The sequence below is a fragment of the Astatotilapia calliptera genome, chromosome 6, assembly GCF_900246225.1.
Source record: "Astatotilapia calliptera chromosome 6, fAstCal1.2, whole genome shotgun sequence".
In the NCBI taxonomy this organism is placed as follows: domain Eukaryota; kingdom Metazoa; phylum Chordata; class Actinopteri; order Cichliformes; family Cichlidae; genus Astatotilapia; species Astatotilapia calliptera.
The window spans coordinates 30341311-30484700 of record NC_039307.1 but is presented as its reverse complement, the minus strand read 5'-3'; the positions used below and the strand labels follow the sequence as shown (position 1 = coordinate 30484700).

At 41.3% G+C, this 143390-nt stretch overlaps 5 protein-coding genes across 11 annotated transcripts; 3 read left to right on the top strand and 2 right to left on the bottom strand.

Annotated features, from left to right (window-relative positions):
• Positions 1-2574: 2574 nt before the first annotated feature.
• Positions 2575-7637, top strand: plk1 (polo-like kinase 1 (Drosophila)). 2 transcript variants are annotated; one of them, XM_026171636.1, is made up of 12 exons: positions 2575-2870; positions 2963-3341; positions 3627-3795; positions 3992-4136; positions 4414-4507; positions 4636-4861; positions 4993-5035; positions 5151-5248; positions 5349-5426; positions 6183-6337; positions 6437-6619; positions 6724-7637. In XM_026171636.1, exons 2-12 carry the CDS (start codon positions 2979-2981, stop codon positions 6916-6918), a joined length of 1749 nt encoding a protein of 582 aa, XP_026027421.1. In that variant the 5' UTR covers positions 2575-2870; positions 2963-2978; the 3' UTR covers positions 6919-7637. The 2 variants fall into 2 exon arrangements, with proteins under 2 accessions (XP_026027421.1, XP_026027420.1); XM_026171635.1 differs by having other exon boundaries at positions 2575-3341.
• Positions 7638-10872: 3235 nt separating this feature from the next.
• palb2 (partner and localizer of BRCA2) lies at positions 10873-19679 on the bottom strand. 4 transcript variants are annotated; one of them, XM_026171630.1, is made up of 13 exons: positions 19437-19657; positions 19110-19195; positions 18973-19032; positions 18682-18862; positions 17114-18547; positions 14325-15640; positions 14038-14190; positions 13636-13718; positions 12620-12766; positions 12358-12474; positions 11876-11963; positions 11610-11785; positions 10873-11520 (listed from the first exon to the last, which is right to left on the bottom strand). In XM_026171630.1, exons 2-13 carry the CDS (start codon positions 19185-19187, stop codon positions 11295-11297), a joined length of 4059 nt encoding a protein of 1352 aa, XP_026027415.1. In that variant the 5' UTR covers positions 19188-19195; positions 19437-19657; the 3' UTR covers positions 10873-11294. The 4 variants fall into 4 exon arrangements, with proteins under 4 accessions (XP_026027415.1, XP_026027419.1, XP_026027416.1 ...); XM_026171634.1 differs by lacking the exon at positions 14325-15640 and having other exon boundaries at positions 18513-18547; positions 19437-19679; XM_026171631.1 differs by having other exon boundaries at positions 19110-19657.
• A 3863-nt stretch (positions 19680-23542) lies between these two features.
• LOC113023329 (retinol dehydrogenase 8-like) lies at positions 23543-29781 on the bottom strand. Its single transcript, XM_026169348.1, has 6 exons — positions 29650-29781; positions 26332-26493; positions 26070-26249; positions 25777-25870; positions 24536-24719; positions 23543-24414 (listed from the first exon to the last, which is right to left on the bottom strand). Exons 1-6 carry the CDS (start codon positions 29753-29755, stop codon positions 24187-24189), a joined length of 954 nt encoding a protein of 317 aa, XP_026025133.1. The 5' UTR covers positions 29756-29781; the 3' UTR covers positions 23543-24186.
• A 4697-nt stretch (positions 29782-34478) lies between these two features.
• LOC113024491 (collagen alpha-1(XI) chain-like) lies at positions 34479-81829 on the top strand. Of its 2 annotated transcripts, none has more exons than XM_026171628.1 (66): positions 34479-34841; positions 46956-47123; positions 47228-47319; positions 47811-47932; positions 48549-48711; positions 49823-49945; positions 50811-50930; positions 51045-51173; positions 51268-51315; positions 54251-54292; positions 54434-54496; positions 54587-54661; positions 55206-55289; positions 55408-55464; positions 56254-56307; positions 56423-56476; positions 56589-56642; positions 56726-56779; positions 56863-56916; positions 57006-57050; positions 57865-57918; positions 60271-60315; positions 60391-60444; positions 60531-60575; positions 60651-60704; positions 60795-60839; positions 60921-60974; positions 62672-62716; positions 62861-63022; positions 63122-63175; positions 63258-63311; positions 63403-63447; positions 65618-65671; positions 65784-65828; positions 65904-65957; positions 67462-67515; positions 67618-67671; positions 67756-67863; positions 67948-68037; positions 68133-68186; positions 68995-69102; positions 69288-69395; positions 69489-69542; positions 69631-69684; positions 70054-70161; positions 70237-70290; positions 70384-70437; positions 70528-70581; positions 70666-70719; positions 70844-70951; positions 71960-72013; positions 72548-72601; positions 72685-72738; positions 72957-73010; positions 73094-73201; positions 73286-73339; positions 73605-73658; positions 73741-73848; positions 74913-74966; positions 75077-75112; positions 75224-75277; positions 75420-75747; positions 75886-75998; positions 76169-76237; positions 80750-80983; positions 81075-81829. In XM_026171628.1, exons 1-66 carry the CDS (start codon positions 34763-34765, stop codon positions 81219-81221), a joined length of 5235 nt encoding a protein of 1744 aa, XP_026027413.1. In that variant the 5' UTR covers positions 34479-34762; the 3' UTR covers positions 81222-81829. The 2 variants fall into 2 exon arrangements, with proteins under 2 accessions (XP_026027413.1, XP_026027414.1); XM_026171629.1 differs by lacking the exon at positions 81075-81829 and adding an exon at positions 80505-80562 and having other exon boundaries at positions 80750-80806.
• A 4676-nt stretch (positions 81830-86505) lies between these two features.
• On the top strand, positions 86506-124864 carry LOC113024489 (noelin-2-like). 2 transcript variants are annotated; one of them, XM_026171627.1, is made up of 8 exons: positions 86506-86772; positions 99709-99858; positions 104236-104391; positions 110365-110584; positions 112908-113014; positions 122707-122883; positions 122996-123169; positions 123945-124864. In XM_026171627.1, exons 1-8 carry the CDS (start codon positions 86710-86712, stop codon positions 124263-124265), a joined length of 1368 nt encoding a protein of 455 aa, XP_026027412.1. In that variant the 5' UTR covers positions 86506-86709; the 3' UTR covers positions 124266-124864. The 2 variants fall into 2 exon arrangements, with proteins under 2 accessions (XP_026027412.1, XP_026027411.1); XM_026171626.1 differs by lacking the exon at positions 86506-86772 and adding an exon at positions 90637-91224.
• The last annotated feature ends 18526 nt before the right edge of the window (positions 124865-143390 follow it).

Here is a 143390-nt window from a genome sequence, read left to right as displayed (position 1 = left end):
CGTGACCAGAATGGCAATTGGCAATTGAACCCACAGTCTGTCGATGCTGTGATATTTTTTTTTTAGAGAAAATGGACACTGAAAATCAGTTACAAATTACTGTGACTATTCAAATTTATCCTCTGAGAAAATATTTCTGATGGGAGTCTCTTCCATTTATTCCTAACATCCTCGCATTCCAAGCTTTCCAAGATTTACATCTTAAAATCGTTCCTCTGAGTTATTAAATCGATGTACAAAGCCGATGAGCATATTTTTTTCTAGTGATAATGAACAACAAGCGCCATTTTCGGCTTAGCCTGAGATAGTGCATCATAAAAATAGCTCCTTTCTTTGCTTGAAGTTGTGTCGTGACGTTTTAGACACACACACAGACACTTATATGAAGTAGAACAAAGGGGCTAAGCAAACACGCTGGTCTCATCATCTGTCCTCTCTTCATCCACTTGTTCTCCTCTTATTTTCCTCTCTTTATCACCATGTCAGTTGTAAAATCTGTTGCTAAGCAGATATTAATCGTGTCTGCCACAAAAGCATTAATATGAATGAGGAGCAGAGGCTCATGCAGCACACAAGGGCTAAAGAACAGAGGCTCCTGACAAGGATGAATCTGCATCATTACACATCAAAAATGTCACACTGTTGGATTAAAAGCTTTTGTTTATCTTTTACCAAGAAGAGTGAACAACATGAAAATTAAAGTTTGAATTACTTTATTTGTCAGCTGCACGTGGCAAGAATAAAAGAACACCTGTGCTCTTGGACAGGCTTCTCAGTCATTTAGATAAGGAACAGATCAATAAAAAAGAAAACCAATATACACATCTTATGAAACAAGATGATAAAAATACAGAATAAATAAAAGCACAATGATTCAAAATACATATAAACAGATGGGTGACAATGATGTGATTAAGAGAAATCTCTGAAACATGCCATGTGTGTTTGTCTTGGATTATTATTATTATTATTATTATTATTATTATTTTCATTCTTGAGAAACAACTGAGTGCACTATGGACGGAGGCTGTGATGCTAGAAGAGACTATTTCCATCACAACAGAAATGTTTCATCAGGCCTGAGATGAACACTCATGACAGCTTAGCATAGATTTACAGTAACCACACACACACACACACACACACACACACACACACACACACACACACACACACACACACACACACACACACACACACACACACAGCATAAATGATCCACCAGTGCACCTCAGGGGTGGAGGGTTCAGAGAATATTACAGCACTATATATAAAGTGTATCAGCTTTCGTAGCAATTAAGGTTTTTGTAAAGCCAACATACAGTTTTTCTTATTTTTATTTATTGAGTGTGATAATAATTGTCATTTACCAGAACTAGCATTAGTGGCAATTGTAGAAGCAGCAGGCTAGAAGTAAAAGGCATTAAAGGCAATGACGCAGAGCAAGGCTGTAGCCATGGAGTCAAGACTGGGGTGAAGCAAAGGCCTGGGTGGTTGGTTTATCATGACTTTCAAGGTGGACCATGTTTGCCACAAATTTTGTTTCCACTCCACGCAATTCTTAATCATTCTTCTTTCCATAGTTACACTTCCAGTGAAAAATTATTTACATAACCTTTTTCATGAATGCTCCGCCTGAAGTTAAGTCTAGTTGGTGTTGCAATGACAATCCCATCAATTATTGTGTGGAACTATAATATATCCTGAATGTACACAAAAGTTTTTAATGAAACTAATGAAACACAGACATTGCACTGACTAACACTCGATCATACTTGATCCAGAAAAGGTTTTAATGGAAATATGGTGACACTTTTTGAACAGTCCATTCAAAGAAATTCAGTCCTTTGGTTCACTGTATAACTACAGCCTTCAACAACAGCAATTTGTTATGGTAGTGATATCAACATATGTTAATATTGGGACCCTATGAAGTTATAGCTTTATATTGCATTCGGGAAGTTATAGGAGTGACAGTGCCCCCTACTGGCTAAAAACAGTAATAACAATAGGTTGTGTGTTTTACATGAATGTACAGTCTACATGTTGTAGCTGGTTATGCTTTAGAGTTAATTAAACTGGACAACCTCACGACTGATAATTACGAAAAGTAGTATTACACGAGTAATAACGAAACAATACTTATCGAAAACTAGTGAGGTCAGCGTATAAATAAGCAAAGGTTATTGCAGTGAGTAGTCTCATATAAATTAGCCTATAGACCGCTGCCTCGACTAAAACTAAATCGGTTACAACAATCCACGATGATTCCGGGCTTTTAGTTAAAAAAAGAAGAAGAAAAAGAAAAAAAATCAAATGACCATTAAATCCACGTTATCTACTTGGGTAAAAAAAAAAAAGAAGAAGAAAGGGAAAAAAACGGATGTATGTCACGATTAAAGCCCACCCCGACTACATTTCCCATCAGTACTCGCTTAGAGAAAACAAGGAGAAACCAACAACAGGGATTCAGCCAATAACACTGCGGAATGTGACATACTCGTTTAGTGATTGGCTATTTTTGCCTGAATCTCCCACGATGCTTTGCTGCAATACCTTAGAATTCAAATCGAGCGGACCAATCAGAGAGCACCGTAACGACCGAGGCAGCATTTTAAACTTGTAGCAGAAACTGTTGTCAAAAGGCAGGACGGGTTAACGCTGCAGCCATCGACGGACAACTCTGGCGATTACTTTATTCAATATTTTCGTTTTTAAAAAATAATTATAGTCTAGTTGCACCGTGTTTTAATTGTCAATGAAATGTTTAAGTAACAACCGCGTCTAAAGCGTATTATAGCTAGTTTTGATTTAAATTCAGAAGTGCAGGGAGCACGCTAGCTTCCAAGGCCAAACTAACGTCGGTTAAGGTAGGGTTAACAATACTCTCTTCCTTGGGGTTTATCATTAATAACTCTATTGCAAAGGGGCTTTAAAACGTTTCTTTTTACTCCCGGCTAAGAGCACTTTAATCCAAAATGAGCGCTGGTGTTGCAAAGCCGGCGAACCCGATGCCGCACGTCGACCCAAAATCGGCCACTCTAAAAGAAATCCCAGATGTTCTGGTCGACCCACGCACCATGAGACGATACACTAGGGGGAGATTCCTCGGAAAAGGTGGTTTTGCAAAATGCTACGAAATCACAGACGTGGAGACAAAGCAGGTTTTCGCCGGAAAGATCGTGCCCAAATCGCTGATCCTGAAGCAGCACCAGAGGGAGAAGATGACTTCGGAAATCTCCATTCACCAAAGCCTCAACCACCCCAACGTCGTGGGCTTCCACGGGTTCTTCGAGGACGATGATTTTGTGTTTGTCGTCCTGGAAATCTGCAGGAGAAGGGTGAGTGCAGAGAAAGTGTCCTTTCTGTTAACTGCGGACGGCCAACGGTTACCCTGGCGGTCTCTTCCCGTCACAGTGCAGGAAGCTTGGCCTGTTTAAAACCACAGGAGCTCTGAACATAATTCAAATGAGCCACTATTCCTAAACTCAGTATTTTGATGGCATTAGTACTTTTTAAAATCCTTTCTTTCTACACTACATGGTAACCATCCGATATACTTGATATTTGTTGCTGCTTTACTGTCTCAGTGCCCCAGTTTAAAATCATTTTCTTCTCCAATTCAGTCCCTGCTGGAGCTGCACAAGCGTCGTAAGGCTGTCACAGAGCCCGAGGCCCGATACTACATGACTCAGCTGCTCAAGGGTATCCAGTACCTGCACAACAACAAAGTGATCCACAGAGACCTGAAACTGGGCAACATCTTCCTCAACGACGACATGGATGTCAAGATAGGTAATTTGCTCAACTCAGCATGATGGCAGGGACTCTAAATGTCAACTGGGTATATCAGCAACCTGCTGGTTTTAGAAGAAAAGGATGAGGCACACCCAGGTCCTTGCGTCAGTAATTTCTCATACTTCAAGAATGAACTTTTGCACACAAGTGTGCCTCTTTACAGTTATGTCCCCCTTTTTTTCTTTTAAAACAGGGGATTTTGGCCTTGCCACAAAGATTGAGTTTGATGGTGAGCGGAAGAAGACCTTGTGTGGAACACCTAACTACATAGCTCCTGAAGTGCTCTGCAAGAAAGGCCACAGCTACGAAGTGGATGTCTGGTCACTTGGGTGTATATTGTAAGTCTGAATACACAAGCACACCTGGAAACGGAGGTGTTACGGCCACTGAGTCATTCACACCTTGTAGTGTCCATTCTGATGCCAATGCCAAGCTTTGCACATCTGCTTGTTTAATATAGGTTTTTTGTCTTTTTACAAAATGCAGCCTTATGAGTCCTAATGGTTTTATATTTTCCCAAGACATACTTCTAATGATGTATTAGAAAGTTAAAAGTTGTTTAAAAAACAAAAATCTGCACAGTCACTTTTACCTCCTCCTTGTCTGAATTCTTAGGTACACTTTGTTGGTGGGCAAGCCTCCATTTGAGACCTCCTGTCTGAAGGAGACCTACAACCGCATCAAGAAAAACAACTACACAATCCCCTGGGTGAGGCGGTTTAACACGATGCTCTTTTTTTTTTTTTTTTTTTAATTTTTTTTAAAGAAAAAAAATTGTATACAAAGATGCTTTTTCGTTTAAGTCGTATCAACTTAAAGGCAATTGTCTTCGTGCAGCATATCAACCCAGCAGCGACCACCCTCATCAAAAGGATGCTGCATGCCGATCCCACCCAGAGACCCACCATTGCTGAGCTGCAAGCGGACGAGTTCTTCACGTCCGGCTACATCCCCTTGCGCCTGCCCACGACTTGTCTCACAGTGCCCCCGCGATTCTCTATTGCCCCTTCCACAGCCACCGAGCTCAGCCAGAGACGCCCGTTGACAGCTATAAATAACAAAGGTAATCCTCCCAGCAGGAAGAGAGTTGAAAGAAGCCCCAACTCTTCAGACGCTTAAAGCAAGGCTGAAATATTGGAGATGAATTATTTTAGTTTTTGCAGGAATGTTAATGATACGGGTTTGTGTTTCCAGTAGGGACAGAGAAGGTGGAGATGAAGGACGAGCCTGCACCACGGTGAGATGTTTGTCCCACTGAATTTGAAATAATGGAAATATTTATAAAGTACAGGTTTGCTTTTTGTGACACATTTATGTATTTGGATGTTTTGACTGGTGTAATCTGTGTGTAGGGAGGTTGAACCGTCGGAGAACCACCTCAAAGACATGCTGCAGCAGCTCAACAGCATCATTGCTGCCAAGCCTTCTGAGAAGGCATTCGTCCGCCAAGGTGAGTGCTGTCTTTTTATGACTGTGCTGCATATTTCATTAAGCTGGATAATCTGCGTGTCAGTGCTTCATACAGAGATGTAAATTCTTTTAATAAACAGAGGAGGCAGAGGATCCTGCATGCATCCCCATCTTCTGGATCAGCAAATGGGTGGACTACTCTGATAAATATGGACTGGGTAAGTATTACACTTAGACTCCACATCCATCCATCTGCACTTGAACACCTAGTTCAGAACAAAACCCCAAAACAAAGGAAACACAACTGTGATATTGGCTCATTTATGAAGTTGTCTAATACTAATAGTGTAATATTGAACCCTAAAGAGAATTTATACTTTCACTGTGAAAATTGGTAGTCATTGGCCTCCATCGGTGGGCTGGGGCGAGCATATAGATATAGAGAGATATAGATTTCCTTTATTTTGGAGTCAAAAGTGATCAGATGGTATAAGACGGGTGGAGCTAGTGTGATGCCAAAGCTGCAGGTTTTCACATGGATTTATTTGACTGCCATGCGACTGGATTTCTTTTTGCAACCTTGGGCTTTCGCCCCCTGGTGGTCATTAAATAGAAGACATGTTTAAGGGACTTGTGGTTAAACTTCACTTTTGAACCCCAGAATCTATGTCCCAGTTTTTATACTCTTTATGCATCGGTTAATATCTATTGCAAACAATTGCAGGAATTACGCTCACTGTAATTCGGAGCACAGATGACGTGTTTGCTAGTTCAAAAGAAACCACAGAGCAAGTGTTGTTGTAAGGAATTGGCCTTAGATTGACTGAGGTGTTGCTTAACTAACAAGTAGGGTGCCTCGTCTTACACTTTGGTCTAAATGCAGGTTATTTGGTTATTTTAAGTATTGAGCGTTGTGCTAAGTACATTTTGTGTTTATGAATATTTCAAACAAGAGTTTCTCATCTTCATTTCAGGATATCAGCTGTGTGACAACAGCGTTGGCGTTCTGTTTAACGACTACACCCGTCTGATCATGTACGCTGACGGAGACAGCCTGCAGTACATCGACAAGACTGCAACTGAATCCTACATGAGCGTGCGCTCTTTCCCTTCCACTCTCAACAAGAAGGTAAGAAGTTAGACCTTTTGTTTTGTGTATGAGACGAGGTTTTAAATGGTCTCCGCCCTCGTTTTCATACTCAACTCAGTGTTTCTCTCTTCTTTGTAGATAACATTGCTGAAATACTTCCGCAATTACATGAGCGAGCACCTGCTGAAGGCTGGCGCAAACATAGCACGTCGGGAAGGAGATGAGCTGGCACGACTGCCGTACCTTTCCCTCTGGTTCAGAACCAAAAGCGCCATTGTGCTGCACCTCACTAACGGCACGGTTCAGATCAATTTCTTCCAGGTAGGACGCCACACCACCTTCCTACGGTCCTTAACTGGTTTACCTGTCTTGTGATGGCATATACAGATCCTTTATTCATGCTTTTGTTACTTTGTCTCTGGCAGGACCACACCAAGCTGATCCTGTGTCCGCTGATGGCTGCAGTGACCTACATAGATGAGAAACGAGACTTCCGCACCTACAAGCTGTCTCTTCTGGAGGAGTTCGGTTGCAGTAAGGAGCTGGCGAGCCGCATTCGTTACGCCAAGCTCATGGTGGAGAAACTGTTGGACAGCAAGCCAACTCCCGCCGCACATTAGTCCCCAAGTGTCTTTAATCACCGGCTGCTTCTCCGTGAGTTCAGGACGGGCTCGAACTTTCAGTCTTCATCTGTTTTATGGGTCATGTTGTAATCCTTTTTTATTGCCAACACTTTCACACCTACTGTGACAATTCATCTTATATATGTTGTACATGGAAAATTCCCATCTTTCAGCCGCTGTTTTCTCTTTTAAAAAATTGTCTTCCTGTTTATAGAAACTCTCTTGTTCTTGTAACTTTCTCGATGAAGCTTGCGTTCCCGCTGACAGCACAGACTGTGTGTGTGTTCAGATGAGTCTAGACGGGAAAACGTGAATGTTCCCTTGGTTTACATTGAACTTAAAGTTGGAACGGTCCTCCGAGGTTTCCTCTGCATCTTTTGTTTGTACATAAAGTCCTGCTTTTCAAACTCGATGCTGAGTGGACAGACTGTGAGGTGGGAGGTTGAGACTCGGGCCGGCTGTGTGGGTGGACGAAAGCTTCTCTGGTCTGCTTCTCTAGTTTGTTTTTTCTGTGTCGTGTGTAGAGAAATGGACCATGTTAATACGTCTGCATCATGTACATTCTTTCTCTGTTAGTTTTACTTTTTATAATTCTATTTTTAGATGGCATTTTCAACAAGTTGTACAAACATGTACATACTGATGAATATGAAGACATGTTGTAAAGATGGATTAATTTTACCTGTGTTTAAATAAAGATTCTCTTGTACAAGGCACTTCATGTCTTCAGGGGGGGTAGTGTACAATCTGGATATTTGTCAGCAACAAAGATTAGCATTACAAGTCAGGGTGGTTAACTGGGGGAAAAACAAATAAATACCACACCAGCTGAGAACTGGCTGAACTTCTACTCATGGTATGACTGAAATCGTGGACGGATATCCTGTTTTCATGCACCCAGCACAGGATTCACCCCTTCTCAGGTCACATGTTGAGGTAAGCTACTTTCTCTTTTTCCCCCTTTAATATAAATGCAGGTGTCCTCTGATATTACACACTTAAACACTCTTGAATTTCATTTTCTGACTTGGTGAGATGCTTTAAATCATTGATGTAGAACCCATTTTGATCTCATCTGCATCAGACCAGTGAAACTGTCCTTTCTGTCAATGTACTGAACTTTAACTACACATTAATCCTAGAGATGCCTTAATGCTGAAGTATTATTTTAACAGATTGTCTTTTTCTACATTATAATGAAGTGCTGCTGCAGTATTTGAAATAAATCTGTCAGGATGAGACTTAAACTGAAGTAAATGTGTAAAATTACAGAAATCTGGAACTTAATTACTGTGGTTTGGTATGAATGGCTATGGGGGAAATCTTGATCAGTAGAAAAAGCTAAAAAAAAATCTATGGAAGTGCAATTAAAAGTCCAAAATTTCTGTTGCCCTTCACATTGTCCAAAGCCATCCAGTGGATTGGAGTCTGTACTGGGCCCATTCTGGCCCCTGTTTGAGACCCCTGGTTTGAACCATAAAAAGGATCATGTGATCATCCACTTCACTTGTCTCTTTCAGGCCTTTGGTGTTGCTTAGCTAGCCAGTGCATCCTACCCCATGTGACTTCGATATCGCTTATTATTTAATTGTGCAATTATTACTGTCTGTGGAAATGGAGCATCTGAAAATATTGTCAGTAATTCCTAAACATCAGTAACTTCAGTCACATCTTGATTGCTTCAACATACCGTGGCGGTGTATGGAACAAAAGTACTGTATTAAAAAAAAATATATATATATATATATATATATATTCTCTTCTGCTTATCAGGGTCACAGGGCTACACATAGAGACAAACAACCATTCACACTCAGATTCACACCTATGGGCAATTTATGAGCAATTAATGGCCACGTGGTAGGGTCGAACTCATTAATAACTGAACCCCACTGTTGCCTGCTGGTCACCAACGACCTGACTGGGAACTCACCTATTTTTATGACTGTGGCTCGTAAAGATTTGCTTAAAGAGAAAAATGTGACCATGGTCCAGTAAACTATTAATGATGATTAATGGAAAACAATCTACAGGGGAAATGAAAAACTGAATATTTCATTAGGGGAGAACTATTGAATAGTAACTACAGAGACAGTTAAATAATATTTATAAGGAGAAACATTGTGGTGGCATTATTACATAAAGGGAAATAAACAATCACCTCCCCCTTTGTTAGGTACATCTGTTTTACTTCTTGGTAATGCAAACATCTATTCAGCCAATCACCAGCAGCAAACCTCTTCATTTAGGCATAAACCTGAGCATCAGCATAGGGAAGAAAGGTAATTTAAGTGACTTTGAATGTTCCATGGTTGTTGGTGACAGACAGACGGCTCGGGGTATTTCAGAAACTGCTGATCTGCTGGGATTTTGCCACACAGTCATCGCTAAGGTGTTACAAACAAAAATATGCAGAAGAGCATCTCTGAAAGCACAACACATTGAATCTTGGACTGCAGCAGCAGAAGACTACACCACATGTGCCACTCCTGTCAGCTAAGAACCAATACATTTGGACAACAGATGGGAAAAATGTTTCATGGCTGATGAGTCTCGATTTCTGCTGCAACATTTAGAAGGCAAATTGTTGCTGTGCACGTTCATCCATCATGAGTACAGTGTACCCATCTTCTGATGGCTGCTTCCAGTGGGATAATGCACCATGTCACAAAGTTCAAATCTTCTCTGGCTGCTTTTTTGAAGATGACAATGAGTTTACTGCACTCATTTCCACAGTCACCAGATCTATAAATAGAGCACTTTTGGGATGTGGTGAAATTCACATCATGGACAAATCTACACTATCTGTGTGATACTATCATGGCAACATGGGCCACGATTTCCAAGGAATGTTTCCTGCACCTTTTGTAATCTTTGCTACGATTAATTAAAGCAGCCCTGAAGGTGAAGGGGGAGGGGCTAAAGTGTCCGGAAAGTGTATATTTTGGGGTAAGAATTTGAAACAACCCCCCCCAAACCGGATGTATTGCATTATTTTTTAACTGTCCTGTAGCTGGTAAATAATATAATATGAAATTTAAATTATATAGCTTTTATACCTGGTAAGCTCACGGTTATTTTGGGCTTTTAATGATTTCTCTAACTTTCATTTCATAACATACATCTGTTATGACTTTTTAAAAAGTAAGAGTGCACAAGCTTGAGTTTATTTTGGATTTTTTCAAAATAAAGTCCAAAGAACTCACGGACAGCCCACGTGTTTTATGGTCAGACAAGATAAAGCTTGAACTATTTGGTCACAGTGACAAGAGTAGGAGTTTGGGGGAGTAAAACTACAGAACACTGTAGTCAGCTGTACCAACTGACAGGCACAGTGGGGGTAGCATCATGCTCTGGGACTATTTTGCTGCCGGTGCTACTGGTGCATTGAAGAAAGTGGATGAAATTATGAGGATGGAAAAATGCCTTAAAATTCTTAAGTTTCACCTCAAACTCAAAAATATTCACTGTTTTAATAATTATTTAAAAGGACACATCAAAACTGGTTTTGGATTGGATAAAGCAGGCTAACACCAAACCTCTAAAATCTTGTTCCCAAACCCCCTTTTAAATATTTGTCGACAAACATTTAAAGCCGGGTTCATGCCCGATCAACTTGTTTAAATTCACCACCAATTCTGACAAGAATTACGATTAAATATCAGGACAGAATTATGACAAAAGCTTGCTGATGATTATCAAAAAGGATCTGGTCATCTTTCTAGGGGACGTTTAACACGGACAGCCGACGTTCACGTCCATGATGAGTGTAAGTAAACTTCTGGCCTTTAGTAATTTTATTACTACAGGATCCATTTCAGTAATATACTCGAGTAATCGTATTTCCAACGCTGCATACTTTTTAAAAACATGGTCTGTTGTTTTGAGCCACAGTTGTGGCTTAAAGTAGATAAAATGCACAGAAAATAAAGAATTCACAAATGTTTAATGTAAATCTTAAAACCAACTTTAGTAAGATTTCTTTTCTATATAACAAATACAACATACACATACATAAACAAGTCAAAAACAGCTGCAGTAATAAAACACACATTTCCAGTCTGACGTTACAGTGACCTAAAAGGAGCTCTAGGGTGTGACGTGTTAGAAAGCTTGTACAGCAGCGACTGGTTTATGGTACATGCTCAGTTTACAGTACATGAAAGCTCATGTTTTTGGATTTTTATGTTAAATTTACTCAAGCTGAAGGTAAATTCCTGAAATGCAATACAGTTTACAGCAGTAACCAAATCAAATGAAGGGAACGTGTCCGTGCCCCACCATGACGCTGAAACCCCCCAATGTCTTTATGTCAACGCAGACTGAAACAAAGATGTTTATATTTGATTAAAAAGTCGTCTAAAAGTCCGTTTTTAGCAGCAGCGCGAGTTCTGACTGTAGCAGTATAAAGTCACGTCTCCGTTGTGATGTCCAGTCACCAGCGTGTTTAATCCCCCCCATCGAGCCAGCTGCCAGCCTTCACTCTCTGGAGCCCACACCATCCTCGAAGCCCCCGGGTGCCCGAGCTCCCACACACAGGCGCAGCCGTTCTGACTCAGGCCCACCACGCCGGAGCCACTGACGTCGGCTTCACACAGCCTGTAGAGCAAAGTGACAGATGTAAATATGCCAGTGTGTTTGAAAAGTGACGCAGAAACACAAACCTCGTCTTCCATTCCTCATCTCACCTGCCAGCCCAGGTTTCCGGTGGGTACAGCTGAGTAGCGGGGATGGATTTTCCACTTAGAGGGTTAATGGCGACCAAGGAGAAAAATGCAGTCTTAGGATCTTTTATTTTTCCTTCTTTTTCTTCGTCTTCTAAAGAGCTTAGAAACTGATGCTGCAGCAGGACAAACAACACTCCCTGTGCACAAACACGCAAAGGACTTATATCATGTAAAGAATGACAGCGTTACAGGGGCATGGTTTTTTTGTTTTTACTGCTTTTACTTACACAGGAGGAATATCCTCTGAGGCAGGCTGTGTGAGAAAAACCCTCTCCAAAGAGGACTCTGCACAGCAGCTGTCCAGTCTTTAGATTCCTACAACAAACAGAAACAATTTAACTGTAAGCGGGAGCAGCTTCGAGGTAAAGATGAAGCTGCTGCTGAAATCACATTTCTTTCTATCAAAAACAAAACGACAGGAGGATTACGTTTTGTTTTGTGTTATTTAAGCTGTTTTTTCTGTCTGTAGGGGGCAGCAGAAACAAACAGATGAGTCTTTAAACTTCCTTTTGTCCCATCTGTTGTCAGTTGACACACTGACTGGTCAGGTGGTCCCGATGGAGCACAAGCCTACTGATGTCATTAGCTCTGTTTGAATAACTGATTCTAACAACATCAGAAACGAATGAAGAGCCAAAGAGAAACCCGAAACAGAATTCAGCAGTCTTGATCTTTAAATTAGACTTTTTATCATCACATTTATGTTTACCAGACAAAAAGGTGTCCGCCCTCATCTGTACCAATGAGAGCATCAGGAAGTCCGTCAACTGGTGCAAGCGCTCCCACGCAAACACCTGGAGATACCAGAGTCTGAGAGCTTGGTGAGCTGAGAGAAAAAAAAAAAGAAAAAAAGAGAAGTGAGACACGAATCGTGACAACTCTATGTAAGCTTCGGACCCCAAATGCAGATGTAGTCTGTGACATCGACACAATGAAAGGCGACAGCGGAGAGGAAAACTGTGATGTGTTACCTGTAGTCTGACAGCGTAAACACCTGCAGAGTGGAACCTGTGGCTGAGTGGGAGGTGGTCACCACTCTGGACCGGGACACACCAATCACTGCCTGAAGAATCCCCTCACAGAGCAATATTTGCATGAGGCTGGAGCATGACAGCACTCTGTGCACACAGACAACATACAAATATTTTACAAACTATACTGAACTTAATGAAAACTGCTCATTTGCACAGGCGAAGCAAAAACACACCCCGTGATTCAGCAGCTTGTAGAACCGCCTTTAGCAGGAATAAATTGAAATAATGGTTTCCTGTATGATTTTGTCAGTCTCTCACATCGTTGTGGAGGGATTTTGGTCCACTCTTTTTTACAGTGTTGCTTCAGTTCATTTAGGTCTGCAAGCACAGCTCTCTTAAGGTCCTGCCCCAGCATTTGGTTGAAGCTGAGGTCTGGACTTTGACAGCATCGTTGCACCTGAATCCTTTTCTTTTTCAGATATTGTGTTATAGATTTGCTGCTAGACTTGGAATCATTGTCCTGCTGTTAAAACCAATTTGGGACACGCTTTAGGTGTCAGACAGATTCCCTCACATTTGATTCTTAAATACTTTAATCAACTCAACGACTGCAAGGTACACTGGTCCTGTGACTGCAAAGCAAGTCAGAATCATCACCCGTGCTTTACAGCTGGTATGAGCTGTTTGTGCTGATGTGCTGTGTTTGGTTTTCTCCAAATATGTTGCTGTATTGTTGCCAAACATCTCCACTTTTGTTGAGAGCCTTTCTATTGGCAAACCTTCCAAACAAACCACTCATTTTCTGTATTTTTCTAATTGTAATGTCATGAACTGCAACATTTTAATCGAGGCCTGTAGAATTTGATTTGTCGATGATCAGTTAATCAAGTGCAGTTAATCAGTAGCACCTGGCTGGTCCTTACCCTCTTAATACCTATGGAAGCAGGAGGGGTGTACTTAGTTTTTACATGACAGTACATGGTAGAGATAATCATTTACGGTTTAGTATTCACCTCACTTCTCTGATTTCCAGCTGACCCAGAGTCACACAGATCAGCCCAGCAGCATCCGGGACATGAAACACACTGATCACTGGCTGCAAATAAACACCAATTACTGCCATGTGATTTTATGCATCTCCCAAACATTCAAACTGCAGTTTACTAATCACATTTATGTATAATTTATATTGTTTGTGCAATAACACTGAGCTACAACAAAGATGAAACTTATTCTAATACGTGGATTCTTTACGCTCATCTTTAACTATGTATTTATATTGTATAGCTAGGGCTCCTGGCAGATTACTGAAACCAGGTGTTAATCAGTGGAACAGTAAAAAAGAAAAAGTAGTTCTAGCTAATGTTCAAACCTCCACAGAGTCATTCTGATATGCAGGCCCATAAGAAACTCACCTCACTAAAGGTCCAGGTGTGTATTAATTTCCATTCAGATGCTGAAGCTTGACTCCAAAGGCACACTGCCCACTTTCCTGCTGCTGCTACACACAAAGTGTCTGAGGATCCAGGAAAACAGCAAGCATCTACCAGAATGCCTCCTGCTGCAGCCTGAACACACACAAAAAACTGTAACTCACTCAAGAACAATGTCACGGATGCTTTAGATGCACACACCCTTAAATTATATTTAAGCTAAATAATAATCTTTAACTATACAGCAACAGATAAAACTGTTTTTTTACCCTCAATGTGTGCATGTGTCTAATTACAAGTTCTTCTTTCGTTTCCTCTGTTCTCAGGTCCAACTGCCCAGCTGAGTCCTCCAGCTGATGGCCGGAGGGACTCGGGGGAGAAGTGAGTTCAACTGTGTGATGCTGATTGGCCCTAACTGGTGGCTTAGATAAATGGTGGATCTCTCCAGATGGAGAGAGAGCAGAGGGGCTAGGAGGGAGGTAAGTGATGGAGGGACAGGGAGACAGGGGTGGAGGAGAGAGAACCTGTCTGGAAGGGCTGTATGGTGGAGGCAGGTTGAGACAAGGGGCAGAGGGGGAGGAGGTCAGAGGGAGGCTGCAGGTGACAGGGTGGGGGGTGAGACCTAGGGAGGGTAGTTTTGGGCTGGTACTTAGGGTGGATGAAGGCAGGTGTGGGGTTATAAAGAGGGAGGGTGCTGAAGCCAGAGGGGAACTCAACATGAGCTGAGAGATGACACCGTGTGAAGATTTGGTCTGATTTTCAGGAAGTCTGTTTGGAGTCTTCAGAGGTTCTCCTGGAGGGTTTGTTTCATTACATGCTTGTTTATCAGCGCAGCTGCTGGAGGAGAGTTCCTCTACAGGTGACTCAAAGGAAACCAGCTCAGTGGTAACTTTATCTTCTTCACTGTGATTTATACACCTCAGATCCTCTGAAGCATGGACCACACCACAATATGTGTGTTTTTCAGGTAATTTAAGTTTTTCTGGGTGATTGATGACATCATCATTCTCTGTGCAGACTGGTCTGTCTGCAGAGTTCATGAGAGTCTGAAGTTCAATATGAGAGTTCACAATCACAGTTTCCTTACAGACATTAGCACACTTTTGCCCCACTGGCTCTGTTGGGCTAGAGTGAGTCTCTGCCAAGCTCTGCTGCTCTTCAGTGAAGGAGTGCTTCATCACTTTATCTGTAAGCCTGTGTTCTTCTGATACACTCTGGATGTGTATGGACTGGGTAGCAGCCAGCTGTTCTGCATTATGACCTGGTGAACTTGCAATTGTGGGTGTGAGGCTTAGCGGGAGAGGAAGAGGCGTCGCTGCATCAGCGCCGGTGCATCGAAAGTCAAAGCGGCGCCAGCTGCTGCGTGTGTTGTAAGATGGGGATGAGAAAGGTTCAACTGCAGATTCTCCAGTGACTTGGCGAAGCTTGAGGAGCTTCAGGGAGGCAAACTGGTCATCTGGGAGATGAAAATCTTGGTGGGTGTCCAAGTTCATCAGCGGGCCAGACAACAGAGAGGGAAGACGAAGCAGAGACGTTTGAGCCGGTGACAAGGAGGGCAAGAGGAGAGATCGCCAGCTCGATGTACCTGAAGAACACAAAGTGGAAAATAAAAGCTTCAGTCAAAAACATGCTCGTCACTGTATATAGAACTTGTTATGTATATACTGGGTGATGACCTGACTGAAGGAACAACCTGTCAGTCATCATGTCAGTAGGTCTGTTCAGGGAACTTTAAAACAGTTAAACTGACACCAGACACCAAGCCAGACTTTCAGTGCACATCTACATTCATCTCCTCACAAAATAGCCTCTGTGTCATCTTAGATGCACTTCTTGTATCAAAAGAAGAAGTGCAGTTCTCTGCATTGGCTGTGGTTTCCTTCACACAACAAAAGTTTCCAGTTTCCATTCTTATAATTAACCTAATGCCGTCATTTCTTTGGCATTTCTACCCCTTTAATCACCACCATATGGCAACTGTGCACTGAGGGTTAGGATTCACGCTGAAGACAGAAGGTTCTTTTTGAAGGGTTATTATGGAAAAAATTAAAAGAGTGCATGCAAAGTGTGACACACTGAATTAAAAATTGCGGCTGTATATTGCAGCAAACTGTGCATTCAAGTGGGTCTCAGCAACATGTTTGGGAATTTCTGCTGATCTCTTATTTCCCAAGGGACTGCACAGCAGATGGATGCACGCTTGATTTGGCCCAGATTTTAAACCATCTCCTCCCAGTCTTAAACCAAGAATGTTTTGCATGTAAGGCAAATGTGCTAACCACTACACTGCAGAGGCACTCATTGCTTTATACCACTACATAACTGCATCGAAACATTGTGCTGTATCAAAATGTGCAACGCAAATAATGTTTTTAACGCTGTCTCTTTGGCCACAACAGTCAAATGAATCCAAAAGTCTTTGAGATGAGTCTCTCCAATTTCTGTGATGTTTTTATAATCTGAACGCGTGGAATATGTGTCAGATAAAGCACATAGACATGAACATAACCTTAAGGAGGAAGGTTGTTTTAGAAATGGGTGTAAATAGATCTTGCGCTCACCCTTTCGTCACAATTCACTTTATAGAGTGAACATAGGTCTCAGGGTATTTTTATAATGATGCACAGACACATAGACAAAGACTGATACCAGAGCCCAACAAATATATGACCAATAATGATAGACAATTGTCATTTAAACATGCAATATATGAGCCAATATTTCTTTCTTTCAGACACATGAAAAACAGATTATTCTAACGTTTGTTGTATGTGGTTATTTACGAGTCCTTACTGAGGTAATGTAATAATGCTGTTAAAAAGTTCACTTGTTTCACTGGGACAACAAATCAGAGATTATTCATTTACTGCCGACTCTGCTCAGATTAGCTGGTTGTTGGGACCTTGGAGAGTGCCCTCCTAACAAGTTATTTCATGTCTTTCTTAAAATTTGAATTTATCAGCCATTATAAATGCAGATACAGATCTATCAGCAAATATCTGATATTACCCGAAATATACGCTGGGCTCTATTTGATTCATACTCATACAAGTCTTACTTTGGTTCATGTGTGGGGATCTGTAAGCCTTGTTGTTCCTCTTCATAAAGATTTCATAGACCTCCTCTGGATGTCCAGAGGCAGAGCTGGAAGAAGCTCTATTATCTCCAGAAGTAAGCGGAGGATCAGTGATGTGTGTGGGCACGTGCTGTGGTTCATTTGTTGCTAGGTCGGTTTCTCCTGGGATTGGGCATGGCTCTGGTCCATCAGCTTCTTGGAGAGACTGACAGGAAGAGACTGGAATGTCTGTAGGTTGGGGATCATCTGAGGTTTGCTCACCTGGTGACTGATGTGTGTTCAAACTAGAGGCTCGTCCGGTCTGAGATCTCCCTCTCCCCGTGCCTCTCTTCCTCTTCCGGCCTCGTGCTGGACGAGCAGACGTGGGAGAAAAACTAGAGTCCATCTGACAAGCTGAAATCTTACCAGAGTTCTGGCTGTGTTCAGCAGATGCACACACAGATGCAACAGCCTGTGATGGTTTGTTAGGGTCCCCAGATGCAGTTGTTAGAGAGAAGAAATCTGTCTGAGTGTGCGGCTGTGAAAGGTCGCTGCTCTGTGTGCTCCTGTTCTGTCCTTTGGCACGACCTCGACTCCTGCGATGTCGTCCCCTGCTCAGCTGGGACTCTATTACAGCCTGCATGTCAGGCTGGCTCTGTGAAAATGTCATCCGTCTTGTGGTTCGAACGTAGTATTCCACTGGGAAAAGTAGTCCCTCCACTAATGTACAGGAGTCCATAAGGCTCCCACTTTTTCCACCTCCAGTCAACTCATTCTTTTCCTCTTTTACTTCCACACTATAATCATGCCTTTTTTTACTTTCTGTTTTGTCCCCTACATTTTGTTCAGTGTCTTTACTAATGTTCTCTTCATTCCGTCCTCTACTATTTCCACCATCCTCTCCTCTCGCCCCTTCTTTTCTCGGTTTGTTTTGTGTGTCATCCTGCCCCTTGTTTTCAGTTTGTGTTGTGAGCAACAATGACTCAGGTTCTTTCTCCCCTTCACCTTTTTCCTCAGCATCTTTTTCCTTTTGTTCTTGGGATCTAGGGATGTCTTTTCCCTGAATATCCCCTGGTTCAGTATATCCATGTGTGCTCCAGTGTGTAAGCAGCAGAGAGGGAGACTCAGAATCTGAACCAGAAAAAAGCTCTTCACTTTCATTTATAGCATCTGCTTCATCTGATGTGAGTTTCTCCTCCTCTCCTGCTCTTTTGGCACTTTCCATCCTTTCACCCTGCTCCTGTCCCTTTTCATTGTTCTCTGTGCTCCTACTTTCCCAGCGTAGGCGGCTGCGTCGTGACCTGAGGCGCAGGGAAGAACCTGTTCTATAACCTGTAGGTTCAGCATGGCTGAGATCTGGCGTTTGCGGGCAAGCATCAGATGGAAGTGAGAACTTGATCACCTGGTTTCTCCTTGAGTTGTCAGATTCAGCTGGACCTGGCAAAAAATCAGATGATTTGTGAATTTCACTTTCTGCTTTTATTACAGGCCAAACACGCTGTGCCTCTGACAGTAATAACAGTGTAGTCTCATCCATATGACAAAGCAAACGTCCCATGATCAAGTGTTACCTTCAGTGTGTCTCTGGCTCTGAGTTAAGCCCTGAGCTGTGTCACCGCTGCTGTTCAGTATCAATGAAGAAGGACTGAGACGGAGATTTGATGCAGCCTCCGTGTCTCTTTGCTCCAGGTGGTTTTGTTCAGCGATCCTGCTCCTCACATGTTTCTGTACTGCCTCCAAGCGCTCGGCACGCTGTTTGCAGATGTATGCATATATATATATATATATATATATATATATATATATGAGACAAAAAAGGCTCTTTACATTTTTCTTTTTATAGCACAATGAAAGACACTCACCTGCAGTCTCTGGGCTGTCCTGAGATATTCCCTTTGTAATTCAGCCAACTTCCTACGAAGCTGAGAAAAACAACATTAATCTCAGAGGTCATGGCAGCATTTTATGTGGCTCAGGTGTGAGGACAAATGCAGGTTACCTTCTCCTTATCATCAGAATGCAGCGTAGATCTCAGCTGCTCCTCACAGTGCAGAATATCTCCCACAGTGGTCTCCATGCTGCTCTCTGGTCACAGCAACACACGACTAAGACTTAAATGTAGCCATGACACGGCTTCTATGGCGCTAGCACAGCTGGCAGACGTAACCTTTGCCATATAGATTTCCCTAAAACTTTAGCTCACTTGACAATAACGTGATTTTTCTTTAACTGAAAAACCCACACGAAACATAAACGTTAGCAGCCAACAGCCGAAGCTTACACCGCTATTGATAAACACCGATACTTTATTAAATGTGCAACTTGCCTTTTACTGTAGTTCATGCTATTTCATAAGGTGAGCTCTTCAGTGACTACACCGGGCTACAAGTTTGTTTTGACGGTCGATTTGGCAGCTATCGATTTAGTTCTAATTTCCCGCGACTCACATCGCCAGGCACGAGCAGTCGAGCGCCGATGAGTCGATCAGCGGTAGGTAAATGAACCCAAGCGTTGCTGCCGCCCCCTCGTGTCTGGCTGCAGTGTAGGTCATAAACTAAGGAGCTTGGAAAGAAAAGCGGCTGGACTTCTTTACGTTTCTTGAAGACGTTTCACCTCCAGGAGCTTCTTCAATTCTAACACCCGATGGTGGAGAGTCCCAGGTCATAAACCCCGCCGCCTGTTATCCCCAAAGATTCCTTTTAAAATTATTATTAGTCCTCATCACGCTGATTTGTCTTTAAGGGATAATCATTCTCATAAGTTTTATTTTTACTATTAAAATTGGGGTGCAGCATTTTGATGACAGCTTTGATTGTCAGCTGCAGAAATAAAGTTCTTTGACGGCATTAAATAAAACCTGGCGTAAAGTCAAAGTTCTGTATTTAAATGCTGATCTGAAAACTTTAATCAGGAATTCTTTTACAGTGCATTTTGCCATACAGAATAATATTTTAAAGATATCATTTCTACAGGACTGAATAGTCCTGTACATACATCCTGTACATACCATCAGTATGTAAAAGTCCAGAGTCTCTGTGCATTATCTGAGGATCATGTGAAATAGGGGAGAGCGGGGTAAGTTGTCACACTCTTCACACTGACTAACTTTTACTGAGCACCATACATCACAACGTAATAAATGTTTCACCAAATGAAAGACGGAAGTCTCGGGCACATATGATGTATTGATTACATTTTCATATCTTATCTCATTACGGAGTTGTAGACTGTTGAAAGGAGAATGTGCACTTGTGACAATTTGCCCCATCGGCAGGTAAGTTGTCACACTAGATTATCTTAAAATATGAACACAAATACTTAATTATGATTATTGATTTTAATTGTTAAATTCAAACCAAAACTGGAAATTTGAACAATTATGCCAAGAGAATTTGGAAAAAAACAATTATTTCAATCCAATACACATTTTAATCAAAACATTAAGTAGAAAGAAAACTTTAGTTTGAACTTTAAACTCAAATGTTCTCTGGCTTGCACATAAATCCATCATAACTGAATGGAATTCTGAAAATAACTTGCTTTACTTAACATGTTTATCCTCTGAACAAAACAGATGCCTTATTTCTGATTAATCAGACTCAACTTCATAGTCACAATTCTGGCACACATAAATTGCCTGGCCTGAGGTGCAAGCATCATGGGCCCATTTGTTGCATTTTACGCATTTTACCCAGGTCTCTTTTGGACGACTGTTTGAAAATGGCTCCACACAGACAAGGCAGAAGCACTCTTCATCATCTGATGATGACTCTTGAATTATTTTTCTTCTTTTAGCTGCGTTGTTCTTCATAGGTCCAGATGTTTTCCCCCCTCGCGTCCCTCTCTTTTGAAACAGCTTTTTGCTAGATTCAGCCTTATTCTTTTCTTTTTCTAGTTGCTGCTTCACTGGCGTGTCGGTTAGAATTGCTGATTTGCATCGTTTTCTTCCTTTGCTAGATGGTTTTCGGCGGCCAGCTTTTGGATATGGCTGGATGTCCTCTGGAGTTGGTAGTCCGCTGTCAGTAATTGCAGTGCGGTAATTTATGTCAAAATCCTTTGCTGTACTTGTGATTGATTTGTTCTGCATCTTTACCTGCCTGACTGCCTTTAACATAATGTCAGGTGGTGTTCTGCCACGCTCTGTCTTTCGTTGATAATTTCGAACCATCTTACTTTCTTCCTTCCTTCCTTCCTTAATTCCTGCCTCTCCTTCCTTTCTTCAAAAACCTTATTACAAATAAAAAAGAATTACAATATCACAATTTTTTGGAGCATTTATTTGTACTGGGGCAAGTTGTCACATGTGACGACTTGCCCCAAAGTTAATGAGACAACTTGCCCCAAACTGACATTTATGCTAATTTTGGCTAAATGTCAGGGTTAGCTCAACATAGCACATCAGCTGAAGTATCAAAAGACACGTTAATGTCTCCTCTATTTTGTGTAAAATAATAATCTGGAAATAGGCTACTTGTAACATTACACAAAGCAAAGGTCGCTGTTACAGTGTTCAAAAAGTGCTGTTTTTGTTCAACATCAGTGGGGGATCTATGCGGACGCCTGCCAAGACGTTCACCTCTGCAGGAGGCCTGCTGCGCTGAAAGATGTTTTACTGACATGATTTTCTACTCACTTGCCGTCAACAGAACGATCTGCGAACAGGATATGCGGTGAGAAAGGAGGGGAGAAAGCGGCTCTAAACCTCTGGACCCAGGAATCCAGGCCCAGCTTGGTCCTGATGATCTCCCTCATCCATTACCCCCCTCCAGGGTAATTATAGCTATTGATAACAAAGCAGATTCTGGGTCCTGCTGTAAAATGAAAATAATAAATTGTGCTTCTATGAAACCTTTGCTGTTGTGTTTATAAGTCGAACATTTTATTTAAAGTTTTCAGGCTCCAGAGCTCTCAATCTGCAATGGATATAAAACTTTAAATCTTCAGTTTGATATCATTGTCAGTCTTATGCTAAAATCTCAAAAGACAACATTACATTTCCAGATTTAATTTTGATATTATCAGCAACTCTGGGCCTCTGTGGAGACTCAAAAATATTGTCAAACATATTGACAATGAGAGCAACACAAGTGTGTAGCATCACTAACTAGCTCACAACAAGCCTACCACAGCGCCCGTGCTAACTGTTAAACTTACAAAATCACGTTTAGCTTATATCAGTAAAAATAAAATGCATCAAATTGCTGCCAAACTAATTTTTTTCAGCCTGCTGAAATTCTTTGAACGTCTTAAATTATTAGCAGTAAAAAAATTACCCAACTAGCAAGCTGCCTACAAAAAAATCCAAACGAGGCCAAAGTATTTTAACTGGGCTAAAAATGCAAATAATGTAACAAAAACTTTGAATGACTTAAATAACTTAATAAATTAATAATTAATCAATATTTTATTTATTTATTAATTAAAAATCCTTAATGATAATAGGTGACACGAGGTGATTTTATTGCTTAATCTTATTAAAATAGATTACTATTACAGTTTTATTAGTGGAAAGATAGACGGGTTTTGTACAGAGCCGTGTTTTCTGAAGACTGCGAGAAGCAGCTAGCACAGTTTTGAAAGACATAATTTGCCATGTTTAATCCCAAAGATGTTTACTTTAATATACTGATGAGAAAAAGAAATCAAACAATGATGCAGTGGCTACAGATCAGGCTACAGACGTGATGGAGTTCTCTCTGAACAAATTAGAGTGTCTTGGACTGATGAGGATAAAACAATGAAGTAAAGCAATGCTATGTTGTCTTGTAAGCGTGAATCCTGCTCGTTTAGCAGTCTGCATAGGATAACATCCTTTAAAATCTGCATCAATTAAACTGAACTGGGCTACAGTTTCTTTATATTCAGAAACATAACATCCTATAAAGGAGAACATAGATACACTATATTGTCAAAAGTATTCACTCAGTGATCCAAATTCTTGAATTACTACATGCACATGCAAACATTTGTGAAAGAATGGCTCGCTCTCAGGAGCTCAGTGAATTCGAGCATGGTACCGTGACATGATGCCACCTGTGCAACAAATAAGGTTGTGAAATTTCCTCACTACTAAATATTCCACAGCCAACTCCTAGCGGTAGTATAACAAAGTGGAAGTGATTGGGAACCAAACCAAGACAGCCACGAAGTGGGAGGCCATGTAAAAGTGGATGCTGAGGAGTATAGTGTCCGGAGGTCGCCAGCTTTCTGCAGAGTGTGTAGACCTCCAAACTTCATGTGGCCTTCAGATCAGCTCAAGAGCAGTATGTAGAGAGCTTCATGGAAAGGGTTTCCATCCAAGCTTTACATTAACAGAATGCAGAATGCAAAGCGTTGGATGCAGTGGTGAAAATGTGAGTTTGGACCGTATTTGTCTGACTGCACTGTGCCAAGTGTAAAGTTTGGTGGAGGGAGGATTATGGTGTGGCTTTGTTTTTCAGGAGTTTGGCTCGGCACCTTAGTTCCAGTGAAATATACTCTTAATCCTTCCGCATACCAAGATATTTTGGATAATTTCATGCTTCCAGCTGATTTTGGGAACTGTTCTAACATCTCTGAGCACTAGTGGAGAAAGCTCGGTCCGATAAGACATTGAAGTTGGGTGTAGAAAACCTTGACTGGCCTCCTCATCCAACATCATTGTCTGACCTTAGAAATGTGCTTCTGGAAGAATGATCAAAATTCCCAGAAACACATTCCTAAGCCTCGTGGAAAGCCTCCCCAGAAGAGTTGAAGCTGTTATAACTTCAAAGAGTGGACTAGCATCATATTGAACACTATGGATTATGAATGTGATGTCACTTAATGTGATATGAATGCAAAGGAGGATAAGTGAATACTTTTGGGAGTATAGTGTATTTCTCTTCACTACAATGCAGACTGCATATCAACAGCGTGAAATGTGAAAAGTGACAAAACTCGTTGAAAATGTTAGTGTAAGATTAGATTTCTTATCGTCTTCTTTATTTGCGATTGATTTGCAACTTTGGGTTGTTCATATTAGCAAAATGCATTTTTTGCAAAAGCCCAAAAGTAGACACTCATAGTGTTTGTGTTATTATTCAGACTGTTGCACACTAGTTTGGTGAAATTCTCCATTTCCTCACGAACCCAAAGGTGAGGCACTTCAGGACGGGCATGCCGACGTTCATCAAAGGACGCAGGGTAAAGAGCATGCAGTACAAGGCCTGGAGAGACAGGTGTCCAGTTTCATCGCCATATTTCAGCGCTAAAATGGGTGAGTACAGCGGGTTGGTCAGATTGTGGAAATATGGATTGCTGGCTTCGATCATGCTCATTGTACGCTACAAAGAAAGATAAGACAAATGGAAAGACACCATCTGCAGTCAGACTTAAAGGATTAATCCAAAAGGAGTCAGATGGATTAGACTGAGTGAGTCATAATGACACAGTTTATGAACTTACTTTGGCAATGTGATCAGGTGTTTGTCCCAGTATCTCAAATATATCCACAGCACCAGGGAGATAGAAATTCCTGAAGTAATTCACTGTGTCGGGATCAACACCAGGCCACTCCTTCTCTTTCATGCCCTGAATCATCTTTAACTCAAATTCTGTGTGCACGGGGCCTGGCTCCAGCATTGATAATCTACGGAGAGAAAAACACACAACAAAGAAGTAAACCACATGGCTTAGTTAAATAGATTAAAATGAGCTTTCACTGTTTTAAACACAAGTTTGCTCGGATTTTTGACACAACTGGATAGTTAAACTGTTTTGAATGAAAAAAGGAGGGAAAAAACCCCCAAACCAAAACATTCTTATGCTGTTCTGTTGGTTTTATCAGTTATTTGTTTAATCCCTTTTTTCAGATTGAAATTCAACTAACAAAATTTTTGGACAGTGGATTGCCATGTAAGTTTTTTTTAGAGTAAGTCATCTAACATGCCTGTTGATCCCTGAAATGTTCCTTAGCTCGGCCATTACGTTGATATTTATTGTTTTTTGTGAAATGTCTCGAGGTTATTAGACGGATCCTCTTGGGACCATAAATGTTTGGACAAAATGTCACGATAATGTTGAATATTTGTTGAACATTTCAGTTTGCACCAAAGTAGTAGTGTACCAACCAAAACAGTAACATGAAGCAGTTATTTGTATATTTTTTTTTTACTTTTGCAGCTTATCCTACTTGATGCTGGAATTAGGGGGAGGCCTCTTTGATTGACAGGTATCCCAGCACAGGTACTTACAGCCTGCTAGACGGTCACTACTTCAGTGCATTAAACCGAACTTCTGCACCATGTGTGTGCTATTGGAGCCTTTTGAAGCTTTATTTAATGGATAATCTGAGTAATATTTTGATTTGCTGTTTGGTACAGGCCATCCAAGAAGTTTTTTTTTTGCAGCATTTTGTGGAGTCCAAAATCCCTGGATAATGTCACAGAGTCTACATCCATCTTTTATACTCTCTACAGGCGGGCCTACCTTGACAGATTACTACACTGAAATGTAATGTTCCTAAATCAGTTCCACCCCATGCTTTGCCTTCAAAATGTCAACAGTGTGACGGTGAAAAAACTTTCAGCTTGAGGCTTCCCAAACTAATGGAAATTAAGTGACTAATGGGTAACCTCAAAGTTTGTTTGTTCATCTTTTATTCACAGCCACTGATTACTGTCTTTTTAACAGTCAGTTGTACTCACATGACATTAAAACTCAAAAGCTGCGCAGCCAGACCCTCGCAGAAGCCCTCAAGAGCAAACTTGGAAGCTGCGTATACCTCGTTAAACGCCACCCCTGTGAAAAACAAAGCGTACATGTAACCTCACAGATCGGCTGTTCACACATGTTTCTGAAGTCATACACATTAGTCTCTTCATATGTCCGCACTTCCATTAGCCTGCTGTCCACCCGCCTAACCGTCAAACTGAAGCTGACAGACGTGTTACTTCCCCCGCCACACCTCCTCTCCCTTCATACGTCTACGTCTGCTCACCTTGGAGTCCCATCACACTGCTGATCACTATGATGCGTCCCGCTCTCCTATTCTTCATGTCAGGCATCACCTCCTTGATCAGACGAACGGATCCATAGAAGTTGGTCTCAAAGACGTTGTTCATCTCGTCCATAGGGATGCTCTCCACTGGACCCACCAGGCCGATGCCTGCATTACTTACTGGTTTGGAGAAAAAGGATGAATTGAAGAAAAGGTGATATAGTATAGTATCAAAGTATAGTGATGCCTTCGTTGTACTCACTGAGGATGTCTATGTGTCGATCTTTGATGCTGTCGACACACTGTTTCACCGACTCGTCACTGCAGACGTCCAGTTCAGCCACAAAAACAGTTTTGCCGTACAAATCCCCAGCAGCTTTCACCAGATTATCTTTACGTTTCAGGTCACGCATCGTAGCTATTACTGCAGACAACATGGTGACAGAAAAGAGAAAAAAGACAAAAAATAATAAGCTGGGATTAATGTTCACATGTTTTGTTATCTTAGCCTCATTCTGTGATTTGTTTCATCTCTATCAGCTTTGCAAAAACAAGATTGCCACAGAAACGCGACATTTTTATTTAACCATTATTTATAGGTAATCCCACTGAGACTCAGTGTCTCATTTGTTTCTGTCATCTGTTTCAGACACACATATTAAAATTACAACAAAAGAAAGAAACAATAAATGTTTACACAGTCATATCAAAAGCAGGAACAAGTTCCCAGTGATGATTTCGCAAGGACATGGAAATGCAGTCGTGCTGAGAAGTGGCAAAAACTTTGGTTTGCTGAGTTTAGCCACTGCCACCCCATCCAGCTAGAGCCATCGTGCTATAAAGAAGACCTCCTCTGTGAAAACTGGAGAGAAACCCTGCCTCAAGCCAAAAACAAGGACGGGGCTTCTCTCTACAAACTTGAATTGGCAACTGCATGTTGCCCTTGACAAACAACTGAAGTTTTTGCAACATAATGTCACGACTTCACTCCAGCCATCAGAGATGATCATCATCTTAGCTGACAAAACACCTGATCACACTGGAACTCAGGAGCTGGAAGATCTATAAGCTCACAGAGGTTGGCTGGAGAGGTTTTGCAGGACTGTTCCTCTGGAAAGGCCTTAATCGACCAAATCCAAGATTGAAGCCACAGACAAAGCCACTGGATGGCTTTGGATTAAAAGCTGATCCATGGGTAGCTTCTGTTTGGATGCAAGTCTGGGCTTGATCAGCTCTTGCTGATTTTGAACGACCAGACCAAAACAGCCCCGTAACCCCTGAGAACCTAGAAGATGTATCTTACGCACCGTGAACCAATGCAACCTTCCATCTGTAAATAAAGGATTAGGAAACTGCAGGTAAAATGCTTATATGCAGACAACATTGCAGAGTCAGACTAAGTTCAGTGTCTACGGCGGTATTCAAACTGACAAGGTATGAATGAGCACAAAAACAGTGTTTTTTATTTCACCCAATGAAAGGCTCTGGTGCAGCATCAACATAGGATTTACACATATTTTTGAGCTTTTACGTGAGAATTTTCAATCTGAATGAGCCTGTCCTTGTGTACATGCCTGTGGCAGAGGGGTGTGCTCCGCTGGAGGGGAGGGTTGGTGCAGCGGGCTCGAGGGGCACTGCCAGGGTGGCTGGCAGGGAAGCTGAAAGCACTTTAGAAAATGCATTTTCCCTGTTTCAGTGATGCCGGACATGGAGGAGAGGGAAGTTCAGGTGGTGATGGCTGGAAAGTGGACGCAAAGCACAAAATACTATATATAAAGCTATCAATAAAACAGTTCTCACAGCTCTTACTGTTCACAATGCGATCAACAGCTGTGAGTCAGGTGGAATAATATCCTATAGGTAAACATACAGGATAAAGTCCACACACATGGCCTTCATCCTGTGCGCACATGCCTACTTTTCATGATTCAAACATGTCTTATTTATTAGTTGTCACTTTCTAAATAGCAGAAGGGGAATTTATGCTATAGATAGCCACCATAGTAATGATAAACCTTAAGTAGCTTTCTGTGATGATGCATAGTATGCAGACTGGCATTAACCTTGCCATGACACATCACCTGCCTGCTCCAAAAATAGCCCGGTCAGCCTTCACAGCCTCGTCCGTGAGATCCTTGAATAAAGCAATTATTACACTAACTGTGGCTGGCTTCCTCTTTTTACCTGTTGTCTGATGTTTTAAGAGAGACTAAGGTCTAAATTGGCAACACAGACATCTACACAGCATCATGTAGCGAGCTAGGAGAGTGTTTCCTTTCACTGCAAAATGCAGTTTCTGTCCTTAATGTTGGAGCAATACCCTGAGCACCACTGACAATCACTGACCGCTTCGAAGTCCATAATCTTTCTAGTTACATTTTTCATCCTCTGAACAAGTAATTCTTGGCTATGGTTCTAGAGGTAGAGCAGGACATGTAATCTGAAGGTTGGTGATTTGATCTCTCACTGCTCTAGTCTGGATGCCAAAGTCTACTTTTGAGTTTCCCAATACATTAATCACTGTGTGATTGAGTGAATGTGACATGTTGTATGAAGCACTCTAAGTGCTCGATCAAATTGGAAAAGTGCTATATACGAACCAGTTCATTTACCATTTAACATAAGATAAGACAAGATAATAGCCTTTAATAGTCCCACAGTTAAGAAATTAACTTTGTTACAGCAGCAGAGTATAAGTATGCATTTTTCCCATGCTATGATATCATTGTTTATGACTGTTTAATAGTATCAAAAGACACAGAGAGGCATTAATATGACTAGCAGGAGAAATGGAACAGTAGAAAGGCAGCATTACATACATATATAATTAGCTGTGACTGGGTGATGTAATGATTTTTAACACAGGCCGTGTGTTCCTACAGTTTGGTATTGGATGTAACAGAGAGGGCGTAGGAGGCAGCCTTTGAAGGAGTGCACGCAGCTTTGATTTGGATTAGATCTGGTCTGATGCTGCAGAGTCTTAGTTTCTCTGGCAAAACTCGACGCGCTGTATTTCAGTGCAGACTGGCAAAAAATTGCTTCTCATGCTGGCGCACATGTCTGTAACAAGCTGTGTAAGTACTGGAGATCTGTTTTGTAGAGCTAACAGGTTTTTTGGCGATAACCTGAGAAAATGACAGCAGTTCTCTTCAGTAAATATATATGATATATGTGGCAGAATACTGTTGATGAGGACATGAACCATTTCCTTTAAATATCCTCAAATCATTGGTATTTGCACCTCCGCTTTTGCATTTCTGAAGCAAAGAGCTCCAAAGAAGGTCAACTTTGACCTCCAGGTTCTACATTGAGTAAAAATTTCAGCCAATAGCTTTGTAAGAGACTTATTTGTTTTTTAAGAGTGTTGCATTACAAACACGATCATTTTACAACTTAACAACACTAAAAAAAAGACAGTAGAGGATAAAGCTCCTGTGATAAATTATATTAGTTTTTAATTATTTCACTGAACTTGGTCTGTTTCCCTATGTCTTTTAACACAACTGTAGCCTGTTCACATGCCAGACCAGTTAAAATCTAATATATAGGTATCATCTACCTTCCTCACTCATGTACCCACCGTGATAGCGCTGCTTTTCATCCTCGGCCAGCATTACGGCAATCCTCAGGCCGATGCCGGAGGAACAGCCTGTGATCAGCACCACTTTCTGCCCATGTCTCTCCATGGCTCTGCTCAAACTGATACTAGCAGACAAGCAGCTCAGCAGGATGAGTGATACTTTCAGATGAAAGCCATTATAAGAGGATAAACTCAGAAAGGGAGTCACATGGACAGGCCACACACCACACAATGCATGAAGACTGGGATTATCCAACAGCTTTGCAGGCATAATATAACTGTTAAAACTGAAAAAAAGGACAGTAGCATGTGGAAGAACCATACACAACCACAGCAGCCTGTCACCTCATCATTGCAACTACTACTGTCTCATTCTTCAACCAGCATTTGTCACATCACCCAGTACGGTTGTTTTGGTCACTCTGGCACAAACAGGTTGTGATCCCATAAGTGTTCAGTGGGGTTGAGGTCGCTCCGTTCCATCCTCTCCAATCCCAAATTCTGGAGGCAGTCTCTGAAAAACCCCACTGTGTGTGAGCAGGTTTTTGTCATCTTAGAGGAGAGAGTTGAGTCTCAGACTGTGGAGATATGGGATTGCCACTGGTTGCCATCTCATCTTGATATTTCTCTGCACTGAGATTGCTTCCAGTAAAGACGAGCCCTATTTTTCCAGTGAGGGAGATGCTGCCACACACTGTCACACTGCCTGCACCAAAAGCTGTTATTCTATCAGTGCAGCAATCAGCATGTTCTCTGTGTCTTCTCCACACTTCGACCCCATGATCCAGCAGAATCTGGACTCATCACTGAACGTAACGTTCCTCCACAGCTTCAGGTTCCAGTGCACATGTTGGTGACACCAGTGTAAACGGGACTGACAGTGAAGGGCAGTTATGGCAGGCCTCCTGACAGCTCTATGAGACCAGAGATTAGCTGTGTGCAGTCTGTTCTGGATTGTCTGGTTTTCTCTTTGTCCTGGAAACCTTCACTGCAAATCTGTAAAAGACTGCCTACAGTTCCTAAGTGCTGACAAGTTGAGGAATTGGTCTTCTTGGCACGCCCACTTTGTGGCGTGTGTCTCACATCCATTATATGGAACCTGGCCTTCAGTTTGGAGATTCAAAAAATGCTGTAGCTTGGCTTTGCAGAACACCATTTTCAGGTTACCCTGTGGCATGAGCCATGTCCAGATCAGTCACATGTGTCTGTGCCATGTGTCTGCGTGGAGCAGACACCAACTGTAGCAGGGTTCTGCTGCTGGTGTCAGTCAGGAGCCTGAATGTCAGCACCTGGGGTACCAGAAGTTCAAACAAAAGTCAACAGCAGAACAAGCTTTTTGGTACTGGCAGAGAAGTTTGGCAAGTTCTTCATGGGCGCAACTCAGATACTCAACTTTGCTGCTCAACCCACAAATGCATTTTTCTAATAAATGTGACACCATTTTAGGGGAAATAAAAAGACTTTCTAATGGTGTAATTTTTGTTGCTAAGAAGCATTGTTACAACAAAGAAATAATCCACCAAACACAAGTTTTTGTACTTTTTGTGTTAAGTTTAGATGTCAGCTTGTGTAGACCTCCACCAAGAAATTTGGCGACTCCCAGTGGTCAACATGATTACTTTCAATAGATAAACTTAAATTACTGAAATGTAATCAAAATATAAAGGGCAGTGTTGCGCTAGCAGCACAAAGGATAAAAATAGTATAATCTACAATAAAAACAACTTTGACAAAAGTACCAATTGTCCATACTGAAGGCCTTATATGTGAGGCAGTGCAAAATGTTATATACAGTAAACTGAAAAAAAGGCCATGTTGGATTTACTTGATTCAATAGTGGACATTGGTTGCACACAAATGTTTTGCTTTGGCAGAAACTTAAACAACTGAGTTAAATCAACACAACTTTTTCATATTCAATAAACCTGTGCATTTTGTGTTCATAAAACGCGATTGAAACATGTTTAAATGAAGTAAGTTGAGCTCTTGGAATATTTTAATCCTTCACAATTTTGTCATTTTATTTCAACACTATTCAATAACTTTTACCCCAATACTACTTGGTCACTTAAGTACGACATGTTGTCTTCATATTACATAATGTTCAACAAAGTCTAGAGTCTGGTTACCATGAAAACTGAATGGATATACAACTTCCTTCTATCTTTATCCTGGTTGCAGGGGGGTTGGGAAATAACCCTGAAGTGATAGTTACAAGGCAGGGTACACCCTGGACAGCTCACAAGTCTATCGCAAACCACTATTTGCACTTACATTCACAGGTAATTTAGAATCACCAGTTAACCCTAACTCTAACAACTGCACGACTTTTAACTGTGGGAAGAAACCAGAATACCCAGAGAGAACCCAGTGCAAACTAGCCAGATTGTGGATTTGAACCCAAGACCTTCTTACTGTGAAGCAACAGCACTAACCACCATGCTACCAATCCAGACTTAACAAAAGTAGGAAAGCTATGATTTCAAGGCTTGATGCAGAATTTTTTTGTATGTTTTTGTCCTTGACAGGTTAATCCACAATAAATAGCAATAGCATGCACGTGGTGTGTGTGTAGTTGTCTGCCTCTTATAACTCCAGTGATTTTCCTGCAGTTTGACATCTCGCGTGATCTTGTGAATTTCATGAGTTCAGAAACTAACCACTCTTACTAGATTGTATCATGTCAACAAGAACAAATTAAGTTGTTGAATTTCACACAGATCCTTCATGATTTAATTACGTTCATAGAAACATGAAATTATTGTGTTCAAATTACAAGTTAGACTTTTTTAATGCAACAACCACCCAATTTACCTTTTACGGTATACCAAAAAAAGTAGAGGCGACTGCTCAACTTGACTGAGATGGATGCCTTCCTGAAACCATGATCCAAAGCGCGTGAGACTGAAATCCCGTGCAGTGTCGTAGTAAGTTATTGACTGCACTCGAACATGATATGAACAATTTAATCTAGCCTCTCTGCATATCATGTAGTTTCTACACTATATAGTGACACTTAGCTTTAAAGCATGAGGCACTTGTGTTAAATACACGCAAGATGCTTATGTAAATCCAAAAGCTGGCCAATCCCTTTTTTTCAGTGTAAAGAGAATTCTAGCAAATAGTGTAAATGGCATTAATAAATGTACACCACTAATCTAAGAAGAACAGCAAAAATGTTTGATACAAAAATTTGTAAATGTGTGTGGAAACTGTGGAAGCCTGACAGGTGTGTTTACCTGTCACAAAAAGGAGAGCACGGAGTGTTTTTTAGAGAATGGTATGAATGATTTCCTGATGCGTTCTTCATGGCAGAGAGGGTAAAGAAGGAGAAGGAGCTCAGCCCCCTCTGTAGTGAGGAGTTGTGGGGGGAGATGGGTTATTCATTGTGACTACTCCAGATTCCAGTTGAGGTTCCAGCTGTGCATTAAGTTGTTGAGTCTGATCAATTTACTTTAGCTTTTGTTCTAAGACAAAGAAATAAGACCATTAACACAATGGTGTGGATTCTTTTTTATTTTGGAGCACAAACATATACACACACGCACTTCAACACAAGACAGTAGCTTCCAGTCATACATTTAAGACAACCTACCTGAAGCAGGAGGTACAGGGACTTGGGAAATATGCCTGGAATCTATTCTCTTCTCCAGAAAATCAGCATGCATGTGTGCCAGAATCCAATTGAGTCTTGTTGCCAAAACAGTGCTGTTACTTGAAGAGCTCCTAATAATTATGACTAATAATATCACAAGTGCCTTTAAATATGAGATCATTTCCCTCTGAGAGTCTGATCATAAGCAATGTGCCGAAAATTGTGCTTACAAAGGAAATAATTGCTCTTTCCTTCTGATACTTTGTAATTCTCTGAGATAACTTACAGTATGTTGCCAAAAGTGTTTCTGTAGAAATAAAATAGAATAAAACTGAATTTATTTTAAGCCCAATCACAAAAACTGTAATGGGATTCCAGATTTGTGGAAAACCTGCAGCCAGATCACTCCATAAATAATAACAATAATAACAATAATACTAATTATAGTAGAAAATCACCCTTGTGCACTTTTTATGACAATATCCGTTGAAATTTGGTCAAAAATTTGCATGTACATACACAAAAAAAAGGAAAGAAAAATACACATCTTTTAGACATAACAAATGCAAATGAAGCATGTGTGTGCGCATGTGCGGAGTTCGCAGTCTGTTAGACTTCTTCATTCATAAACTTCTTGTACTCCCAGTGAGCTGCTTTAACTTTTGATAAGTTTCTGCAGAAATCAGGGAGCCTATTTTTCTTTTATCGTGCACATGTGAGAAGGCTATGGTGTGCGTCTGAAGAGAGTGTGGGGTGGGCAAAGACAGACAGGCACTGGAATTTGGAATCTGCAGCGGCATATTTTTATTAGTTGGGCAGCACCGCTGTCCTGTCCTAGCATGCTGTGTATGTGTGCCTTCAGAGGGGGGGAGCAGTCAGTGCAAAGTGGCACACTCGTGTTTGTAAAAGAGAGCAGTTCCCCCCCCCGGTAGGTTATTATTAATATTAAAGTCTAATAACAAAAAAGTGTGCATGTGCTCGTGCGTGCCATCGCTGTATTGCAATCTGTGCTCGTGCACGCAGGGCACACAGGCGCGCCAAATCACAGAGACATCACATAATCCCTAAATCACTCATCCAGTATTGATGCTAAGAGTGACACGCGCAGTAATTATGGTTTGAGCACAGCCCCACGAGCCTAGAAGGAGTCTCCGGGGAGGCAGGGAGGGAGGGGTCGCCCTGCAGAGGAGGAGAGGGGAGGGAGGGGAGAGAAAGTGAGGAAAGTTCTCTGCGGGTGAAGTTAGAAACACCTTCCCCCAGATCAAGGGGCTCTTCATCACCGGTCTGCCGTTTTCATCCGTCCACCCAGAAGTCAAAGAGCAAAGAGAGCGGTGTGCGGGCTCCTGGGTATCACCTGTAATCAGCTGAGTCCGCTTTTATGCATGCGCGCTCTTAATTACAGCTGCGCATTAAGACGCACGGGCGCTGCCAGACTGTTGAAGCTCTCTGGTGCAGAGTCAGAGCCGTGTCCAGAGGAGCGAAGAGCAGCCGCGACGGAAGTGTTTCATTAATAAATTCATGATGGATCGATGGAGCCAAGTGCGCCTGACGTGGCTGCTGTTGCTGCTCGTCGCCTCGCTGCACACCTCAGGAGCAGGTAGGATGAAGCATCCACGCTTGTTTATTAGTTTATCTTGTGTTAATAACTGATCCTCTAACTTCAGTTACCCAATTAAACGATGTATAAAAAAGTTGAATTGGATCCTCCCTCCTTATCTCTCCTCCTCTAACCTTGTCACATAACTTGTCACCGCCTGCCCTCCAAGTCTCATGAGCCAAGTCTGAGTGTCCTTTTTAGCCCATCCTCGATCCTGTTTTCATGCATTTACAGAAAATGCACCGTCAGCCACTTGTTTGGTTCAAAACTTCCTAAAACTCTTATCCATAAATACGTCTTCTAGTCATTTTCTTTGGCCTCCTTTTGAGGTATAATGTCATTCCTCTGTGTTATGCAGACCTAAGGCTTATTGAACTGAATCACCTTTCTCGAGCCCACTGCACATTTGCTAGACATTGGTAAGATGTCGGCCTATATGTCCAGACTTGTTAGTCCATACCTGCTGCATCTGTCTGTTCTCTCATAGCACAGCTTACGGGGTGTTTAGCCCATACAGCTGGGTAATGAGGAACAGACTGAGGCAAATTAAAGTGAGCTGTACTGAACTTAAACTGGAGATCCTTGCAGCAGCTCCTGGAGCTGCACCAGAACCATATGTGGAGGACTTTAACTGTCCAGGGCTTTTAGAGCCCAGGGTGGACGATGTTCATCACCAGCACAAGCTCAAGTGAGCTTCTTTTTATTTTACAGAATGAGAAAAGCCTCCAACAGTCCATTTTATGGTTACTGACATCATACAGCTCCTCTGAGGAACTCAGTGAAGTGCAAAGAAATAGTTTGTTTTAACCTGCTAAGCCAAGACTGACTGAACCTTAGTCAAGTGAGGCCACATACTTTCCCGTGGCTTCTTAAAACTTGTGAAAACAAGTTTTTTTGCTCAGTAACACAGTCCTGCTTCAAAATGAATTTTTGACCTTTAAGTCATTAGCCAACAATTCACCTCAGTGTGTCTTTAGGTGTTTTGGAACATTTTTCTTTGAGCGCTTGAACGGCTTTTTGTTCACTTTAGCTTAAAGACATGAGGACATCATCACCTGTGTTTGAGCTTCATTCTTAAATCTGGAAATGGCACTTATAACAAAACAAGTCCAGTGTTGGATATTGGATAAAGATCATGTAAACTAAGGGAACAGCTGAAGATGAGCTAATTTAGTCAGTCACACTTTAAAGTGCTTCTCAGGGACATAAAATGCTTCAGAAAATGAAGGATAGGCTTAAAAAAGTCCAGGCTGAACTGTGTTCTTCATCTTCTAACTGTTCTTGTTTTCCTCATTTAATGATGGTTTCATTTGAAATCCCCCCAGGAGTAGCGAGCAGGTGACTTGGCAAACACTCCACCATGTTGTCTTCACGTGCTCCGTCTGAGAAGATGCTGAGAAAGCATAAAACTATTTGTGTTATGTCTCAATAACCTTTAATAGCATCTGCCTTTGTGTTGGAGATTAAGAAAAAACTTACGATGCCATATTTCAAGGTTCATTATCCTCCATCGCAGTGTAAAGTAGTAACACACACATACTCACATACCTTATCTGTGAAGGTCATTTCTAAGCTGACTAATGTAACCTCTGGACCAGAAGGTCATCTCAGGTCAAACTCAGGTTATAAACCTGACCTGGAGGCATCTTGAGCGTGTCTCAAGATGTTCTTGTAAATAAGAGTTTATTAGAAAATATCCCACTGAAGCGAAGAGAAACACAGATTCACAAAGAGTGAAAACACATGAACAAACACTCTTTTGTTTACCTCATCAGCTCTTTTCCAATTAACGAACAAACTCTTGTATTTTTTAACAGCCTTTGGTCACTCTTGATATTTTTCTCATGGTAGGAAAAGGTCACGCACCTGGCTGTCCAACAGGTTTTGTTTAAATTATGAGCTCAGACCTCAGAGCAGCGTGGCCTGAGGTGTTTCTGACGCCTACCCTTCCTCACTGTGTAACTGATAACTATCAGCCTGACACAGTCTGTTTAGCCATTTTTTCAGTTTGAGGTTTTGCTGTTACAGTCTGACTGACTTACACCACTGACATAACCTATGGGAATGCAACAGATTCACCCTTTTCTCAGCATCAGTTATTAAGGAGTAGGCAGACACAGGTGGTACTGAGCACCTTAGTAAAGGCTCTGCTTTCAGAAGTAAACCTTGGATAAACTGAGCAACACCTGGGTTTACCTTCTGTTTCATGTTAAAATGACTGCTGGTGAAAGATGTTGTACTTATAAGGGCTGGGAGTGTCAGTGTGGGGGTCGGCCTGCCCTGTTAGACTGAAACACTTTGGCAACTAGTGGATGAATTAGAGTTAGAGTATTATCTTTGTACTAACTGGTAATACCTGAACTTCTTATCTGGCACTAGATGTGAGTTTATATTTATCCAACTTTGTTTTTTAAATGCCTTGTTGTTTAGCGCTCACAGGCAAATATCGGGATAAGACGATGAGGATTGACTGTATCGTTCTGCCTTACCTTAAAGAGAATCTGCCATGCAAGACTCCACGAAGAAATCCCTGAAAACATTCACTCAATCTCTCAATAACTAAATGCAGAGTTTTCCCCCATCTGTACTCAGTTAATGCCGTATATATCCTCAGGAGAAAATTATGTTCACTTTGTTTAAGATCAAAGCAAAATGTCTGGATGGATTGCCATGAAATCTGTACAGACATTTTCTATTCAATGAACACTGCTGATTTCAGGATGATGTGTGACAGCAAAGATAGTCTGGAACTGAATTTTGGTCCAGTGTGCAACGTCTGATGTGGAAAGTTGAAACTGGTATTACGCAAACAGAAAGACACATTAAGACCCTAATTTAAAAGGTTAATGACTTTTAATACTTGTTTTACACAGAAAAAAGTTGTTTTGGAGGAAAAGTATTTCCTCCAAAACAAGAAGGATATATGTATATGTGTATGACTTTAATAATAACAAAACTAAGACATTTTCATCGGTCTCTGCTGTGCTTTGTCTTTAGCTAAATGTTAGCATGACTAAGGTAATTACAATTAGTGCATGAAGGGGAACCAGTCCCCAAAAAGCAAAACAAAAGAATCCACATAAGTATACTTGATATGTCAAAACAGAAAAATTACTCAGATGGAAATGTCATTCTCAACCATTTTCATCTACTTATACAATTAAAGCTTGTCCCAGCTGTCATAAAACAAAAGGTTCGGCTCACTCCTATCAGTGCACTGAATCACCAATACAGAGAGAGAGGGAAGGTTTTGAACCACCAGTTAACCTAACATGCATGTCTTTGGACTGTGGGAGGATGCCAGAGGGTGCCCACACAGGCACAGGGAGAACATGCAAACATCACACAGAAAGCCCACAGCTGGCTTGTGTTTTCTAACTCAGGACTTTCTTTCTGTTAGGTGACAGCAGCAACCACTGTCCCAAACAACACAATGCTAAGGAAACACAGGAATTTACATGCACTCAAAATATGAAGACTTTAAAGGCCCTACATTAATACAAGAAAAAAAAAAGCTTTTAGTTAAACTCGTTTAGTTCAAATCAGCTGATGCCTGGGTATTTTACTGCCCGGCTGTGTAAACCGTCTGGGTAACTGGTTGTATAAAAAGTTTCTAAAAGGACCCCAAGAAACACGTGTTGAACCACTGGTGATTTCAGGCTTTTATTTTGAAATATCAGACAAAGCACTTTAAAATGAAGGATGCATGTACAGGATTAACCTTTGAGCCAGCTGCGAGCCGTGGTCAAGTGATAAAATACAGAAAAATTATGAGATCGATTCCTTCTTTTTTCTGGGACAGCAGCTCTCCAGTGAATGCATTCAACTTATAATCTGACACGAGGAATCATATTTATTTCTCTATTATCTGTTTTTTGTTTTTTTTTTTAATAAAATCATGCTTTGATGTTAAGGTGCTGATAGATTTTTCACCATTTGTATATTTTTTTTATGACTCTGGCATAGCTTTAATTTTTTCCATGTTTAAAAATATGCTCACCCTTTGTTCTCCAAAATCAAAGCTACCATATGATGCAACAGCCAACAATAATAGGGGCCAGAGCCACATAAAGCAACAAGTATCGACCCGAGAAGAGCCGGAGCCCTGCGACTGACAAATATTGATGCAGTCTTTGATCGGCGTTTGAGAGGAAGCCTGCATGAGAGTCAGACTGTATGCACTGTACATACACTGTACATACAGTGAGAGTGAAACTCTCATTTAGGTAAAGAGAAGGGAGAAGATCACAAATAAGACGCAGATTCCTCGAAGGAGATCGGAAGCACTTGTCGCAGGTCTGTTTGTAGGCTTCCCTCTCTCTGACGCTGATATTACGGATTCATCGAAGCGCTTGTGTAAATTTATGCACAGACTTGTGTGTGTGTGTGTGTGTCTGACAGCAGGAGAGACAATCCAGTGTGTTTTCTTGATCAAAGCCAGCTGAACTGGGCGGAAAGAAAACATATGGTCTCCCTATCCTATTTTCTACAGTCTGCCCCTTTCTCTTCCCCCTGGCTTCCATCCTCCCTGTTCTTATTATTTCCTGGTTTTGTCTCTGTGGAGACGAACCTTTCCTTTTAGAGGGACGTTGGAGCTATGAGACGTTTGAGTCTACAAAAAAATAAAAGGATAGTAATGACAGGCTCCTAGGGCACATGCTCTGTGGGGGGTTTGTGCCCTTGAGTGCCCTCTTTTTATGTGTGTGTGTGTGTTTTGGTGCAGTGTAGGAAACCTTAACTGCAAAGTGTGTGCTATTGCATTCTTTGCTATTATTGAGATAATGGTACGCTAATCAGAAACACACACAGATAGCAAAAAAAAAAGTTGCCAGTCTTCAAACATCTGGTTACCAGAAAATCCATAGTCTTTCCAACATGGTGCCAATTTAGTTGTTGGTGTGTTGTTTGCGTCTGGCTTTAGTGCTGCAGTCTAACTTGTGTTCATCCAGTCATCCACCCGTGTAGATAAAGTTTTTCATTTCTTACAGTTTAAGCTCAAAAAGCCATGCTGAAAGATTTCTTTATCTGAGATATGATGCTGAAACCGTACCCTCTTCTTATAGTCAAGATATCTCAGGAATGACATGTGTAGTAGGCGTGTTGGAGTTTCACTGGTCTGGCCCTCTTGAGATTAAAGTGAGCTGTGTTTGCTCCGTGATATAAAATGAGTCTGACATCGCTGGTCTACTGTATGTTCAAGGAATCAGTGTGAGACAGAAGATCAGACTTCAGACTGTTACTTCCACTCTTGGCCGTGTGTGACATCATTAAAATGGGATCTCTGGGTCTGGCTGTTTGCAAAGAAGCTGGTTAAACCTTTTGTTTGTGAGCGGCAGCGAATCAGAAAGCATATATACGTGTGCACCTGTTGGAGGTACACTCAAAAGTGCCGCTTTCTAGCACTGACCTTTTGACCTTTTTTGTTTTATTTAAAGTAACTGGATAAATTAAATTAGATACATTTAAGTGAATATTAACTGTATTTAGCATTAATATGACCCTTTGACTCCTCCACAGCACTGATTTTCATTTCTAAGCTGTGTTGGAAGGTTTTTGACTTCCGGCACCTGAATCCCCTGATTAGTTTGAGTACAGTAAAGAACATTTTTATACAGTAAAGAGCATTCTGCTGTTTTGTCTTTCTGTTCAAACCACAATCTTTTTGCTTTTTGTGGAGGCTTACACTTGACATACTCTGCATGTATGTGCTTGTTGCTCACGGTGCCCCTCACACCACAGCTTAGCGCCTGAGGATAACAGCAGAACCCGATGGAGAGCAGAACATCTCCTTTTGTATGTACAGCACAGTATAGGTACGATGTGACTGTTTGTCTGTGTGTGTGTGTGTGTGTGTGTGTGTGTGTGTATCTGCAGATGTTGCTTTGAACCCATACACACTCACACATCAAGAGCATATGGAAACATTAGCTGACATTAGCTAAGTGCATATAGAGTAAAAGCAAACTCTCCATGTCGTGTCTTGTCCTCAGCTGCATTCAGATGTCAGTGCTGCTGATGTATGACTGAAACCCCTCTGCCTGCTTATAGGTGTCAGTGTCATCCCTTAAGTCTATCATTCTAGCCTGTGTGCACAACAAGAGCTACCTTGCAACCAATCTTTATCTGTAAGTAAAGCATGCTAACATTGGAGCAGAGTAATAAAACAGTTTTATATAGTGTTGACCTTTTTAGTACATATGTGAGTCTAAGGGCCTGTGGGCCAAATCTGGCCCTCTGCAAATTAGGTGTTGTGTGTATGGTTTTGCATCACGTGCACACACCAGACATAAAAGAAAGCGCATCCACACTGCAAAGGGAAGTTGATCCTGAAGGTGAACAATTTCAGAGGCCTGTGCATTCATTTGCCACAAGACAATCACTGTTTTCAAGGATAATTTGCACCGTCACTTGAAAACTGCACACAAAGGCATCACAAAGTGCCAGTCGACTACAGCAGAGTGCGCTTCTTCAAGCCAGATCCCAAAATGATGGAGCTGTAAGAGCAATTTTCATCAAAACAGAGGAAAAGGCTAAGTGGCTGTTAGAAACTGTAAAATTAATTTGAAAAATTTGAATACAATTTCACGGCTGAGCAATTAAAAAAGAGTGTGCAGAAACACGATTAAATATTCATCACTTTGCTTTTGCATCAGGATTTGTTTGGTTTTGTTAGCATGCAACTACCAGCTGTCATATTCAAACTTGATGATCTAACAGACTTGTGAGTTGGCTGTGGAGAAGTTTCATTTTAGAGCTGTAATCAGAATGCATTATCTTTATGGATAAATGGTATAATGGCACAGCACCTTTTTGTTGACAGGTTGAGGGCTTTTCATGCAAGTGTACAAGCCTATGCAATAAAGCATGACAATAACATTCATACAGTATGTCTCATATGATGGGGTGACCTTTATTCAAACTAAGCTTAACACCACTGCTATACAGGTAGAGGATAGTTTTATAGGTATATTTTTATTTTGCAGATGGTTTATAAGTTTTTATTTCAAATGCAATCATCCATCCATTTTCTAACATTAACATTTGGCCACTGGGACAACAGCATGAGCAAGGCAATCCAGACCTCCCTCTGCTGATAATCTCTTCAGAAATAATCTCTTCAGCATATCCAAGATCTGCCGTGGAGTCTTCTGGTTGGATGCTGGAAACATTTTAATGGAAATATTCCAGTAAAAAGCAGAAAATGTAATTTACTGTCATTGTACTGTCAGTGCATTATCAGTTTTTACAGATGTTTCCATAAATGGTAAATGCTAGGATTCAACGTGTGGTTAGATGAGGGCAGAAACAGTAAAGGATCGCAATTTCAGCTCACCTCAGTTTGCAAACGAGCAACACATCTGCACACATCTGGAACCACCAGATTTCCAGTTCAAATTCAAATTGTACCAGTGAACCAAATGAGTAGTCTCAACCAAAAACTCAACATTTTAGTATTGGCAAGGTATGTTGAAGACGCGAGGACCCAAAAATAGGACACAAGGAATTAAATAACAATAACATTCAATTTATTCGATTAGTGGCAAAAAGACAAAGAGCGATTCAGAAGACCCTTATGAAGAGAACATCGAGGGAACAGTTTACCCTGCCGGGATAGGGTTACCGGGGCCCCTCCCTGGAGCCAGGCCTGGGGAGGGTGCCTGAGGGCGAGCATCTGGTGGCCGGGCCTTAGTCCATGGGGCTTGGCCGGGCACAGCCCAAAGAGGAGACATGGGCCCATCCTCCCGCAGGAGACTGGAGACTCTGTTGTCCTGCTGGGAGACTTCAATGGGTTCACGTGGGTAACGACCTGGAGGGGCGTGATTGGGAGGAACGGCCTCCCTGATCTGAACCCGAGTGGTGTTTTGTTATTGGACTTCTGTGCAAATCACAGTTAGGCCATAACGAACACCTTGTTCGAACATAAGAGTGTCCATAAGTGCACGTGTTCTGGACACTCGGGTAAAGAGAGGGGCTGAGTTGTCAACTGATCACCACCTGGTGGTGAGTTGGATCAGGTGGCGGGGGAGGACGCTGGACAGACCCGGTGCACCTAAACGCGTAGTGAGGGTGTGCTGGGAACGTCTAGCAGAGGCCCCAGTCCACGAGATCTTCAACGCACACCTCCAGCAGAACTTCAACAGCATTCCAAGGGAGACTGGGGACATTGAGTCCGAATGGATCATGTTCAGCATTTCCAAAGCTGCTGCATTGAGCTGTGGCCATAAGGTGGTTGGTGCCTGTCGTGGTGGTAATCCCCAAACCAAATGGTGGACACCAGAGGTGAACGGAGCCACCAGGCTGAAGAAGGAGTCCTATCAGGCTTGGTTAGCCTGTGGGACTCCCGAGGCAGCCGACAGGTATCGACAGGCCAAGCGGAATGCGGCTCGGGCAGTGGCTGAAGCAAAAACTCGGGTGTGGGAGGAGTTTGGAGAGGCCATGGAAAAAGACTTTCGGACTGCCTCGAAGAGATTCTGGCAAACCATCAGGCGTCTCAGGAGGGGAAAGCGGTGCTCTACCTGCACTGTGTATAGTTCTGGCGGAGCGCTGCTGATGTCGACTGAGAAAATTGTCAGGCGGTGGAAGGAATACTTCGAGGACCTCCTTAATCCCACTGACACATCTTCCGAGGAGGAAGAAGAGTCTGGGGATGAGGGGAATGACCCGCCAATTTCCACGGGCGAGGTCACTGAGGCAGTTAAACAACTCCTTGGTGGCAGAGCCCCTGGTGTTGATGAGGTCCGCCCCGAGTTCCTGAAGGCTCTGGACGTTGTAGGGCTGTCCTGGTTGACACGCCTCTACAATGTTGCATGGAGATCAGGGGCAGTACCCTTGGACTGGCAGACCAGGGTGGTGGTCCCCATCTTTAAGAAGGGGGACCGGAGGGTGTGTTCCAACTACAGGGAGATCACACTCAGCCTCCCAGGGAAAGTCTATGCCAGGGTGCTGGAAAGGAGAGTTCGTCCGGTAGTCGAACCTCGGATACAGGAGGAACAATGCGGTTTTCGTCCTGGTCGCGGAACACTGGACCAGCTCTTTATCCTCTCCAGGATACTTGAGGGTGCATAGGAGTTTGCCCAACCATGTGTTTTGTGGACTTGGAGAAGGCATTCGACCGTGTCCCTCGGGGTGTCCTGTGGGAGGTGTTGCGGGAGTATGGGGTGTCTGGCCCATTGCTACAAGCCATTCGATCCCTATACAACCATTGCAAGAGCTTGGTTCGCATTGCCGGCAATAAGTCGGACTCGTTCCAGGTGGGTGATGGGCTCCACCAGGGCTGCCCTTTGTCACCGGTTCTGTTCATAATTTTTATGGACAGGATTTCTAGGTGCAGCCAAGTGGCAGAGGGCTTTCACTTTGGTGGCCTCAGAATCTCATCTCTGCTTTTTGCGGATGATGTGGTTCTGTTGGCTTCATCGGGTGAGGGCCTCCAGCTCGCACTGGAACGGTTCGCAGCCGAGTGTGAAGCAGCGGGAATGAGGATCAGCACCTCCAAATCTGAGGCCATGGTTCTCCATGGGTGGAGTGTCCACTCCGGGTCGGGGATGAGTTCCTGCCCCAAGTGGAGGAGTTCAAGTATCTCGGGGTCTTGTTCGCGAGTGATGGGAGAAGGGAGCCGGAGATCGACAGACGGACTGGGGCTGCAGCTGCAGTAATGCAGACGCTGCACCGGTCCGTCGTGGTGAAGAGGGAGCTGAGTGTAAAAGCGAAGCTCTCAATTTACCGGTCGATCTACATCCCTACCCTCACCTATGGCCACGAGCTGTGGGTAGTGACCGAAAGAACGAGATCGCGGATACAAGCGGCAGAAATGAGCTTCCTCCGAAGGGTGGCTGGCCTCTCCCTTAGAGATAGGGTGAGAAGTTCGGCCATCCGGGAGGGGCTCAGAGTAGAGCTGCTGCTGCTCCACATTGAAAGGAGCCAGCTGAGGTGGTTCGGGCATCTGACAAGGATGCCCCCTGGATGCCTCCTGGGTGCCTCCTAGGTGAGGTGTTCCGGGCATGTCCCGCCGGGAGGAGGCCCCAGGGCAGACCCAGGACACGCTGGAGAGATTATATCTCTCAGCTGGCCTGGGAACGCCTTGGAGTTCCCCCGGATAAGCTGGAGGAGGTGGCTGGGGAGAGGGAGGTCTGGGCCTCTTTGCTTAGGCTGCTACCCCCGCGACCCGGCCTTGGATAAAACGGATGAAGATGGATGGATGGATGGATGGATGGATGGATGGATGGATAGTGGCAAAAAGATCTCATAGATAAACAAAGTCACAAAGGAAGAACAAAAACCAATGTCAAGCTGAGGGTAATAAACAGGCGGTCTATGCAGTGACAGGAGGGGGAATAAGGCACAGGAGAAGGTAATCAGCAACAGGTGAAAACGAGGATGGCAAAGCAGACAGTCACACAAGAGGGAAACTGGAACAGGAAGTAAAAGCAAATCAAGACGTGAGGAAAGACAAACATAGTAAAACAGGAAGAAATGAAAAGATATATGATGCTGAAACATGAAGATACTAAAGCATGAGGACTGACATAAAGAGGGGGCACAGGGGGACACACAACACAGGGGAAATAAGGGAACTAAAAACACAGAGTTGCAGAACAAAACAAAATACCAAGACAGTGACAAAGTACTCACACTGACTGTAAACTCCCTTACATGGAAGTTTTTTTTTGTAGTTTTCTTGTTTGTTTTTGTTTTCTGCTCACTTTAAACAAAAGGCATGATATCACCAGCTCTGACGCTTCGGTTACCAGTCAGAGGACTAAACACAGAACAAGTAATCAAGATGTCATTTCCTCAGCCAGTTAAAGGGACAAAAAAAAATCACTGGCATGTTTTAATAGCATGGACTTGTATCTGTAAATGATACAATGCCAGGCAGGAAGACTGAATTACAAGCTGACAGAGTGCTAGCAGGCAGCCTGGCAGACAAAGCAGACGGACAAACCGAGAAAAAAAGAAAAAAGAAGAGAGAGGCAACAAATACATCTGGCACTCAGACTCAGACATTATGCCAACCTCTTGTGTGCATGCACATGCCTGTGTGTGTGTGTGTTGGGAGGGTGATTGGGTTAAGGTGCGTGGCAGATGGAGGGTTTACGTAAGCCTCAGAATACGTGTGAAAAGGAGCCACACCAGTAGAGGCATGCCCTCCTCTCCCCTACCATCTATTATTTCTCCTATTTTCCCCTCTCATCTCCCTACTTCCAATATGTTGCACATTTCTCCGCCGACCCCCCCTTCCCTCCAACCCGCCCAATCCGCCCAGCCTCGTCTTTTATATCACATCTTTCTTGGCTTAGTGTCCTCCCAGAGCTCTGCAGCTATTGTGTGCACATCACGCAAAAGAATCTGAATGTCTGTGAGTGCATATGTTACGCATTTTTACTTAAACCTCAACTCTGAGCATATTCCAGTTGTCTCTTACATGGAGTGTTTGGTTGTTTTTTTTTTTGCACAACAGCAGAGTAGGTCACTATCAACACGTGTGTATTCATTGTTGCAGTCTGGTATAACTTTTTTGTGCACAGAGCCTCTGCAACAAACAAGAGAGAGTTTAACGATGACGGGGGGATGTGCTCTCTCCATCTCGATCGGGTTGCTTATATGTTGTGCCAACATCACCCCACAAACTTTAGAGGAGACAGACATAACAATTGCTGTTATGTGACACACATAACAGCAATTGAACACATTGAACACAAGGTTTTCAGTTTGATTTTCAATTAACTGCTGAGGAACTTCTTTGTTTTTAATTGGTTGGTTACTGTCTGTCTGCTCAGTGGGGTTAATGAGAGAAGGAACACCAATGATGAGCATGTATTGCATGAGCATGGCAGCAACTGCAGTCTTAGAAAATGAAAGAGGGAGTTGCTATGCATACATTTTCCCGTTTTCCCACATGACTTTTGACCGTGTCAAACGTCTGCCACTCGACGCTGGCAGCAGAGCACACTGCTGTGCATGCCGGTGTGCGATTATGGTAAAAAGCATGCATCATAAGAGTGTCACTTTTGAGTCTGAAAGAGCTGTAATTTAGATGCTGGCTAGGCTGACTTGACAAATACTTGAAAATTCAGGCCATAATCAAACCCACTCAGCGCTCTTGTCTTTTGGCAGTCGCTCCTGTCGATGTCCTGAAGGTCCTGGAGGTATCGGAGGACATGGAGGGCGTGTCGTTAGAGGCAGGGCTGTGCATCAGCAGAGAGGGGAGAGAGGAGCCAGACCTCTCCTTTAAAATCAATAAGAAGATTCAGCTGAGTGCTCCCACCATGCAATTTTTCCCTGGTGAGTTTTGGTACGAGTCTGTAGACTTGCTTGGCAGAAGAAATGAAAATGAATCTGGTTTTTTTTTATATATATATATTTTCTTTTTCGTGCTTTCTTCCCAGATTCTCCATTCCCTGTGAATTTCTCAGTGGTGACAACAGTTAGAGCTCTGAAAAGCTCACAGGTCTTTCTCCTTTCCCTGTATGACTCACAGGTATGCATCACACATGCACCACTGAACCTCATCTGTCTGCATTTTTGACTGTGTCCACGATACATTTTATAATGAAGTTATGTCACCATACTAATATATGAAACACTGGATCTGCACTGGCACTGCAACCTGCACCTGAAACACAGCTTGTCATCAGAATGGGAGTTTGGTCATCTCTGATAAAGATCATTTTTGTCAAAATTATAATTTTGGACTAATCTAATTTAAGTGAGTTTATGCTAGCTGGAAGAATGTGAGCACATTAGCTCTCTCCAGCAGATTTTTATGCTGCAGTTACAAAAATAAAAAGGCCCCAAACCTAAAACCTGCTTTTTTCTGGTTGGTTGCATCCTATGATGGCTGCAGGAAACAAATCCATGCATTCCTGTGTGCATATCAAATATAAGGAAATCTTGGAGGTCTTTCTTTCTTATGATCATTTCATGAACATGACATGTTTTCCTTCTGGTCTCTGTGTCTGCATCTGTCAGGGCACACAGCAGCTGGGCATAGAGATCGGCCGTTCTCCTGTATTCCTGTATGAGGACCATGAGGGCCAACCCCCTCCAGACCTTTACCCCACTTTTAGGAAGGTCAACCTGGCTGATGGCAAGTGGGTAACTACACACATACACAGCCACCCATGATGACGATTCTGTGTTCTTATTTCTTTCTTTATTCATTTGTTTAATGCAGATAACGTGTGGTAATACATGCATGTGCATGTGCTTTTCGTCTTTAGTCCCAGGAGAGAAGAACCTAACAATGAACAGAGGAGTAGAATTTTTAAGAAGCATTTAGTAGTATTAATATGAGGGGGAAAAAGAGACTATTAATGTTAGTAAAAACATCATATGTGAATCTGTTACTGTTTAGGCTTCATTCTTCCTTCTCTCACCCAAACTGGTCACAGCAGATGCCGCCCCTCCCTGAGCCTGGTTCTGCTCGAAGTTTCTTCCTGTTAAAAGGGAGTTTTTCCTTCCCACTGTCGCCAAAGTGCTTGCTCATAGGGGGTCGTATGATTGTTGGGTTTTTTGTCTGTATTGCAGGGTCTACCTTACTATATAAAGCGCCTTGAGGTGACTGTTGTTGTGATTTTGTGCTATATAAATAAAATTGAATTGAATTGAATTGAAAATATGCTCAGATCTTTCTCTGTGCTTACAGGCACACCTTCTCAACCAGCAGGAGCTTTGAATAGAGTAACTTTCTTCTCTCTTTGTTACTAGTTGGCACAGAATAGCCTACAGTGTGGATGGGCAGTCAGTGACTCTCTACCTGGACTGTGAGAAGCTGAACACCCTTGACCTGCTCAGAGGTCACGACCCCCACGTCAGCACTGAGGGTGTTACCGTGTTTGGAACACGGCTGCTGGATGAAGATGTGTTTGAGGTAGATTGGTGACACGGAGGGGGTTACAAGTGACATGTCAAGTGAGCCGTGGCGAAGGTCATTGCTAATTGTGATGTACGGTGGCCCATAGAGGCCAAACTCACCGCAACTTAAAAACCCCCACCAACAAATAGGAAAATGCTGCAAAAGCACAAGAAACAGTGGAGGTTGAATCAATTCCTTACTCAGTTGCGTTTAGTGAGATTTCCTACTTCCATTATGTTTTATTCATCTTCAGATATGTTTTGCGTGCTTTTGCAGCATTTTTCTTTTCTCAAGTTGCAGTGCATTTGAGCTCTCAGGGTCACCATGGAAATGTCTTTTTGGGTTTTTTTCCAGTGTATTTAGTAAAGCCAGAAGCTCATTTGTCTTTGATAAAAACTATAAAAACATGCAAAAAAAACCAAACAAACGATTAGGACCCACAATAAGGTCTTTGTGTGCGGTGAGGAGGTGTCTCTGCTTGTTGCCGCTTGTTTGATTTGTCAGTCAAATAGTGAGAAATGAATCGAGCCTTTTCCCAGTTGCATCGCCCTCCAGTGGTTGTGTGGGTGGATGCAGTGCAGTTTAAGTTCTTGAACAGCGTATTTTCTTAATATTATTTACTGGTGTATTTATTAATATTTGTGGATATTGCAAAAGACGAATAAGCCATTAAAATAAACAAATCTGTGCACACTTTAAAAGCATCTGCGGTCGTTTTGACATAGATGCATAATGTGCAAACTGTAACCTTTGCTTTGTCAGGTGGTCCAGCTGCTTAAGTGAACAACTCCCAGGCGTGTTTGGCTTGGACTCGCCATCCGTTAATGTGTGTGTACATGTGTAAAACAGAGAGAAGAAGAAAGAGCTTGTGTCTGTCTTAACTGGCTCCATTTGAGACTGAAGCTCTGGAGACGATTACGTGCGGAGCGGCGATAAAAACAGCCCGTTAAGTCACTTTGATCCGTCTAAATGAACACAGAAGATAGAGATGTTACAGACACGTGGATGGGCCACTGATATTTTTCAGTGATTACAAGTAATGGCATCCTTAACGTGCATTCCTGACAGCTAAAGTGGAGTCACAGACTTTTCCGAGTTCAGCTTGGTGTGTGTTTCTGGGACACAGGGAGACATCCAGCAGCTACTGATCATCGACGACCCCAGAGCAGCGGAGACGTACTGTCAGGACTACATCCCAGACTGTGACAAACCTTTACCCTACAACAGCATATTAACAAAGGCCGAAGAGGTAAGTCCTCCTTAACGGTGAGTCAGAGAGAAGGAAGGGAAATGAGCGGCGAGTTTCACAGGCACACACAACCGTGAGGCATCTCAGGTGTTGAATGCTGTAAATCTGCTCTGTCATTTTAAAATTAAAGGTGTCCCCCCAAGGTTACAAGCGGCAGGGAAACTTTTACCAGTATTTATGGGCATTTTAGACGAAAAAGACGAATGGTTTAATTACACTATGCTGGTCATATTTCTCTTCTCTGAAATCCTCTAGGTGTCATAAATTAAAAGCTATGAAAATATGTTCACTGTGTGGAGGGAAAGATCATTAGCTCACACTGTTTTAGTTGCCAGTCTGTAATAAATTTTTTTCTCCCACACACGCACTCATGCCTCTTATTGTAGCTGCATTTTGAGAAGCACCACAGGGCTGTTTATTTCCCTTGTATCTTAAAATAAAGTCATAAATGCTACCAGTTCTCCCACTCTTACATTTTATCTCCTTCTCTGTTTCTTCCTGTGCTTGTAGTGAAGCACATTACATGGCTCTTGTGGTTCAGAGTAGCTCGCCAGGGTCCGTCTGCCAACGGACCACACTTCTGGGAAAGGCTTCAAATCCTCTTCCTCTTCCCATTGGCTTCAAGTTCAAAACACACGGAAAGAATCCTGTTTTACTGGGTTCAGTTTGTTTTTAATGTAGCACCACTAGAAATGCAACCAGGAAGCCAATAGAACACATGGAATTAGGGCACCACTAAAAAACTGGAGTACGCTGCACCTTTTTTAGAGTTGTCGTGACAGGCTGGGAGAGGAAGTTTAAACATCCGTTATGTCCTAAAAGGCCTCAAATGTTTTATCTATTTTGATTCTATTGTACGCTTTAGGTGGAGAGACCGCCAAAGAAACACGTGGTCGAAGAGTACGAAGAGTTTGACTTCAGCGACCTCTATGATGACTCCTATGTTTCCACGGTGACTGCCAGTCCAAACGTCACAGAGTACGAGGTGAGATTGTGCAGCATGAACAGCATCACAAGCTCAGACCTGCTGTGTCTCTTTGTGCTCCATCTGCTTTTTTCTGTCCTTCACCGTTTGTATCTGCGCGTGTCTGTCGGATAGATCATAGAGTACGAAGACTACGACAACACGACAAACTACCACCACGTGAACGAGTATGAGTATGAGGAAGAATATGATGACCGCTATGGACCTGCGGAGAGAGAGCGGGAATTCTCCATTAACGGACAGGTACCATCAACACATTTATCCAATTTTACATGGAAACATACAGAAAACTTGCCTTGCAGTCATCTGCAATAATCATGCTCACTCTTCTTGTCAGGATATACCAGAGAAAGGACAGAAAGGAGAGCCAGGGTATTTGGGAGCGGTAAGATAAGAGATGATACTTCATCAGTTTACACATTCTGAACACTTTTTAATGACCATTAAAACACTGTGACTTTTACTTTCCACAATAACGAGTTAACAACATAAAACACACCTCTCAGTTTTTCATGTATTTCATATACTTTTAAACAGTTTTTTGTTGTAAATGCAAATGCACCTGTCTCTAAAGCACTTGATAATTTCTGGTGATTAACGGCCCTGTTAATCACCTTGTTTTGTTCACTACTGAATTCTTTGCCTTAAAGATATTATCTCCCCTTGCTGGTACTGCAACTTCTGCATTCGTGTCCATTTCACAGTTTGCCTCTCCACAACGTAAAACCGACTCAGTGGACTGGCGTGTCTATTACATGTTTTAGACCTGGCTAGGAGATGAGAGGCCAGCTGCTGTGATAAGGTTTCAGAAGCTCTGCTATATAAGCAGCGACCTGTCCATGTAGAGCTTTATATGAAACGGCAGAATTTTAAAGTCGATTCTGAATTTCGCTAAAAGTCATTGAAGGGATGCAAGAATAGGTGAGATAAATGACCGGTGGCAAGTTAAAAAATGCTGGAAGGATTAACAGATGGTCAGACAAAGACTGACTGTAGACGACTGGACACAGGAGGGCAACAAGGCACAGGTACAAATAGTCACAGAGGACAATACGCGGGGGAAAGCAAAATTAGACATCAGACACCAGAGACAAATAACTACCAAGATAAAACAGGATGTGAGACTAGAAAGTAAACAGCAAATACGATACAATACCCAGGGAAAGCTGGGGGAAACTGACACAAGAGAATGAGACAGAAAACTCTTTAAACTAAACAATAAAATCTTAAAATCTATTCTAAAACTAACTGGGAGCAAATGCAAGAAAGTCAGTGGGTGATATGTGGTCTCATGTGTGCCTTTTAACAGCTGAGCTGTAGAGTTTTGGATCAGATGCAGGTGTGTGAGCAGTGACAGACTGGCATCTGAATAAAGTCCGTAGTCGAGTCCTGCACACCTATAGGAGCCGCTTGGCCATATATATATATGTATATATACATATATATATATTAGGGGTGCAACAATACTCGTATTGGTATTGAACCGTTTGGTACAGTGCCTTCGGTTCGGTATGCATATGTATCGAATGATACAAAATTTTTAATTTATTTTTATCAATTTTTCTTCTGACATGCTGTCTGTGTTGAGAGCTCAGTGGATCTGCGTTCGACTACTCCGCCTAGGCTGCACTGTCGAGTGCAGATCCAGTGAGCGCAGCGCAAGCTAGCAAGACAGAAGCTAAGCTCGTTGCAAGATTTATAATTACCACGGGGACCACCGATACCTTCACCCTCCACATCCTCATGAGCTCTTCTCTGAGCCCTTGGTTTTTCGTCTCTTGCCCACCGATGCCTTCTTGTTCCAGTAGCCCACTTTTCGTCAGGGTACCCTGGTTCCTCAGCACCTGACGCGGACCTTGTTGATATATATATATATATATATATATATATATATATATATATATATATATATATATATATATGTGTTGATGGCCCGAACAAGATCCGGGCCATCAACACGTACGCCCTGCCCGTGATCAGGTACCCTGCTGGGGTAATAGGCTGGCCAAAGGAGGAGATAGAAGCCACTGACATAAAGACAAGAAAGCTCCTTACCATGCATGGAGGGTTTCACCCCAAGTCCAGCACCCTGAGGCTGTACGCTAAGCGGAAGGAAGGGGGCCGGGGACTGGTGAGTGTCAGCACCACAGTCCAGGATGAGACAAGGAACATCCAAGAATACATTGGGAAGATGGCCCCAACTGACCGAGTGCTCAGTGAATACCTCAGGCAGCAGAAACCCAAGAAAGAGGAGGGAGACGAGGAACCATCATGGAAGGACAGGCCCCTGCACGGTATGTACCACCGGCAGATAGAGGAGGTGGCTGATATCCAGAAATCCTACCAGTGGCTGGACAAAGCTGGACTGAAAGACAGCACAGAGGCACTAATCATGGCAGCACAAGAACAAGCTCTGAGCACAAGATCCATAGAGGCTGGGGTCTATCACACCAGGCAAGACCCCAGGTGCAGGCTGTGTAAAGATGCCCCAGAGACAATCCAGCACATAACAGCAGGGTGCAAGATGCTAGCAGGCAAGGCATACATGGAACGCCATAACCAAGTGGCCGGCATAGTGTACAGGAACATCTGTGCCGAGTATAACCTGGAAGTCCCGAGGTCAAAATGGGAGATGCCCCCAAGGGTGGTGGAGAATGACCGAGCTAAGATCCTGTGGGACTTCCAGATACAGACGGACAAAATGGTGGTGGCTAACCAACCGGACATAGTGGTGGTAGACAAACAGAAGAAGACGGCCGTAGTGATCGATGTAGCGGTTCCGAATGACAGCAATATCAGGAAGAAGGAACACGAGAAGCTGGAGAAATACCAAGGGCTCAGAGAAGAGCTCGAGAGGATGTGGAGGGTGAAGGTAACGGTGGTCCCCGTGGTAATCGGAGCACTAGGTGCGGTGACTCCCAAGCTAGGCGAGTGGCTCCAGCAGATCCCGGGAACAACATCGGAGATCTCTGTCCAGAAGAGCGCAGTCCTGGGAACAGCTAAGATACTGCGCAGGACCCTCAAGCTCCCAGGCCTCTGGTAGAGGACCCGAGCTTGAAGGATAAACCGCCCGCAGGGGCGTGCTGGGTGTTTTTATATATATATGTATATATATATATATATATATATATATATATATATATATATACAGTATATAAACCACCGGTTCTGTGGTTTCTGCACATATTTGCTGTTGTTAACTAATATCTGCTCAGGTATCAGGTATAGCGTGCATACAAATCCTGTTTTAACTGGTTTGAGTGGTTGTATTTTACCAAAATAACCTGAATGTAAAAACTTTTTTTCATGTGAAATTTTAGGGAACACAAATCACAGGACCCTATGGACCTCCAGGGCCCGAGGTTAGCAATGCTCACTGCATGAGATATAACATGAAACACAATTTCATTCACTATTTAAGAAAAAGAACAAAAGTTTTAATTATTTGAATTAAATAGATTCAGTCATAGTGACTTGCTGACTGCTTATCTGTGTGTTTGCAGGGAGAGCCGGGGCCACCTGGAGTCACGGGACCGGTGGGACCTCGAGGAGACGCTGGAGAGCCGGTGAGGACTGCCCTCTGTATGCTGAGTGAATGGCTGAGTGCTCCACACATCGACAAGTCTCCATAAACGTTCTCATATCTCTCCTGTCAGGGTCCTCGGGGGCGGCCAGGCCTTAATGGTGTTGATGGGATACCAGGTCCCCCAGGAAACATCATGCTTATACCGGTAAGACAAAGATAGCACAGCGTTGCCCGAGGCTAACAAGCTGCATTAATGTTGCTGCAGCAGTTATTTGGTCCTGTTAACCTTCAACAAAGCCTTAGGGCAAATGGGAATGTTTGAATGCCAGTAATGCCAGAGGAATGGGTTGTTTGGAGGTAGTTACAGAAATGATCGATCTGTTTGCCTCTGAAAGCTTTATAGTGCATGTTTTTGTTTACAGCAAAATATATTTGGTGCAGTTTCTGTGTCAAATCAGGTGATTGAGGGTGATCATTTATTTTACTGATCTCTTTAAAAATTAATCACTTGCGCTGAGATCTGGTGGCTGCGAGGTGCACAGCATAGCATTCATGTTGCTGTCAGAATCATAAAACAATGAAACGTTTTACAGCTTATTTATTCTGGCTTCAAAATGCCTTCCATCTGCACCTTCTTATGCAAGACCAGAGCAGCAGTGCAATGCAGTGGCCACTGGGAGGAGTATTTAGTTTAACTTGTGAGTATCATGTCCGCTCAACTGTGTGTGTGTCTTTGCCTCTGTGTGCAGTTCCACTCAGGTGGCGATCCAAAGACAGGTTCTGTGGTTTCTGCACAAGAAGCACAAGCTCAGGCCATCCTTCAGCAGACCAAGGTATACAACCGGTTGCATGCTGCACATACAGCTTACTCAGAAGTGTAGCTTATATATAGCTCTGAAGATTATTAAAACCAGACTATCTCTTCTATACTGGTTCTTCTTTGTCTCCTAGCTGGCTATGAAGGGACCTCCAGGGCCACTCGGCCTCAGGGGAAGACCTGGGCCACTGGTGAGTGCATCCCTCATTATTTATGTAAACTCTGGCAGCCCAGAGGATTTTAAAAGTTATTTCTCACACAGTACTTGGCAGATGAAGCATTTGCAGGACATAGGGAGTAATTTACGAAAGTTTGCAGACTTGTGATTGACAAGTCGTTGGGCAGTGAGCATATCCTGGATAATCTAAAGATGACCTTAATTCACAAAATCTACTCCATGTTGTCTTCCCTATGACCAAAATCATGAAACTGAGCTCATAAACTAAGCAAGAAAAACATTTACTGAAGTCACCTAGAGCAGAATCAGGGGCCGTTTTTTCCATAGATGTCTATACAACTGGAAGTCTTTACAACCAGTTGAGTCGCCCTCTGCTGGACATCAAAAAGAATGCAGGTTTAGGCCCTTAGGGCTAGAATCTGAGTGCATCTCTTATATTTAACCATTAATGACCTATGCAGTGACGATTGTGTGACCTTGTAATATGTATTAAATATATTTATGTGAATATCTGCAGCATACGATAGCACCTATCGTTCACATTTTTCGCCTGTAACCTGGTATACGAGAGTGCATAAACATAGATTTGATTCATGTAGTATGTGCATATGTGCATTTAAAAGGTTGAGTGGTTGCTTATGTAACTGAAACATTCATTTGTCTGTGTGTATTCTTCCTAAAAAAACACTTCCAATTTCCATTTTTTTTGTTTTTTTAAATATATATTTGCAATTTGCAATTTTTAAAAAAATTCTTACTATTAAATAAATACGTCAATAATATCAATATGTTCTTTTCTCAGGGTGTACCAGGCCCCTCTGGGCTGAAGGGAGCCACTGGTGAGATGGGACCACCAGTAAGTTAGTTTAAACACACTGGAGCACCAGTTAAACTGTGTTTGTTAACACAATTCACCACTGGCAACATATCACCTGGATCTCGTTCCTTTGATGATTTTATTTTTCCTGTAGGGCCCTCCAGGACAGCCAGGTATCTCCGGTCAGAATGGGCGACTTGGGAAACGGGTGTGAATACTTACTACAGTTTTTATTGTTGAAACTGTTATAAGCATGGATTTAAAGTAGTTATTTCTGTGACTAAACTATTACCATGTCTGGGTCTGTGTGTGTTTTTTAGGGTCGAGCAGGTGCAGACGGGGGTCGTGGTGAAATAGGGGAGACTGGAGCAAAGGTGAGCTAAAGTCCCAGTCACACCTCACTTTTGCGTCTCCTTAAACTGAGACATTAACTTTCTCCTTTTCATCTTTCTTTAAGGGAGACAGGGGATTTGATGGCTTGCCTGGTCTCCCTGGAGACAAAGGGCATAACGTAAGTTATGTGGCTGAAAAAGTTCCTGTTAAGTAGATAACTCTGAATAGCACTTGTCAGCTCCCATGTGTGTAATTTCTCAGGGCGACAGAGGGAAGCCAGGCCCTGTAGGTCCTCCTGGAGAGCTGGGAGAAAAGGTGAGAGGTCGTGGCAGTTGTAGGTGTATTTTATGTGTGCAGGTGCTTCTATTTATGGTTATTCATGTTTGCTTTTTTTTTAAAAACAGGGTTCTCAGGGGCCACTTGGGCCGAGAGGACAACCAGGTGATGCTGTGAGTGTTTACAAAAACACACCTTAGTGCCATTCAGCATATTCAGTTAGACCATTTGCCAGTTTTGGAGTCAGTGAGTGATGTATTACACATTTTTTTAAACTTTTCTTAAATGTAATAAAGTATGCTACTTAATTACTCACTGGAGAAAGTAGATTACTTTCTCGGTAACATGACCTGGAACACACCGTCACATAATTATCAACACCGACACAAATCGCCGTCCTAATGAAGACACACGTGATCTTTCTGTTAGTGTTCACGTACAAACACAAAGCTGAAAACTGAAAACAAAGATGAAAACTAGCCCAAAGTCACTTTAAAGCGATCTCCACAGTGATTCATGAACAGGTAGAAACCCAGGCTACAGGCCTGACTGCTCATCACTGCCTTTGTTACTTGTTGAACTTTAGGCTGGACTGAAATGAACACACACTCAGCTTCACTTTGGGTTCTGGGATAGCTTTGTGTTAACATGCTGTTTGTGCAGATACTTGCAAAGAACTGACATAGTGTTAGTAGTATGATGCAATTGTTTATGTCCGGGAGGCAGTTTGCTCTTTACCATTGCAGCTCTTGTCGATTTGTGTGATTAAAATAAAATTAACCTTAGGTTGTGAGTGTGTATTAACATTAGATTAAAAAAAAAGGGCTCGTACGAATGACGTAAGCACTTTGAGTGCTATGTAAGAACCAGTCAGTTTGAGACTTAAGTTTGCAACAGAAAGCGGTGCTAAAATGTGGCTGCAGGATGGTGCACAATCTCTACTGCATGCTACATTATCTTATTTATATTAACTGATCTGTGTTTCAGGGACCCAGAGGTATGACTGGCCCCAGAGGTCGGCCCGGTCCCCCAGGCATGCAAGTGAGTGTGAACCTTATCCTTTTTAATGCACCACCTTTTCACACATTAAGATCTACAGCTAACAACAACAGACAATGTAAGATAAGAGTGATTACAGCTCTGTGCCAACTCTGTGTTTAGCCATGAAAAAAACCCTCTTTTACATCAGCTGCATGAATCCAGCTGTGGTGTAACTATCAGATAATTGCAGGAGATAATACCTAATCACAAAGTTGCACCCCTTCTCCATTTGTTAACATTGTGTTATGTAATTCTTATCTGAGAAAGAGACTGTTTGCTGGCCTGAAGCCGTTTCATTTTGTGTAACGTCTGTTTGCACTTGTAGCAACACACGTTCACGCTTGTCGGCATCCGACAATGCTCTTTGCTTTGTTTAAATATATTCATTGATGTTGGTTCATTACGCTTTAAAAGCCTCAAGCAGGAAAGGTGGTATACCTAAACCAGTGGTGCAGTTGATCATTTTTAAATTGTTTCCAGTCCCAGGGGTTTTATGTAACAAGCTTTAGAAAAACAAATGTAGGGGAAATACACCCTCCTCCTTACAGCTGAAGGACACTTAAAAATTCTAATAATGACCTGAAATATCATTAGATTATAACGCCATCGAATATTACATATCAGTGAAAGGGACACTTCTACTATTACGAGTACACTGGAAGTTGAAATTAGATTCACATGGGATGACAACCAGGTGTGAGCAGGAGGACTCCAGACAGAAAGGTGTTGATGCTGATCAAGCTGGAATTGGTTATAGAACCATCTCTAAAGAACAGACTGTATACAGATGGACAAAATTTAAGAACAGCTATCGACAGAGTTCAGTGCAAGAGCAAAAGTGTTAGAAATGCTGTCGACAGACCTGACGTGCACAGTTTATGTGAGTAAATCCAGTCTGAAGCTGTTTTGTACAAAGAAAAGGACAAAAATGCCTCTAAAACAATGTGCAGGACTGATCAAAAGTTACCTGAAGTGTTTAATTGTAGCTTATTGCTTCACAAGCAATAGTTTTACCTCTGCACACCACCACAGTGGATGTTAAAAACAATCGAGATCTGATTGAAGTGCAGCCTTTTGTCTTTAATTCAGGGGTTACAACTGTTTATGAATAACAGCTATTTTTATACACAGTCCACCATTTTCACATGCTCAAAAGTTACTGGACAGTTGAGTGACAAGCAGCCTTATGGCCGTGAGTCCTGTTCCCTCAGTTAGCCATGACAAGTTAAGCTCATGACAGGAGTGGGTTCCCAGCGTTGTTCATCTTTTCTTGGTAGTCGTTCACTGGAATTCTCGATATAAGGCCCAAAGAAATGTTGATGCAAGTCAAGAAGGATGAAAAATCAAAATAAGCCTATCAGAGATAACCAAACCAACAATCTGGTAGATTCTTAAAATGTAGGAATGCACTGACCACCTCATCGACATCAAAAGACTTGAAACCTGAGACCATGGAAGACAACTGAAGTGGATTGCTAAATTCTTTCCTTGGTAAAGAAAGCCAACTAGGAACATTATCAAGGATGTAAATGAATCATTGTCAAGGCCTACAGTCCAGAGACACCTTTACAAGGTGAAAACCAGGGGTTATACTCAAGAAGAGGAAAGCCAGGTAAGAGACATACAACATCTAAAAGAGTCTGCACAGCTCTGAGGGCATCTCAAGGGAGGAAACACAAAATTTTGCTGAAATAGCCTCTGAAAATGGGATTTTATGAAAAAGAAAAAGCCTTATTCCTGAACAGTTAATGCTATACTTTAAAGCTTAAAGCTAAAAGTCCGACCTTCAATCCCATCTCGATTTTTTGATTTTTTTAAGCGATTGTTCGAATACTTATGGACTGTATTGTATGTTTTCCTCACACAAACATGTGATTTTTGCTCATTTTCCTCAACAAATGAATTAGAAAAAAAGAATAGAAACAAATCAGCAAATATTTATCAAAATATTTAAATATGTAAAATGTTTGTTTCATTTTTTCAGTTCTCTTTTTCACTTAGGACTTAATCTGATAATGTTTCAGCTTATAGTTCCAGAGAAATCTAAACAATGGCAGCTGCATGGCTTCTTTGTTTACTCAGACATTATTTTTTTTGTAGGAGTAAAGAGTTCATACGACAGAGAAAGTTGGTGGCAGAAAGTACACCTCATGCAAAGGAATTATCTTACACAGGAAGTAGCAGCTCACAGTCGGCCCACAAAACAATGCACGTCTTTAACCAGAGTCCTATTATTCTGAACAAAAACCTCATGTGCTTTAAATATTTTGGTTAGAGGCCACATAAGTAGATTTGAGGATATAAAAAAAATGTAGTCTCCTTCTTTAACCGCCATCCTTTTTCTTCTCACAGGGCATTCGAGGAATTGATGGGGCTCAGGGTTCAAAGGGAAATATAGTAAGTAATATAAACGCTGAAGACCCCAGATCTATGTTGATCTGTTCTGATGACATCATGTCTCCTCTGTGACAGGGACCGCCAGGAGAAGTAGGAGCACCCGGACAGCAGGGCAACCCTGGAATCATTGTAAAAGCAGTGAACATACACTCACAAATGTAACTCAGCTGCATACATGTATCTAAGGAAATACTAATCCTCTGTCTCTGCTCCAGGGTTTTCCTGGTCCTCAGGGGTTAGTAGGGCTGCCAGGAGAAAAAGTGAGAGTCTTTTACTTGGATTCTTTCCTCAGAGCAAAGAGAATCTCAGTTGACTGACTCATCTTTGTCTCACAGGGTCCTCAAGGGAAGAAGGGGATGAGAGGCTTGCCAGGAAATGACGGGCCCCCAGTCAGTAAATGCACACTTGTATTTCTTTACTTTTGTGATCGCTTGTGACATGATGCACTCCCTCAACTTCACACATCGTCTTGTCTACAGGGTCACCCTGGACGAGAAGGTACCCCGGGGGAAAAAGGACTGCCAGTAAGTTTGTTGTCTCTGAGGATTTATGTTGTTTTCATGGTATTACAACTGACTATAATATGTGAATATGCTCATTTCTAGGGTCCTCCAGGTGTCCAAGGGCCTGTTGGATACCCTGGGCAACGAGGAGTTAAGGTAGAAAATGCAACCTGGTTTGGAGATATATGGATATATGAATCCATTAATTTCTGGATATGTTAAAAGGCAGAGTGAGGTTTCCAGTTAGTAGGGTTAATCTTATGTGTATGTAACCACATGATACCAGTATCAACTGACACTACAGCAGCACTGACAGAGGAAACTTCTCTGTGAAGATATATGAAGTTCTAAAAAGAAAACATTTTTACAATTCAGTGAATTTATAGCATACAATATCCACAATATCAAAACTGCACGCCTGATATAGTGCAGGTCCAAATCAGACTCATCAAAGCATGGACTTCTCTGACCACTAAGTCTTGTAACTTGCGAGTGGGTTGTCAGAGAGAAAAATCCCACTGAGGTCTAAAGAATTTGAAATCAATTCAACTTGATCCCAACTGTTGTGTCAAGGCACGTTATATATTTTAAGGCAGAGGTTCTTAACCTGGGTTCGATCTAACCCTAGGGGATCGGTGAGTCGGTCTCAGGGGTTCGGCAGAGCTTCCGCCGTGACATGCACGGCTCATTTTGTGCACCAGTAAAAAACAGATCTATGTCTTCAATTTGAAAAAAAAAATCATATTTTATTTTTCAGTAAAGAGGGGTTCAGTGAATGCGCATATGAATCTGGTGGGGTTCGGTACCTCCAACAAGGTTAAGAACCACTGTTTTAAGGTAAAGACCCTACAATGACAGAAAACCCCAATCAGATACGAGCACGTGCTTAACGACAGTGGGAAGGAAAAACTTCCTTTTAACAGGGAGAAACCTCCAGCAGGAGCAGGCCCTATGTAACAACAGATGGGGAGGCAGACAGGACAAAAGACACTCTGTGGAAGAGAGCCAGAGATTAATAATAACTAATGATAAACACAGAGTGAACACTTTGTGATGTTCCTCAGTCTATTCCTGAATAATCTGTAGCAGGAAGCATTACCCTGTTTAAAGAGGCCATTGTTATTAGGGAATACATCTGCCATGAAAGTGTGTATGTGGTCTCTAACCATGTACAGGGAAGTGGTACTCGCCAAAGTAATATCCACATGAACGCCAAGGTTTCCGAGCAGAACATTGCTTCCTGCTGCCATCGCTGCCCCAGGTGAACAACGCTCAAGTGCCCATTGTAGCAGTGGAGAGGGGTCAGCACGGGTTCTCTGAAAGGTTTATGCAGCTCTGTAAGCTGTGATGCACTGCATGTTCTGTCACCTTTCTGTCAGAGCCAGCAACGTGTTTTTGTTGCAGTTTGTACTACTGTAGCTCTACGTGTGCATTTATGTGCCATGGGCGCTGATGACTCAATCGCCGGTTCCCAGTTTGTCCCTTCCTGGAACACATTTGGAAGGTATAAAGGAGTGCATGCTGGGAACACGCCACAAGACCTGCTGCTACAGAGATGCTCTGACCCAGTCATCTCAGTTTCACCCTATGAGTGACTCAGGTCCTCACCATTTTCTCCTATTTTTGCTTCCAGCACACCAGCTTTAAAAACAGATTGTACATGTGCTGCGAGAGGAATCAGTTTTTACTATTGTGACTGATCAGGATTTGTCAGCGTACTCAAAATGTATTATTCTTCCACATTGGATTTCACCATAAGCTAAAGTCAGGAACAGCCAACTGTGACATTGTATCATGTGTTCTCTCTTTACTTGTTGACTTCCAGCTTTGTTGTCTATCTTCCTGTTTGACAGGGAGCAGATGGGCTCAGAGGTTTAAAGGGCAGCAAAGGAGAGAAGGTAACAAAGACAGAGAAACAGCGCAATTTGTTCTAAAATACAGTATACAAGGTATTTGTTCCAGAACCATCTGTTTAGGCTGTCTGTTAAATTATCTGGACATTCCTTTGTCTTCCTGTCTCCTCTCCTTTGCTGTGCCTGCAGGGAGAGGATGGTTTTCCAGGGGCCAAGGGGGAGATGGGGGCAAAGGGGGATGTTGGGGACAATGGAGCACTAGGGTCTCGAGGCGAAGATGGACCTGAAGGTCCCAAAGGCCAGTTGGGTCCCCAGGGGGAGGCTGGACTTATTGGTATTCCCGGAGAGAAGGTACAGAGCAAATCATAGCTGATCAGTAAAAGTATCAGTGAATAATCCTAACTCATATTGCACAACATGTATTAGGAGTCATGCTGCCTCTCTTTTTAGGGTAAACTGGGAGTACCGGGACTGCCAGGATTTCCAGGGCGACAGGGGCCAAAGGTGAACTAAACTGAATGAAAGTAAACCAGATGTTGAAGATATAATGTACGCAAAGCAAATCTATGCGTCTTTTTCCTCCCAGGGATCTGATGGGTTTCCTGGTTCAGTGGGAGCTTTGGGAGAAAAAGGGAAAAAAGTAAGTGGAGGGTTTGACATCGTGATGATATTTTCTCTGAAAAATGATGATGCTATTTCCTTCAATATTCTTCTTTTGTCCTCTAAATCAGGGCCCTGCAGGACAACCAGGAAGTGCAGGCCAGAGGGGACCAAATGTGAGTATCGTCTCAAAACAGATATTTGAGTAATGGCAGAAAGGACACGGTCAAGGATGCCATTGTCTCACTTTATGTCGGGGTCATTCTGGCTCAAATCAGCACGGGCTTTCTGCTTGAATCGTTCATTTCCATAAAAGTTTTATGGTGCAAAAATAAATATGATGATTTTGGTGAAATTTTTGCGTCATATATCAAATAGTTTTCAAGGCATGCTTTTTTGAAAAAAAAATTGACCCATTTTCAGGCCTTTTCTTCTCTCATTGAAATCTGCAGCAATGTCTGAACATGAGTATCTCAAAAACTATTAAAGATAAAAGCCTGGAAATTTCAGTGGCCTTTCTTACCATCAAGATGAATCAGACTCTGTGATTTGAAACAAACATAAAAGTTTTGGCTAGTTAAAAAGTGAAACAAAAAAGAAATCCTGCACTCTTGCAAAGTCCTATATTGGAACATAGACTAATAAAAAGGTTTAATATTGCAAAAGACAATTAGTGGCGATTTCTGAATAGCATGTATTTGAATTTCACAGTACCGTAAAGTAAAAGATGTAAATACTTTATACAAAATTCTTAGTCACAAATGAAAAAAATACTATGATGTTTTTAATATAAATTGAAGAGGGACAAGAACATTGGCTGATTTGATCATAGTCTGTATAATTTTGTTCTTTTTTGTAACCTTTTTTTTGTACGTCTTCAGCTACAGCCTGCATTGAAGAGACCCTCTTATCAACATGTCACATCAGCTGCAACATGGCTGAGTTTTCACAAAGCAGCAATCATCAGAATCAGCCCTCATTTTGAACTCATTTTGACCTCATTTGCAAATTTCTGTGGCTGTATGTTGCACAGATATTATGGCAGTGACAAAATCTCTCCACAGAAAGATCGACATATAAACATCTGAAAGTACTACCTGTGTAGTAAAACTGGCACATTGCCGTTGCCACATTTATGGACACACTGTTCAGAAAGATGGAGCACATCTCCATTCAGATAAAATCCGATGCATGAAGAATTTTACCATCACATCTGCACATCTTCACATCTTTCCCAAAATGGTTTCTTCTCCTGTCCTCTCCTCTCTTGAAAGAAATTGAGCCATACTGTGTAGAAAATATGGTCATCGCTGTGATGATGTCACCAATCGGTTTGTGAAGCCCTGTTTTAAAACATCAGTGTTTTGTCACTCCCATGCTCCAGAGTGTAAAGAGTGTCGATTCATCAGCGATCAAGCCTGGTTAGCAAAATTCTGAATTTATGGGTGAAGAGCATAGCCACACGTATCTGCTAATTAGGCCAAAGTAACAAACAAGCATCAGACACAACAAACACAGGCGAGAGAGACAGTTTGGTGACTCAGATTAGAGGAGTTTAAGGCTGGCAGAAAGCTCGCTGCTACAGCTCCCTGCATTTGCACATCTGTCAAAAGTGTGCAGAAAGGCTGTGACTCTAACTTTAAGCCTTCAAAATGAATTAAACAGGTGAGTTATCAAAAACTCCAGGCCTTTACTGTTGTCACGAAGGACTAAATTAGCTATAAAAAACTGTAATTGCACAGCAAGAAGGTCCTGAGTTCAATTACACCATCAGGCCGGGGTCTTTCTGTGTGGAGTTTGCATGTTCTCCCCGTGTTTGCGTGGGTTCTCTCCGGGTACTCCGGCTTCCTCCCACCGTCCAAAGACATGCAACTTGTGGGGATAGGTTAATTGATTAATTCAAATTGTCACTAGGTGTGAATGTGCGAGTGAATGTGAGTGTGAATGGTTGTCTGTCCCTGTGTGTTAGCCCTGCGACAGACTGGCGACCTGTCCAGGGTGTACCCCGCCTTTCGCCCTATGACAGCTGGGATAGGCTCCAGCGCCCCCCGCGACCCTGAAAAGGATAAGCGGAAGCGAATGGATGGATGGAAACTGTAATTGAAGCTTTAAATATGGTTACATCTGCTCTAAATTTATTCACCGGCCCACTTTAACAGGAAGCCTCTAGTGGCTGTTCAAAAAATTACATTTTGGCACTTCCCCATTGACTTTTTTGTTTTTGAGCCTCACAGGTTGCCACTTGCCCAGCAGTAATGTACATGCCTCTGCAGACGCACTGACTATCTTCCTTCTCAGATCTGTACAGGTTTGTTTGCCCTAACTTTGAAGTTTCTTCTTTGGCAGGGTGCACGAGGTGCCAGGGGAGCGAGAGGGCCTACTGGTAAATCAGGAGAAAAGGTTTGTTGACTGTATTGTTAGCCAATGGCAAAATCCTGTCACCATTAGCTATGGTTTAATATTTTTACCCATTACCGCCTCCTTGTTCTTCTTCTCTCTTATATTTTCATAGGGTGCTTCAGGACATGATGGCCCACCAGGGCCATCTGGAGAAAGGGTAAGAAAAATACTTTTAACCTATATTATCTTATCTTTAGATTTTGCTGTTTATAGGCTATTTTCTGTTTTTTAGGGACCTCAAGGGCTACAAGGAAGGAATGGAGAGCCGGGACCTAAAGGAGCAGTTGTGAGTGCAGTACAGAGATATGTAGACACATTCACAAAATTTCACACATACAGTGATGTGAAAAAAAGTTTTTTTCTCAGGAGTGTATGCAGTCCTGTGAAAAATTAAGTACATGATTCAGAACCACTTTCAGCAGCAATAACTTGAAATAATCCTTTTCTGCATGTCTTCATTAGTCTCTCATAGGATTGTGGAGGAATTTTGGTCCACTTTTCTTTACAGTTTTGCTTTAGCTCATTGAGGTTTACGAGCATTCATTTATGAACAGCTCTATTTAAGGTCCCAATTTAGTATTTGAACTAGATTCAGACGTGTTGTTTGACCAGGCCTTTGTAACACCTTGATTCTTTTGTTTTCCAGCCGTTCTGTTGTAGATTTACTGCTGTGCTTTAGATCGTGGTCATGTTACATGACCCAGTTTCAGCCAAACTTCAGTTGTCACAGATTTTCTCAGATTTAATTCTGGAATAGTTTGATAAACAGAGGCATTCATGTTTAACTCACTGACTGCAAGATGCCCAGGTCCTGTGACTGCAAAATGAGTCCAAATCCCCAGCCCTCCATCACTGCGTTTGACAGGTGGTATGAGATGTTTTTCCCCAAACATGGCGCTGTGCGCATGTGTCATAGCCAAACATCTCCCCTTTGTTCTCAACATTCCAGAAGTCTTCTGGTTTATTCTGATAAAACTTTGCACCGGGAGGAGGCCCTGGGGCAGACCCAGGACACGCTGGAGAGATTATATCTCTCGGCTGGCCTGGGAACGCCTTGGTATTCCCCCGGATAAGCTGGAGGAGGTGGCTGGGGAGAGGGAGGTCTGGGCCTCTTTGCTTAGGCTGCTGCCCCCGCGACCCGGCCCCGGACAAAGCGGATGAGGATGGATGGATGAACTTTGCAAACGTTCTTTTAGAAAGTCATGAATGTTAAGATGTAACCTGTTAACTGAGGCCTGCAGAGTCTAATCTTGGGGTGAATCTGCTAGGACATCCACTCCCAGGAAGATTGTGGTATTATGTTAACGCATATCCAAATGCACCAGACCATTAAACTACCAAAACATCTGCTTTTATAGAGGTGCTTGTGCTTGTTGATGATCATTTAATCAAGTGCATTTGATTACCTGCTCCTGATTGCTCTTTATCCTCTTAAATCCTGTGGACGCATTAAGAGTGCATTTAGTTTTTCACAGGACTGCAAATGGTGCTGTGGAGACTTTTTTTGACATAGATGTACATTTAGAACTGATTCATTGCTGTTTACAACTTCTTCTTGCAAGAAGAAAATAGACCAAGTTAGGAGGAAACCGAGTTTGTAGATCAAGCTGAAATTCTGTACAGTAAACAAAACAAAGATGAATTTGACCTCTAAGTGATTATTTGATATTCTACACTCTAAACTATTACCAGGTTCATGACTTGTTTAAAAGGTTGAAGGTGAAGGGTATTTTACCACCTCATATTTAACTTCCTGAGCTTCATTTCTCACCAAGTGTCTCTGTGTGTAGGGTCCAGCTGGGAAAGATGGGCTTCCAGGTCACCCAGGCCAAAGAGGAGAGCCGGTGAGTGAGGTCATGGGTCGTTGGTTAAAGATGTTCTTTTTGTCTCCCCACACACAAAAACTCATCTGAACATGCTTTATTTCCATATTTTCTATGCTGCAGGGATTCCAAGGAAAGACTGGACCCCCAGGACCTTCAGGTGTGGTGGGGCCTCAGGTAAGCACGAAAGTGTGAATCCTTCATGTGCTGAATGTTTTCATTGGTATTACTGAGCCAGTCACATTGTTATATTTTTTTCAGGGCAAATCAGGAGAGCCCGGCCCACCAGGGGACCGAGGTCACCCAGGAGCACCAGGTGTACCTGGAGAGCATGGTTTACCTGGGACTGCTGGGAAGGAAGGTGGAAAGGTCAGTCCACATTCGCAGGTCCACAGTGTATGATAGAAACACAACGCATGCTTCAATTTCACTATGCTTTTCATTTCCTCTCAGGGGGACCCCGGTTTACATGGGACATCTGGGAAAAATGGACCTCCAGGCATGAAAGGGTTCAGAGGGAGCAGAGGAGCCCCGGGCATTATGGTAACACACACACACACATTAATATTTAGTTCTTACTTTCTTAAGATTAGGAATAATATAAGATATAAATTCAAAATGATGTGTGATATTTCCAGGGACCTCCTGGTCTGAAAGGTGGGTCGGGACCTCGTGGGTCACCAGGAGCCATAGTGAGTCTACAGCATGTCTTCTGGGTTTCTGTTTGTTGCATAGTTATAAAGTAGAATATTTCAAACATTTTAACCATTTTTGCTAGACTGTGATCAGGTGATTTCCGATTCACATATTCACTATAAAAAATTAAACAAAGACAGAAATGACACAATGGAGAGAAACCACTTGAGAGATCTTGAATACAAACCCAAGTATCAGATTCAAGCGTGGTTAGTAATCCCAGCAGATCTTAATGCAGTCCTACATTAGCTAATGGCACAGCTGTTACCCTTTTTTTGCTTCCTCTTGGTAAATCACACTCATGGCACACTGATAGATACAGTCGCTACTGCCTGTGCAAGCCACTTTGTGGCTCAACCCTTGCTGACAATCAAAGTAATGTCCATTGTTCTGTCAGGGATTCTTGCTGTTGCTTTCCTGCTTTTTGGCAGAATATACTGACAAACATAATTTGCTGCAGATGGATAAAACAGTCCGATCTCAACTAAAATGGTCCTGAGAGAAATGGTGACTGTATGACAAATACTCTCCTGCCCCAATAAAAAGCTAATCATTTTCTTTAAAACAGCCAAACCAGAAAACATCAAGTCATTCATGTTGCTGCCTTAGCAAACACAGTTTGTAGCTCCAATGTGCATGTGTGGTTGAAGTAAAACCTAAAAAGAAAAAGCCAAAAGCACTTTTCAAATAGTATTTGGCATATATGTTATTTATGTCAAGTGCTATTATTTTCCTACAATGACTAAAAAAAACCCCTGTTTTTTAAGCATTCAAGTGTCAACATGGTGTACTGATTGTTTCCAGGGGCCAACGGGTGAGAGGGGCCCTCCAGGACCAGCTGGTGCCATTGGACAGCCTGGTAGGGCCGGAGCAATTGGAGGACCTGGACCAATGGGAGAGAAGGGGGAGCCTGTAATTACATCTAATCTTCTATGTTCTTATATTATATTTGCCCATTTGGTCCATTTTCATAAGCAGCATGGATGAAAAACAAAGATCCATCAAAGTAGTCTGTCTTTGGTTGGATTGTTAGTTTTTACTATTGATATGTTTTTGTACAGAATAACAGGAATTAAATGTGTGTATTTGTGTCCCAGGGAGAGAAGGGTCCAATAGGACCGGCAGGTCAGGATGGGGACCAGGGACCTGTAGGGATGCTTGGGGCAATGGGCACTGCGGGACCTGCAGGAGAGGACGGGGATAAGGTAAAACCAAATGCACCTGTATGAGCCGGAGGGGATGGGTGAGTATGTGTCTGTACTGTTGTTATAAGCTGTGTCCTCTGTATGTGTCCACAGGGAGAGCAGGGAAAACCTGGACAGAAAGGCAGCAAAGGAGACAAAGGAGAAGGAGTGAGTCTGGAGCCGCAGACGTACATACTCAATAGTGCACAAAAACATGATCATACATGTTTGTTTCATCTTCCCTCTCTCCTCACAGGGGCCTCCAGGGCCTACTGGCCCCCAGGGGCCGATAGGTCAGCCTGGACTTCCGGTGAGTTTGCTTCTCTCATTTTTTCATTTTGAGGGTTTTGAAAATTGAAATGTCTCAATTTACACTGTCAGTGTCAATTCTTCAGCTAGCTTTTCACTTTGTAGTTTTTTATTTACCGTGGTGTGTATTTCATGATGAAACTGTATTGTATTCTTACCAGTAGTATGGGTACCAAACATCTGACGTATAAATAATTTACCCATCAGATCAATCCCTTCATAAATTATTTCCATTTGGTACTTTGTACTGATACTTCACAGTTTGTTGTCTCTCTCAGTCAAACAGGTTTAGTGGGAATTACATCATTTCAGAAAGTTAAATAAACAATTTCAGTCATAAAGACATTTCTCACTCTCCCCTGCATAACAGGGTCTAGATGGTTTGCCAGGTCCTCGGGGCCAACAGGGCATGTATGGCCCCAAAGGAGATGAAGGTCCCAGAGGCTTCAAGGGCTCTACAGGACCAATAGGATTACAGGTGAGACTCTTATTTTATGAAGGCAAACAATAAAGTCTGCACTCTCGTCATATAATGCTGTATGTGTTCTCCAAGGGCATGCCTGGCCTACCAGGAGAAAAAGGCGAGAGTGGCCATGTGGGACTGATGGTGAGCTCTTAATCTGTTTTATTATTTGCCACATTTTTTCCACTCCATTTTCTATAATCAGTAAACTTGTTTCTGTCTCATCACATAATTTAGGGTCCACCTGGACAACAAGGACCTTCTGGATCTCAAGGACCTATTGGGGGGCAGGTAAGTCTCACAGGCATATTTGTGGATCTGCATTTAGTCAAGCGCTTGATTTACGTTTTGATGAAATTAAAAAGTCTCTGTGGTGAACAGGGGCCACCTGGTCGTCCCGGGATGATTGGGCAGCCAGGTGTTGTTGGAGAGAAGGTAAAGAAAATAACAAATAAAACAGCTTTTAGATATTGATGCTCTTTCCAGATGATCTTACACCTAATTTGCCTTCCCTCTTAGGGTGAGGATGGTGAGGCAGGTGATCCTGGAGCAGTTGGTGTTTCAGGAAAGCCAGTGAGTTTGTTTGCTTATTTGGAAGGCACGGACATCCTTTAATCCATTTATAATACTCAATTTTTTTCTCTTTTCCTTTGACATACCCAAGATGATCACTTACTCTGTTCTTTTGTTGTTTTAGGGAGCAAAAGGAGAACAAGGGGAGAAGGGAGATACGGGTCCTCCAGGAATGTCTGGTCCTCCAGGAGCTAGAGGCACCCCAGGGGAGGATGGAGCCAAAGGCAATGCTGTAAGCGACATTCATGACAAAAAAAACATACTATTTAAGTGTTTATCAGTATTATAATACTAGTCAACCCAAACCACTGTAATACACTATGAAAATCTTTGATTGCCTGATTACGTTTAATATAGTTTGTGGTACCCTAACATTCTTCCCTTCCTATACTGTTTAATGTACTAGACAAGCAGGAAATCCTACTCCTACTCCAACCACTTGTTGGAAACCTGTTCAATTGCTTATTAACACAATCTTTTCACATATTCAATGCTCCAGTCACATGTCGGGAACTGTTGGGAAGTGCATTTAGGCATGTAGAACTGAGCATCAGAATGGATAGCAAAAGTGATCTAAGTGACTTCGAATGTAGATTTGTTGATGGTTCCAGATAGGCTGGTATTAGGCTGGAGCATTTCAGAAGCTGCCAGTCTACTGGGATTTACACACACAGTCATCTCCAGACAAAGAATGGTCTGAAAAAGAGAAAATATCCAGTGAGCAGCAGTTTTCTGAAAACGCCTTGTTGATGCCAAAAAGAGAGAATAATCAGAGCTCATATGAAGACAACAATAACTCAAAAAACTACTTGTTACAATCAAGGTATTCAGTAGAGCATCTCTTAATGCACAGCAGATCAAACCTTGATGAATATGGGCCTCAGAAAGAACTATAAAAATAAGGCTAGCAAAAAAAGCATTTAGCAATTAGCTAAAGACTTTACTACTAGCTTAAGACTTTAGAGACAGAAGCTTCACAACGCAGTGCTGTATTTAATTTCCATAATATATAAACAGTCAGAAAATCAAAGTAAAGTCCAATTAAGCAAGAAAAATTATGTTACGGAACATTTCAAGGAGTATTTCATAAAGAACATGATTAGAAAGAGAAATAATCTCACTTTAAAACTTAAAAGTGTTGTATACTTTGTAGCGAATGCACTGTTTCAATCATTTATGAAATACACTCTATGATGTACAACATGTTGGTGTAGTAGCGCTTCTCCTTCACTCTCCGCAGGGTCCTATAGGTCTGACTGGGGACCTTGGACAGCAGGGAGAAGCTGGACCCAACGTGAGTGTCTGCTCTTTGTTTTCTTCTTCTTCCTTCTCTTCTGTTTGATCTATCATCCTCATTCTGTTTGATGCATCCACTTTACAGAACAAAGACTCACCAAAAAAGAGCTTTCTAGGATAAAAAGTCATTATTTTTTTAAAGGACTTCAATGTTTCATCTTTGTCGGTTGCATTGCACTTGCAGTTTCCTGGAATTTGAATGAATTCAAACTAAAATGTTAAAAATATATGAGGACCCATAGAGAGGGAGATGTGGAATAAACCAAACTTTGAAATTACATCCGAGCTAAATTTGAAAACACCAGGCAAACATATATTTTAGATGATCTGTGGAGAAACAAAGCTCCTCGTGAGCTCTTATATTTCCACTGGAAACTAAAGTACATAAAATCCTCATTATGTAACATCTTTGTAGTTGTTGTTTTCTCACTCAGACATCTACCAGGCTAGTTTTTTTCTTATTTTTTTCCCATTTTATTGCTTTTAAAGCTGTTATGTGTTCCTCTGCCCACAATCTTTGTTCCCCCATCAGGGTGTTGATGGCCTCTCTGGATCTAAAGGAGACACAGGAGACCCTGGAAACCTTGTAAGCTGTAGACTGCTGTATGAACACAAAAGAAAACGCAACATAATGACCGACCAGCTAACCTTTTTCTTTAAATGTACCAGGGACCCCCAGGGGCACCCGGGGAACCTGGACCACCTGGGCCTCCAGGGCGAAGGGTCTGTCTGTTTTTCTTATGATGTTCTTTTGTCTGCATGCAGAAACCTCATTTTCTATTTACTGTTAAATCTGAAGATTAAAACTTCTGCTGTTGGGCAGAGGTTGGGAGTATTTTTGCTTAATGCATTCTCACTGTGCGTATGTGTGTGTGTGTTTGTGCATGACTGCACCCTTATGACAGATTCAGGTTAAAATGTTTTAAAATGTTGTTCTTCAGGGCCACATGGGGAAACCAGGAAAGGAAGGAAAAGCAGGCCTGAAAGGAGCGAAGGTGAGAGTTTGAAACAAGTCTTTCAATAATAACTTCTAAATACTGGCAGTGCCTGAAAGCTGACTTGCTCTCTGTCACTGCAGGGTGCTCTGGGATTGGAAGGTCCCATTGGGAAGACGGGCCCTGTGGGAGCCCAGGGGCATCCTGGCAAGCCTGGTCCCCAGGGTCTGAGAGGGATCCCCGGGCCTGCAGTGAGTTAATTTAGGAAAAGCACAGAAGGAGTGAGTAAAGTACGGAATACATGATGTTTCAATCATTTCTTTGTCTTCTTTCAGGGTGAGCAGGGTTTAAATGGACCACCAGGCCAGACAGGACCACCAGGTCCCATGGTAAGATAACCCATCAAATAGCAAATCTGAGAAGTTTTCAACAAAATCACGCTTCCATCTTGCATTAAAACCACAGTTTGATGTTTTTGCATATTATTCTAAAGATAATTTAAAAGAAAAAATACGTGTGTAGCACATAAAACCGAACTATAAAGGTTAACATTACATTGCAATATAAAACACCTAGAGGCAACTGTTGTTGTGATTTGCGCTATATAAATAAAATTGAAGTGGATTGAATTGACTCATCATTTCATCTCCTCAGGGTCCACCGGGTATAACAGGACTGAAGGGAGACCCCGGCAAGAAGGGAGACAAGGTGTGTTCATACTGTACTCACAAATATTCAAGTTATCCTTTACTGGGACTTTTCTTTGACCTCATCTCTGATATCTTTGTAGGGTCATGGTGGTGTAATAGGTCTGATAGGGCCACCAGGAGACATTGGAGAGAAGGGTGACAGAGGACTACCAGGAAACCAGGGATTACTGGGTCCAAAGGGAGATGAGGTGCTTAAAAAATGCTTGAACACACTCTCCAAGCAAGCAAATAACACAAGATGTGTAGAGGTGTATCATGAAAGTCCAGTATCAAATCATGGAGACATCTAGATGCTGCTGTCACAGTTTTAGCTTTATGATGATATGCAAAGTATAAAGTTTGCTATAAACAATGGTTTAGTATCTGTTTTTGATAGAGTGAGTAAAGAACTGAAATTTGTCCAGTTATATAAATGTAAAGAAAATGCATATTTAGTCCCTGAAGGTTCTTATCTATTTCAGATATTATAATGTCATGATGTTACCTAGCAACCACCTTCCAATGGGATAAAATTACAAAATGTTATTATTTATGATAATAGTGATAATAATTACTATAACCACTTATAAAAGTATCACATCATTTTAATTTAATGGCAGTAATATCTAATTTAGCAAATATTAAATTACATGTTTGGCACATTAACTTATGAAGTCAAGTTTACTGTACTTAGACACTATATGAAAGGTTTAATGCCACATAATAATTATGTAAATGTAGTTAAAGCGACAGGATTTTAAGGCAGAGTGTCTTGGTATACTTTTTCAACCTTGAACAAAATCTTAGATACAAGTGTTTTATTTAGTGCTGTCAGTGTTAATCTCATTAAAATGACGTTAATGCCACAACCGCGTTAACGCGGCAAAATCTCCGTTAGCGAGTTAGCGCGGATCGGCCTGTTGAAGGTGAACAGAGACAGTTCACCTTCAAAGTAAAAGCTGCACCTTTTGAAGTGTGTAGCGCTAAACCAAAGAAACAACTTGCTTTAACAATAAGAACAATTCATAAATATCATAAGAACATATTTCTGTCACTTTTTATCACTTGATAAATTGTTGGTATGACTGATGATTGCGGACACTGATCTGTTTATTAACTACAACATGATCATTATTTTTAATGTCTATATGCTTTTAATCGGTTTAAACAAATATCATTTGGCATTAATCCCAAGCTTTCCAGTATTATTCTGATAATTAACTGCACGTAAAAGGAATCTGCTGACTATGTTCACCCCACTGTGTAATATTAGGGTCCAGTTGGTTCATCAGGTCCTCACGGTCCACCTGGTCCTACGGGTCTGTCTGTGAGTTTGCACGATTATTTTCCTACATGACTTATAAACACATAAGCATGGAGATTTCTGAAACAGTGCATCCGTGTTTCCTCTTTTTTGCTCTCTCATTTCTCTCATAGGGTGTGATTGGTCAGAAGGGCTCTAAAGGAAATCAGGTAACTCTGAGATTCATCATTTCACACAACTGAATTATTCAGTGCTGTTATATTACACCATAACTACTCATAACTGAAACTGAAAGACTGATCATTTTGTGGCTCATTTAGGGTCCAATTGGTCCTAGAGGAGACACTGGGCCCGCAGGACCTCCAGGACTCCCAGTGAGTAATATTTAGTTCATTCAAGAATCGTATGACCTTTGTTTACTTTGCCATTGATCCATGTGCATCTGGACTCTTCTCTTCTTTTTTTGTCTACTTCAATCCATTCTTCTTTCTGTCTTTTCATCTACTTCCGTCTCAGGGACTACCAGCAGCTGGTGTGGTCCCTCTGCCACAACGAGGCAGAAGGAGGAGAAATCACTCCTGGGTGGATGGTGCTGCACTTGAAGATGAAGAGGATGGGGAGGAGGAGGCCATAGGTGGGGGAGAGGAGGAAATGATGCAAGGGGATCAGGCGGAGCAGGACAGCCAGCTAAACGAAAAGAAGGGCCAAGGCATGGAGGAAGTGTTTGCCTCTCTATCCTCGATGAAAGTCGAAGTAGAAGGTCTGCGCACCCCGCAAGGGACATACCACAGCCCCGCCCGCACCTGCAAAGAGCTTTGGCTTCTCCACCCAGATCTCCCCAACGGTACTTCATCAGTTTATGTTCTTGGCCATCTGTTGAGCACAGCTGTCTCATTTCAAGATAATCTGTAGATTTTTTCTGCTGCTTCTGTCTGCTGTGGCCTTGGCCCCCCTGAGGTCCTCTCTTTGTCTCTCTATCCAGGCGAATACTGGATAGATCCCAACCAGGGTTGCCATAGAGACTCCTTCAAGGTGTTTTGTAACTTCACCGCACAGGGAGAGACGTGTCTGTACCCCGACAAGAAGTTCCAGTCGGTTCGTTTACATAAATAACACAGTGTGCTATTTTTTTGGAGCAATACGATTAACATTAAAAATAAGCAGGAGGCTGTATCAAAAGCTGCATGATGTAAACACTATTTAGTCATCACCAGTTTGCTGACTGTGTGAATTTGGAGGTGATTCTTTTGTTTGTCTGTTTTTAGGTAAAATTAGCATCCTGGAAAGAGGAAAAGCCTGGCAGATGGTACAGTCAATTCAGGAAAGGAAAAAAGGTATAGTTTGATGATTATTGCACATATTTGTTGGGCTTAACACATCTGGATGAGTGCCAGTTGCAAAGCTTTAAAAGAAACTCTGAATTTTAGAGACACTTGGGGCAGATTTACTAACAGACTGTGCCAGCACAAAATCCTCTTTTGGCATAAGAAAAGCTGCTGCTGGTATTTACTAAAGACACACAGTGTCAGTTTGCAACTGAAGGATGTTTTTGTAGCTGGCCTCTCCACATAAATATTTGTCTGGGATTCTCTTCCAGAGCTTAACATTTTGAGAGGATAGGATTTAAATGATTAAACGTGATTTATTAAAGTTTGTAGCCTCACATTGAGTTAAATTAATAGTGAAATAAGGCATGTCTTATTTTTTTCACCTCATCCGGCTTAGGAGTTAGACCAGATTATCTACTCATTAGAAGGTTGGTGATTCGATCTCTGGCTCCTCCAGTCTTCATGCCAAAGTTTTCTTGGGCAAATTATTGAACCTTGATGCACTGATTGGATTGTTGAATGTTAGCTAGAAAGTAGGGTACAAAATGCCTATGTAAGGACCAGTAAATTTACTTAAAATAACATTAATTTTAAATAACAAAGAGAACAAGTTAGTTATAAGAATGAGTAAGGCAGATGGCTCAAAGCTGTGAGTCCTGTGCCAAAGCTTTGGCTGTCTAACTCAGAGTCCTCACCCTGCATGTTTAGACCCAAGCCCCACATATTTCTGGCTCTCAGTAACACTGTTTTTATCAAACAGAGCTGAACTTAATTGAACTGTAGTTAACGCGGAGTGTCGGTGGATGATGCCTCAATAATGCAACCTCTTTTACAGAGAGTCAAGTTACTTTTTACAGTGAGCAGAGGTACTTATAGTAAATCACACTTATAGTCACATTTCTACACAGAAATCAGTACACAGTGAAAAAGTCTTTGACGCCTTTACTCAGAAGCACTCGCACAAAGAGTGACTTTCATGTCATTTCTTTTTTCTTAGTTGTTTTTAACATATTGAAATATCTGTTAGATTCATGTCTGAATGTTCTGTATGTAGTATTAAAACATTGATCCAGCAGCCACAGAGTGAAAAAGACACACACAAAAACATCTGGGGTGAATTTACACACATTAACAGTATCTTCATCAAGGCTCTGGATCTGACTGTAAACACTTTTACAAGTGGTACAGGTCACCTGTTACCCACAGATTTAAGGTTTAGAAAGGTTTGTAATCGTGTTAATTTGTCGAACCAAGTAAACCTGGTCTAAGCATCTTACAGACTTCATGAGTAATTCCAAACCATCTGATTTAGACTTAGACTTTGGCAGCAATCGTATCAGTGATGGGTACACCAGGAACTGTCTCCCTCACTAAAGGCCAGTTCATGCTTTTTGCATGCAAACGTCAGAGTGACGCACATTTCATCATGTACATAAATCTGTGTGGGTGGATGAATACTCCTCTGCAGACGTGCAGCCCAAAATATTTGACTGAGTGGACTGCGCAGACTGCATGGGCCAGTGGGGAAATAATAAATACTGTGGGATATGTGACGAGGTTTTTTGTTATCCACAATTTTAGATTTCAGCTTTAAATGAATACAAAGACACAGATGGCTTTAAACTCCTGCTAAGAAATAGTTCCAACTTCTCCAGAAATCCTGTCCACCTACTGTGGTACTGTAGAGATGGGATGGAAACACACTCTGGCTTTAAAATCGCTTGGCTCACCTAAAGAATCATTGGTGTGTTGCAGCAAGCCAATTTGTGACTATAGCTGCTGCATTCTACTGCAAAGATCCTGAAACTTAAAATTATTTAAAAGTCAAAGCTAACCTCTCATGAACATCCATGGGGACCATGTGTTTTTTCTGGTTTGATGTAAGGGGCAGCAACCCTGTCAATAATAAAATATTTATCTGTCTGTATTGCAGACAGGTGCATAGTATTTGTAATAGCAACCATATTCACATCTGCATGTGTTTACCTTAGCTGGCTATTCTCATGGGAAAATTGGCTGCATTAAAAGCTAATAATAATAATAATAATAATATCATAATAACAATAATAATAACAACAACAATAATAATAATAAAGCTTGAATAGGTTTGTGTCCTTGATGTTCAACTGCAAAATAAACATACATTTTTATGCTAATTATGGTACTTTCGTACTTATCATGTCAAGTAAAAGGAAAGTCCAGCGGTTAATAGCGGAATAGGCAGCATGTTCTGCAAAACTTGCTAACTCCAACAAGAGGAAGAAGAAGTCTGCAGGTGAAGACAGAGAATAATTGTGCAGCCAAAGCTGCCCAGCTAAGACTGTTAAAGAGGAGAAATTAAAATGCTTTTTGTTTTTTTAAGTTTTAGTGAGGGAGGATTCAGGTGAGGGCAAAAATCTGAATGTGTGCTGCTCCGTCAAATGAACTGCTGTGGCCTGGAGGGACGCAGGTGCTGCTCCATTCTTGTCTTTACGAGTTCAGAATTCTGCAAAGGGTAGTAGACTTGGAAAAACAAGCTCAAAGAAAACTTCAGATTAATGTTAAACAACAGTTGTGTGGTAAATTTAAATTTAAAAATAATATAACAGTTTAAAAAAGCTAAGAGGTATGAAAGTTGGTTTGTAAAACTAGTACTCTACGTGTACTAGATGTGCCCGTTTCTTGTCATTTCAAAACATGTGTCTCTCTGACTTGTGCTGCACTTTGCTCGGCGCAGCAGGAAACCATTATAGACACGAATGGGTTTCAGAACACAGCGCTGCGTGTGCTGCGTCCGATGTGAAAGGGCCTTAAGGCTAGGAAGCTTGGTTAACAAGTTTTTGTGTGCATATTCTGATTTACACTTCTAGGGCAAACATTTGTAGAACCAACAATGTAACCTACTTAAATGCCCAGCGGTCAAAGGAGCTTGCAAAGAAAAGCGTCTGGACTTCTTTAAGTTGCTTGAAGACGTTTCACCTCTCATCCGAGAAGCTTCTTCAGTTCTAAGGTCAAATGGTGGAGAGTCCCAGATATAAACCTAGTGGGAGTGACCCCCCACAGAGGGACAAAAGGACCCCCTGATGATCCTCTAATCGCCTGAGCCAAGGTGGGAAACTGGGCGTGGGTCCCAATCAGCCAGAGTTTCGGGTGTGTTCATTGTGAAACCTGGCCCCACCTTATCATGCGAATTCCTGAGGTCAGATGGCCCAGGATGTGAGTGGGCGTTAAGGCGTCTGGGAAGGGATCTCAGAACTGGATTATAGATGGCAGAGAGTTGGTGTCGTAAACCCCCGCCTCTGTTCAAAGATGGTCGCTCACAGTGGACATAGATGGCTTCTTTGTCCATTCCCATTTTATTACAGTGTATCCATATGAATGGCCCACCCTGTATAATGACCTAGTCTGCAAGATATTCATCTCCAACCTCTAGCAGAGCTATGGTAGCATTCCAAGGGAGACTGGGGACACTGAGTCCAAATAGATCATGTTTAGCATCTCCACTGGTGAAGCTGCTACTCTGAGCTGCGGCTTCAGGGTGTTTGGTGCCCGTTGTGGTGGTGACTCCCAAACTAGATGGTGGACACTGGAGGTAAAGGGAATAATCAGGCTGAAGGAGTCCTATCAGGCTTGGTTAGCCTGGGGGACTTTGGAGGCAGCCGATAGCTACTGACAGGCCAGTGGGCAGCGGCTGAAGCAAAAACTGGGAGGAGTTCTGCAAGACCATGGAAAAAGGCTTTTGGACTGCCTCGGAGAGATTCTGGCAAACTGTGAGGCAACTTGGGAGGGGAAAGATGTGCTTTACCTGCACTGTGTATCATTGGTGGAGCGCTGTTGACTTCGACTGAGGATATAGTCGGGCGGTGGAAGGAATACTTCGAGGACCTCCTTAATCCCTCTGACATGTCTTCCGTAGAGGAAGCAGTCTGGGGATGAGAGGGCCGGTGGCAGTAAATCGGACTTGTTCCCGGCAAGGCTGCTCTTCGCCTTTGTCATCGATCCTGTTCATAATTTTTATGGACAGAATTTCTAGGTGTAGCCAAGTGGGAGAAGGCATTTATTCGGGTGGTCTGAGAATCTTGTCTGCTTTTCATACATGATGTGGTTCTGTTGGCTTCATCAGGTGGTGGCCTTATGAAGCCACCCTACTCTCATCTATGGTCATGAGCTTTGGATAGTGACCGAAAGAATAAGATCGCAAATACTAGGGGTGGAATTGAGCTTTGTCTTTGCTGGTCTCTCCCTTAGGGAAAACAACATGTTTGTTTGATTTTTTTTCTCTCTATTTGCCCAGCATTCAGATAAGCGAAGAACCTTTGTAACGCAAGTAACAAGATACTTGCAACCGTAAGGTGATTACCGAATTTAACATAGCAATGCTTTACATACCGTGCTACTGAAAAATGTAATGTGATTGCAGTAATGTGTTACTTTGTAATGTGTTACACCCAAAACTGTTTGCAGTTATATTTGCTTTGTCTGCACTGTTTTGACTTTGTATGGTGTTGTTAATGAGTCAGTGTGATCTTGGTGCTCCAGTTTTCCTACTCCGGGTCAGATGGCGTTTCAGTCCACATTGTCCAGATGACCTTCCTGAAGCTGCTAAGTGCCACAGCCAAGCAGATATTCACCTACCACTGCCTTAACTCTGCTGCTTGGCTGCACACCGCCACGTACAACCACGAATACGCACTGCGCTTTAGAAGCAGCGACGGCGAGGAGCTGACATACGAGAACACACATTACATCACTGCACTATACGACGGGTGTCGGGTGAGGAACTCAGACACGCTTTTGAGGATAACTTATTAATTAATGATTTTATTATTTATTTACTTTATTCAATTGTCTTTGTCTGCTCTAGACACGCTCAGGGCAGGAGAGGACAGTTTTGGAATTTGACTCTCCGCTGTCCAACACGCTTCCCATCATCGATGTAGCTGTGTCCGATTTTGGAAATAAGAACCAGAAATTTGGTTTCGAAGTTGGCCCGGTTTGTTTCAACGGTTAACAGAGTCAGGGAGTAATTTACAGGGAAAACGAGCCATGGACATTTTTTACATGCAGGGATAAAAAGAAAAAAAAAATGATTCAAAACCACATATTTATAAGTTGATATACCTACAACAGTGTTCCTTCTTCTGTACACACACTCGTTTGCATACTCTGTCCTTCATTCACACAGCCCTGTCATGCATTCTCACTGTGGGCTTACATGCTGTGATTAAGAGAACAGCATACATGTAATGATTGTTAAAAACCCCTCAGCGACACTCATTTTGTCCTCTTTTCTTTTTGAAGGAGTAAGTGGTGCTCTCACAGTTTCATTCGTGTCCTTCTGTTCTTACAAATAATGAGCTGTGCACTCAAATCTCATCCATATGTAGTCACACAGAAGCATGTTTCTGCAACATTCATTCTCCATGTTCTTCAGCATTGTCATCAAACCTCAATTTGTTGTGTTGTTTTTATCTGTTGTTGTTGTAATTTTTCAATTATGCCAATCTGTTATGTCATGTATATTGGAGTTTAATTCATCATGGTGCTATAATGGAGCTCCTTCTGGAGTAAATATTTTTTAAAAATGGGTACTGGGGCAGTGCATTTTTTTTCTTTTTTTTCAACATTGCGAAGCCATGTTTAATATTTTTTTCTGCTTAACAAACTGTGGTGTGTGATTGCCTCGAGATCTTTCTATGCATATATGTGTGGGGAAGTGACTGATTAACATATTTTAATAAAAGTACACAATGTACATTTAAGTTAATATGATGAAATTTGTTTGTTTTTTTTAGTGAATACATTTGCTTAACAAAGACAACTCCAGGAGCAGCTTTAGTTCTGCAATTTCATAATACATGTCAAATTGAAACTGTTCTTAGAGCCTGCAGGTGTGTCGGTCTCAGCAAATGTTGATGGTTTCTTATTGGTAACTTATTTTTTATTTCCTTTAAACTAAATCGCACTCGTGGACACATTTAAAAGATAGAACATGAAAATAAATAAATAAATAAAAACTAATGAACAAGATTAGCTACATAAAAGCTGCATAAAATTGCTAATCACATTCCTTAATAATCAAATTGCATTTGAAATTTAGCTGAATTATGCACACTGTCATGTACAATGTTGAACACACTATATCAGATTAGTTGTGTGTGGTCTGCTAGGTTGTGTTACGTTACAAGTGATTACCAATTCCTTCTTTTACCAACATTCAACCTTTATTTTTAGTTTTTAAAATCTAATTTATTTATTTATTTATTTATTTTGTATCTTCAAGTACTGCAGAGCTATGGTAGTTAGCATATCTGACAATTGTTTACAGTCACTTCATTGTTTCCAATTGGAGCTCCAGTTGGTGGTCGGTGGGACGTCATAATCTATCTTTGACACAACAGGTAACTGCTGCGTGATACTAAAATGAGAATAATTCTTAATTGGCTAGTATTTCTCGTGATGACTAGCAAGAGCAGCAATCTTTAAACGTCTAGTTGTGCGCATTCTTAGTTTCTTGGTATGAAATCCACCTATAATAAAGTATCTTGACCATAAGGGTAGAAAGCATAAAATGTTACAAAAATTGATTTATGCACTAAAATGCCATTCATACACAGCTGCACAGAAACCTGCTTCTGCAACATTCACTCTTCATGTTCTAAGTAAAAGTATAAAAAGGGGGAACCTTGTTTCAGGTGAAAGCAGAAGTGTCTTAAACGAGCATTCTTTTTAATGGCCACCGGTGAGGCTACAGTTGTCACAAAAAGATGTGTGGTCTGATAGAAGTCATCATCTGTCAGTCTGCCCCAGGGCAGCTGTGGCTACAACTATAGCTTGCCTCCACCAGTGTGTGAATGTGAGAGTGAATGAATAGCAGAACTGTAAAGCACTTTGAGGGCCCAGAAAAGCGCTATATAAATGCAATCCATTATTATTATTATTATCATAGACAGCCATTGGACTTGACATTTTCCTGGTGAGTTTATGGGCTCAGCCATTCATTCATGGGGTAGCTCAGGAGGTAGAGCAGGTGATCTGCTGATTGGAAGTTTGGTGGTTCAATCCCTGGCTCCCCTAGTCTGTATGCCAAATATCCTTGGGCAAAATATTAACCAACTCCAATGGATGCTCTCTGATGCATCCATTGGAGTGTGAATGGTAAGTAAGCACTTAAAAGCATAGAAGACAGTGCATGTGTCTGGTGAATGTGAATGTGGCATGTTGTATAGAGCGGAAAAGTAGAAAAGCGCTATAGAGGAATCAGCCCATTTACCATTTCTGTTCATACTATTTCCATTTTTAAAATTTGGGTTATTCCAAGTTTCATAAAGGAGGATTATCTGTGATCCGATCATTACCATTTCAGATCAGTCCCTTTGCTCTGCCAAGAGGCCAAGACGGCAAAAGTAAATTACGATCATCTCAAGACTTTGAAATGGGATTTGAAGAAACAGAGGATCACACTGAGGTAGTTATGTCTCTGGAAGTGTCCATATTTTGGGGTAGTGTGGGGGTACTTGTTCTGAAAATTGAATGAATCACATAATAAATTACAAAATACATTAAGTTACTTTCTCTCAGCAGATAATTATTTGTTACAGTATTCGTTATATTACTTTCTAGTTAATCTTCAACATGGCCTGAGATGTACTGAATAAGCAATGCATCGAATTAACATAAACCAAAGGCTACAGCTCCACAGAAGACACACTTTCTTATAGTGATTAATTACTACCACGAAGCCAAGAGCAAAGCTGGGAAGGAAAATGTGGCCAGGCTGACTCTGCTGGAGAAAAAAGTAGTGCTAGAAATGGAGATTAATCCTACAAGCCTGACTGCTCATCACTGCTTTTGTTACCTGTTTAAAAGCAAGCTTTTGCTCTTTCACATGGGTCAGTTTCTCACAATTTGCTTTATATAAGCATGCTGTCTTTACAAAGAGTTGATGTCCTGTTAGCTGCTGCATTTGTGGCTGTTTGCATTTTCATCACGTTCTTGTTCTTTCACAAAACAAAACAAAAACAACATTGCTCATATCTTCACTGCACACAGCTTCTGAGGAGTGAAGATTGTAACACAAGTGCAGGAAAAAAAAGACCTGAAAAATGAGCCGATTTTCCAAATACTTGAGATACTTATGGAGCTCTTCATGACGTATAGTAAAACTACATTTTGTGAGTGTAACGAGCACATGTTTGAACTCCCTTATTTTGAAAGGTCACTGTGTAGGCTGATGTGTAAAATGTTAAACCTATCGTTAACTGGATTGCAGTGACCTTAACATGCTTGAAATGTCATCTCTAAACATGAATTTAAAACCCAATTAAATTTTGAATCATTTCCAAAGTGCAGAATATCGAAGGTGAAAATAAAGCCACTGCTGGGTTTACATCAGCAGCATTCAAAAGCTTTCACTGAAAATAATAAAAATACAAAAATAAGTAATAATAATAATAATTTCTTTAACCAGAACATTTGAGTGAAAAGTGATTCATGAATTTCTGGCTGGGCCCTGTTGTTTGGTTGGCATGAAGTCAAGTTTGTCTTTAATTTCACACACAGCTGGAGTAATGAGGTTGTGCGTAAGGTGTATGACTATTTGTTATTGGGTTTATACTACAGGCCGAGCATGCGTGCACTATATTTCTCTCTCGCCACCCATGTCTTCTTCAGTTGGCCTTTCCTGTTACTCTCTCTCTCTGCCTGCTGTGCCGTCTTGAAATCTGCATTACAATCATGCTGAAACTTTAATGAGGGGAAGCGAGTGAACACAGCGAGCTCATCCAAGAGTATTTAACAGCTAATTTCCAGCAATGAAATATGGATTGTGTGACATGAAAGTCACCTACATTGTGTTTAAAGCCAGAGTGGCAGGTTCACATGGAAGACAGCCAGCACAAGTTAGTAATTTATTCCTGTTCGGTTTGTGTACTGAAGATAGATGTCAGTGTCCAGAGAGAGAACAATGCAGAGGAAAGGAAGTTTTTTTCTCTTTATCTTATTTGTTTTAAGCCATCTGAGGTGTGTACTGGGAATAATTACCAGAATATATGCTAACATTTTACTTACCAACATGACAAAGCTTGCCTTGACTTGTATCATGTTCGTTAACTGGGGCTAGCCTAGCCTTTAACCTAATGCTCAAAACCATAGACATTATAACACATGGACATAACTTATAGGTGGAAAAAATTAACCCAATACATCAGTGCCTAAAAGGCTGCATTCTGCCTAAAGGCCACCAGATGGCGATAGCTGTGGTTGAAAAAGACCTGGGGTCCCATAGACGTTTATGGGAAAAAGGCTTTCTGTCATGGCCTCTGTAAACACTTTCCTGCTAGGTTTATATGTTTAGTCACTCCGTTTTGTTCTTATTGAATAAAACATTGAGTCTGTTTTCTTAAAATTGTGGTATGTACCCAAACCCTAATTGGGTAAACACTTGTCAATCACAAGTCATTAGACTTATTATTAGAAAACAATGGGTGACGTTACTGTACCACACCAGCATACGTGACAGTTACAGTACAACGTCCATCTTTTATACTATGCTGTAAAATGCTGTTCAGTCACATCTAATATTGATTTAACATGCTGCTACCTTAATCATAGCTTAACACAGGGCTAAACTGCTAGCAGTTAAAAGGCTAACGTTAATGTGCGCGGCAGCTAGATTAGCATTAGCAACTGTTTAATGTTCCAGTTTTGTGAAAGTGAGGGCTTTGCTTAACTTTAGAAAATGTTCAGTGTTGTGAACTATGAGTGTAAAAAACTCTTTTATATATCACTCTTATATAGTCATGCGATATGAGATGAATCACTATTCCTGTGTCATGAGGGGCTGAAGTCGTGTATCAACTGCAGGAGCCAAGACAGCACTGTTGGTATTATACCAATTTTTAGTATCGATTATTAAATTATCTGAGTAATGATTTTTTTTATTTTGACAACCTTACCAGTGAACAGTTTTTATCATTACATTTAGGAGTTTTTAAAAACTCCCAAATTTGGGAGAATTTGAGAGTTTTTAAAAACTAAGATTCCGTACAATTACGCCCCTTTTTCCAAATTAATAGAAAAAGTTTTCCTGAGTTCCAGGGAGTAAGTTTATGATACCAGAATCAGCAGTACAATCTCACATGCAATCTGTTACTAACAAGTGCACCCACTCACTAATTAACTGTATATTCACTGGCTGTGTTAAGCACCAAATAATCATCCTTTTCACCAACTCCTCCTTCCCTACGCCTCCTCTCTAATCTTCCTCAAAGACAGTTGCTGTCTCCAGTCAGCTCCTGAGTGGCTCTCCACAGCAAGAACACTAGCACTGTGCTCTTCTTCCACAGCCTGAGGGGATTCAGTCACTCCAGACTAGTCAAATTAGTCATAACCTCAAGGCTAAGCAAGGAAGGTGTACAGTACCAAGTTTTCTTTCATGTCTGGTGCGTGTCAAAGCTGGGTCAAGACCAGGAATACCAGAGGGAGAGAAAAGGACAGCCATGAGTCCACCTGAAGCCCTGTGGTTGCTGCTGCTGCTGCTGGTCACTGTCAGCTCATGTAAGGTAAGGAGACACCGTGTCCCCAACTTATCCATTCAACCTTTGTGTCAAATGAGTCAAAATTTAAAAGTTTCTAAACTTTAAAGTGGTTCTTGGAAAGAATTGATGTACTCTGATTTATCATTTTGTTAACCAACCTTGTGTCTTTTATATCTCCTGGTATTTGCTGGACATCCCCAAAATAGTTTAGCCATATTGCCTACATGCTAACAGTTAGAGCATGCATTTTTTTTTAAGGGAAACATATTTATAAGTCACAAAAACAGGACTAAAATAAAATGAAAGAAATTGACTGAAAGAAATAAAATGCTTTATATAGATCCACATCTTAAAACATATTAGATAAAGTAAATATTGCTGACAAAGGAGTTTAGATCAAAATCGACCTCCCAAAAATTATATTTTTATAGATTTGTTTTGCCAAGTTTTATGCTCAGAGAAATCACGATCATCTATATTCATTGTTTGAGTTATTTTTTTTATTATATTATAGTTTTGAGTTTTCTTCTTGTTTTGATCTGTTGTACTGTATTGTTCTGAGAAACTTTGTCGTTCCACTCTACTGAAAAGATGGCGATGATTAGTTTGTAAAAATGCAGAGAGGCAGCCACCTGAGTCAGTGACCAGAAACACCCTGAAGGTGTTTTACACCACTCACTTGTCATGTTGGCTCTGTTGTTGCCCTCCTCCTCCTCATGACTGTGTAACCTTAAGTGCAGCTGATTGAAATATTCATGTTTAGAATATTTGCTGAAGGAGATTTTATGTATAATCCATGTGTATTCTGCAGACTCTTTATCTAGAAAAAAACAACGAGTATGTTACTCCTGATGAGAACAAAGGCGCTATAAAATATTTAGTGTTGGTTAGTTAAATTGTTGACACATAATTGCTCGAGGCAGGAGACGGGGAAGAGCCATGTCCTTCTATAGCTCTTGAAGTTGTTACAGGGCTGCTAGTTGTGCACTGCAGTCTGTTTAGCATCACGGGTGGCCTTTTACAGCTCAAAAACACCAGCCTGATGTGTCAGTATTATCCTATTTTCATTAGACTCAACTAATTACAAACTGCAAATGTCCATTGTTAAAAATGTATATCATTCAATGATTTTGATCCTCCTCTTGACTGGTGATTAGCGTGAGGCCTATTTGACACTATTCCAATATTGTGTTTGATCCTTGCATTACATTTTCATACACACGATGAATTTACAGTACAGTATACTTAGTTTGTGTTTAGTTCTTTTTTTAAGCTTTACATTCATTACCGTATTTTGTAGACTTCATCAAAAATTGCCACTTAAGTGCTGTCCTAAATACGGTCAGAAAAAAATACAGTGAAATGTGTCTCATGGGTAAAGGATTCATTTAGCAGCAGCTCACAACAACACTCAACTCAAGCCACTGTTGCAAGAAAAAAAAAGATGTATATGCAGGCTTTAAAAAAAAAAATGTACAGCGTCTTTCACATTTAAGGTTTTATATGTCAGGTTATATTAAATAAAAGAAAAAAGACTTTATATGGGTTATTATAAACATCAGCCAAAATGCAGAACACTTACTGCTTCCATAACAATTAAGAGTAGCCAGGCGCTGCTGATCAAATACACGTGATTAACTGATCATGAGCGGGTGCGAGCGCCTCTATAAAAGCAGATGTTTCGTCAGTTTGCTGGTCTGGAGCATTCAGGTGTGTGTTAACACACTGCCAGTGAGGAAACACAAAGACGCAAATGTTGCTGCCCATCGATCTGAGAAGGGTTATAGGGACATTTCCAAGCAATTTGAAGTCCATCGTTCAACACTGACAAAGAATATTCATAAGTGGAAAACATTCAAGGCAGTTGCCAGTTTTCCCAAGAGTGGACGCTTCTAGGAAATTTACCTCAAGGTCAGTACTCAGAGAAACTGCAAAAAATTCAAGAGATTTCCAGGCCTCAGTTGGCATGTTAAATATTAAAGTTCACAACAGTATACAGTTTAAAAATGACTGAACAAGTATTGCCTGGCTGGACGGGTTACCAGAAGAAAGCCTCTTCTTTCTGAGAAGAAGCTGTTTGGAGAAAACCAAACACAGATTATCAGCACAAGCCCATCATACCAGCTGTCAGCTTTGTTGGTGGAGGGCTGATTATTTGAGCTTATTTTGAAGCCACGGGACAAGTCACTCGTTCAAACATGAACTCCTCTGTTAACAAAGTATTCTGGAGTCAGCTGTCTGTCTGACAGCTCAAGCTTGGCCCAAATTGGGAAATTCAACAGGACAATGATCCCAATCTACAAATTAATGGCTGAAAAAGAAAAGAATCAAGGCATTGCAATGGTCCAGTCAAAGTCCAGAGCTCAACCTGACTGAAATACTTTTGTGGACTTTAAAAGAGATGTGCATAAAACCAGTGAACTGAATTAACTCTGTCAAGAAGAGTGGGCTGAAAATTCCTTCAATATTTTTTCTATGACAAAGTCACACAGCTTTTTTTAAGGTTAGGTTTAAGGTTTTTCTACAAGCTACTAAATCTTACAGTGCTTCTGCATCCTGGCTTAGATGTTATTAAATAGATGATACATGACATGGTCTAATATGTAATGTACCCCCTCCCCCAATCTGTTGTGCAAACCTTGTGTTTGTGAAGCACAGCCAATCACAGGGAAGAGAAGGGAAACAAAATGTCATGGCTCAGCGTAAGACTAACAAATGGGATTGTTTTGAACTACTAATTGTGCTAGTTAGCATAATAATGGCACTTAATTTTTTTACGGCCTGCAAGGCTTTCATTTATTCATTCATATAAATAAATAAGCCAGTGATTAGGGCAGTTAGTCATTTGGTTTAAAAAAGTGCCAGAAAACATTTTTTTAAAGAAACACAGCTCACCGCTTCACAAAAATTAAGACAAACTGTGGTTGTAAGTTAAACCACTGGGAAAATAAAACATATCAAGCTAGAAAAACTCATCTTCATTGCAAAAACAATCAATAACAGAACAATAGTCTGAAGAGTAGCAGTGTTGCAAATGCTGCTGATAGACAGAGTGGGTACCAGGAATAAAAGCCTTCAAAATGCACATAGAGACTTAGACTTAGGTAGTATAGTGTATCGTGTATACAGTAAGTATATTATTTAACTGGGACACAGTTAGGCTTTGTGCATAAGTGCTGTACCAACTCCTTTTAATCTGCAGTCCCCAGCAGGTGGATGCAAACGTTGTAAACACAGTGACAGAAGTGGCACACAGGCTGAACTTTATTTTTGGAGTTTGTTGCTGCCATGGAAATGCTGCAGAGCCAGATCAAATAAAGCATCTGTACATCTTGTACTTTCTCTGAAGTTTTGATCAAATCCAGTGTAAAATCTCTTACACAGTTTGGTTGTCGGCAGGCACCGAGGGCCACGTGGTGGCAGTGTTGCATCAGTGTGTGATTTACATGAAGCACAAATGCACACACGCACGCACACACTTAAGGGAGAGGTCAGTCCAGATCATTGTGCATTCCTGTAGGCGTCTGCATTTAATCAATATCAAGGAAAAGATGGGGACATTGGACAGAAAGGAAAAAGAAAGGTGTTGACTGCAGTCAGGATGAAAAGGGAAAATTAAAGGTCAGGTAAAAGAAGAAGAAAATGGGTATGGAAATGATAAAAGGGTGAAAAAAGCAAGAGAATGGGATAAGTGTCAGATGAATATTCTTTTTTTTCTCGTTAGCACTTTTTTTGTGGCGTGCTTTTTTTCATTGAATGAAATATGGTTTGAGAGGAGACTGTGGCGCTTGGATAAAGAAGTGGAAGGAATAGGTGAGAGTCTGGGAGAGAGATGGAGGAGTGTGTCTGCGAGAGAGGGTGGAGGAAAGGCGGGAGGGAGGGAGAGGCAGAGAGTTAGCGGATAAATGAGAGAGCAGCGCTGGCTCAGCCACAACGCCTCACTGCCAGACGAAGGAAGGAGTCCAGGAAACACACACATACACACACGCACACACACATACGCGCACAGTTCAGACCAGCTGTTTCCAGGAGCACCTCCTGCAGCCTGAGCTGGATGTTTGGACTTGATGCGTCTTTGCATGGATGCATCTGGATTTATCTACTAACCTGTGGCAGTGTCTTAGACTTCAGAGGGAACATTCGTGATTTTTTCTCTTCTTTTCTTTTTAAACAAACACTACAGAGCAACTGCACAACCTGTAACACCATGCTGTGCAGCTGCTCTTGTTAGAATGACTGCTGTGAACAGTTTGGACTGTGTGTGAGAGCCGGCCAGAGTTTCTGTTAGTGTGTGTGTGTGTGTGTGCGGTGTGTGAATGTGTATGCATCAGGATGAGTGTTCCCATGTTGAAAATTGGAGCGGTGCTCAGCACCATGGCTATGGTAACTAACTGGATGTCCCAGACCTTACCGTCGCTGGTTGGACTCAATGGAACCATCATCTCCTCAGAGGGCACGCATGAACGGATCGTCAGCGTACGTATTCATATTCATATGACTAAACACGCACGCATACACGCTGCATCTGTGCACTTCCAGAACTTCGTCTTCATCAAACGATAGAGACGCGTTTTTGTTGTCACTTGAGTTGTGATTTTCAGCAGCACCTTTACATACTTCTCTTTTCTACACAGCAACATCCACTTTCAGTAAATATAATGACATAAGCTCTCCTTTGTGACATGATCTGTAATTATTCCAAGATAAATGTCTGCTCATTCACTGTAGAAGAAAAAAAGCCCCAGCTTCTAAGATATCTACGATGACGGGGGAAGTAAGTCAGATTCAATTATCAAGATCTTCGGGGATATTTTAGCCTGCATGCAGCAGATATTTGATCTGTTCACTGGTGCAGAAAAGACATGAAAGAAGGTAGAGGAGGAAAAAAAAGCGCTCACAAGATCAGAGTCAGAGCACAATTAGAAAATACACTACAGCAGGTGGCACAACTGAAGAATAAATAGCACTAATGAATAAATAAATAAGCTTTTATGAGTCATAAAGAACACATGTACAGTATGCACACACTGCTGCACACACACACACTGCTACACCCACAGACCGGTAATAGGATTGCTCTTTCTCAGACTTACTGGGGTGATATTTCTCCTAGGGAAGGCTGACTCACCCAATGGGACAGCCGGTGATTTGTTGCCCTAGCAACCCCCCTGGCAACCCGAGACATGGGGGATCACTGCACGCACCCTGGTTTCTTCACCCCGTATGTGTATCCTGTCCGTGCATTGCAGTTTGTGTGCGTTTGTGCGCACACTCAGGGTTTGCATGATTTACCTTTCTGGCACCTCGCATCTGCTGCGTGGTGGCACTTTGCAAGTTCAGCAAAGTGCATGTAGTCTCATGCAAGCAGGTGCCCACACACACACACACACACACACAGAGACCGTGGCTGAAGCAGATGGAGATGTTAGATGGGCAGTGTTGCTACTGCAATAGTTGACAGACAGTTTCTAAATGGGAAATGTCTGAAATCTGGCTGTTGTGTCTCTGTAATCCAGCTTAATTGCACATAAATTTAATTGTTAGCTACATCACTTTCGCCAAAGTGTTTATTTATTTATTTATTTTTTGCCAATTGTGCTTCCCTGGAGTCTTATCAAATGAACTCAAATGCTCTTTAATCAGCACTACTTGTCAGGTTCCAAATGTGCTTCAACTTTGCTGAATTAATTTTAAACTGCATGGTAATTAAAACATAAATTGTATTAAAAGGTTTTTCTTTTTGTTTTTTAAGATAAGGGCTGCTAATGAATTGGTGCTTTGTTCAGCTTACATACTGAGTAACAGAAGCATTTCAATGGATTCTTTATTGTTTTAAGCAGCTGTTGTAACTATTCACTATCCTCTGACTCTTTAGCATTTAGTTTAAGCTTGATTGAGTTTTTATTGGTCATTTTTAAACTGTTCTATTCATTTATTTACCCATTTAGCCTGTTGCCACAACACATTTCAGTTGTTGGCCTTTTACTTTTTGCTACATAATATTATTATATTGAGATTAATGTTGCAGCGTTTCTGTTGCTAACCTGTTTTGCCATGCTCAGTCAGAGCATTCAGTGTTTATGTGTTACTGCTGACTCACTATGCATATTTTTCTTATGTCATAAGAGCATATGACTTTTAAAAAAGAAGGCTTCTATACAGTCTATTCATTGCAGTGCTAGTCTGGGTAAACACACTCTAAGCTACATGGTGTCAGTAAGACTTTCCGATTTTTCTCTTATATAGGATGTTACACACATTTTTCTGAGTTGCGTACGTCCTCCTGTCTCCTCAGCCTCTTATCAACAATTTGTCAACTGCAGAAATGCGGCTCTGTTTGCTCTGCGCTCTCTGTATTTGCTCTGATCACAATCAGTCGAGCTGCCTGTGTAGATTTTTATCATTTTTCCCTCGTGTGAAATGAGCCCCGAGGTGCCATATGTCCTCTGTTTAATTACATCGAGCGGGAGGCACAGCCGATGCTCATACATTCAGCTCATTCACATCTTCCTCTTTTTAAACCTCAACGCTCGCGTCATCAGCTCCATTGTGAACATTGTGAAGGTTACCCCTCTGAACCCAGCTGATAGATTTATCAGATGTTTCCCTCCAGGCCACCACGGTCCCCCCTCCATATTTCCCTCTCGTGCCTTCATCCTCTCGGCAGCTTCCTTCTCTCATCCTCCCCCTCTGCCATTATTCTTTTTCAGGGTTTTTAGGGCAGCTCAGTGCGACAGGCTGTGAGTGTCAGATCAAACTCAGCCGTTCCTTTACATTGTTCTAAAGTGTTATCACTAAGTAGGTCAAGCTGCAGACCTGGATAAACCTCACAGTAATGAGCTCGTGATTTAGCGTCTTCTGTGTTTTTGTCTTTATGGTTTTTAACTTCCTCTGCTGTTACTTGCTTCCAAATGGTCAGCCCTCTGGGAACAATCGGTGTCGCCTCAACCTAATGAGTCCCAAATAACCCAAAACATAAAAAAAGGGTCTGATTATATAACAGCTTAGACTGTATTTTTCAAGTGCTAATAATTGCCTGTCCACTCCTCTGTGCTGCAGTTTTTAAAATCACCTCAGCAGGTTGGATTTGTGCCATTCTTTAGGCTACAAAAGGTTAAAAATAGGATTCCCCTGTGGTGAGGCAAATAATAACTTTTTTTTTATTTTCCTACTGTCTGAATAACAAAAAGCAAAACGTACATACTATTACACCAGCAGGAGTGCTGACATTTAAATAGCTGCAAATGTACAGCGTACAAACAGAGTTGTAAAGGAGCCACTTGAAATGCCTCTTAACCCTAGAACACTATCGCTATAAATAGTAACACGATCACTAATGCCGGGTGATTTTTACCCGATATAATATAACCAATGAAAAGTAATCAAATATATCAAAATATGACAACACATGACAAATTAGAGTGGTCTTCTTTTACTTTTAACTGTGCTATGTCTAACAAAATGAAAAATAAAACTCCTAAAACAAAATAATGACTCTGGAAAGCTGGTCTTTGGTCCACCCATTCCTGGGACATTTGAGACTTCCCTGGTGAAGGCACAGGCTCCTCGACACGCAAACAGCTGCAGGAGGGAGAAATCATGTAAATGTATTTTCTCGGGTGTAAATCACCCAGCGATAGTGTTCTAGGGTTAAATGCTAGAATTCGCACACGGTGTGCCTCTTAAGCCCTTTCAATGAAATCTCTGTTTTGTTTGTTCTTCATATCACGATGGAGACTCTCTGATCTGAAACCCATTGTTTGATTCATGAATTAATACTTTTTTGTCTTAAACCAAAGCCCCTCTGATTTCGTCCCCCACTCCCCAAATCAATACCAAGGACTGCCATTAATAATAAGCACAAACGTTGTTTTTCTTTTTGAACATTAAAATCTCTATTCGACCGCTGGCCTCGTCTTTGAAGAGCACCTGATTGTGGATTATCAACACTAATCTTCTGACCCTGTGCTTTTTTTCTTTTTCACTTTAATCAAATATTCAATTAATAACTGGATTTTAGATCCTCATGGGTAGATTCAAGTGGTGCATGTTAAAATAAATATTGATTTTGAAGTGATTTTTTAAAGGATGTCATAAATGCAGGCTCCAGAATCCTTTCATGTTGAACATGCAGACTGACCCACAGTGATTTGATTAGTTATTGAACTTGGGCCTGGTTAAACATAGACTGTTTAGAACTGTGAGATGTGTAGTGAGAGGACCCAAATGCAAGATGCAGGGAGGCAGAGTTCCAATAACAAAAGGCGAGCTGTTCATTTAGGCTGTAGCGAGAGCCAAGAAACTAAATAGCAGAATTCCAAAAACAAGGCAACAACATGGGAACACAGAGAGAAGGTACGACTACAGGCAGCTCAACAAAAGACCAAGGGGATGCGGGACAAGTTATACACAGAAGGCTAATCAAGGCAGGGAGTAATATCAGCTGTACAATCAGCTAGATGAGGACAGATGGGAAGTAAAAGCAACTGTAAAACACAAGAGGCAAAGGATTACCAAAGTAAAGCAGGAAATGAAGAATAGACAAAAGAACACACTGGATATGTATAAGCTTGACAGAAGCAAATATGAAACATTAACCAGAAGTAAAACATGACAAGTACTTAATGCTCAGAAAGCTCAGGAATCAATGAAAATCAGATCCTAAAAGCTGAGATGTCAAACTCATTTTACACTGTGGACCACATGCAGCCCACTTTGAGTGGACCAAACTCGTGAAGCTCTCCTCTCTGTCAGTGCAAAGACATTTTATTACACATTTAGAACCTGAAACACTTTAATATAAGGAAATGAAGTGCAGTTGAAACAATGCATCTCAGTTTTTCTTCATGATGAAGAAATGATGCTGAAGTCTGTCGTCACTAATCTTTGGCCTTAGATTTTAAGACATACATGTGTAAAATTAAAGAAAAAGTCCTGTTAGCTCCTGTAATTATAAAACTGAACATTTTTGTTAAATGACAGAATGTCTTTCTATCAAAGATTAAAAAAAAAAAAACCAATAACTTTCTGTCATTTATTTACTTTGGTGTGTATCAGTGGCCACGAGGGACATTTTTATTAGTAGGAAAAGCTCTAAAATCTACAAAAATATCGTTAAAATCCCCAAATGTATGCTTTCCTTTACACTTTACAGTGCTGTCCCATGGGCCAGACTGGAGTCTTCAGCAGGCCTCAGGCCTCATGTTTGACACCCCTGTCCTAATAACATTAAAGAACAGGACAAATCCTGTCATATTATAATTTCTTGCTGGAATCTCGTGGTACGGTTAAATAATACGTTTATACTTACTGGCTAAACAAGAGCTGAACATGACCTTATATCTGTGTGTGTGTTTGTACCAGGCTTGTTTCACACATTAGCTTGCTGAGGTGCTATCTATTAATAGCCAACTCGTACTACTAACTGTTGTTGAAGCCAGTCTTGATTTCAGTCAGATTTGCTTTATTAAGTGATCCACAGAGCAGATAAAAGTACTTGTTCATATCCATAGGGAAGAAAATCTGCTAACACAGCTTTTCTCCTTTTTTATCAGCTTACCTGAAACTACTGAATCAACAAAATGGCATTGGTCTCTCCCCCACCTCTACAACAGCCAAACCACACACTACTACAGTGTTTCCTGTTTCCCTGCTGTTAGCTTTGTGACAGCGTTGTTTAGCTAATTCAATTTTTATGTTTTCTTAATGTAAAAAAGAGAATTTTCCTCATACACAAAAGAAAGTTCAATCCTGCAGTTTATCACAAACCTGACATAGTCTTTACTCACCAGGACGGTTATGAAAAATTGTAACAGGAGAAATAACTTGTAACTATAGTTAGATAAATGTAGTGGGGTAAAAAAAAAAAAAGCACTATAAAAGCAATATTTTCGTTTGACTGTTAAGTAGAAATTGAAAGCTCAGTGAAAAACGCCCACTCCATTGCAGCAGGAGGACCTATAATAGGCACTTAAGGACAGTACTGGAGTCGACGTATTTTTGCAGCTGATAGTTTTATAAGAATTGTGAACGTAATGAAAGCCGATAACCACTTTAGATGAAAAAATGAGCATTTTGTTGTCCATGTGAATGAACACACAGGTGCTTTTCCTTGGATGAGCTAACGTCATTTAGCGGTTCAGCCATTTTTATGATGAGATTCATTCTTAATAACTTGGAACACCACGTTTCCTGCTGCGTTGCTCTGCTCTCCATCGTCATATTCACGCTCTCAATACAGGCAGAACAGACAACAATTGTACATACTACTATAAAACAATGACTAAAAATACCTTGGGCTTCATGTCGCCCCCGCTAAGGGAAAAAACTGCAAAAACTCTCATTTGTTCATTTGAGTAATGGCTGCTACAGCAAAGCTATTTTTAACTTTTGTTGTTTTACATTTTGGGAACAGAAGCGTTCGACCAGAAGGAAGAAACTGGAACTGTCTGGTGTGCAGGGATGCTGTGGTTAACCAGTCAGCCTGTTAGACCACTTAACAGTTTGATTGAGTGAGTTTGTGTTATTTACAGATAAGAATCCAAACCACGACAACAAAGAAAAGGATAAAACAGATTCAATAAAAGCAGGATAAAATGAAATCATCGTGGTTTTATCAGTGCGGAAACAAGAAAGCCTTCTCAAACATGGGAGTCGCTGGGGCCCCTTCTTGCACACAGCTTCACAGTTTGCTTTAAAATCAAGCTTCGGATCAACAACTATTCAAAGGCATTAACATTAAACACACTCCACAATCTGACCTTTAATAATTTAGTATTTAGTATTTATTTATTTATTGTCATTGTCAAGAACAATGAAATTGCGTTTGGGGCAATAAAAGTAACTTTGTGTTTAGGAGGGCTTTTCCTAAAATCAGTAATTGTGTATTTAATCTTAGACGTGTTCAGCTGTTTATGAGTCCTCACTGAGATAATAAGACAAAGCTCCTTGTGTTTGTTACCTTCCAATTACGTGTTGCCAACAAGGAAGTTGCAGAGTGCCCTCTGGTGGACACACTATGCAGCCTCAACACTCGTAACATGGTTAAAATATTTTTTCCACCTCAATTTCTTACCTTTTAAATTTTCATTATCAGTCCCGACTCCCAACCAATATATTGATCAGGCTCTGATTTGTGTTATCAAAATCATTTGTACTAGCTACTGTTTCCAAGGTGTCCAGAATATTATCTAAAAGAAAGTCAGGCTTAATTGGATTTATCAAATCTATCAAAAACATTTTCCCTCAGTCACTGTGATCACTGTTGAGGGTGTTATGAATGATTTTACCTTGAATCACATGCTTCAATAACGGCTTCGCTTAAGAATGAATACATTTCCTACCTCCCATTTACAGTATGTGCTGAAAGATAAAAGTAGGCATACATATAAACAGATCATGGGAGATGTGCATTCATCATTTGGAAAAAAAACCCCTCATATTTTGGTGTAAAGGTAGAAATAAAGATAAGAGGAGTTACCGCTCTGTGCTTTTTTCTTTTTCTATTTTTTAGGAGAATGTAGTCTCTATTAAATCTCCGTTTCGTAGCCTTTGTAGGGTTTTTCATGTATTTTTTATTTTCAGCCAACACACTTCTTTTCAGCGTCTCAGTCTTATTCAGGTCAGACTGCAGTCATCAGGGCTGAACAGATATTTTCCTTTTATGTCATTATCGTCGTAGCCAGCACGTAAATCTCTGCGTGATCTCACCATGATGCATCTCGTGATTTCAGCGTCTTTTTATGTTTGTCAAACGGAGATTGTGCGCTTTCTGTGTTTTCATTGGGCTCGACTTCACCAGAGACATCCATGTCCAATTCTGAATTTCTCATTTGTTGCTAAAATCAGCTGTGACGCCTCCCACATGTCTGTGTCCAGGAAAGCTAGCAGCATTACTGGAGAGTTTCCACTCTCTGCCTCCACGGACGGAACTGCTGTTCTCTCTGGCAGAAAGTCACCGACTCCCCAGAGCTCCCACAAATCTGCACAAAAGATGATTTCTACCCTGCAAACAGTCCACACCAGTGCACAACCAAACATCTATGAGCAACCACTTAATCTCTAAAAACTTCAATCATCAACTTAAATTTTAATCACTGATATTTGCTTTCTGTTTTGTTGTATTATTATTATGCAATGTCAAAGCATACGAGTGAGCTCATAGCACTGAAGCTTTTCGCTTTAATCTCTAAATGTAGCATCCGGTTTTCAGATTCCTCTAAAAACCCTTTTTAAGCTAAATTTAAATCAAACTGACAAAGCAGAAATAAATAACCACCAATACCTGAACCTCTGCTTTTTTTCTTTCTTTTTCTTCTTCGTTTCTTGCTGTTTTCACAGTTGAAGAACAAAATGTGTCTCTCAAAGATATTCGACATTCACAAGACCGTGAATGTTGAACATCATCACCCTACATTCATCAACAACTTCAAATGAATGTCAATGTTGCTCCATCCATCTCTGGATGTTCATTGTTTTACCAATAAGTTTCCTGCATTAGTGCATTTACACATTTGTTTCCTGCTACCTGGCTGTAGCATGCAGACCAAAAAGGCATTTTAACCATAAATCATTTAATCCCTCCCAGTTTGATTTGATGGTTTCAAATGTCAAACCTGTGCATTGTTAAATGTCAGTTTTACACATTTTAACTTGGTTTCCATTGTGGTTAATCTAATCTGAGCCAGACGTTTTACAGTCTTTTTACTGACAAAAACAGTCCCATGGCCTGCGTGTCACAGAAGCATAAAGTAGTTAAGCCAAGGAGCAATGGTGAGGTGTTTATTTGGTAATGGAAATAGTTGTACTCCAGCTTGTTGTGTACATCATCTGCTCTGCTAATAGGTGATGAATTTGTTTGTTGTTCTGTTTTGCTTTCTGTGCTTTCCTCTGCTCACCCTCTCGTCTGGTAATGTGTTATCCCGCAGTGACTTCATTAACACCGGGCGTGTTTGTGTGCAGGGGCTGTACCCGGGCTCAGAGGAAGGCTGGCAGGTTTACAGCACGGCCTCGGATCCCGACGGCAGGTGCATGTGCACGGTGGTCGCCCCGGCACGGAACCTCTGTAAACGAGACCCTCGGAGTCGACAGCTACGCTCGCTGACCGAGCAGGTGCGTGTGCATTTGTGAGTGTTCGTCTCGCGCCTTGACGTTTCAGTGGTCAGCATTGACATGCGGCACGGGGCAGAGGCGGTGTACTGGAATGAAAATATTCACTGGACTGTCTCTTTGTTTTGACACTTGCAGAAACACACATGAACAGACACACACGGGCTTCGCTGACAGATGTATTCCTGATACATCAGTAGCCAAATCCTCTGTAGACTGCCAGTCATTCAGCATGCCAAAAGAGTTTAAACTCAAAGAAACGCTGACAGATGGGTGGGAAAGAAACACTTTGTTCTGTGTTGTGGGTGCAGCTCAGCATACGACCATACAAGCGTGTAACTGCTTGTGTGTGTGTACATGTGTACGGGGCTATTCAGTTCATGCCTGTGTCCTAAGAGAGGGTAATAAAAGTGATTTGTGACAGAAATTGATGAATTATTGAACGGCATCAAGTAAGCAAACATTTCTGAATGCATTCGCTATTCTCAGCCTCGCACACGACGGCACGTTTTCTCACCAACGCTGTAGTAAACCGGAGCACACCAATGGCAATATCACAAAGATTACTACTCTTTTTGTCCTACACTGGTGCTGTTACATCCTGTTCTCGCTTCACACAAAACGAGAGAGAAATGAGAAAAAGGTAGATGAACACTATCAGAAATAACTCCCTCTTCTCTCCTCGCTCTGCTCTTGTTGAGAGTCTTTTGTATTTATGAATCTTAATCAGCTCAGCATGTCTGTGGAAGTGACACCTAGATCCCGCTGTGAGTTTGTGTGCGGTGGTATGAGCGCTTATTTTTTATTTTTCTATTTTTTTTGCTTGTCTGGCCTCCACAGAACGTGTTGTACAGGAGATGTGTGGGCGGGTTTGTTTGTTTGTTTGTTTGCATATCACTCCTGAATATCTGGAAATATCTGGGTCATTTTTATAGTAGATTTTTTTAAACACTTGTTTTTCATTCAACATTAAAAGAGATTTCAAGTGTGTGGTACACCCTCTGCCTGGTTAATGAGACGGGGCGTGAGTGGGGGTTGTTTTTTAGAGCAGGACACGAAAGGAGAGGGACTTCTGTTTAAATGGACCTAATGAGATCTAAGAGAGGGGAACTGCTTTTAATTTACAAAGCATATTTTCCTCACACTCTTTTATTTATCCATTTTTATTTATTTACCTATTTCTATTTTCAGTTAGGAGCTAAAAATGTTACGTGTTACGTGTAAAAAATGTTTTTTAATGTGGTGCCTACAACTTTTATGAAACAACAATAATAATAATAATAATAATGATAATGATGATGACGATGATAATAATAATACTAATAATACTACTAATAATAATATATTCTACTACTACTACAACTTTAAAAACTCTCACCACCTTCCTTTAATACAGAAAATTAAAAACATATACACAATTAAATTAGTAAATAAAATTAATCAATTATTTAAATGAACAATTAAATAAAATAAACACATAAAACCACAGAACAATAAAACTGCCCACCATACTGTTTGCAGTTTAAATTTTGAACCACATGAACAGAATGACTGTATTTAGCACTGCCAGCCTGTTGGTCACTGCTTTAGACTCAAATATCTCGACCAGTTTGGAAGAATTGCTGTAACCCTTGCTGCAGATATTCACGGACCCCAGAGGTTATCTCGGATAACTTTGGTGATCCTTTTGTTTTCATCTTTTAACATTCGAGATCTGTTAAATCTGCCAAAAAAACCCCAGCCTGTTAATTTTGTTGGTAGAATTTAACTCCAAGGATCACTGTGTCACTGTACAGTGCTGCAAAGTTTACATCCAGAGTTGCTAGCTTAATTGTAACTCTGTCCCTTTGTTGCATATAAACATTATGTAGTATATTATGTATACTTTGGGGTTTTGGAGTCCCATCACTATTAACCACTTATATATCAAAGGTAGGGTCAGGTGACTAAAGCCCCATTCACACAGTGCCAGAGACTGGTTAGTGACCCTTTTTGAACCACCGGTTGCTAGCAAAATGTTTATACTCTGGTCTGTTGGTGAAAACCTTCTAATGATTGCCTTTATCACCAGCAGATTGCTGTGGTCACCAATAGTTTGTATGGACCTTGCTGGCATGTTAGCAAACATTTGCTAGCTACTTTCTGAGAGGTAGTAAAACTGTGAAAAGTGCGACACAAACTGTAAATGGAGACTAGTTGTCTTCAGAGTAAAAAGTCTGCCCTTGAAATGTGTTGGAAACAGCACTGTGGCACAACTTTTAGATTAAAGCGACCATTTACAGTTTGTATTGCACTTTTCACAGTTTCACTACTGCTTGAAAGTAATTTCAATCTTCCATGCAAACAACACGTGACTGTGGCAGCCTGCTAACGACCAGAGCAATCGGAAAGAGGTTTGTGTTGCAACCCTCTATTTATAACTGATTTCTCTTAGAGATTGTCAGCAACGTCCAGAAACCACTTGGCAACCAGTTGGTGAATGCACATTTTTTCACTTCACAACAGGCAGTTGTATCATGTCCAGCATGGTGGATGGCTCTTGAGGAATATGCACATGACATCACACGAGAAACCTCTAGCATAGTGCGTGAATTCTGCCAGGGTAGTGTTGTCTCAAGTTGAAAACAGCAAGCTGTGAAGTACTTAATAGCAGCTACGATATTCTTCTTCAGTGAAAATGAAAATTTAAAACAATCACCAATGAATCCCTGAACACCTGTAACATCAGTGTCTGAAAACATCTGCAGCTGTTAGCTAACACTGGCATCACTATCAGTTCTGACAGCTTGTCTTCCTCCTGCTGCCTCCTCCGTCTTGGTTGGTGGCCCGTGTCACTACTAGATCCATAAAGGTGTAGACCTAGATGGCATTGCATCACCAGGGGTGGGTACTACAAAGTAAGATTACTGGGCTAGCAGGCTTAACATCAGAGTGTACTCTGTCAAGAAAGTGGCTCACTTTTTACTGAGCTAATTCACCATGGTAACTTACATTGAACACATAACCTGGTCAGGAGCAGGTTCTTTCACTTACGGCATGTTTTCAGAGCAATATATATTATCTGCGTAGAAAATGGAGTATTTGTATAAGTAGTTGTAAACCTTACTAATGTCAGGAAAGAAGCCAAGGTGTAGGTTAAAGCAGCTCAGACTGTGTGCTGCATTGTCATTAAAATGGGCATGTATTGATTTTGTGATGCAAAAAGTGTATAAATGGTTTTATACTTGATTTAAATTCACTTAGTTTTACACGGGTAGAATTGCAGCAATGAGAACACAGCGCATACTTTAAGTATATCTATTCAATCAATAAAAATAATTTTACTTTGATCAGCCAGTAAACTGAAGCAATTTCCACATCTTTATCACATCTTTCCACTCAGTGTATTAGGCTGTGGGACAGTAAGCTAGTCTCAGAACTCTAATATGCAGCAACCACTTTAGAGATAACTAGCAGCACTGAGAGCACACTCAGCTGTAAAATTATGAACGCACATTAAAATGTTTATTTTAAATGATTAGCTAAATACATAAATAACCAAGTTAATGATCTTCTATAGAAAAGATCTGTTATTCTATTTGCTGTTGTTTTTAGGGTCTCTAAAGAGACCAATTTATCATCATCATCTGATAACTCCTCTGACTGAAGCAGGCGTTGCTCATAGGGATCATTTTGTGTGGTAGAAGGGTCAAACGCTCATTGATTGTCATTTACAAGTCGATAGCTAATGAGCATACTCCAGATAATACTTCTTTCTGAAACATAGAATTATCAACATTTAAAAATTGATCTAATTTTTTATACATTATGTTTTCCATAGACTTCCATAGGATTTTGTGTCCCCTCTGTTGGCCATTAAAAAGACGAATTCCACATTGGTTTCACTTTTCAGACCTGGAATCTTTTCTGCTGTCTGTGCTACAGACAGCAACTACGTGGTTCTTCCTGCTCTTTCATTTCACAATAAAAGTCCCTATATACATATACATTATAAAATATAAAAAATAACATAAAATAATAAGTAAATGATTATTGAAATACAGCATTTGTTTTGTTGGTTTAACATTAACACTCAAACCAGCGTGCAACAACTTTTTTTTGTCTTTGCTATACTAGTTACCATGGGGGGTTAAAAATTCAGTGAACTAGCCCTTTGTTTGTCATCATATCACCACACAGCCATATTTGTAGGCAAACAACAGGTGTTTGGAAACAAATAACAGGTGCCAGTAATCAGACAGCATCCAAAGCCAATCATAAATATTAATGGAAGGGACAAACAGTAATCACTGATGGCATCAGCAGCATTATGCATATGCGTGTGTGTGTGTGTGTGTGTGTGTGTGTGTGTGTGTGTGTGTGTGTGTGTGTGTACATCAGGTCCAGAACGTGAGTCAGTCCATGGAGGTGGTTGACCTGCGGACATCCAGAGACCTGCAATATGTTCGAGACTCTGAGCCACTGCTGAGAGGAGTGGATGGACGGTTACACACTTATGTGGCCAGTCCCCGCAGTCTGACAGCTAGGAGCCTGCAGGTAAACACACACACAGAAACACACACACAAACAGACACACACACACATACACATCAAGTCGCATACAATGCAGACAGTCGCTGCAGGGAACATATAACCTTTGGTGTGAAAACATTGATTTCACGCATGCCAAGCTGAAGTTTCTTGCCTGCTCTCAGACACGCGAGCATCTTTCATCAAGAGGACAAAACTTGTCTTGAAGCTGTCAATTTGCTGGCTTCATGTCTGCTGTGTTAAAGTGTCGCACAGCCTTTTTTCTGAAGGTGCCAGTAAAACTGCAGCATCACTGCACACATTAAGGCTTCAAGCTGTCATAAAAAAAAAAATCTGTCTGGAAAGAGTCTGAATTTTAATATTAATGACCAGATTAGAATAATATTGAAACACAAAAGCACAGAACATTTTTTCTGCATTTGTCTTTTATAGTTTGTTCCTTGGTACTTTAAATTTGCAGGAGAGAAGATAAGATTGCCTTCCTGGATAAGTATTGTGTTTTACTGAGGGAAATCTGAATGTATTTCACTTTCTAAATTAGGAGTACTAATCTCATTAGGCTTGGTGCTTTCTGCCATGATGCCACTGGCAGGCGTCTGTGCCAACAACAAAACATGGGGAGGGGTAGTGAAAGATTATTTCAAGAGCTACAGAGAATGACAGGCCGTGGATCTCAGGAGGGAGAGTTGAATGATCTAAACAGTTAAATCAGCTGTGAAACGGCTTCATTTGGCAGCTTAATGACACTGAAGTGGAAGCCTAGCATAACCCAGCTCACTGTTTACACATGGATGTAACTTTAAGCAGTGATTTTGGGACTTTCATCTCACGGAAAAGATAGGCAAAAACTATATGGTAAAGTATGGTTGACATTTTTCCACATTTAAGGTTTGTTAATCTGCTGCTTTTACAGGTTTTTTAATCTATATTAAGTTGATCAGAAACGGATGTAAATGGATTTTATGAATGGAAAGTGATGTGAAAAAATAATTATTTTCTTGTGTGACTTTAGATAGACAGATAAAAGTAATAAATAAAACAGCCAACACATTTGAAATATGGAAATGTGGTCAAAAATCATATTATTGTGCATTAAACAGCTGCTGTAAAGTGGTCGGTTTAAAGGACCTCCTGGAGCGCTCTGACTGAAGGTGCTACTGGTGATAACCTCCTGGGCATGGCGTGGTCATGTTAGCTTTAAGAGCATTCTTCTCTCTGCCACAACAGTGCTGAACTGTTTCAAATTCAGACGTGACCACAGAGCCTTCTTAATAAGTTTTCTCTGTTCCTGTCTGCTGTGCGGTCTCCTTCCTCCCAGCAGGCCAAAGCATAAACAAAGCACTGGCCACCATCGTATTGTCCACACTGCACAGCAGGAGTGGAAAGGCCTCAGCCTTTGTCTCTTACTGTACCCCGCCTCCATATGGTTCTTCCAGTCCAGCTTATTATTGGTCACACCAAGATACTTGCAACTGAAGATAACTTTCACCTCGATGCCTCAAGTGTCATTTATTGTCATTTGTCATTTATTATTTTTGTGGTTTTCTTCATATACCACACTGCAATACGGCCAAACATCTCGACTTTGTTCTTGTCTGTCCAATAGACATTGTTCCATAAGTCTTGTCTAGATGCAGCTTTGCAAACACGGCCATGCTCTGACATGATCCAGTGCTAATTTCAATTCACACAGTTCTCAAATGCAGTGTAAAATAATGAAAAAGCTGTCATAAAACTGCACAACCCCATATTCACACACACAAATAACAGCCCTATATTACAGTGAACAGAGATAAACTAATACAACAAGCATGAAAACAACAATAACTAACAAATGTACATAAGTTAATAACATTAAAGGTTTATCTTAAAACACAATGAGAACAAGTTCAACAGGAAGTTATTACTATTTCAGTTAATTGGACCATGTATATAAATGTAATAAACTGATATAATAGCAATCAATCTTAAATATTGTTGGTCAGTGCTACTATTCACAGAAGTAGATTTCTACTTAAAAATAATGAGTATTTTTACAGCCAAACATTTGAATTATTTGCTCTTTCTATCAAATTACCTCACTTCCAGCTTTGAAAAGGCAACATGGGAGGAAAAAAATGCTTAAAAGAAAGGTGACATAAATGTCAAATAGAAAATGTTTAAACCTCAGTTAAAAACGATACAGATCCAAAGTAAACATTGTAATTCGACAGTCATTTTGAGGGGTCACACACAGCACACATTATGCACAGTAAATTAGATCACGGGGCCAAACTGTCAAGCTCTGCTGTAACGTCTGCAAAACAACATTCGTGCAAACACCTTGACTTTGGCACGCAGCACAAATTCGGCTTGCTTCTGCATCCTCTTCCTGAAAATGAAACAAAATGTCACCTTTTTGACACAGTGGGGGAGACAAAGCATGCATCGCAAATAGTCAGAGCAGGACTTCCCGGGAGCGCTCTGAGGCTCACAGCTGTTGACAAAAAAAGACAACCCGATGGAGGATAGCAGCCAAATATAAATCAGGTTTTTTTGTTTTGTTATGGACGGAGTTCCAGAAAACTGAGCACACCTCGTGGCCTCAGTTGTTGCCATCTTTAGACCATCTACTTTTACTCTACTGAAATACAGCCTTTCACAGTCATAGTACCTTAAAGGTATACTTAATAGATGAATAAATGCAGAATAAACACAGGGAATGGCATTAACCTACATTCTAATCTTGGAGACCTTTTGGATTTTATTAAATTTAGATTTTATAACAAAATGTAAATAAAGAACAACGAACAATGAGGCAAGCAGCTGCAAGGGCATTTATGTGCACTCAGCTTAAGTTTGCAGAATTTAACGTTATTATCCATTTTTATTCGTGTTTATTTAAAGAAAACTTTTTTAATACAGCATATTTACACTGGAAAAGGAAAGAAAAGCTGTGTAAATTTGAAGGAAGCCTTTTTGACTCAACTAAGCGGTGAACTGTTGTATCAACTTGATTCAGTCAAGTTTAGGATCACTGATCTAATTGTGTGTTCAGTGACTAATTCAAATGAAAACACTTCTATTGTCCTGTTTGAATGGCTAATGAGGTAAGGCCTGTGCTAATTCGGATTAAAACTGATAATCTACTATTGGAAAGGTAATTGCTTTTCCACCGTGCTCTCCAACTGAGAGGTGAACTCAGACAAATATTCACACACATGTGTGTATGTGTAGCCTCAGGAAGTATAACCTAAATTCAGTAGGTGATAGCTGATCGAAAGACTGCCATCCCAGTTCATTCAGAAGCTTGATATCTCGGGTTATATTTGTGAAATATTTGCTTGCTCATCTTGTCAATGTCAGTAATTCCAAATTTACAGGTGAATCTTTTCAATAAATTCAGTTCAATTTTATTTTTATAATGCCAAATCACAACAACAGTTGCCTCAAAGCATTTAATATTGTAAAGTACAGACAAACCTCAACATTAAGGCGACCCTCAATGAACAAGTGCTTGGCGACAGGGGGAAGGAAAAACTCCCTTTTAATAGGCTTTGGGATCTGTCTGTCGTGACTGGTTGGGGGTGATTGGAGGAAATAGGACAAAAGATCCAGTACTTCACAGTCCTTCATTGGTTAGTTTGTCTTATCATGGATTTATGAAATATACATTTAATATTCTGTGGTCCCAGGACGAATAGTTTTGTTTTTAGTGTGTACAAGAAATAACCCTCCACAAACCATCTTGTCCGACTGTAATCCTCACCATAACCCCAAACCAAGTCTTCATATTAGAATTCATTAATAATTAAGAATTAAAAATATTTAATTCATGCGGACTTTGTCTACAAAAGGGACGCAAGCTCCACACTGTGACTGTACACACAGATTTTTTTTTGCCTGCTCATAAAAAGCAGTAGAAGTACACACACACACACACACACACTAACCCTTACTTACCCCAATAGGGCATATTACCGCCTCCCCATAAATCCATTCTGCCTTTCATCTCTTGCCGAGCATATCTTAACAGCTGGGGGGGGGGGTCTGTTTTTAAGTTTTTATATAGTTGGTTTATGCATACGCGTGTGTGTGTGTGTGTGTGTGTGTGTGTGTGTGTGTGTGTGTGTGTGTGTGTGTGTGTGTGTGTGTGTGTGTATATGATTGTTGCTCCTGGGGGTTTTCACAGTCATAAGCTTTTGCCTTTGCACTGAGAGGAAAGACTCCTGAATATTTATGTGGAACTTCAGTAAGTTTATCAATAACTAAACAGTATTTTTAACCCATGGAGGAAGGAAACAAGGGTGGAGGGCGGGAGTGGAGAATGGGATGTCAAATGGGAGTCATAAACAGAGAGAGATGGTGGAGGAAAGAGGAGGAAAGAGACAGGAAAGTAAGCCTTATTGCACCTAAATATTTCTTGGTGGGAGGGAGGACATGAGAGGACTGTGCAAGGAGAAGTAAGAGGGAAAGTAAAGGTTAAGCAGAGACTGGAGGAGAGATAAAAGTGTGAATCAGGAAGGGAGAGATTAGAGAAATCGAGATGAAGGCGGAGACGTGGCAGGGGAGGGATTAGCCAGGTAAAGTGGTTCGCTATCTAACAAACCGTGGCACCTTTGGCATTTTGTCAAAATTGGGGTTTTAATGAATATTTAATCAACTTGCAATTATATGCAAAGAACACTGCCAATATCAATGAGCGGTGATGATGTAGTGAGCTGAAGCTGCTTGGAATTACAGAGTTTTCACGCTGTGCTCTTGTGACATGTAGAAATTGGAAAAATGCGTCGTAGCGATGTTGGAAAAGTATTCAGGTCGTGATTTCAAGACAGCAGGGGAGGGATTAGATACATAAAGTGTTTGACTGACTGCCAACTGCTGACTGTTTCCTGGATATGTTGTTGTGTTTGTGTGCGGGGGTGCAGAGATGTTATAAGAAGATGATAACATTTTTGTCTTCGCTTTTGACACTTCTCTTTATCCTTCTCTCTTTTCCATATCAAATCCAGCTCTTTGTTCAGCAAGCTGAAAGAGAAGATACATCTAAGTATCAAGGCTAAAAGTAGAGATATAAAAGTAGCAAATAAAAATTTATTGTCCCTCTTGCTGCAAGCACAATTGTTTCATATGCTATCCATATTTTTATTGATCTCCATTTAAGCTGATTAGAGGGGGGAAAGGGGGCCTTTCTGGCCCGATATGATCCAGAGTGCATTTTTTTAAAATGAGAGTTTTCCTCCATCCATTTTATGCTGCTTATTTGGGTCACGTTGCCAGAAAAGACTTGCCCAGACGTACTCTCTTCCAGCACATCTTCCATCACCTCCTGTGGGACTGTGAAGCGTTCTCAGGCCAGATGGATTGCGCAGTCCCTCTAGCATGTTCTGGGGGCGCTTTCCATTCGGTTAACGTGATTCTCCGCTTCCCTCGCTCACGTCTGTTCCTCGGGGAGAGCAAAGAGATGCGGCGACAGAGGCAGAAATGAAATATGATGTGCAGCATCTCAGCTGCCAAATGCACAGAAAGAATTAAGGACGCAAACTAAATATTCTTCTGAACCAAACCCAAAGGAAATGAGAGCTTTATGTGTCTCAGTTCATTTCATTTGTCTCCTACCAACAAGTTTATCAGCAACAGGTAGACCGGGGGGCTGCCTTGTGACACAAGGATTGTCTCAAACATGTGCTCAGTTTTTAGCATCGACGAGTGAACAAAAGGGACAGGTGAACAGATTCATTTGAAACATTCACAGGTGGAAGGCAGCACAACGGGAGATTAAGGATGACAAGGAGAGTAATCAGCCGAATGAGAAACAAACCACCAACCCTGTTACACATGCTGGGATGAGGTCACCCTTACGGGGCACCCTGACCAGTCCGGACACATAAACTGCCTCAAGTGTGCCTCAAAGGGTGGCACTACGCCGAACTACAGCAACTGAAAGAGAAAAATAATGACTGCAAATGGCCTCTCTCACTTTCTTTAACTCATTCGCAGGAGTTAAAGGGTCAGATGTCTCAGCTACGGCCCCTGTTGTCAGTGGTGGAGCAGTACAGACTGGATCTACAGACGCTGGCCACCTTGCGGATGGAGCTGCTTAACCTGTCGATCGTCCTGACAGCCATCCAGGAAGAGATTGGAGCATACGACTACGAGGAGCTTCAGCAGAGGGTCCTGTTGCTGGAGACCAGGCTGCACAGCTGCATGAATAAACTGGGTACGTGCTGGAAAGAAAGCAATAACAAAATATGACTTGTGCTGCTTTTGAAAGTAACTCACGCGTTTGCAATTTGAACATGAAAGCGAAGAACGTGAGCGCGCGGGGGGTGGAAGCACGCAAAGGAGCACTCCGCAGGTTTACACACTCAAAGATTTATTTATACAACGATTCATCAGTCTGCAAAAATAGTTCTATAACAAACTGAGAAGAAGAACGTTCAGGAAGAATAAAGGAGGGGAGTGAAGTTTAAAAACATGCAAATTTACCACAGGGAGTGAGGAAGGAGTGTAACAGAAAATAGGACCAAGTTTCATCAAGTTGGTACACAATTTGCAAAGTCAGGCCTACCAAACTAGGATATACCCAACTAGTTCACTTACACTAAATGAATCTGTGTAGGTCCTCAGTCGACTGTGAAAGCGACTGGACTTCTTTATATTTGTTGAAAATGTTTCACCTCTCATCCAAGAGACTTCCTCAGTTCTAAAACCAAAATGAAGCGACTCTGAGGAATTTAACTTCTAGCAGGGTTTCTTTGCATCCGGTGACCTCAGTAGTTCACATGATAGGGTGGGGCAAGGTCTCACAGTGGTTTCACCCAAAGCCCCTGGTGATGTCATTTTTAACACCTTGGCTCATGCGATGATGCTCAATAGTGGGTCAAGACTTCACTAAACAGGATATTTAGGGAAAGATGCATACATACATAAGGAAAATCTGAGCTTGAAAAAGATGACATTGGGAATACAAATTAAGAAGTTGGCCTAGCTGACTTAGAAGCAAACAGGACCAACTGGCAAAGGAACAAAGGGAAGCAGAGGAGTACAAAGTGGACATACAACCCAGTATCGTGGCAAAACGTATAATAGACATGCCGGTCCACTGTGTCCATTCCACAATTTGTCTCTCCAAAACATGAAATTGACTTCACTGCGTGCAGAAGTTGCATTACCAGCAGGGGGAGATAATATTTAAGCCACGAAGTCAGTAGTGAGCAACAAATGTATTAAGTACATTCCAGGGTCCTTAATTGGCAGAACAGATTAAGCTAGGCGGCTAATGTGTATATACATGCAAAGGTGTTAATAAAGTCTGTTTAAGCACTTTCCCGTGATAATTTTTATGTTGGCTTGAAATAAAACATTTTCCTCTGCTGTTACTGCAACTTCTGCATGCATGTACAATTCACGTTTTAGAGAGGCAAAGCTCGATGTGTCTGTTGCAAGCTTTGTCATGATATTGGGTTGGAATATGTGCAGCTTTTGCAGAGGAGCACATGGAATAGCTGTAGTGAAGTAAGACTATGGTTTAGGATTAAAGAGATTTTTAGGAAGGATTCTTATTTTATTTACTTGGTAAGAGTTGAGGGTGTTTCTTCAGTAAAAAGAAAAAAAGACGGATAGCCATCGGGTAGTAACATGCGGAGACAGCTATGGGGAAACAGATGGACATTCCCGGTTTCCTCTTTGTGCTAAGCTAGGCTGCTGGCAGTCGCTTCATTTTTACTGGACAGACATAAGAGTGGTATTGATTTTCTCATCTAACACTCCAACGGGCAGTGAATAAATATTTTCCACAAAATGTCAAAGTATTGCTTTAAGAGCAGCAGAGAGTGCTCTAACAACAAAGTCTAACATGGGGACAGAAACAGAAGTGCACCTATTTAGGCCCATTTTGAGGAAAATTGAAAAGCCGGGACACAATAAGCCTGTTTGTGGAAAGCATACAAGTGGATGTTGATGTAGAAATGCATTTTGACATTGGGTTTGATCTAAATAGCTGTCTCTGTTGAGAGCCATTATAACTGATGTTAATTCAGGTGGCTGAAAAGGCTCTATTAAAACTCTCAGTGAAATAACCAACTACACTTTTCAAACCTAAAAACGGTGTTTTATAGTTGGAATAATGTAAATGCGGTATCACTGTGAGTGGGCAGTTTCATTTACCTGAAAAACAAAATGTCTTAAAGTTATTATCTAAATGACTAAAACACCCAAATGTATTCCTCTGTGTTATCTTTTCGAGAAATAGAAGCTGCTTTTTCACAGCTCACGCCTGTGGCGTCAACACATTTTCAAGTTTTTATGAAGCATTGCTGAAGTGAGTTAAGACTGGTGGCAGGTGATGGCTGCTCATAAACCAGCTGGCCAAGTCACCTTGACGACGAGCATTACTCAGACCAATCCGGATAACATGAGCACAAACTGGTGCTCCATCTGCATTATCTTCTCCATGTGGCTGCTCTATGCATAAACAACAGATCTAGGATGGAGGATCTCCGCCTCAGCGTTTACATGGTCCGTTTATCATTTGTTAACAGGATGTGGTCGTCTGACTGCCGTTAGCAACCCCATCACTGTGAGGGCCTCGGGATCCCGCTTTGGCTCTTGGATGACTGATGCCATGATTCCCAGCTCTGACAGCAGGGTAGGTGTACAGTGTGATTTGTCTTTTTTCTGTTTTTTCTTCTTCTTCAGTTTGTTCCATTTATATATTTAAAAAAAAAAAGGTTTACAGTCAGGGTTAGAACAAGGTTTAGGTTGGGATTGAGGCATTTGGTGGTCTGGCTCGGGGAAAGTCCTTCTAGAAGCAAGTCTCGCCACTCAGTAGCCATATATTTGTAATTATTTGTAACTCTTACAGAACCCCGTACTTACATGTAAGTGGACAGAGATGTTGCTTTAATTTCACTGAAACATAAAAAGTGCAGCTTTAAAAAGTCTGATAACTTGGTTTTGCTCTGACCACCATGCAGACTGCCCTCAACCCTTAAATTATCATCTCTATCTCATGCATTTCACTTCTTTCTGTCATTTATCTTGTTGTATCCTGTTTTTATTGAGTGTTTATCACTATTTCTGAGATTATTTAATTAATTACATTTATTTATTTATGGTTGTAGTTGGAGGAATGTTTGTTTGTTTGCTGCTGGGTATTTAAATCTCTGCAAATTTCATGATGTTACAGAGTCATTATTACTCAATCCAGAGTGATGTCTTTGACGGCCCACCAGAGCAGCTGAACAAACTAAGACCAGTGAAACTCTGCTGTCACATGTGGGCAACATGACTGGCTAATAGTTTCCTGGTTTATATAAGCACCTTTTCTGGTAGTACAAACTTCCTCTGCTTTCTTCTTTAGTTGGAAATGCACCAATCAATTTCCTGGCTGAGGTTCAGACTGGTGACTGGTTACCTTCTCCTGTGCGTGTGCGTGTGGGAGCCGTTCTTTCTGTAAACATGATAGCTCGAAAAGTTTTGAATGAATTCTCATAAAACTTTGCAGGAATGCAGAGTGAGGTCACACATACTTACATCCACCAAGGTCGGCAAGGTCAACTTAATGATTTATTGGTCAAAAACTGACAAAAAGCTCAATACTGTAGAAACTATGATTCTTAGAAACTTAGAAACAAAGTGTAGCATGTATTGTCAACATATACATTATAAAATATCATCTCAAATTTGACCTCTGACCTCTTCTTCAAGGTCAAAAGATTGATCTGAAGGTCAAAGTGATAATAATGCTATATAGAGCTGTGTTTATTAAAACTATATTCCTTACTGCTGTTGTTTGTATTGACAGCATATAGACATATAGGGAATGATATATCTGGATTCTAGATATCATGTTACTTTGGACCTCTGACCTCTTTTTTAAGGTCAAACGGTCAAACTTTCACAAAATTGTTTTTTTTTATTTTTAAATTGTGTGTAAAATGCTTTTGCTTTTGTTTGTATTGGCAACAGTTAGGAAATGATACGGCTATTTGGGGTTTCTTCTGTCATATAGTTTGCATCCAAATATCATGCCAGTTGGTAGATCTGAGATGTGTTATATCTCTAACAAAAGTATTATCAAGTGAAAGAGACAAGCTGCTAGTTAGAAATATGATGTAGTATCATATTATATAATAGGCTCAAGTTATTGACAAATCAACACTCGTTATCCATCGCCTACTCCCACACATTTTGTTTTTATAATGAATATATACAAAATAAAATACTATTTCTTTAAGAGCAAATACAGCCCAGAGAACGAGCTGCCTTGATGGAGGTTTGTGCTCTTGGAGTGCTTCTTGTTTATTTATGTAATAGTCTCTGGCTCTATCTCGCCTCCTTCATATTGCCAATGCAAGCATAGTGGCCAGTATTTCCCAAATGTAACTATTTGCAGTTTCTTCTTTTCACTGCCCCGCTGAACAATTTACGAGCTTCATTGATTTAACTTAAATTACTGCACCTCAAAAAAGGAGACATTTTCACACCACCTGCATTTCGGTGTTTATTTGCTCCAACTCACACATGATCCGCTCGATGCAGTTGTCGCAGCGGCATCGGGTCACCCGCTAATGTTCTGGAGATATATTTAGATGTTAAATCATGTTAGGTTAAGTTCTTAGCAGGTCAGTTTTTTTTTTTTTAAATCAAAAATTTTCTCTGCTAGGTGTTCCATTCATAAGGGTCCCCACAAAGATAGGCATGCAAATATATGTGTATGTACTTGTTAGTATTCGTGTTGTGAGGGGATACATGAATGTCATATTAAAGTTTCAATACATATGCACCCATAAGAAATTAATTTTTAGTGTGAAGTCATGTGTGAGCTTAGATGTACTGTAAGTTTGGATTTAGATGGAGTAAAGGGAACTGATGTAATCATCAAAATAAGACTGTGTGCTCTTGTGGGCACATGACAAGTACGGCAGGTGAAAGTGGTCATAAAGTTGCCCGCTTCTATATTTTCGCTGATGTATTTTTCAGTTTCTTTCAGCCTCATTTCTAACATGACTCCTGTGTGCACTCTGTCTCCGCTCACTGCGAGACACACACACACACACACACACACACACACACACACACACACACACACACACACACACACACACACACACACACACACACACACACATTCTGTTCAGGGAGTGCATATTAAGCTAGTTGTCAAGGCGACTGTCTCCCAGTTGCCAGGTGTGATTTATATCGCCATGGTGACCCTTGCCTGTTCTCTATTAGAATGTCTCCCTGGTGATGAGAAGGCGCTATACACAGCAGCAGTATCCCAGTTATTGCTGTCTGTTTTCCAGTTCCAGGTGTGACTGGTGTAGTTATGGGTGGCGGCTCTTTCTCAGTCTCTCTGTCTATTTGCACCTTTGTCCCAACAATTGGAAGCTTTTTCTGGTCTTTTCATGCTGCACAGTAGGTGATGTTCCTGAATCGGAGCGTGGAGAAAGCACAAGAAGTGCACTTTTATAAATGCACTGGGTTTTTTTTTCTGTATTTGTATTGTTTTTAAATAAGCCAGCAAAGCTATTATATGCTGTAAAGTGCTTCAATCACTTTTATCTTATTCCCCCCTCTCAGCCTTATGGAGCCCTGTAGAACAAAGACAGTAATGTTTATCATTAAGTCCTTTACATTTCCTCCCTCACAAGACTATTGCAGGGCTGTTTCCTTTTACAGAAGTAATTATTTCTGCATGTGTTTGCCAGGCTCTAAAAAATGCATTTAAAATTTTACAACCACTCCTGCACTGGCACAACAAAACAAAACAGTTGCTCCGTACACAGCTGGAAAGGGCGCAGCTATAAAACGGTGAATACATTTTACTGAGTGACGCTGCATATGCACTCTTTGGATGCATTAAAGAGAACTAAAAACCAGAGTCAAGATGACTCACTTGGATTAAAATTGCACACTTGGTTCACAGGCACAAAAAAGCTTCAGTATTTGCTCCCATGTTGTGAACAAAAAAGTGGAGCTTTCAAACTGTTGAGTAAGTTCAGCCTGTTCTCATTTCCACTACAGCAAATACTGATGCACTGTAGAAGTCTCTGGCACCTCAGAGTGTCCTCTGAGTTTGATTATATGACACGCCAACTGATGCTTTTTACATATGGGTGCATGTTAAGCAGCTTTAGAAGCATGCCTTCTCTGCTTTCATGCTGTTTACTACAAATTCTGACTCTACCTCCAACATGTGAAAATCCCAGCCGATTCATCGGCTTTTGAAATATTCAAACCAGCCTTGCCACATTCAGTCCACTTAAATCACCTTTGTTGTCCATTTTAAAGCTCGCTTTGAACTTCAGCAGGTCGTCTTGACCATTTTGACATTCCTTAAGGAATGCCATGTGATTGGCTGATTAATTAACAAGCTGAACAGCTGAACAGCAGTGCCAAATAAAGTGGGAAGTGGGTTAATATGTAAACATAGCATACTGATTTGGGCAAACATTTCTCACATGAAACAGAATAATAATACGTAATGGGCTGTGACTGAATCTAGTTTACTTGTAATGATAAATAACATTAGCATAATAACTGACTGTAATTTATAAGGAAGCCATTAATCTGCCAGTAGAACAGCTGCCATTTCCTTGTTTCCATTCGTCTGCCACTCGATCTAGTCTTCTCTCTTTTTGTGTTGCGGTAATTGAAAGTTAAAAGATTCAAAATTCAAGATTCAAAGTGTTTATTGTCATGTGTCACAAGAGAAAAGGCATTTCTTTGTGCAATGGAATTTTTTCTTTGCTGACCACCCACAGATTAATATATAAATAAATAGCTGAAGACAGAAAAGGAGACAAAATATGGAGATTTGAAACAGATGTGTGCAAAAGAGCAATAGCTTAATATGTAAGATGACCAGACGGTCAAAAAAATATTATTACTGTTCAAAATGTGTCAGTGAGTCTGATGGCAGTGAGGAAGAAGGAGTTAGTGAGTCTGGATGTTCTGGATTTCACACTTCTAAACCTTCATCTCGAGGGCAGAAGTGTGAACAGTCCGTGTTGGGGTGTGAGGGGTCTTTGAGGATGGAGGCAGCTCTCCTCTGGACTCTGCGATGGTAGATGCTCTGCAGAGAGGGCAGCGGGGTCCTAGTGATCTTCTCCGCGGTTGTTATCACTCTCTGCAGGGGTTTGCGGTCCATAGCAGTAGTGCTGCCGTACCATGCAGTGATGCGGCTGGTCAGGGTGCTCTCCACAATGTAGCTGTAGAACCTGCTGAGGATCTTGGCCGGCATACCAAATTTCCTCAGCCTCCTCAGGAAATACAGCCGCTGCTGAGCCTTCTTGACCAGCTGTGTGGTGTTCAGTGACCAGGTGAGGTCCTCAGAGATGTAGACGCCCAGGTACCTACAGCTGCTCACCCTCTCCACTTCAAGGCCCTGGTTAGACAGCGGTGGGTGAGGCCCCCTCAGAGTTAAAAGTTAACTTTGTAGCTATTTATAAAAAGGAAAAAAAAAAGCTCTGTGCAATAACCTGGATTTTAAAGTAGTAATAAAAAAGACCTTCGGTTAAACAAAAGTTACAAACAAGATATTGTGTGTTGTTAAGTTGTCTGGTTACTCTTTAAGAAACAATTTTATCCACTTAATTTTAGTAAATGTGACCAGATTCTGTAGTTTTTGGCTTCTAAAACTAACTGCAAAATTATGAAGGAGTGAAAATGAAACTAATCAGGGAGTGAAAACAAGGTGTGAAACACAAAGCTCCAGAGGAGGAAAAATCACGCTCTGACAAATTTGTGATTTATTAATTTTCTTAAATGCAAATTCAACACCCTAATGATGCAAATTCTGTTTTCTTTACTTTCCTTCCAAACGTTTTTCCAAGCACACAGCAGTTTTGGCATTAATTTCATCTGCTGTGTTCTGAGAAAAAGAATCAAACCTAAGCGAGGCACAAAAGAGTGGTGTGGGTGTAGCGGAGAAGATGATGTGACTTTGACAGCCATTGTGTTCTTGTTGTTAAAGCTGTTATTCTTCATGATTAGACCAGCCAACTAACGGACAATCATCTTATTGAATCGATTTCCCCCCAAAACGGCGTCTTTTTATTCTCATCTCATCAAAAACAGACAAAAAATTCCAAACAATGATGTTGATAATATTTTCTCAGGCTTTGTTTGTAGTAGTGCACATATTGAATCATCACAAACATCACAGACCAAATTAGTTTGTTTGTAAAAGTTTGTTCTCTTTAACAAAAAGACACACACACACACTGTGAGTCAAAATGAGTAAAGTCATTCTCATACATCCTTTGGTATCCATGACTACAGGGTGCCACTTTGGCATTTATGAATTCTTCATTAGCTCATCAGTGCACAAATGTGCATGTGTATGTGTGTGTGCATATGCACGCGGCACACACTCACACGTGCGCGCACGCACGCATGGACACACCTGTCGCTGTATTTGAGAACAGCTGCTGAGGTGTGGATATCCCCTGATCTGTCAAGATGCCTCAGCTGATAGTGTGAGAACGAGCGAAAGGGCGAGAGAGACATAGCAAATGGAGGGGGCTGGGGGTGGGAGGGGGGCATGAGGACGGTTGCTGAAGAGGTGTTAGGCAGGGAAAGAAGAAGTGAAACAAGGGGCGAACAGAAGGAGGGGACGAGACAAAGAGAAGAAGAAGAAGAGGCAGTGAAGGCTGATCAAAAGAGCAACTGTAGAGGGAGACTAATAGGGGAGCCGGGGAGGTGATGGTGAAGGTGAAAAATGTGAAACCAAAGAAAGCAGAAGAAGAAGAAGCAAAAAAGAAAAGGTCAAGCATTTTAGTGCATAATTCCCCAGTTGCAGTGGGTTAAATCAGGGTTAATTCTTCGATTAGCTTCGAATTGTAGTTGTTGATCTGGTTCACCCTGCTGAAAACTACACTGTGAATGCTGCAGTAGATCCTCTTTTGGTGAGGGTTTTTAGGAAGATGCTCTGTAAGCGATGGTGAAATTCAATGCATTTGTTACTTCTAGGCTTCGTTTTTGTATTTCTATGCTATACAGTTATCTTTAAAGCTCCCCGAAAAGCCTCCTGGTGATCGAAAATGCAGCGGCAGGAGAGCTAGCAGGGAACAAGAGTAGGAGATCACATTTCTCCTGGATTATCTTCTCTTCATTGCCTCCCTGTTAAAGCCAGAATTAAATTACAGGGTTAGAATATAATACTATGTTTGCATCAAAGCTCAAGCGTGCTTAACATGACATTACACTGAGATATGGTTAAAGATGAGCCAGGTTCACAGCCCTCTGGTATTTACTGTAGCCCTCTGCTTGCAGGCCTTTGATTTGTCAGGGTTGATCAGGTTAAATAGGAGCTGCGTTTTTGTCAGACAGTTAGGGCTGAATGTGAAGCAGTAGTCTGACATTTTGGCAAATATGCTCATTGTTGTTAGGGTAAGATGTAAAGAGCCTAACAATGGGCAAGTTCTGCAAATTACCTGTGTCTAGTTGTCCTATAAATACAATGCATCAATGACCTTTCACTTAAATAGCGTAAGTACTTTAAGTAATGCATCAGTATTAGTAGTGTAACTAATGTATTGGTATTTCCAGTACTGTGCTAAAGTCTCAAGCCACCCCTCGTTTCCTTGTATTTTCCCTCCAAGGAGCCAAACATTCTTGTAATTTTTTAAAGTGGTCTTGAGCAATAGTTCTCCAGGTTTTCTGAAGGTCTTTCAAAGGTTGCCTTTGGACACTGGATGCTTTTTCACCCAAGGGGTGAAGTTCTGTCCAAACATAACAGGCAACAAATGAATAATCAGCAGGCTTAAAAACCATTGAGATGAACTCACATCCTTAAGAAACAGGAAATAATCCAGCAGTGACCTGACACAGGACCTGAGAGATGCATCTGGGGCTTCAGTTGATCCATCTACTGTTCACTGAAGCCTCATCAGAAATGGTCTCAGTGAAAGGTTTAGTATCAAGAAGCCGTTTTTAAAGAAAGGAACAGGAGAAAAGGTTGAGGTATGCCAAATCATGCAATAACACTATCAGTCATGGATTGGCCTCCCCAGAGCTCAGACCTCAACATTATTGAAGCAGTGTGGGATCATCTTGATACAGAACAAAACAAAAGGCAGCAAAAAACCAAAGAGCTTTGAATGTCCTTTAACAAGCCTGGAGAAATATTTTAAGACTACTTAAAGAAGAGACTTTGTCTATGAAAGTTCAGGCAGTGGCTCTAGCAAATTTACATGGAAAATATATATTTCCATGTATATTTTCAGGTGATTCAATAAATCCCTGTATCTATTTCCCATTTCTCTAGAAAAATATTTTTAAAAAGAGAGTGACTTTTGCACAGTACTGTATGTTTCCCTCTTAAGAAAATATAAATACAAGAGCCTACTCTATATGAAGCTACAAACCGCTAAGCTAAGCTAACTGGCAGTAGTTTCAGAGTAGGATCAGTCCACTGATCACAGCAGTGTTTATTTGGCCTCTGGCTCCTCATGTTTGAGTATCCTTGTGAGAGATGCTGATCCCTAAATTGCACCTGATGCTGAGATCGGTGCCTTTACTGGCAATAGTGTATCAGTACATCAGTTACATGCTAAAAATGCCCTGTAAATGCAGTCCAACCCACTAATGTAAACCAACATGTGACTGCCAGTATGAAGAGACCCACTTGAAATGTCAGACGTGCTCCCGAATGAATATTTGCAGGACCTGTGGATATTCTTTCCCCTTAGTGTAGTCACAATGGGGAGGGATCACTTCATAGCATGTGGATACTGTAATAGGATACAACTGATCCTTTAAGGGCGTATGTGAGTAGGCCAGCCGGGAGGGGAGCAGAAAGAGAATAGCTCACTAATTTGTAAAACTTAGACGTAAGCTCTAGAAGCAGAAGAAGAAAACAAAATCCCAAGTCACTTTCCGTGCGCACCGTTTGCTATATAATCAGTATCTGGAGCTTGTTTATTTAAAGTAAATGGTGCATTCAGACACGAGAAGATTACAGCTGCCAATAAACAAAGGGACTCGTCTTCCTTTGAAACCTATTTAAAAGCGAATTAAAACTGAGAAAGCTTCATCAGTGTTTGGAGGAGAGAAGAGAGCGCACTGGAAGGAGCGGGAAAGGCCAATCAGTCTGCTTCATTGTCTTTTCAAACCACTAGCCGAGTCTCAATTAAACTCTGTTATTGAAGACCCTCAAAATAACCGCAATCAGTTACCTTTGTCTGAAAGTCTCTAATTCAATGTGAATTTTAAATATTGCTGCTACAAATGAACTGTAATTTAAAAAATTGCTGTTCTACTGCAGGAGAGGGTTTTTTCCCCTTAACAAAAAGGTTCCTTTTCATCTGCCCCCTCCCCACCCCCCTTTTTTTTATCTGGCCTCAGTACTTTTCAGTCTTTGCGGGGGGGGGGGATAACGAGCATCTTTTTCACCAACAATGCTCTCTCTTCCCAGTGCTCTCTGCTCTTTTCTTTCATCTGCTTCACCTCTCGTCCCCTCCCCGGGTAATTAATCCTCCACGCTGCCGACACGCAATTTTCCACCCATCCCATTTCTTCTCTGGTCGTTTGTTTCACCACTGATCTTTTTCATCTTCTGCTCCCTCCCCACAACTTCTTCCACTGTCCTATATTTACAGCTCTTCTCATTACACTAAGATTATTGGGTTTTTACTTCTCATCGGGCGGTGATTTAAATTCAGGTCAGCTTGATTGAGGAGGTGGGAAAAAGGTGGACATCAAACATCCATACCTGGGATAGATCAGAATTTATTGCTGCTAATTATCTCCGGGAATGTTATAAACTGTGGAAATGCATAGCCAAAACTGCTTGCACTGTCTAGTCCTGAAATAGGAATATGATAGGGGGGAGCAGGCGTTCCCTAGATGGAGGCAGACAAAAAGCAGTTTTGTTATTTCTGGTGAGCAACCTTCGCCGAACACCGACTTGCATACACTTTTTGCTATTTGTGATGCAGGAAAAGCAGCTGAAGAAAAGCCCTATAACCTTTTGTATATTGAGCATCTCTCTTGCTGCGGCCTCACGCGCACAACTTCAGCATGCTGACAAATCCAGAGCTTTGGCAGGCCTGCTGAACCTGCGTTTGTTATCTTCCCCACCTGAAGGTCTGGGTGATACCAAACTGTTGCCTTTGCTTTTATTTTATTTGACCGACTCGAGGTTTGCATCATCCAACTGCGACAGTCTGAGTACATTATGTCGTGATCTAATCAGTTTTTTGGACAGCAGGAGGGGGGGGGGGCATGATGGATCACTCTCAAAGCGTAACAGAATTTATTGCTCAGCAGGAGTTCATTTTACGAGCTGGCTATAGATGAGCCATCTGCGCTCCTTTCCCTTCTCTCCAACAGGTGTGGTCGATGGATGGCTACTATAAGGGCAGACGTGTGCTAGAGTACAGGACCATGGGGGACTTCACAAAAGGCCAAAACTTCGTGCAGCATCTCTTACCCCACCCCTGGGCGGGAACCGGCCACGTGGTCTACAACGGGTCTCTCTATTACAACAAGCACCAGAGCAACATCCTGGTACGAGACTGGGTCACGATCAGTAACAGCTGATGCTGATGATTGACGGTCGAGTAAAATGAGATGCTGTACGTGTATGTACGTGCATATGCGTGTGTGTGTGTCTTTCTAGGTTCAGTACCATTTCCGCTCTCGCAGTGTGTTACTCCAGCGTAGCCTAAGCGGTGCAGGATACAACAACACCTTCCCCTACAGCTGGGGAGGATCCTCTGACATCGACCTCATGGCAGATGAGACAGGACTCTGGGCTGTCTACACCTCCATCCCAAACGCTGGAAACATTATGGTCTGTCTCCGTTTTCTCTAACTTTCCTTCACAGAGACACATGAGACACATTGCCACACAGCAAATTTTGACTGATTTAAGTGTTATGACTAGCACACTGAAACAGAGAGAAGAAGCTGCTGTGCTGTACATCAAATTCATGTGACAGCCAGGATCTTATGTATGGTACTGGATCTTAAGAAAACACCAGCAAATAGAAACATCCAGCAAAAGCACACGATATGCAGTGGAATTTGAATAAAGCAAATACAAATACAATGAAATGCAAATACAATGAAAACAAACGACAGAGATGGACAAAAAAGCCACACGCTCACAAAAAACACCCTTCACAAGACACAACAGTTGTGTTTTGGGGAGACAGTTAGTAATTAGCTGTGCCCTAAATCATATCCTCGCCATCATCTACTTTATAATGCACCAATGAACATTGTGCTGTTTTCAGTGAAGACAGAAACTAGTGATTGAGTGTTTTCTGAATCAGTTGAAATGTAGGGTCATTCTCTCATCCACCTCCATCAGATAGAAGACCGGTTTATGGCTCCTTGGCTTCTCTTTTCAAGCCCACAGTTTGCATCCATCTTTTATGCAGACGGTCTGTGATACTGTGAGGCCCTTTAGAAAACAAAAAATAAAAGTCCTCTCTCATGTACAATCTACGACAAACACGCTGCTTTCAACAAATTTCACCATTTCTGCAGCTACAGATTTACCTCAGCTTATTCACAACCGTGTGAGACGGCATCATTGCCAACCCTGTCCTCTCTGCCTCCAGGTGAGTCGCCTCGACCCTCATTCGCTTGAAGTCCTCCACAGCTGGGACACGGGGTTTCCTAAGCGGAGTGCTGGGGAGGCTTTCATGATTTGCGGCACCCTGTACGTCACCAACTCCCATCTGGCCGGAGCAAAGGTCCACTTTGCCTACCACACCAACACCTCCACGTACGAATACACCGACATCCCCTTCCACAACCAGTACTCCCACATCAGCATGATGGACTACAACCCCAGAGAGAGAGCACTGTACACCTGGAACAACGGTCACCAGGTCCTCTATAATGTCACACTGTTTCACGTTATCAGGAGCGATGGATAGATTTACACCTAAAAGATATAAATAAAAATGAAAATGAAAAAAACAAAGTAGAGATGAAGGAGAAAGGTTTTTAAAGGACACTTCAAAACTTGCAAAAATACACACGCATGCACACACACACGCACACAACAGCGACTGACATCTCAACAAGGTAATAAGTACTGTCTGTGTTTGAATTTGAATGACTTCTAGATGATGTGAGCTCGCTGAGCTAATAACTAGACACAGTACATGGTTGTCAAACACCAGTCTAAAGGTCACAGACAAGAGTGTTCATCACCGCGACGATGGGCTTAACTGCCTCTGCAGCAGGGACGCTGATAGAAAAGAAGGAAGTCAGACATTTTGAGCTCATCCATATTCTGTTACGTTTCATTCCACTCGTATATCAAGAAGTGACTTTGGAAGTAGAGGTCGCATTGTTGGAAAAAAAAAAATTATATATATATATACACACAGCTCATGAACTGAATTTCACCTCGCTTCAAACCTCGAGCTATGACGATGGCCCTGACTGAGATATTCCGGGTTTGTGATGTGATCGTGGACGTGTTCAGTCAGCATGGTTGTTCATTCAATAAAGTTTACTGTCAAACTTTGCCAAGACTTCTTTGTCCTGATCTCTACACAACATAGTATACACAAATACACCAAAACAAAAAAGGCTTTGTGCTTTCTCTCCTTCTACCTTTCTCCACTTGGGCATCTGGTTGGATGGAGCCTCATGAATTTAGAGGATTAAAAAACACAAACAGGGAACCAAAGATGTCCTCATGGGATGGCAGGTGTAAGCAGTATATTCAAATAGCCACAGATGCTCTTCAGTGCACATCTTCCAGAACAAAGCAGCATCCAATCATGTGACAGTCTGCTAAATTTTTCCTTCTTAACGTTAGCTTTTCAGGATCTGCTTGCTATGTTGTGTGAGGTACTTTTTAACATGGCTTTGGAAGAGCTCAATACAGAGTGAAAAATAAAGAGTGTAATGGATACTAAAGGGCAGTGACGATCGCACAGTGTCTGGAATGCCATTCCTATAACCAGTGCACTGATTGCAATTAGCTCCTCAAGTAGAGCTGGGCGATAGAACGATAACGATATGTATCGCGATATAACTTTTACTCGATAGAGAAATTAAGCTATCGCGATAGACCTTGCCGCTCTTGTCCTCTTAAAAAAAAAAAAAAAAAAAAAGGTCAGCCAATCCAAATTAAGTAGCGCAGAGCCGAACCAATCACAGCCGCAGCGTCACGTCGCATGACTTGTTACGTACAGCACAAGTGCCAAGCCGCATGTGTGTTTGTTTGGGAAGCAGCCAGTGGGTAATGGAGCCAGCGCGTAATGGAGGAAATGAGTGTGCCGACTAGAAAAATCAACCGAGCGTGACCGAAGAGAAAACAGATGATGGTTCCAATGCCGGAGAGATTGTCGAACGGAAGAGCCATAGAAGTTCCGTAGTGTGAAGGTATTTCGGCTATTTCAAGTCTGACAAAAAAACAGAGTAGCGTGCACTGTAAATTGTGCCGAAAGCAAGTCTGGAAATACAATGAACTGGTGCATGCGTCACACTGTGCGCCACGTTATTGTTTCGGTGAAATGAATTTCTACAATACTGTTACTGTTAATTCTACTCTCTGCAGTGTTTAAATGCTTACATATACACACAGTTACTGTCCCTCCACACATACGACTCGGTTCTGCTTCTATGCCCCAGCTTTGTTTACTTTTTCCCACCGAGGCTTCTAGACTTCTGATTGGCCAACATTTCTTCACGGTTAGGAATCTAGCGCCACCTGCTGCTTTGGCATGTTCATAGCAGCGTTTTCCTTCATTTCTGCCTTTATGTGTGGACGGGATTATTTTTTAAAACGAAAACGGAAAATCTCCGTTTTCAAAAATACCCGTGTACGTGTGGACGTAGCCTCAGTGTCTGACTGGAAGCGCTAATTCATCATTCGGCTTTTGTCAGACTAAAGTAACTGTTAAAACTGTTTGAAAAGCTCAGCTATACAACAAGGAGAGATTGAGAATTTCCTTTTAGTTCTCAGTTTATTTGATATTGACAAAAGTTAGTCAGTTTTGTCTGTTCTTCTGTAAAACAAACTAAGATTTATTTTTAGAATTAATACTTTGTTTCTAAGTGGAATTGACAATTTAGTCTGTTTCATTTGTTCTATTTTGAAACTTAAACGCTTTAGCGGCTGCCTTTTGTGTAGTTTGCAATATTTGCCTTTATTTATCTGAAAAAGTCTCATGTTCCTTAAGTACATCTACCCTGTTGAACTTATTATGGGAAATAAATATTTAAATAAAAACAAGCTGCTGATTATTTCACATTTTACTTGTGAGCAACGGCACATTTAAATCTTACAAATATAGTTATTTGGCTCATATCGTGATAGATATCGTTATCGCCTGAAATGAAAAAAACATATCGTGATATGAAAAAATCTCATATCGCCCAGCTCTATCCTCAGGCATGCAGCAGTGTGGTTGGGCAGCTGGCTTCCATGAGTCAGTAGACCATCTCCCACATGTTGCTGTGACAGAAAATACAAATGCTGCTTACAAAAACACCTGAAAAAGCCATAACTCCACATATAAACAACTGGTTCCTCCAATCTTAATAACAATATATGGAAAATGCCTCTTATGTTTATGTGCTAGCATTCCCAATGAGGGTCAAAAAATTGAATTTTTCTGCAAGAAAAAACCCCAAATGAGCATTTCTAAGGGAAAATTATGTGATCGACATGTTAGTAATGATTTCCACCATGTACCAAAGGAAACTTGGTAAATTGTGGTTAGTGTAAACTGTGTCTCCATTTTTCCTTCTCAGTTTCTACACTTACTAGAGTGATTATGTGTTGGACACACATATTTCTTAATTTGGGCAAATTTGAATATCGAGCTGATGGTAATCTTCTCTCACAGAAATTATACATCTGATTTTGAGGTTTAGCTTTGTAAGTAACCAGGTGAGCATATCAGGGGACAGTTTGTCTGCACTTTATTTCTCTCATGATGGTGATAAAAATCAGTTTATTTTTTCATTTGATGGGTCAAACTACACGTTTACTCTTATGCTGTGCATTGAAATTTAAAAGGATAACTAGCTAGCAAATTCTGAAAAGAATGTAAGTGTAGTCTGCCGTAACGCCACGTTTAGGAATAAACAAGCACAGCATATTGGCACAAAGACCCCAACTAACTGTCAAGCATGGAGGTGGAGGGGTGATGATTTGGGCTTGTTTTGTAGCTGCTGAGCCAGTTGCGAACGCCTCAACATCGATCCCAAACATATCAACAATCTCGAACAGAATGGCTGAAAAAGGAAAGAATCAGAGAGTTTCAGTTGCCTAGTGAAAGTTCAGACCTCAACCTGATCGAAATACTGTGGATGTGTATAAACAAATCCCTGCTAACCTCAATAAAAGAAGGCAATGATATACAAAAGAGTTGGTCAAATTTCTTCCATGACAACACAAGGTACTGATAAAGTCATAGAGAAAATGACTACTTCAATTATTGCTGCAAAGAGTCATGAGAAAACTTTTTTCACAGTACTGTAAGGAGCTGGGCCTTGAAATTTCAGCTGGTAGCTACCAAGCGTCAGTTTCCTTCTTACTGTATGTGGATGTCTCTTTAAATACTAATGTTTCTGTCATCATGAGGTCTCCCAGATGATACATTGGTGCTGTACGATAAGATAAAACTTGATGCACATTTTACTAATTTTTAGCAAATGTTCTTAGTTTTAAAATTATTTTAGGGAGTATAACAAGTTAATGCGGAAGGCAGATTCAAATACGACTCAAAAACACACAAAAAAATATCACGCTTTTTATTATCCCAAAAAAAAAATCAGGCAGCTGGGACAACTCGGAATAGGATGGTACACCTGTAACTAAGATCCATGTGATACAAATTAGTGTATCGCAGGTAATCACAGAGAAGGAAAACACACAAGGGCAGGATGTCAGGATCTGAAATGACAGGATGGCTCAGTTAAAAAATAATAATAATAATAATAGAAAACTTCACAATACAAAGTAGAGTCAAAGATTGAAGAAAATAATAGCACAATAGCAAAATTAAAAAAGATTTGATGATAACTTGTTTTCCGATGTTGGACCTCAGCTTGAAATCAAAAAGAGCCCAGCCGTGTTACACGGGATTTGAGTTGAACGAGCTTGGGACAAGCACAGCTGCAAAGGTTAACCTGCTCATTATAATTTAAGTGGCTATTATGGGCTGAAAATGAAGAGATTACACAGCCAGAAATTAGTCAGTGCTGCTTCTTAAAACCGGCAGTCTCACAGAAACACACACTCGCATTCGCACAGATGAGCTCACGTACACGAAATGCATACTGTAACACAGCAGATGTACAGACGAGGCAGGAGTCACAGGCGGTGGCGTGCTCATGGATAACAAGATGAACAAAATATTGGATTGATAGAAAGCGATGGAGGATAATAAAGACAGTGGAAACATCACAAATGGCCATTCTGTTGCCATGGTGACTGTGATTATATTGTGTCTAACTGCTTTGAGTTCAGGTCACTGCTCAGAAACATCCACTTATTTTAGCACAAAAATGAAGAGACATTAAAGCAAATGAAATTTCTTGTGTATGGACACTAATCTAAAATTTGTGGATTCATTCTACAGACCGTGCTGACAACACTCAGCATTACTGAGTCTGCATCACTGGCTTCTTTTACACAGGCTGAGCTTTTTTCCATTCTGTGGAGAGAACAGGTGTGATCCTACCACCTCCCTTCACTGCCTTTCCAACAGCAATAATTAGCTGATTATAATCACCAAGGCAATGCTTTTTAATTACAACAATTATACACAGGGCTAAATGAGGTTTTTACATTCAGGTTGTAATGGCAAGAAGCATAATTCAAGTGACAAAACTGAAACAACTGAACAAGCATGTGTAACAAAATGTGATCATATTAGTCTTTGGTTGAGCAAAACTGCTCCATCTTTCGATTTGCAAACAGCAGGACTAAAAGAAACAAGCTGCTGTGAGTGCTGAAAAACTGCAGTTCCTCGGCTGGCCACTTGAGGCTGGCTACCGAAGTGAGTCAATTCTTGCAGACTCGCATGTTAACATTCTCCTCTTTAGAGGGTAAAAAGAGGGGTTCACAGCCTGGAAAAAAAACTGTTAATTTCTCCCTTCATACCAAATGTTTGCACTATAAGAAAAAAATCCCAAGATGCAAAACAGCCAAAATGTTAACGGTTGGCAGCGTACATTTTATGAATCAGCTTCACCAGATGTTCTGACATCATGGTTTCTTTTCAGCTAATACAGGAAACCCAAAGGAGACCAATCAGATTGTAAGCTTTGTAGTTTTTGTCACGTTTTCCGGCGCTGAACTCAAAAGGCAGAACTCTGAACTATGCAATCAAACAAGTGGGTTTGTACATATATAAAGTGAGGCGGGGAAAAGAGGATTCCAAGTGCAGGTCCAGACCTGGGAAAAGGGGAACACACGCTCACACTCCACTATGTACAGTCCAAATCCAGACAGTGGACTCTCACTCACGGTCAACTGGGAAGGGTCCAGAAAAGACAGGTTCAGATCCCAGAAAGTCTACACAAGGGAGATGGAGACAGACGTCAGAGAAACACTCAGGAGCACAGGGAGAACAACAAGAGACTAAACCGGGCTACACTAACACTAGTAAGTACAACACTTCAGTGAGGAACGCCAGCCAGGCCTTAAGTTTGGTTGGTGTTTGTCAGCCGTGAGGAGCCACAGGTGCGTGTGCGTGGGTGTGAAGATCAGGTGACCACTGGTAAACAGGCACCACACCCCAGGACATCCACTGGTGGATCATGGCAGTTTGGGGTTTGACTTTCTCTAAGTGGGAGTTGTTGGGTCTGTGTTTCCACAAGCCCCGCTAATTCTAGAGACTTATTCATCATGAAGAAAACAAGACAGTCGATCGATCAAACACTTGCGCAAGGGAGGCCTGTGTCCACCACGAAAATGACCTCGACGACGACCTCCCTTGCTGCCCTTTTTATTGAGACACAGTTCACACAAAACACGTCAGAACAAAGCCACGCCCCCTTGGTTCTAAGACAAAGCATTTTATGTACATTTGTGAACTTCTGTGAGAATGTGTGTGTGCGTGCGTGCGTGCGTGCGTGCGTGTGTGTGTGTGTGTGTGTGTGTCAGACCTCCTGCTGTCCAAAGGGTCGTAAACGCAGGAAGCTTACATCAAAAGAAGCAGATCTTCCAGATAGGATGTATCTGCAATAAGACATTACAGCCCCCCACCAGAACCTCGAGAATCTGGGGGGAAGGACAGTGGAATTCCTTTCATCAGAGTTAAAACACTGTACAAATGGTAAACATAAAAATGACAAACATTTAACAATTTAACTCTAACAGGAGTTCTCCTAGAACTACTCTAGGGACAGGATGGCGCACAGAGGTTTAACTGCATTAACAGATTTACTTACATTACACATGGGAATGTGACCATGATATATTTGATCACATTTAACAGTTGTGATTTTTTAGTTAAATTCATTTTTATTGACACTATCAGAAATATTCAGCATCACGATAATTCCGGCCACGTGCAGACAAGTCCTGTTGTCTGAGAATATGATTTTACTGCTGCACTTTTTCTCTTATGACTTAATATAGTGACTCAATTCCAATTCACTTTCCACTTGCAAATGCAAAGTGTCTCTTAATTAAGTCTTTTGGAGCAAGCATGCTGGCTCAATCTCAATGCCCACACTCACAGACTTTGAGACACGTTCCCCTTCAGTCCTTGAGAGCTCAGGGCTATCCCACTGTTAAATCGGCAATGCATGAGCACTCTCTATTGCAGACGTTTTAAGCCCTTTATGCACACTTTCCTGTTCAACAAGTCTGCGTTTCTACAGACTTTGCCTGAGGGAATTACCCACAGTTCATAGCGCTGTGACTTTAAACGTTTACCAGGGAAAGCCTGGGAGAATTAAACAGTAAACAAACAAGGGCATAATCAGCCACTCCACTGCATTACAAGGAAAAGGAAGATGGAACTATGAAGCAATGTTATAGCTTTAATTGTGTGCAGTTGCTTTTCTTGTGATGGCAAGATGATGAAAGTCATATATTGTTTAATCAGATATGAGCCAACGGGATTTTTCTTAAAACTGTACATGTCAACAAATACTGCCTGATCTCTGTTTACACTTTCTCAAGCTCGTGCAGCCTGTGGCACTCAATCATTTATCAGGTGACTTCAGTTAAGTCTGTGAGGGTTTACTGATTGGGCCCTTAGGGTGGAGATTGGAAATGAGCCACTGGCAGGCTGTAAGAAACCTTCACCTTTTTCAGATGGAAACAGAAGCTTCGAGCATCTGTGGTGATTTATACTGCTATCAGATGGATGTATTATTCCACAGATTCTGCCTTCAAACACGAAGCACTGCCAATATCCTTTTTTTTATATTTCCAACAAAGTCATTTCATGTTATTTATTAGTAAGGAACTGCCTCTGAAATAACTATAGGGAACTTCTATTTGTAGGTGTGTGGCACGCCATCCATCTGGAAAACAAGGCAGGTGGTGTGCTGGTGAAGATTGTGCTTAATAAACCTGCATACTTTGTATGCAGTCTTCACACCATGCTGTTATTTTACTGTTGGCCAGTTTTGAAAAAATAAATAAATAAAAAAGGTCTGTACAGATAACCTGCTATGCAGCGGTAGGCTTTATGCTTTCTAGCTCAGTCACCTGACCTTCCACACCTGCCTGCTCACCTGCTTCCCACTCCATACTGAGCCATTCAGCAGTTTTACTCCCTACTTTTCAAACAGAGTACAGTATCAAGTCAATTACACTTTGTAATACTGATCTGGTCACTTAAGGAATAGAGTACTGTTTTGACTTAGCTGACTGAAATGAAATAAACTAGCCTGGATCATCATTTTTTTAATTTGACTTTCCAGGTTGTCTTTAAATTCAATCCTCTGTACACCGATCATTTCCATTTCCATCAAACGATGTGGATAAGCAAAAGAGGCAGGGTTCTTTTAATTGTTTTGAATGATGTATATTCAATGTGGTAGCCTTTCCAGTCCTGTTTTTTCTTTTTTTCTTTTTTTTGTTTGAGAGGGGGGGGGGGGGGGGGGGGGGGATTTTCAAATTCCCATCATATCCAAACTAAGTCCTGTTTGCTTTTACTGAGTCATGATGTGAATGCCAATTAGCTTTGTCTGGTGCTTGGATATGGGCATGTAGTTTAGAGTGTTTTTGCTTTTTAAAAGCTGGCTCTGAAATAAGCGAACCAAAGGGTCATTTGTGGCTAAAAAAGAACAAAAAAAAAAATCACGCACACACACACACACACACACACACACACACACACACACACACACACACACACACACACACACACACACACACACACAAACAATCCTGGAAGCCGGTATAAAGCTGTAGGTTGATGTGTGGATTTATCATATAAGCAATCAGAAGAACAATCATTCAGTCTGTTGATGCAGCATTAAATCTTATGTTTTCACATAGAACAACAACAATAACAATAATAGTTGTAATAAATGTATATAGCACATTTCTACACATGGCGTCTGACTGACACTGTTTGTCGAGCATTGCAATATCCAAGTCAATAAAAGGAAAAAATATATAACAGCATGCATAAGGTTTGGAAATTGTGACAGACAAGAATGATCTAATTTTGGAAATTTGGTTAAGCCAACAGCTGCATGACTGGACAACTTTTTCTTTTTTTTTACATGTGCATCGAAAGTGAGCGCAGTATCAAAAATCACTCCCCTGTCATGAGTGCAAGGCTTGACATTTTGGTCAGTGAGTTAATTTTCCTGTAGGCTCAGGCAGTAGAACTTTTAGAAAGGTAACTAATACATTGGATTTACTGTCAGGGAAAAGTGCAGGTAAATAAATTGTCAAGGCTACTGGGATTGGAGAGGGACATGTGTCATCTGCATAGCTGTAACGGCAATGTCATGATTATGACTGATCTGATCAGGAAACATATATATTAAAAAACAAGAGTGGGCCAAGGATAGAGTCTTGAGGAACGCCGCATTTTAAACTGAGAATTAGAATATTTGAATTAAAATTAGCCTTTTTTTCTAAAGATGAATGCCACCACCATGATTTGTGCAAAAATAGCCTCAAACCAGTTCTGAAATCTTGAGTTGACCTTTTTGCCCATTACTATCTTGTTTTTTGAAACTGGACATAGCAAGTGAGAGATGAATCTGAGTGAGGAACCAAGAACACTGGACTCTCAGATGTTTGTCAAGCACAAATTAAGTATACTCTAAAACATTTATTTGATCTTAAATTTAACCAACAAAGCAAGCATTAAGTTGCATTTAGTGAATATTACACTAAACTCACGAAAAAAGGTTTCTATTTACAAAAAGTGAGTCCTATAGTTATTTTTCCACAGATTTATGTACAACCAGGCTTCAGACCTTTCTCAGACCTGAAGGTCAGAATCCTTCTTATATTTATCATTTACATTCAAGTTTCTAAGAAAATAAGAGGGAACAGCATAAGTGAGGTGTGAGTCATCTTCTTTGCAGACGCTATTATCTCAAATAGTTTAACAGAAAATGTTTGTGTGCTCCTATGTTACCCTCCAAAGAAAAGCTGGTTAAGGTTCTAATTTTCAAGAATTTCCATGTAAAACTAATTTGGCACTAATAACAGGGAAATATCAGGCTTTTATCTATCCAGTAAAATTAGATTAGCAAGTAACTGTACCTAATGGACACTGCTTTTATTTCCCCTATAATTAGTACCAAATTGCGCAGCTCTTTCCTGGCAGCCACACAGGAAATTACCAACCCATAATTTAGTGTCATCTTCACATCCAATAATGGTTGCACTTTTTAAAAACACAGGTAGCAGGAGGTTTTTCAAACACACACACACACACACACACACACACACACACACACACACACACACACACACACACACACACACACACACACACACACACACATATATATGTGTGGATTCTTGTGTCAGTATTGTGTCACTGCTGCCTATTGCATGCAGTAAACCACGGTCGTTGTCTGGTATTGCAGGTTGTGATGTTATCCTTGCAGACACGTTACATAACAGCTTGGCACACATTTTTATTCCGCTTTCTGAGACAAGTGAACATATTGTTGAATGCACATCTCAGTGATAGACTGCAGGCAGACAGACTCCTGGAAAATTTACTCCAGTTGCTTTGTGCACCTCCACCTTTATGTCTCACTTTTACCATCTATCTCTTGCTCCTTTGTTTGGCCACCTCCCTGCTGTCTTTGGCAGGGCCCCAGTCAGTCTGGCATGGTCCCTGCTGCAAGGTTCCCTTCTCCCCATCTATCACCATCATTGGCTCAGATTTTCTGCATAGTGGAAGCACCTCTCCGGAAGACCTGCCGGAATTCCACACAGCGATGCAGTCTCACACGCCCACACACACACACACACACACACACACACACTGTTCATTTAGACACACAATCACGACTTGGACAAAATGCTGCTCCGCAAGGAATAGACAGGTGGATATATCATTTTTATCTTTTTATTTATTCATCTCTATCTGTCCAAGTATCCCCTGGCTTTTTGTCTCTTGGGCGGAAATCAGCCTGTTGAATAATTTAGTGCTGTTAAAAAGAGACCACCTGAGGGGAACAGAAGGGGGAGAGAAGGAAACAGAATAAGGAGAGATAAAGTGAGGAAGGAAAGACAAAAAGAGAGACCTTTGGAAGAGAAACGCAATCCCGATTTGGGAGATAGTGGGGCACACCGATGCAAAGCAAAGCACACAGAGAGACATGATCATGTTTAATTAATAATGGAGAGATCAGCCTATTTAACAAGGACACAGGCTGAAAGACTAGCCTGAGAGGAAAGCATGGGCTGGTGGGAGGAAGAGGTCAGGGAAGTGGCAGATAGTTTTCCTGCTTGGGTGTAAATGAGCAATGAAGAGGATGCTGGGGTCTGAGAGAGGAAAGAGAGGCATAAGGTTCCACCCGGGCTCGTCTGCTGTTCTATTAATAGAAGCCCTTGCACATTGGGGAGGGAAATCCAGCCAATTAGAATCAAGCTCCAGTACCAGCGGTAAACCCCTTACTCAGTCTCTCTCTCGAACATTCATAGAGATGTCAGCTGCGTTGTCTTTGTCACTTATTGTCACCTGGATCTTCTCTTCAGGGACCTCCGTGGGAAGCTTTCCACCAAGAACACTAATGATGTCCCCTCACCGATGTTTGGTTGGTTGTGTTGTGAGAAGGAACATCACAAGAAATGGTTGAAATTCACAGGTCTGATTATGTGATGCTGTGCTGGTTTTGGGGAATTTTGAAAGTAATGGTGATCTAAATTAGGAGTTGCAGCAATTGATACACAAGCTATGAATTTGTTTTGTGTAAGCATAATTACTATACAGAGGCAATAGACTAGGAAATTTATTTTATCTAGATCATCCCCTTGAAATGCAACATCTCATTTTCAATTAGTCTAAAAATGTCTTTATTTATATCCGTTAGCCAGTAAACACTAGATGCTGAATGGTGTTTGGAGATTACACTTCAAACCGTATAGGTTTTCAATGAGGAGAGCCTAATGAAAAAAGGCAATTATTTTTGATAGGCAGACAAGGCTGTCTGCCAATCACACAATCATGTCCTTGGTTCGCACACAAGGACGTTGCTTTCCGAATTGTTTCGGTCTGTTTACAACAATTCGTTCATAAGGAGGTGTGTGTTTGCTCTCCAGGAAAAGTGGGGGGAAGTTTCATTCACAAAACTGCAACCTAAGAAGAAGCTGCCAAATTGTGACACATGGAGGCGTGTTGTCTGCAGTCACTTGTGTCACTATAAGAAATGCTGCTAAATAATAAATGCTACTACTACTGCAACTAAGATGGGCATGAAATATATCTTCATTGATCCAGGCAGAGACGCTCCAGCTTTGCATATTATATATCAAAAGTATAAGAAGCAAGGTGCAGCCAAGGTTCAGCTCCTCGGGATCAGGATGTAAGCCACCACCTTGTTATAGGCCGCAACAACATGAGAATTTACCTACTTTGTTTTTGAGAAATCAGAAGAATCCCACAATCCCAGGTTTGAATTCATAGTTAATATTAGAGTTGTAGGAATGACTGAATATTATATGATGTTGAGGTTACAGGATGATCGTTTACACCAAACTGCATAAATAAGGCAACAGCAATGATGCTCTGCTGAACTATATCAACAAAGCCTGAAGAAAAACTGATTTTATAATAATTTTACATTACATAAATCTTTGTTCATGTAAATGTTTCATTTGCTTTTGGAAGTATTAAGAAAATTCAGCAAAGAAACCAGGAATATAGTTTCACCATATGGGGTAAAACAAATGTTTCTTTATCCTTCTTCAAAACAGTTATGAGCGATACAATTTACAAAATTAGCATCATGTTGTCTTCAACAAGATGTGAAGCCAGTGATTAAGCACAATTATTGATCAGGAAATTTAAAGGGCATATTCCATTGTTATAGATCAACTTGTGACTATTTTTCACCCACAGAGGTCGCCCCCTGCTGCCATTACTAAATATATTCAGCTGTTGGCTTCAGTTTTGTGCTCCAGAGGTATGCCCGTGTTTTATCTACAGATAATGGTCCACTTCAAGAATATGCCAGTGATCTTTGATCATATTCTCTATAAACTCATTTTACATCGTGGGCCACATGCAGTTCATTTTGATCTTAAGTAGGCCACACCAGCGAAACTGTCCTTTCTGTCAGTGAAAAGAAGTTTAACGGCACATTTAGCGGAGATGTTATTTCAGCTGTATTTCTTAGTTTCTCTACATGATAAAGAAATTCTGCCGCACTAAATGAAAGAAATGTGTCAGCATGACTCTTTTGGCTTATGCTGTAAGAAATAAATGAGTAGAACTGCAGAAAAAGTGCTGTCAGACTGTGCTGTAACAGATAGTTTCTGTTAATCAACAGTAACGAACATTAGTTTTCTTTTTCTTTCTTTCTTTTTTTTTGTTTCTTTACCATGGGCCCAACCATTTTCCAAAGACGTCCAGTGGGCCAGTTTGGAGTCTTTGCCAGGCCGATTACGGCCACCAGGCCTTATGTTTGACACCGTACAGCATTAGATACAAGTGAACACTGTATAATGCAAATGATTTTATGTTGCTTTTCTTTTCAGTTGAAAGTAGCAAAACATTTAGTTTGTGACAAGTTGGAAAAGTTTAATTATAAATTTTCTGACTCAGTTATCCAAAAGCCTAATTTGGATGCAAAAGTCCCCTTTTAGAGCTGCAGATCTGTTTAATTCTGTTAAACTGACTTTGGATGATTTAACTGCGTTGGTTTGTTTTGGTATCACATACTGTATCTTTACTGAGATGAAGGGTCAATGACTGTAGGGTTTATGCGTTTTTGATCTTTGCAGCTGTGCTTCATGCAGCTTGTTGACATGCCAAGTTGGAGACATCATCTCTCATACCGTAGTCAGGAATCCAGCACATCTCATTTGTTCCACAGACTCGAGGCTGAGATGAAAAGTGAACACTTGCTGCCTATAATTCGGTCTGAACTAACCAATGTATATACAGCGAAGGCATGACTCACATCACTTTCATACTCATCAAACCATTCAGTGAGCTTCTTTGCCCTTTAGGGAAGCATTTGTTATGCTTCACAAATCATTTATTCAAGTTATTCATGTTTGTCACGCCTCTGTAGTTGTCAGACATATCTGGACCTGCTCCCGAGAACTTTTTGTTTAATTCAAGTCAGACATCTGAGAAAAGAAAACTTTTTAAAATACAATTAAATAGGTCTAGGTGTAATTTAATCTAATGGTTTTGAATAGTTCAGGGTTAAATTAAATTACACTGAACACCAAAGCCTCTATATTTAAATTTATTTGTACTTGAATGACAATATAAATGACAGGCATGCAAGAAATAAAGTCCACACAGACAACACTGTAGAATCACTGGGGAAACATAAACCTCGTGCTGACAGCAGCAGTCACCTTTCGTATGAGTTATGATGACAGAGTTTTCAAGCTTGATTGTGTCCTGCATAACAATATGCGTATTCTGCACGAACTGCGAAGAGAGTCCACCAATTTGCATGTAATACAGTTCCACTTGCTGTGTAACATTAAAAGTCTAAAAATATCAGCTCACATAAAGCAGGACAGTTCATCGCTGTTGTTGTCTTGGCAAGAACCCAGCTCTTAAGCTCGAAATATCGCCTCGCTTCATTCAAGTGAATTTGAAAGCTGAAACCATAGACTGTATATAAAGATGGATAACATGACCACGTCCTGTTCAGTCGTCCCCTGGTGGCTGGTTGCAGTATAGGTTAAAAATATCTACCAGCTCCATGTTTAACATGGATGGAATTTTTCTCATCTCGATAGATAGATAGATAGATAGATAGATAGATAGATAGATAGATAGATAGATAGATAGATAGATAGATAGATAGATAGATAGATAGATAGATAGATAGATAGATAGATAGATAGATAGATAGATAGATAGATAGATAGATAGCACTGGTCACATGTATTACAATACCAGAAGGGAAAAAAGGAACTACATGGAAGGTGTAGGTTATCTGTGCCAAACAAGTGTACTATTGGAATAATACACAGGCCTACTACATGCATCAGGGTAGTTGGAAAACAGTGCTTGGATGCATGAGTCACTCTGTCACTTCTGTCTCTCAGCTACAGAGTCTCACTGACCTCACACCTATGGCTCTGCCTCACAGTGTAACAAGGAAGGACCTCTGCACTCTTCTATTCTCCTGACTCTTCAGCCTCGTCTAAGGAGAGGAATATAGTTTTTCTTATTATAAACTTCAGTGGTTCACACATCCTCCAACCACACACCCCCATATTTTGCTTCATTGCGGTTTATTTCACACCTCAAACATTTAGTAAACAATTAAGCAAATACAAGTAATCTGCAATAAATTACAGGTAATAATAAAATAAACTACTAACTCTTTTACGCTACGTCAGCACCTACACGGGTATCTTTGAAAACGCAGCTGTTTCGTCCACACGTAAACAGCGTTTGGAATCAGCAAAACTGAGATTTTTTAAAAACTCCTGTTTTGCGTTTACATGTGGACGAGGAATACAGAGTTCGTCACGCAACGTCAAAGGTATGTGCCTTTTTTCATGTCACGCTGTGTGCCACGTTATTGTTTACATGAGATGAATTGCAGAATGGCAGATAGAGACAAAATACTGTTAATCTGACTATCTGCAGTTTTTACACGCAGTTACTGTCCCTCCATTTACAAAGGCAGAGGCGTCACGGTGTGATTATTTTACGTGTAGTTGTTCTTTTCCTGTGTAATAAAATTCAACATTGCTAGCAATACATTTTTCAAAAAATGCCTCTCTGTGCAAAATGGGTTTAAAAACATAAACAGCTGTGGGATACTGTTTGTCCGTGATTTGAACCAGGGGAACAAATCGTGGCAGGATCAGCCTGATATCATTTGTATCCCGCTGTAACTTTACTGTACAAAGTATAGTATAGTATGTATATCTCCAAAATGTCAGGAGTAGTCATTACAAGAAGTGTTTGTGAACTAAAAATCATGAATGTGGGATACTGTTTGTCCGTGATTTAAACAGCCCAGCGCTGCTCCTGATGAAGGGAAAACCAATTCTGCAGGGAGACCTACCTCGGCACTTGTGCAGGTGAAACCAAAGGGCAGATATGCTTCACCATATTTTATAGTCTTTGGCTTAGAATGAAGTTGGTTTGGAAACATATTCAGTGATGCCTCATCTCCTGCTTTGCGTTTCTGTAGGCGCCCGTGCTAGCAGTGTCCAAGTGTTTTGTTTTTTTTCCCCCCTTTTCATGCCACGCCCCCCCTGCCATGGGCCCCAAACTTTGGGAAGGTCTGTTATAAACAAACTCTGCTGTCTTCAAGCTCTTTATTTTTATTTTTTCACAGTACTCATATTAGTGACTCACCTCATATTAAGCCACTTAAAATGAAGAAGCAAAGTATTTCTGCAGCAGAGATGATTTTATCCACTTTGTTCATACTTGGATGGAAAGTAACAGAAGAAAACCGAACACAGCTCATAAACACAAACACCTCATACTAACTGCAGAGCACGATGGTGGAGGTGTGATTTGTTTTGTAGCGTGGGCACAAGCTTCAGTCAATGAGTCGACCATGAAATCCGTCTGATAGGTAAGATGTGGGTATAACTGGGTCATGCAGCAGGTTTACGATCCCAGATACAGCAGCAAATCTACAACAGCATGGCTGAAAAAGAAAAGAATCAAGGTGTTGCAATGACCCAGGCAAAGTCCAGACGTCAACCTGAAACCCTGTGATGTGAAGAGAGCTGTGCATAAACAAATGACCGCAGTCTCTTTTATTTTCTTTATGTAAAGAAGATGGGCCAGAATTCCTCCACAGAAACTGATAAAGAGATAACAGAAAGCAATTACTTAAATTATTGCCGCTAAAAGCTGTTCTATAAGCTACTCAACGCTTGGCTGTATTTGTTTTTTTTTTTTTGTTTTGTTTTGTTTTTTCACAGTTCTCGGTCTTCAGAGAGGTACTTCAGTGTGTATATCACCAGATGCAGGAAATGTTTGCTTTTCTGACTTATTACCTGGTACTGGACTTTAACCCTGAGCTCCTGGAATATACTGTGTCCTTTGTCCGGGACCTCCCCTTCACTGAACCACTACAGGCGAGGTTCCCGCTCAGCCCACATTATTGATTCCCTGCATTATTCCATCCTCGCTACCTTGCCTCTTGTTCCCCTTTCATCCTCTAATTTGATCTCTCTCCCTCCCACAGAGTCTCTCTTCATTGAGATGCCGTCCCCTTCCCCACATCCATCAGAGCATCGCCTCCCTCTCCCACTCCTCTTATCTCATTACTCTCTCTAATTAGCCCCAAACGAGCCCGTAGGAACCAATAACACGCCTTTGCTCACACATATCAATGAGTTTCTCACACACGTAGAGACACATGCACATCTGCAAAGCCACATTTCATTTGTGTCTGTGTGTGTGGATCTGCGAGTGTGACTCACATCAGTCTTTTTGACTATTTGAACTTGCTGATATGGCCATTAGTTTAGACAGACCTTTCTTTGGTTCATTATGCAAGTAGGAAAGGAAGTGTGTGTGTGTGTGTGTGTGTGTGTGTGTGTGTGTGTGTGTGTGTGTGTGTGTGTGTGTGTGTGTGTGTGTGTGTGTGTGTGTGTGTGTGTGTGTGTGTGTGCTCGCTGGTCACCTCCTGGTATATAGTTCTGCCTGGGACAGAGTGGTTCACCATCAACTGTTCCCAAACAAACACCCATTTCCTGTGCCCAACTGAGATGCAAGCTGGTCTCACACACACACACACACACACACACACACACACACACACACACACACACACACACACACACACACACGGTGTTCACACATGCAAACCCATGTGCAAACACGCAAGCAAACAGACAAGTGTGCAAGTCCATTCATGCGATTAACTCTGAGCCCCAGCAAAAGTAATGAGATAATTTCCTGTTTGTTGGTTTTTTTTACTGTCATTTCACCAAATGTCATGTCCCTCTGTTTGTGAATGTGTTGTTGGGACATTTTATAATGTAAACATTGCGTGTTGACAGTCAGACAGTTTTAAATGGAGCACTGTGTTTAATTATGGCAAGAGAAAGTCGTGTCTGACCGAGAATGGGAAGCAACCCAGGCACAGCTGCAAGTGCAGCTAAACAAACACTCATACATAAAAGATGAGTCCCCCAACCCCACCGCCCTCCCCACGACATACACACATACACGCGCTGCACTATATCTATAAGTGTTTACCTGAGTCTATTGACTAATCTCCTTTTCGTGGGATTTCATTTACCACCTCTCCGTGTACCCTGGAAGTGGACAAACAAGGTTCCTCCGTTCCACTTGTTATTTTAAACCTGTATGGATCTGTGCACCTGTGCGTTTATTTCCGACTTTTCCGTCTCTCCTCTCCGTTTTCCTCTCCCCTCCTTCAGGCCCCAAGTCGGTCTGAGAGGACAGAAAAATACCTTTAGGTGTTTTTCATCAGCGCCACTCACCTATCTGTGTATAAAATAGGTTATATGCTGCCTCACCGAGCCTCAGCTCAGCCTGTTTAGCATTGTGTAATGAATTAAGAGTGCTGCCCATTGTGAGTGTGTGTGCAAGCAGGTTAGAGTGGATCAATAGCATCCGTGGAGTGAAAGGAAACTAAATCTCTCATCTCTGTCCCCATCTCACTCAGCTGTATCTGTCTCCTTTATTATCGGTGCTCCCCCCATCCTCACCCCCAACCCCCTGCTATCCCTCTCTCCTTCTATTTCTCTCTGCCTCTCTCTCTCACCCAGAAGCAATGAGTGACTTGAAGGGCAGAGGGTGAAAATAGGAATTAACCACAGAGAGTGAGTGAGTGACAGAGCCTGAGAGGAGAAGGAAACGGAGGGATAGACCATGTAAAAGAGATGGGAGAGAAAGATTGTCCCCGATATTGATCTGGTAATCCTCGTTGTGCTCTCTGGCGATTCTAATCTTCCTCCTACACAAGATAAGGAGACGTAAGGAAAGGGCAAGAGAGAGAGGGAGAGAGAGAGAAACAGACTACATGGTGGGAGGGAGTGGTGGGTGAAATGAAACTGTGGGAGGAGGAGCAGTGCCATCCAGTGGTTCAGAGAAACCCTGCACTCAGGGTTTCTTATTATGTCATTATCATACACGTGATAGTGCTCGTGGTAATGTTTCGTCAACATTGAGAGGTGCCTATTCGTAATGCCGTGATCGAGCACTCGAACATATCACCTCCTTTCCCCTCAGCATAGAAGGAGCTACAAGAGTTCAACATGCTTTAAATGTAGGGCGACATGTGTGGCATTATGTAGACACAAATACACGTTGAGATACACAATTTGTCCCATTAAACACAGTAAAATACTGTCAGATATCGCAGGTGTTTTAATGTGTTTAAACTGTTTTCATGCACTTTCTCACTTGTTTGTTTCCTTGGTTTTCTGCACATTATTTAAC

Bases quoted from the DNA above. Each gene is read 5' to 3' on its own strand.
- LOC113024489 (XM_026171626.1), top strand. From the start codon at position 91,081: ATGAGTGTTCCCATGTTGAAAATTGGAGCGGTGCTCAGCACCATGGCT. The intron at 91,225-99,708 runs GTACGTATTCAT...GTTTGTGTGCAG, and splicing joins CGCATGAACGGATCGTCAGC to GGGCTGTACCCGGGCTCAGA. The intron at 113,015-122,706 runs GTAGGTGTACAG...TCTCTCCAACAG, and splicing joins TTCCCAGCTCTGACAGCAGG to GTGTGGTCGATGGATGGCTA.
- LOC113023329 (XM_026169348.1), bottom strand. From the start codon at position 29,755: ATGGAGAGACATGGGCAGAAAGTGGTGCTGATCACAGGCTGTTCCTCC. The intron at 26,494-29,649 runs GTGGGTACATGA...TGTTGTCTGCAG, and splicing joins TGAAAAGCAGCGCTATCACG to TAATAGCTACGATGCGTGAC. The intron at 25,871-26,069 runs GTGAGCAGACGT...TGTTTTTCACAG, and splicing joins CAGTGTGATGGGACTCCAAG to GGGTGGCGTTTAACGAGGTA.
- plk1 (XM_026171636.1), top strand. From the start codon at position 2,979: ATGAGCGCTGGTGTTGCAAAGCCGGCGAACCCGATGCCGCACGTCGAC. The intron at 3,796-3,991 runs GTAATTTGCTCA...CTTTTAAAACAG, and splicing joins CGACATGGATGTCAAGATAG to GGGATTTTGGCCTTGCCACA. The intron at 5,427-6,182 runs GTAAGTATTACA...TCTTCATTTCAG, and splicing joins CTCTGATAAATATGGACTGG to GATATCAGCTGTGTGACAAC.
- LOC113024491 (XM_026171628.1), top strand. From the start codon at position 34,763: ATGATGGATCGATGGAGCCAAGTGCGCCTGACGTGGCTGCTGTTGCTG. The intron at 63,023-63,121 runs GTACAGAGCAAA...CTCTCTTTTTAG, and splicing joins TTGGTATTCCCGGAGAGAAG to GGTAAACTGGGAGTACCGGG. The intron at 65,829-65,903 runs GTAAGAAAAATA...TCTGTTTTTTAG, and splicing joins CAGGGCCATCTGGAGAAAGG to GGACCTCAAGGGCTACAAGG.
- palb2 (XM_026171631.1), bottom strand. From the start codon at position 19,187: ATGGAGACCACTGTGGGAGATATTCTGCACTGTGAGGAGCAGCTGAGA. The intron at 18,863-18,972 runs GTGAGTGTCTTT...ATCTGCAAACAG, and splicing joins GGACAGCCCAGAGACTGCAG to CGTGCCGAGCGCTTGGAGGC. The intron at 13,719-14,037 runs GTGAGTTTCTTA...GTTTATTTGCAG, and splicing joins ACACCTGGACCTTTAGTGAG to CCAGTGATCAGTGTGTTTCA.